At 37.0% G+C, this 144,179-nt stretch overlaps 1 protein-coding gene across 11 annotated transcripts; it reads left to right on the top strand.

Annotated features, from left to right (window-relative positions):
• The first annotated feature begins 32,839 nt into the window (after positions 1-32,839).
• Positions 32,840-127,505, top strand: LOC131072098 (sphingoid long-chain bases kinase 1). Of its 11 annotated transcripts, none has more exons than XM_058008145.2 (12): positions 32,840-33,104; positions 33,177-33,267; positions 33,563-33,623; positions 34,368-34,476; positions 34,909-35,497; positions 35,707-36,075; positions 51,490-51,583; positions 51,765-51,802; positions 110,482-110,628; positions 112,695-112,794; positions 116,672-117,645; positions 126,892-127,505. In XM_058008145.2, the coding sequence occupies exons 5-12, from the start codon at positions 35,045-35,047 to the stop codon at positions 127,033-127,035; spliced, it is 2,319 nt and encodes a 772-aa protein (XP_057864128.1). In that variant the 5' UTR covers positions 32,840-33,104; positions 33,177-33,267; positions 33,563-33,623; positions 34,368-34,476; positions 34,909-35,044; the 3' UTR covers positions 127,036-127,505. The 11 variants fall into 11 exon arrangements, with proteins under 11 accessions (XP_057864128.1, XP_057864124.1, XP_057864130.1 ...); XM_058008141.2 differs by having other exon boundaries at positions 33,177-33,367; XM_058008147.2 differs by lacking the exon at positions 33,177-33,267.
• The last annotated feature ends 16,674 nt before the right edge of the window (positions 127,506-144,179 follow it).

Here is a 144,179-nt window from a genome sequence, read left to right as displayed (position 1 = left end):
AAGGTTGCTCCAGCATTGATCAGACGGAAAGGCATTCTGTTGTATGCAAAGGTACCCTAGGGAGTAATAAAGGTTGTTTTATGCTGATCTTGTTTTTGAACACTTATCTAATTGTAACCAGAAAAGCCATCTAACATAGACATCATTTCTAAACCTGAGATTGTTTGCAAAATATGATCCATTGAGGGTAAAGGATAATTATCCTTCAAACTGGCCTGATTCAAATTTCTGAAATCTACACATATCCTTATTTCTCCATTTTTCTTACGAACAGGAACTACGTTTGCAATCCAAGTAGAATGATGAATAGGATAAATAATCCTTGCTTTCAGCATCTTATCTACCTCTCTAAAAATAGCCTCCACAACTTTAGGGTTGAAACCCCTTAGCTTTTGTCTAAAAGGACTCACTCCAGGCTTTAAAGGAATATGATGTTGAAAATGTCCATCTCTAAAGTTTTTCAGATCGTCATAACACCAGGAAAACACATCTCAAAACTCCATTAAGAGACTTATGAATCCTTGTTTTTCCTCAAACATACAACATTTTCCTAAGTTAACATACTTAGGATCTTCCTTTGTTCCAATGTTGACTCTTTCATATCCTCGTGTATCCTGTGCTATAGGAATCTGCTCATCCTTCCCTTGCCTTAAGGCATCATGATGATAAAAAAGACGCTCCAAAGAAACCAAACCTTTAGGAATCCTATTTCCCTTTAACTGCAGTACCCCTTCATTTGCCTCTTGTTTTAAATCTGGAGAGAACTCTCTGCATTCTAAGGTTGAACCTTCAAAGAAAGTAGCTGTAAACATCTCTGCACATTGCAAGAAATTCTTGATCTGCTGATCATTTTCAAACACCTGCCAAAATATTGCATTATCAGGCACACTTGGTCGATAAATCAGTTCAACTCGATAAGTATCATCTATAAATTCTGGATGTGGAATTAGAAGAGAAGTCGATATTGCTAGAGAATCAGCCTTAGCATTTTGCTCTCTAGGAATAGCTTCAATAAAGAATGCACCAAACCCTTCAATCTCATCCCATACCCTATTCTTGTAATGCCTCAATCTCTCATTCTTAACGCTAAATAACCCCTTGACTTGCTTCACAATCAATTCTGCATCCCCTTTAACTCGTAGCAGCTTTATTCCCAATTTCTTTGCTTCAGACAGTCCTAACAACAAAGCCTCATACTCGGTTGTATTATTTGTATTCATAAATTGTAACTTAAAGGAAAATGGGATAAGCCTTCTAGAAGGAGGAATTAAAACAACCCCTGCCCCTGAACCAGATGCTGAACAACTACCATCAAACTCCATATTCCAAAGTTCATTGGCTCTTTGTGATTGGTGAGCCGAAGCTATAACCTCATTGTCAGACAAAATCATATAGTTACCAAAGTCACATTCTTGATACAAAATTTGTGCTTTAGGATCATCTGTTGGGAAAATAGTATACTTAGACTTTGGTTCTAGTTGCAAAATAACTTGTCTTTTCCCAATAGGAATGGTGGCATGGGACCAATCCATCTTAATTTCACCACCTAGGTCTTTGCAAAAGGTCTGACTAAGTAGCATGCCATAACTTCCCGGGATATCAGCTACTAAAATAGACAACCTAACACGTTTAGCAGGATGTACAACAAGAGTCACTTGTGCATCTTTAATTTGTCCTACAAGAGGAATTTGTTTGGAATCCATGGAATAACATCTTCCAAAGGTTCTTGTTAAAGATAACCCTAAGGCCTTAGCTACAACAGATGGCATAATATTATCTGAGGCACCAGAATCAATAATACAGTTATTCAATCTATGTCCATTTATGAATAGAGATACATAAAAAGGGTCAGGTTTAGGCTCAAAAATAGGAATCATTTCATCAGTTTGATTACCAATAATATCAGGTGAAATTTCAAGGCTGACTGGACGTGTTGACTCTTGATATTGTGGTATCGAGGCAAGGTTAACTGGCTGCTGAGTTGTCCCAATTTGTGCAGAAGCATTGTTCCCTTTAACAAATTTAACAAGCCTATCAAGTTCTTTAGGATTCAATTTCAAATATTCTGCTGGTGAGATTTGAATTCTAGAAGATTTACAAAATTCTATTATATCAAATGGACTGACCATATCTACAGGCTTTAACAATGGAATTTCTTGTACCTGTAAATCATTGTTATGAGAACAAGAGAAGATCTCTTTACCTTTGAAACTTCCAGCTAAGGATGAAGAAGCCCCTTGAGACTTGATATTGTGTTGGTTTCCAGTTAATACTACACATGAAGGATCTTCTAAGGTAACCAAAATGTCGCCTCCTCTTTCTGAATCTGACTCATACTTTAGGAAGTGTATTTCAGAGTCACCAGGCTGCCCTAAAGATTCTTCTTCGCTTACTTCCCTCAGCATCTCCTTTGAACCCATCAATTGTGTATAGCGTACCATTTCAGGACAAGAGTTTCCATCACGATCATCAGTAAGATGAAAGACACACATATTAGCTTTTGATGGAGGTGCTTCAATGGCCAACCTTTGTTGCATAGGAGGTAATTGTGGTACTCTTACTCCAATTCTAGTTGATTGATTTGGAAACCTTCTAGGAACATCTTGGTAAGGCTGAGGATATGCCACATTAGACTTAGGCAATTGTCTCTTAAGTGTTATGACATCATTCATTAACCTTTGAATTATAGGATCTGATGAAGTAGTTGATGTTGAGGCTTGTGTAGTGGAGGTTTGAACTTCTCTTTTCCATTTCCCTGTTGTAATTAGATCATCCTCCAATTCAATTGCTAGGGTCTTAGCACCTTCTAGGTTTTGTACTCTCTGCCTACAGATCAAGAAACCTATCTCTGAGGGCATTGAGTTGATAAAGAAACACTTCAAATTATCACCATAGGGTCTTTGATTAACGGGGATTTTATGAAGTGTCTTGTTAAATCTAGCCACAAAATCTCTCATAGTTTCAGGAATCTCTTTTTTAAGCTGCGCTAATTGAGCCAAAAGAAAATGCTCATCCTCAGCTAACTTGAACCTGGCTTCAAATTTTGTCTTAATATCTTGCCAGATCGTAGTATCACCATTCGGTAGATGGTAGAACCAATCTGCAACTGCATCAGTTAATGTTTGAACAAAAAGTCTGATTGCTACATCCTCATGCTGAATTGCTAATACACCACATGCCGCATGAAAAGCATTCAAATGCTCACTAGTTGTGACTTTTCCATCTCCACTAAACTTAGGCAAGTAATCTCGTGAACTTTTTGGTAGAGGGTTTAAATTAGCCCCTAAAGCAAGTGGTCCTACAGTTGGTCCCTAGGGATTATTCACAGCCATTGGTAAGATAATGTTCAAAGGTGTAGGATTGAAAACCGTAGGAAGGGCAACACCATGCAATGTCAGGGCATGACAAGTAGATGATGTAGGTATATGAGAAAAAGCACTAGGAGGTCTACTCCTCGCTCTTCTTTGTAACATAAAGGAAGTAGAAAAACTCAAATTATGCAATTCTTGAAAAACTGAATCAATAACTCCTTCACACCTCTAGGACCTCGTATACCTTCTGGACTCCAATTTGTTTACAAAATATATCTCTAATGTTTTACCAAAATGAATTCTAAAGCTAATCACAAGATAGCCCTATACATCTTATGATTTTATTACTGATCTCTTATTCGACTCCCCAGCAGAGTCGCCAAAAATCTGTTAGTTAACAGATTTGTCTTTTATACATTGTATTCTTAAATCTCTGTATGCCTATTAATTAAAAGACAAAAGAAACTAACAGTTGGATAATTCTAGGAAATAATTATCCTCTGCATACGGGTACAACTCCCCAACAAAGAATGATTTTCGATCAGCTCTAATTTATTGTAATTTAGTTTGCATACTTTTTACCCGAAAGTACTTAAAGGCAGATTTATATTCACTTGTCAGCACACAATAAATATATTCTCAATTAATAACACCAATTTTGTCATGAAGTTCACAGACTTCAAGTATTTGTTTTTCAGAGGAAAACGCATTCTATGTGCATTCACATATAATGAGAAGAAAAGTAACAAACTCCTGATTCAAACTAAATCCACACAGAGATTATCACCCGAATCTATTAAACTCACAAATTTAATACTACAGAACTTGCAACAATTTTATTCATAAAAACTGTTCTTTTCTTTCTCAAAACATCATGAAAAACAATTTTTTATCTATTGCATTCCTTTTCCCCCAAAAATCTTTCGGACCTCATACTCATCCTCACAGTTTACCCAGAAATCTTCTAGACTCGGCATATGCTGAAAATGTTCCCTAATTGTAAGATGAGCCGTTACAAAGCCCTTAATATCAAAGTTAGTGCAGGGAATATACATTTTGAAATTGAATTGTTTGAACTCTAGTTCTAGGTTCAAGGCATCTGAAACACTATTGCAAGTGTAATGTGTTAGTTCAATAGGGAAAGATACTCCTGTTTGATGCTTTTCTCTATATTTCTTTTCTATATGGGCAAGTTGTCTACTTACTTCCATTAGCACCTGTCTATTGAAGACATACCTCGGCAATTTATAGGGTTCTCCTTCAAAGCCACCAACCCTCAGATAAGTGAATCTAGAAAACTAAATATAGACACCATCGTAGGTACTTATAAACTGCATAGCTTCCTCGGTCAATCTTTTATGCATATCTCCCTTCAATTCAAATACTATCCTGCCTAGGAAAATATTTTGAACTTTATAATAATTTTCTGCTACCCTGTGTTGCTGTAAATGTGGATGGTACTCATAGATTTTCATATTATTCTGCCAAACTTCATGGAATAAACCTATCCATTGTCGTATACAAGCTAAGCAATATATAAGATAGGAAGACATATAGAAATTCTTGTTTCCAAAGCAGCTTAAGCCCTCATGCATTCTCTCTGCAATTAACTCGGCCTAGTCTATATATCTTTTCTCACCAAAGATAACCTGGACAAAGAAATACATCCAATCCTCCCAGTAATAGGCAATCTGATTTCCCCGCATTCTATGTAAGAGAATGATTATATCCCTTACTTCTTGAATCATGTGATCACGGGTTAATAGGTTGGGCAACCTAGAACCTCCTTTTTGGAATTTCAACAACCAATTCCTAGCAATAACACTTCGGTAATAGGCCTTTTTTTTCTGAGAAAAGCCCTTGTGACTTGCAAACCGTCCAGTCTTCATATTGTTCTTTCTCAGGAATTCTCATTACTGTAGCAATGGTCTGTCGACTAATTACCAGCAAACTTTTCCCCTTTACATCCCTAATACACCTCTCAACAGAGTGATGTCTGCTCATACATTCTAAAACTAACTCTCGACATGATACGGGAGGGGGAAATGCTGCAGCTTCAATTAACCCACTGTCTAGAATCTTCTGCATTAATGGGGTATTGGCAGAATCACGTGTTCTTTCATGAAATTCCTCTAAATTCACTGATGGCAAGAAGGTGTCTCCTATGTCTGGCAGGGAACAGACTAAACCAGATTTTGAGTCCGGCTGAGGTGGTTTTGGTCTCATCTGTACTCAATAACAGGAAAAGTGCACAGCAAGAAGAATGGACTGAACTAACTGAAATACTGAACAACACCTTTCAATTTACGCAATTTAACAGGGAAGAAAGAAGAACTTTGAGCTCACCTTTCATGCAGAACCGAAAATTCACACAAAGCTGAGAAAAGAAACTACCGCCACCGCCGCTACTTCCCTACTGACTGATTTGAACAAACAACTGAGGCCAATAATTTACTTTCAAAGAAACAGACTTATAACATAACCTGAAATGTTGGCTACATGACTCTTTATGACTCCCGCCTGTTAGATTATCCGTGCCCATTGTGCCGAAAGGATTTGATCCTGACACCTTATTAATTCCCATGTGCCTTCTCCTTTCATATCTTTCCTCAATATGATTATCTCTAGTACGGATGTCATTATCATTCATTTCCTCTGAAGTTCATCATTCAAATCTGGAATATTCCTTTACATGCCGATACTTCATTACTTGATCTTTAAAATTATCTATCCTCGAACCTTGAACCCTAAACCACTAAAAAGTAGTTCGGAGGTTCAAGTTCAAGACTGCACTAGAGAACAAAACATTCAGCCAAACAAAGACTCACACTTTATGAACGCGATTCACAAAAGACTTAATACAACACGTTTGAACCTTGAACCACTGAAAAGAAGGTTCAAAGGTTCAAGTTCAACGACAATTATCACAAATTCTATTGACGCCCTATTGAACACAACCATTACTTTATAAACTGACTTTGAACTTTGAACTTTGAACCACTTTTTTGAAAGGTTCAAGGTTCAAGTTCAAGAAATACCACAAAACGAAAACTTTCTTTGGATGCGGAAAATTTAAAAGAGCAGACTAACACTACACATGATCAAGAAATTATTGAACAAGCATCTGTGACATATCTACACCAGAACAAGTATTTGGTAGAGCTTTTATGGTTTTATGAATAGAAAGGTGCATTTTAATTATGTTGTATCACATTCATGTGCATAAAGAAAGAACAAAAGATTACACTATCACATTGCATTATGCATGTGCATATGACATAGGAGAGAGTGCATCATTTTTGAAAAAAAGTAATCTTTATTGATAATATAAATGGATAATGTCTCACACAAGTCGTGAGTCTAACTCTTATAATGCAAATGAAGGAAAGTATTATACGTTTGTAGATGCAAGGAATAATAAATGCACATATAAAGAAGGGTGAGTCGTAATTGCCTAAATGTCAAGTCTTGATTGGGTTGTCTTGTATCATCTTTAATCTTTCGCCCATCTTGCATCCAGTTGCTGCTTCCTTACTGCTCCTAGGTGCCTGCATGTGAGAGACAAAATGTTGTTAGAGCAATGAGGGGTCATCATCCATTATATGCACATGCAACTATAAACATATAATGTGATTCTCATGTGCACCATAACAACTAGCATGTCATAGATGCTCAAGAAAGATAGAGCTATCAAACACACTTATCATATGCTCATTTTTTATCTAACTTGTTTGTTTCTTGTGTAGATACGGTAAAAGTAATGTTGCTATTTTGATTCATCAAATTACAACACGTGGGTTAAAATGTGGTTCCCACAAGGGTTGAACCCGACATGTTGAGTTATCAAATAGTGAGCGCGTTCGAGCTTATTTAAGAAGGAAATGCAATGTATAAAGTCATTACATCAACATGATCATGGGATGATAGTGAACAGACATACATATTAAGTTCACAAAGTATTTTTTCAAGGAACCGCTACAGTATTGTTTACAACCTCATAAGATAGCTACAACTTCAAGTAGCAAGACAATGTATAAAGACACAGTGATAATGTATGCTACAAAGGCACAACCCATATCAAGTGCAATCATAAACTCATTGATAGAAGCATCATAAAGTCTCTATACAGTTGTCTAAGAGAAAAGGATATAAAGACTATCAAGCAGTGAACACATAGGTACGAGATAAGGACAATAACAACATGCATAAAGGAGGATTCATATTTTCTATTGATAAGATTGCAACATCTCCAAAAATATTGTAAAGAGCAGAGGAATGGACCCAATATATAGTCATTGTTCAAGGCAAAGCTATAGTGAGATAAGGATTCAAAACATTCAGAGCATTCACAATCACATAACACAATGGTTCCTTAGTCACGGTCATGAAGGAAGATCATAAAGTTCTTGAGGAATAAGGATAAGCAAGGTTTGTTGAAGCAATCTATTCTCAAAGCTCATTAAATATGAGATGTCACAATATCAAGATAAGTATCGAAGCCATATAAGACCAAGACACAGTTAAGGGACAATGACAATATAAAGAATAGTGAGTTTAAAGGATAGTGTATAGAAGAGCAACTTTAGTCATGCCACGATGAAAAGGTCTCGTGATACAAATCACAAAGCACCAAACAATGGAGCAAACCTAAGAATAATAAAGAGCACCTATCAATGTGTGAAGACAGTCATATCTAAAGGACAAAGAAGCAAAAAGGCTAGTCACTGTTATCTTATAGGAGCAGTTACAATCTTGAACCCAAAAGGGGAAATTTCAAACCCTCCAAAATAAGGTCAAACCAATGACATCAAAGAGAATATAGTGGTAAATAAACCAATACATGCATGGTAGCCATGATACTTCAAAGGGTGTATACGAAGAAGTTGTCAGGTACAAAGACAAAATTTAATAAGATGTAATCAAAGAGAAGCAATAGAATGTCAACAAGAATACACAGAAAAGTCTCATATACATATTGTATATGGTGAAAATGGATAACAATAATAATGATATTGAAAGGCTAAATGAATTCAACCACAAAACCCTAGCCTAACAACAACAAAGATCCACCATAACATATGAAGATTACCTAAGACAATGCAAATCAAATGAAATCACAAAGATTATACCTTCACATGTCCAATAGGGTTTTGATCTTCATTTTTCCTATCTCCATCGATCTTGCTTGATATATTTGCTCTCAGATTTTATGTGCACAAGAGCTCAACAAAGAACGGAATGTGGTTGCAAGTAGGATCGTAGTATAGTCAAGTGCATAAATTGATTCATTAGAATGAATGATTAGGGTCTGGTAATGAGGGAAGCATCTCCTTATATAGAAGACACTATATGAAATGGAGGGATAAGATTGAGAGGTGTAAAAGGAGGTCGACTATGATTAGAGGGTAGGTAAAAGAAATAATAAAATAATGAAAGGGGTAGGTAGTGTAGGAATTAAGAGAGGAATGACATGTGTCATGGGTAGAAAAGGCTAATGAATTAATTAAATAAATAAATATTCATTTAATTAATAGGAGTGAGATCAATTAAATAAATAAGATATTTATTTAATTTAGGAAAAGGATAATTTAAATAAATAAATGTATTTATCTAAATGAGAAATAAGGCTAGAAGAGGATAAATGAATTAATTAAATAAATAAAGATTTATTTAATTAATAGAAGAATTAAGCTTAGATAATTAAATAAATAAAATATTTATTTAATTAGACATGACAATTTTAGTTGTCTACATTTTGCCCCTCTTTGAGACAATGCGGCTTGTCGCGTTGTTTCAAAGAAGACAAGATAAATTGATACAAAGTTGCCCCAAGATGGGAATGATATGCCCCCTCGAGAGATTGGATGAAAAAATGTCTGAAAAGATCACAGACAATCTCTCGATAAGAAAGAAAGGCTAGAATGAACTGACCGGATAAAGTGACAGAGTCACGGGATAATGAAGATTGACTCAGGAAATGAGGGCTAGGGCAGTCTATAAGATAGACCGCAAGGGAAAATACATCCTCATTGTCATCTACACATCCACGAGAGCAGAGTGCAGAGCGAAAATAAAGCAGCAGCAGTTAGTAGTGATGGCTTTCGTTCACAGATTCGACCGCGTTCGTCGATTCCAGAGGCCAGCAGAGGCAGGAGAGCCGGTAAGTACCGCCAAACCTCCTCGTACTTCGATGCATTTATTGTTGTCATTAATGCATGGTAGATAGGGCAATAAATGCGCTTAGAATAGGGTCCAAAAAATGGCCAAAAACGTCCAGGCGCATCTGCGTTGGTGCCAGGCGCGTCCATGCTCGCGAGGCGCGTCTGTGTTTGTGTCAGCCGCGTCTGTGATGGAAACCGCGTCTGTGCCAAATGCGGCCGCATTTGTGATGTGCAGGCGCGTCTGTGCCAAGAAGGCACGTCTATGTCGCCCAGGCGCGTCTGTGTAGAGCATAGGCACATCTGTGTTTGTCAGACACGTCTATGTTTTTCAAGCGCGTCTGTGCAGTCTTTAAGCGCGTTTATGTCAGGAAAGCGCGTTTGTGTCCAAAAAATGTGAATTTTTGTCTTCGAGGTCAAATCGGCAGTTCTGTGATGAACATACACTGTCGATTGGATAAGCTGCTGAGAGGATACACTCAAGCAGGTCCTTTAGGGAAGACTAGAATAGATCAAGGCACTTTGTGATGAACAGTGAGTACCAAGATATAGTACTTTGTGATGAACATGGAGTACTAAAATATGAGCAACACTTTGTGATGAACAGGGAGTGCAAATGTGAGTAACACTTTGTGATAAACAGGGAGTGCCACACACATAGTACTTTGTGATGAACAGGGAGTACCACTAGGATAGAAGCAACACTTTGTGATGAACAATGAGTGTCACTAGGATAGAATGCCATATGCATTTAAATAAAAAGTAGCATTTTGTGAGAAACAGGGAATGCCACGATGACTGACATGATTGATTTGCTTGACTGCAGGAGTATTTGCCTATGCTGGAGTCACGGGAGAGATTCTTGTCGACTCAGAGATTGCGACCTGAGCTGACAGCCGAGGAGCGGGCGACGATCAAGGCTATGGGATTGAGACATGTGTTGTATATGCCTGAGTTTCGGGCGAACATGGGACTGTTGACTGCGCTGGCAAAGAGATGGCACTTCGAGACATGTACTTTTCATTTGCCGATGGGTGAGATGACAGTCACCCTCGAGGATGTATACAGGATTCTGCAGATACCGATCGATGGGGAGCTAATCCCATACGATCGAGATGGAGATAGGGAGGCCTTGAGACGAGTGTTCCAGGACCCAAGACTAGAGATGAGGGCTGGACATGTGGCTTGGGATACAATGACAGCTACAGGGCTAGCCCTGCTAGCAATGGTAGGAGGAGCGATCAGTGGGTTCCTGTGTCCGGATAGGGCGACACGGGGGTTGGCTGTAGGCTAGGGAGGAGCATTGGAGACCCTGGTGACACAACACACCAGATATGCTTGGGGACCGTGTGTGTTGGCACACCTCTACTATGAGCTGCACTAGTTTGTATACCACAGATCAGTGGGATTGGGCTGTGGGGTGACATTGTTGCAGGTGTGGGCTTATGAGCATCTGCTAGTGACGAGGCCGATACACTTCAGAGGCAGAGGTCATGGACGCAGTTTTGTGCACTTATATGACATGATCACATCGCAGCCATGGATTGGCAGGTTAGAGCATTGGCGGCGGGTGATAGATGACATTGACATGGTCATATGGAGACCATACCTGGGATGCGAGCAGTGGGAGGATGATGCGGTTGAGCTTCCCTACACCTTCCGGAGTAGGTATCTGATTGGGCAGACACCCTATGTGCTGGAGAGGCAGCTAGTGGACAGGGTTGGCAGGCAGTTTGACAGGATTCAACAGATGCCACGGGGCTCAGGCATGTATGCACGGATTGTGAGAGATCAGGCGCAGTTTGGGCCCCTGTTATCATATGATTAGGCTATTACGCAGTTGGTAGAGATGATGCCCCTACCCTGGGATATGTGGCCAGAGATTGAGGATGCCGACATGGATGCCGAGTACACAGCATACTGGGTGGAGCATCCATTCCCACGCCTGACGGATCTGGGAGAGCCATTAGATGGAGATGGTGGTGGGGATGATGATGATGGTGGAGGTGATGGGGGCAGAGGTCGACGGAGGAGGAGGGGAGCAGTTGGAGAGAGGAGGGTTGCACCGCGGAGGGAGGGTGGAGAGGAGAGGTAGACTCGGGTGGTGAGGGGTCGCGGTGGATTGCCGCTACAGGTGCCAGCAGCACAGGGTCCTAGATAGGTACAGGTACAGGGATAGGGACAGGTACCAGTACAGGTACAGGCACAGGCACAGGGGCAGGCACCCGTACAGGGGGAGCCACAGGTAGAGCTAGAGGGGGCTGATGCAGAGGAGGATGAGCTAATGGAGCTGAGGGAGATCTTCCAGGGACAGGCAAATGAGATCTAGGAATTGGAGAGGGAGAGGGATAGGCTCAGGAGGAGGCTCAGAGATACTGAGCGGGAGCAGGATCAGGCCATTCAGCACTATACAGAGGCTGAGACAGCACTGAGGGCTGGGAGACAGGCAGCAGAGGACACAGGGGTCGGATATGCCTATGTCCTGCAGGCAGGGGAGGAGATTGCCTACTAACGGGATCTCTATTATGGTGCAGTGCCAGCGGATCAGTGGGTGAGGAGCTTCCATAGACCATCACGTACAACGACAGCTACAGGAGGGAGCTGGAGGAGACAGGCATAGAGTGGTGGGGTTATGGGTCCTCCACCACCACCAGATAGAGGGGACAGGAGGGATGATCCTGGGGCGGGTCCTTCAAGGACTCAGATTCCATCAAGGCTAGGCAGCTCCGAGGGAGGGAGTTCATCATAGCCGTAGAGGGCTCCCTATGTATCAGTATTGTACCATTTCTGTATGATGATGTAGACAACTGCGGGTGCTTTGTAGCCATATGATTGTTTTGACATCATTGAATTATGACACTTATGATATATATATGAGATGATTCATCTTTGCGGCAGCTATATGCATGTGTACCTATATAATGAGATGTTCTTATGTGATGTTTGTTTTATGTTATGGATGCAAATATGTATATGATGCAATGCAGTATTTTTGTTCTTTTATGTTTTATATGTATGTATGATGCAAATGTGAATGTATGAAGTGCAGATGAATATGATAATGCAAATAACTATTTACATGATGAGAATATAAAATGTTCTAACATATGTTGTGTACAGGATGTGATGCAATTGTGATATCTATATGTATGTATGAAATGCTTATATGTGATAATGCAAGTGAAATGACATGGAATGCAAATGTTTTTGGTGTGTCATTATACTCAGTCGTGTGATAACTGGCTACGCGAACTCAAGAAGGATGATGGAAGTCAATCAAGAAAGGGGGATGAAAGACAAAAGATATGAAAGTGAAAGAGCTTCTTGTGCGTTATCATCATTGAGCTTTATTATGGTAAGTAGGTTATGACAATCAAGGCATATGTTCGACCCAGAAAGTCATTGTACCTTTTTGCATGGAGATAAGACAGTCATAAACAAAGAATGCCCTAGTTCATACTAGACTCATAGTGTCCTCATATCCTTGGACAAGTCATAGCATTACTAAGAGTCAATCCACAGACAGCAAAAGAAAAATAGGTGACGATACCCCATCCTCGCCTTTCTAGTCAAAGACATCCTGGAGATAGAATCTCTAGTCAAAGACATCCCGGAAAAGCTAAAAGACATGTCACCAAAAAAGATGAAATCAAAAGAAAACCAAGACTTGACACCAACATCCACTGTAGCCCTCAAGTTTAGTGTCTCTTATCACTTGTATAAGTCTTATTTGATTGTGGTCACAATGTTTACTTTCACAAAAAGGCTAGATAGCACAGAACCATATGTTGTCTGAGTCTGTTGAAAGATTTGATTTGTTGAAGCTCATTGTTGCTGTTGTGTCTCATCTAAAACTGACTGAATCCATGAAACTGATACTTTATTGCGAAGCAGACGAAACTTTATTGTGGATCTGTGATGCAAATGTTGCTTTACTGCGGATTGTGCGCGGATAGACTGAAGGAAGCTAGAAGAAACTGTACTCCTCAAAACATGTGACGTTCTCAGTTCCACACCCATCACTAGACGTAGGATTTGCCTTAGCCACAAATAGGATCTGATTTATTATGGATGGAAAGGGAGGTTTATTATGAATGGCTAACCAATCTTGGGTAGACCAATAACAAGCCATGATGGGAATGGGTAATTTTATGATGAATGGATAAGATGTGAGCGTGTGCAAAGTGAAAGGATGAAAGTGAATCTTGAAGGAGGGAGGAGCAATGTCTCTACACATGGCGCTGGTGACCTAGTTTTCACCATGGTACTTGCCAAGGGTGCCACCGAAGTGGTTTTCACCGTTGGACAAAATTATTTCTCTTTACTTTTTTTGATTTTTCAATATATATATTTTTTTTGTGTGTGTCACAAGGCGCCTGTTTGCCAGGTTTTCACCAAGTAACGATTTTTTATGTTTTATGATTTTTTTGTATTTTTGAATTAGGACTCTGAAGAGCTATGTGTAGAACCTGCGAAGGTGCATGTTGTTGATAGGATCCTCCAAAGGTTCACCTTCTGTAGTTGAAAGCTGATATGCACCAGATCCATATGTTGCTGTAATGATGTAAGGACCAAGCCAATTTGGTTCGAACTTGCCCTTCTTCTCTCTGTCTTGCTGATTTTTGGGGTTTTCTCTGAGAACCAAATCACCTATCTCAAATGTGCGAGGCTTGACTTTGTGATTGTAGTTGTGACTCATTCGTTGTTGGTAAGCCTTGAGATGATTAAAAGCAGTTTGTCTTCGTTCATCCAGTAGTTCCAGTTCTTGTAAGCGAGAAACCCTATAGTCTTCATCACTGATGATGTTTTGCAAAGAGACCCGTAAAGAGGGTAGCTCGACCTCAATAGGCAAGATGGCTTTAGCGTCGTAGACAAGTGAATAAGGTGTAGGTCTTGTAGGTGTGCAGACACTTGTGCGGTAGGCCCAAAGTGCAGGATTGAGTTGGATATGTCAATTACGGCCAGCATCATCGACTGTCTTATTTGGGATTGTTTTATTAGACGCCTCAGCTTGACCATTACCTTGGGGATAATATGGCGTGGAGAAACGATGTGAAATATGGAAGCAGTCACAGAGTTCACGAACATCCTGATTTTTGAAGGGACGCCCGTTATCAGTGATAATGGAAACAGGAATACTGTATCGGCAAATGATATAGTTGAGGATGAATGTAGCAATTTGTTTTCCTGTGACTTGTGTGAGAGGTACGACTTCAATCCATTTTGTAAAATACTTTGTGGCAGTGATAATGAATTTATGACCATTGGAAGAAGGAGGGTGAATCTTGCCTATGAGATCGAGTCCCCACTGACAAAAGGGCCAGGGAGATGCAATTGGTTGAAGTTCTTGTGCTGGCGCATGTATGAGGTCTCCATGAATTTGACATTGCTTACATTTCTTGACAAACTAATATGAGTCTTTTTCCATATTGGGCCAGTAATATCCAGTCCTGATAAGTTTCTTGGCCAAGGTAGGACCACTAGCACGTGGACCACATATCCTTTCATGCACTTCACGTAACGCAATATGAGCTTTGTCGCTTTCTAAACATCTAATAAGAGTGCCATTTAGACCTCGCCGGTATAGGATATTAGCTAAAATGACATATCAAGAGGATTGGCGAATGAAAGTGCGACGTTGGTTATTGGATAGATAAAGAGGTAGGGTATTGTCATGAAGGTATGTGAAGATGGAACCATATAACTGAGACTCGGGACTGACAACACATATCGTCTCAGTAGGTATGATCTCATATGAAGGAACCAAAAGGTTATCCACCAAGAACTCATAGCGGGTCTCATTTGGAGGTAGATCAATCAGTGAAGCAATTGTAGCCATGGCATCTGCGGCACGATTTTGCTCTCTTGGTATTTGCTCAAAGTCCATCTTTGTGAAGTATTGTTTCAGGTCATCCACCATTTGTTTATAAGGCATTAATTTTTCATCTTTTGTTTGGTAATCATTAGTTGCTTGACGGATGACAAGTTGAGAGTCCCCCAAAACACGAAGTTCATGGATCTTCCACTGAACTGCAATTCGTAATCCTGTTGTTAATGCCTCATATTCCGCTATATTGTTAGTGCAAGGAAATGATAAGCGGTATGATTTTGGTATAGAATCCCCTTGAGGAGTTATAAAGAGGATGCTAGCTCTTGCCCCATGCTGTGTGTATGACCCGTCGAAGTACAGTTGCCATGGCTTTGCATGTGACATTGTCAAAATAGATTCATCTGGAAATTCTGAACTTAGAGGAACGTCATCTATCATGGGAGCATCTGCTAATTGATTTGCGATGGCTTGTCCTTTTATTACTTTTCTGTCCACATATTCAATGTCGAATTCACTCAGGATCATTACCCATTTGGCCAGTCGCCCAGTAAGTGTTGCTTTATTGAGAAGGTATTTTAATGGATCGATTCTTGCAATTAACTTAGTCTTATTAGTGAGCATGTAATGTCGTAATTTCTACGAAGCAAAGACCATGGCGAGACATGCACGCTCAATTGGTGTGTAGTTTAGCTCATATCCTACCAATGTGTGACTGATATAGTATATTGCTTTTTCTTTGCCCTCAACAATTTGTTGTGCTAAGAGTGCCCCCAGTGCTATTGGAGTAGCTGATATGTATAGTAACAGAGGTTGATATGGAACTGGTGGCATCAAAACTGGCGGATTTAGAAGATAATCTTTGAGCGTCTGGAAAGCCTGTTGACAGTTATCATCCCATTTGAATTTGATGTTTTTATGTAGCAGGTGCTGAAAAGGATTACACTTATTTGCAAGTTGTGCTATGAATCTTCGGATGGACTGGAGTCTGCCTTGTAAGGATCGAAGTTGACTGATATTTCTTGGTGGTTGCATCTCCAAGATGGCCTTGACTTTTGTTGGATCAACTTTGATTCCTCTTTCGGATATAATGAATCCTAGGAGCTTCTCGGAGGTTACCCCAAAGACACATTTCTTGGGGTTTAATCTTACTTTGTATTTTTCCAAACGATCAAAGACGGCTGAAAGTATGTCCAAATGCGTATTTCTGTCAATTGATTTGCCCAAGAGGTCGTCGACATAATCTTCCATGGTTACGTGCATGGGATCATGAAAGATAGCAGTCATGGCTCTTTGATATGTAGCACCTGCATTCTTTAGCCCGAAGGGCATGACATTCCAACAGAAAGTTCCCCAAGGGCAAGTGAATGATGTTTTGTGTTGATCCTCGAGCACGATCCTTCTTTGATTATAACCAGAGAATCCATCCATTAAGGATAGCATTTCATGACCTGTTGTGAGATCAACAATCAAGTCAATGTTTGGTAATGGGAAGTCATCCTTTGGACAAGATTTGTTGATGTCTCTGAAATCTGTACATATTCCGATGCTGCGATCTGGTTTACTAACAGGCACCAAGTTAGAGATCCATTTAGGATAATTAATTGGGCGTATGAATCCAACATCCAATAATTTCTCAAGTTCTGCTTTGACCAGTAATGCCACTTGTGGATGCATTTTTCTTAATTTTTGTTTCACTGGTTTTGCCCCCAGTTTGACTGTCAAATGATGCATTACCAAATCCAGATCTAATCCAGGCATATCAGTGTATGACCAGGCAAAGTTGATTTGTCGTTCTTTGAAGAAACTTATGAATTTTGACCTTTCGGACTTTGTCAATGATTGAGCTAGGAATATGTTGTGTGGAACCTCTTCTGTACCAATGTTTGTTTTGATGGTCTCCTCTACCAACATGGATGACTTTTCCTCATATGATGCTGGGAGAATGTCGAGCCTTCCATCTTCGGGTGCCTCAGAGAGGTTTTCGCCCTCAGATACGTCCTTTCTTTTTACTTTTTTGGGGTCAGACAACGCCACAGTGTGGTTTTCGCCATAAGACCCTTGATTTGTTCTTATTTTCACATTTTTGCGACTGGAAGGTCCGACACCCTCACCAAAATATGCCACATTGTTGAATTCTATAGTGTATCCCGCTTTATGGTCCCTAGGAGGAAGATAATCTCGTATGCCAAGATAGTCAATAAAAGCTTCATCATTTTGGAATGTGTCAAACTGTGCAGGTCCTTCATGATCCCAATCAATGAGTTGGTGGTGAACAAGGGGAAGGCCTTCAACATCTTCAAAGTTAGCGGGGCTAAGAGTGAAGATGCAGTTATATTCAGGTATGTCAAGGTAATTATCTAGGTCATCGATGACACTCTCCTCATCAGTCTCAGTCGCGAACGAATCCAAATTATCATCACTAGTAGCGCATTTTGGGACAGGTGTTCTCATCCTATGTGATTTCAACCTAGAACCTTGAGACAAGGACTGTGTGGAATCCTCATGGGTTGTTTCTTGACCAACTCTGAACTTTTTATAGAATTCCTCTTCTTTTGTGGGTTCATTTGCCTCTCTGAATGTCTCGGTGAGCTCGTAGTCACTGGAAGATTTGTCTGAACCCCATTCCCATTCGTTGGAGTCTGTGGAATAGCGATCCTCTTGTTGAATTTTGGTAGCTTTGATTTGTAAGGCTTCTTCTGTCCTCTGAGTGTGGACCTTGGAAGTTAAGAAACCAAGTCCTTTTGAGCGTTCCTTTTTGAAAGTCAATTCAGGTTGTAAAGGTTCAATGATGCCTTCCTTTCGTAACCCAAGAGGGCTTTTTCCATCATACCCGAATTTTTGTAGAATTTTGAAGCCTTTGACATATTTCTCACATGGTAGACTAATGTGATCTTGTGTGTCATCTTCAATGTCTTTGTAAAGCATTTTGTATAAATCTTCCTCTTCCAGTTCACCCCATCTCTGAAAGGTAGTAGGGTCCCATTTGAGTATCATGATGGATACTTGCTTGTTAGGATGTGGTCTTCCATATTCTTTTGGGGAACTCATGACTTGTCGTAAGTACATGGTCTGATTTAAAGTGTATTCCCCCATGCCCTTGTCTTGAAACTTGCCTTTAAGCTCACCTTGTTTTGATGTCGAAGGTTTTAATGACTCGGGATCAATGTATGCCGAGGAAGGAACAACTTCATGATTACTGGGAATGATGGTCTCAGTTTTTGATCTCATGTTATTGCAGTATATGAACGGATTAGGATCGCCGTTAACTGTTACTTCCACTCCATTATGAGGAAACTTAATGCATTGGTGATATGTGGATGGGACTGCCCTCATTTCATGAATCCAAGGACGTCCTAGTAATATGTTATAAGTGAGCTCTAGATCCAAGACTTGACAAACCACATCCTTTGTAACTGGCCCAACTCTGAGAGGCAAGGTGACTGTGCCCTTGGACGAACGTTCTTCATCATCATATGCCTTGATGGTGATTTGATTTGTAGAATTCACAGCCTTATCAGAATATCCCAATTGTTTAATAGTGCTCAATGTACAAATGTTTAGACATGCTCCTCCATCTATTAGGACTCGTTTTATTCGATGTTTGTATATGAAGGCTTCAACGTGTAGCGGTGCATTATGTGGCTAACTTACGGAGGCGTCATCGGCTTCTGTGAATGTAAGGGAGCATGGAATGGAAAGGTATCCCACCATGGCTTGAAACTGGTCCACGTTCAGATCAGTAGGAACAACAATTTCTCTCAAGATTTTGTCAAGAATGGATTTATGTGCGGGGGATATGCGTAATAGCTCAAGGATGGAGATGAGCGCGGGTGTCTTCCCTAATTGTTCTACAAGGTCATACTTAGGTTTGGTTGGTGAGGAAGCGGTGTTCTTGGCTGGAGCACCTTGCAAAGTGATTTTACCTCGGCGGGTTGTAACATGACATTCAGAGGTAGGTTCCGAAGAAGATCCAACACCTTTTAGGACAATCTTGGGTCTCCAGGTAGAATTCTCAGACGTTTTGTCCTTGATGATAATGGTAGAGACATAATTGTCCATCAAGATGTGATTGATGGTTGAATCATAGTTGTAGGATGTTCTGGTATAGTTGGTTTGGTCATATGTGACTTTAGCTTTTCCTTTGTCATGTATTGGGAATGGTTCCTTAAACATCTCATGTTCTTGATTAGATGAGTGTCCTTCAATTTCAATATCACCTCTATCAATGAGATCTTGTATGATGTTCTTCAGTCGATGACAATTTCCTGTCTTATGACCCTTGCTCTTATGAAATTCACAATACTCATCATCATTCCACCAATTTGGTTTGACCTTTGGTTCATATGGAGGAAAATCTGGAACCGTGATTACCTTGTTTGCCACTAGCTTCTTAAAAACTGACTCAAGTGGTTCTCCTAAGGAGTGTATTTCCTTTGTGATCTGGAAGTTGTTTGAGTATTCGCTTGATTGTTTGTAGAACTTGATCCCGAAAAGATGAATTTGGGTCGCACTGCATTGGCGTCAACAACACCATCATTGACTATGTTCTTGTTTTTTTTCCAAAATCTCGGCTTGTCTTTTCCTTTGAAGTCATCTTTGTTTTCCTTGAACATCTTAATGACTCCTTGTTCAATTAGGACCTTCTCTGTCGCTAAGCCTTTTTCAATGATGTCCTTGGAGGTGGACAAACAAGCTTTTCTTAAGTCATAACCAATCTCTTTGTTAACATTCTGGGTGAACATTTCTACCATTTGTTTTTGTGGAATTTCACAAGAGCATCTTCTGGCTAAATTTCTCCATCTTTGTAAAAATGATGAAAAAGACTCTCCATCTTTTTGCTTAGTATTGCACAAAGTAGTGACTGATATGTCTGTCTCTATGTTGTAGGAGAAATGTTGAATAAATGCCTTTGCTAAGTCACCCCACGACTTAATTCCAGGTGGAAGTTGGGAGAACCATTCCATAGCTTGATCACCTAGGCTTTGTGGGAATAATCTCATCAAATATGTCTCTTCTACTGCTACCTCAATGCAGGCTGTGAAAAACTGTCTTATGTGTGCCTTAGGATCCCCTTTTCCTCTATACTTATCAAATTTAGGCGTCACAAAGTGTGTAGGAAAAGGAGGCATTGGAATGCTCTTGTCAAATGGATAAGGACATATGTCTCTCATTGTGTATGTTGGCTTCGGTGTATTTATGTCCTCCATTTTCTTTTGTAAGTCCCTGATTTGTTGCTCCAAATTGTTCTTAGGTGGAGATCGACTTCTTGGACCATACCCCATGCTTGAGGCACCAATTGGAGGAGGAGCATGTTGCATATATGGATGATATTGATCATACACATGTTCATATGGAGGAGGTCTATAATGATGTTGTGTATATGGACCACTTGGTATAGATTCATATTGAGGAACGCCATATCTATTTTGTCCATGTATACCATACTCTACAGGCATGTCATGTTCTAATGTGTTGCCCCCAAATTTGACACGGGGTTTCTTTGTGTCCAAATTTTGAGCATGCCTTTGAATATCCAATTGCTTTGGTGGTTGATCCTTAGCATTGGTATGTGATTGAGCATATCTGTCTACATAAGACTTCCATAATGGTCTGCGAAGGTGAGTATCATATGCTTGACCATGTGTGTGTGGGACCTCTAGTTTTTGAAACAAAGATGATGGTGATTCAGGTACCATATGTGGTCCTCTATTGCCTCCACTGTTAGGCCTTCTTTGATCCATGTTGGAGTGAGTTTGTTGCAAAGGTCTATGTTCCATTATTTGAGACATGTCAAAATCATGAGGTATCTTGGCTCCACTTTGTGCCATCATTTGTAAGAAGTATTGTCTATCTCTCCTCATTATTTTCTCAACCAATCGATTGAAATGGGGATTCATAATGGATTCTTCCACATTTGCTGAATGTACAGAAAAGTTGTCCATATTGTCATTGTGTGTATCATTGTTGTTTGTAGTGTCCATGTTCTCAACATTTGAAATGTTTCTATAGGCATCCATGTCACATAATGTAGTATGATCGGAATTGAAAAAGATATCATTATCATACTCATAAGAACTCATGTTTGCGGACTCTTGAGCCTCTTTAGTTTCTCTCCTAGATTTTTGAAGACGGGTTTCAACCATGAACTAGGTATTGACCGAGATGTGCAAGACTAGATGAAAAAGTATGGAAGACCAAGAGTTGAATGGAATGTAAATGAATCTGAGGTGTACTTGCAATGTCCAAAGTGTAAGACCAAGTATGTATGTAGTAGAGTAGGTGTGACTTCCAAAGAGAGGATAGTTTCTCTTGATGAGGTAAGTTGACCTTGACTCTAAGTAAGACCAAATGAGACCCAAAGGTAAGAAACCTTGATGAGGGACCACTTAGCAAAGTGTTGTTGTATGTAGTGTGTTGACAAAGTATGGTGAGGACAAGCAAGTGACCTTTTGACTCAAGTTTAGACAAATGTGAATGTAAAGTGAGATGTGAAGCAATGATGGACTTTGTGAGACCCAAAGACAGGTTGAATGCTAAATGAAACCCTGGAGAAATGACCTAGGAAGCTCAAGAATTCTGAAACTGACTGTGTTTGTTTGCTGGACTGTAAAAGTTTTTTCAATTCTGAACACAGACGCACCTGTATACTTCACAGACGCGGTTTCCTGACACAGACATGGCTCTGTTCAACATAGACGCATCTCTGAGATTTTTTTGCAAAGTGTAATGTTGATTCTGGGAACACAGACGTGTTTCTGCCCTTCACAGACACGGTTATACAACACAGACGCTATTATGTCAGACACAGATGCGTTTCTGCAAAATTTGTGCAATTTTTTTCAATCTATGAAGTTGTTTTGTTGTGACCAAATCTGACTGTTTGACTATTTTTCGTGACAAGAGGACACAATGTTGATTAAGACCCAATGTTTGCAAGTGTCTAGACTCAAAAATGACTCGAAGAAAAGTGTGTTGTTTGATGTAAAAAATGTTTTGCATACACTTGAAGACACAAAAGATACAATGTTTTGCTGTTTGGTCTTGGATGTTTTGAATGTTTAAAATAAGTCAAGCACAATTCTTATGGCTGGCCAAGACAATAGTTGTTGATCCCACATGGGGTTTTACCCTCGAGGTTACGCTCTTTAGAGCAGATACTTAGATGCTTGACCTCACTGGTTCCACCCTCGGCACTCACTTCTCGGGTCAGCCAAGCATCAGTCCCCACGAAAACTCCCCGTGGCGAACTTTGTATCTCTACTAAGAATTGTATGTGTGTGGGCCGCTACCAGAGGTTCGACCTCCTGCCCCAACAACTAGAAGGATTTGGGCTTCTAAAACAAAAAGGTGCTAGTAAGGGCATCCGCTCGTGTGGCCATACATGCGACACTTTCAGCTTTGTAAATATAGAAGGCTCCCGATCGGTAGGGGTTACGCCCTACAACTGATCAAATAAATTTGATCAAACGGGTTTATGGGGAGACATAGTGTCGGTATGAACTAATCAGCACATGTTATCCATAGTTTTCACCATGAATACAATTGTTTATAGTGGTTCGGAAGAGGTGGGTTTTCCTCGCTACCACTTGGGTCGTTCTCTTCTCACTAGTAGTCCTAATGACCACACAGGAAGACAAGCCCTCTAAAGATTAAACAAAAAAAGCCTATTGTTCAAGACACAAAAGACAATGATTCAATTTTAGTGCACCAATTGAAGTGTTTGTTAGTCTATGAAAACAAGGCACACAATAAAAATTCAAAAACCCTTGCCAAGGACCTGCAACAAAGATTTATTAGTAGTTTGGATTGTTTCAAATAATCACCCCTTCCTACAAGCACATAAGTTAGGTAAATTTTAAACCCAAAAGACTTTGTGAAAATAGGGGCCTTCAACCAAACGATTTTGCTTTCAAGACAAGCTGCACCAATTTCGTTAGCTAGATCTGAAAATGTTAGCTCAAAATAAACCAGATATGAAACCCTAAATGCAAAATCCAAAACTGAATCAATAAACCCAAAATTTGAAACTGGTGAACACAGACGCAATTACCCTCAACACAGATGCGACTTCGTGACACAGACGCGGCTACAGAACGCAGACGCGACTTCTGGACACAGACGTGACTAAAAACACCTCAAACGCGACTTAATAACACAAACGCACTTTTTCGGAACCTGCAAAATAAAATACTGCTAATAACACAAACACGATTCCAGATGTCATAGACGCGCCAGAAAATCAGAAACGCGATCCGAAAGTGCGCAGATGCGAAAATATCAAAATACTGCCGAAAATGTCAGATCTGCAACTTCAAAACACAAAATCTGCAACAAGGATGTTAAATGCAAAAGGGACAAGAGTCCCACCGGGCGTACCAAAATGTATATGGTGAAAATGGATAACAATAATAACGATATTGAAAGGCTAAATGAATTCAACCACAAAACCCTAGCCTAACAACAACAAAGATCCACCATAACATATGAAGATTACCTAAGACCATGCAAATCAAATGAAATCACAAAGATTATACCTTCACATGTCCAATAGGCTTTTGATCTCCATTCTTCCTATCTCCATTGATCTTGCTTGATATATTTGCTCTCAGATTTTATGTGCACAAGAGCTCAACAAAGAACGGAATGTGGTTGCAAGTAGGATCGTAGTGTAGTCAAGTGCATAAATTGATTCATTAGAATGAATGATTAGGGTCTGATAATGAGGGAAGCATCTCCTTATATAGAAGACACTATATGAAATGGAGGGATAAGATTGAGAGGTGTAAAAGGAGGTCAGCTGTGATTAGAGGGTAGGTAAAAGAAATAATAAAATAATGAAAGGGGTAGGTAGTGTAGGAATTAAGAGAGGAATGACATGAGTCATAGGTAGAAAAGGATAATGAATTAATTAAATAAATAAATATTCATTTAATTAATAGGAGTGAGATCAATTAAATAAATAAGATATTTATTTAATTTAGGAAAAGGATAATTTAAATAAATAAATGTATTTATCTAAATGAGAAATAAAGCTAGAAGAGGATAAATGAATTAATTAAATAAATAAAGATTTATTTAATTAATAGAAGAATTAAGCTTAGATAATTAAATAAATAAAATATTTATTTAATTAGACATGAAAATTTTAGTTGTCTATACATATCATAAGAATTTCATAATCATATCATAGCTGGTTACAGTGTATTACAATTTTAGGTGGAAGAAATAACAAACTTAAACCCTAAATCCGAGACAACTCATAGTGCAAGGTTTAAGCAAAAAAGAAATGGGTGTAGAAACACAAGAATAAGCATGGTATCAAGAATTCCCAATAACAGTATGTAGGCCCTACACATCTTCAAAACCATCACAAAATAGTCCTAATAGCAGCACCAACCTATACAAAGTCATTGGATGACAGAGATGAAGATATCAAATGTAGCCCAAATAATCTTAACAATCCAAAGGAGAGCCATGTGTTGACAACCCTAGAATTTCAAGAACAACATAATGTAGTAAATCTACTCACTGTTAACCAAAGAGCGGATAAGGGTCAAAGAGCAGAGAGTTGCATAAAGTGCAGACTCAGACACAAAGAGAAATGACAAATACTGGCTCTCAGTCACAATTCACAGAAAAAAAAACCATGAGTTAAATAAAACAATAATCACCATGCCAAGAGCACAACCCTTTGACAATTCATACAACCATGTATTTACAGTGGGAGCCACAAAGAACAGTCCCCATCAAGATTTGCAGACATGAAGACAACCACCAAAATCAAAAGATACAAGCCATATATTCAGTTTCAAGACATGGAGTAAGGGCACAAAAGATAAAGAACAGATCTGGAACATAGGGTGCTTACCACACATTTCCTTGTAGAAGTCTTCTGCAAATCTTCAATAATAGAGATTCGGGCTCAAAAAGTATAATAGGGCTCAAACCCTAAGCATCATGGTGGCGCCCTCAACAAGTAGAAAGGAAGCAAATGAAATAAGGGTCAAAAGTTTTGATCACTTTGTGTTAGGGTTTGAAAACCCTAAAGAGATCCGATAAATGCAAAGTCATTTTTGCCTTTTGTTTTAAAAAAGAAGAAGCTTTATTCGCGCATTTATGTTGTGGTATCCATTTTTGCTTTGTGATTCTTTTAAGTGTTTAATAAACACTTATAAGAATTAGTCAAATAAGCCCTTTAGGTTTTTTTTCAAAAAAACTCCTTTATTTTTGACATTTATCTTTTGTAAATATTAGGTTAAGTGATAATTATAAATCAGTTTAAATGAATGATATTTGAAATGCAAATATACAGGATATCATTAAGTGCTAATGAGAGATAGTCAAGAAGAAGGCTTAGTTGAGCTTTGATGCTTTGGCATGCATCTAGGAGGTAGTTGAGGAGATTTGCCAACATGTGGAGGAAATATAGGTGATTTGGTCATTTGATTGGCAGTTTAGTTTCAGTTAAGATTCCAAATGGTTGGAGTATGAGTCAAGGAGGATTTTTAGGCATGTGACTCCTTGTTTCTTGTAGTTTGAACCCTATCTTGGAGGGGTTTTCAGTTGCATACGACCCCCTGGAGTTGTTTTCAATTTGACAACTCTTTATGCATTCTTGGAGGAGTTTTCTTTCAGTCACATGCTTGATTTGAAGGAGAAGATGGATTTTTGACAACAAGAGAATTTTTGGAGTCTTTTGTACAAGTCTTTGTCTCTTCTCATTTTTCTCTCCAGTTTTGAGTATTGTAACCGCTATGGCAAGCTTTTTCATACTTTGTAACTCATTTTCTTATGAGTGACTATCATTTTGTAGAGCATTTTGGCCTTGGAATGCAAGAAGATCCCGATTTTCAATAAAAGAAGCTCGTTTCCTCCTCAATTATCTTTGGTTTCAGTGTTGTTAGTGGAACATGTGATTAAAATACTTTGTTTTTTCCTTTATTTTATCAGAGTTCCTTCAATATTGGATGAAAGAGGCAACATGTTATAGTGCATGTTTGTGAATGTGTTTGTTGTTCTGATGCATTAAAATTGTGAAAACATCATTTCTTTCCTTTTTATGAACATCAAAAAGCTGAAACCTTTCATAAGAATCATTTTTGCAAGCATGTGAAGTTGAGTTGTGAGATAGTGTGGCTTCTTTAATTGACTGGTTTTGTGACTTTCAACAACATTGTCAACTTTTATCTTAGGTGTATCACCTGTTAGTGTTAGATTTAAAATTGCAAGCATATATTTCTTACCCTTTTCCTTGATAAGTGTTTAGTCCTTTAAGTTATCTAAGGGGGAGCTAACCCATAATCTGAAGGTCTACTCTCGTCATAGGATACCCACAGCCTGAGAGTAGTCCCATATTGCACGAGATTGCAGAGTTTTCAACTTGGCATCGAGTGCAAATCCTTGTGACAACAATGTCGACCTTAGAGGATGTGTTAGCATGTGTAGATCATTGGAATCATTTGGGAAGGATGTGTCATGATGTTTTTGGGTCCTCTTTATATCTTGGAGTGTATCACAATTGATGTTATAGGTTTGATGGTCAAATTTATGTAATATAGTTTATTTTGTCTGTGGTTGACCTAGTTGAGGGTTTCAATAAATTATTTTGTATATATAGGAGTGCAGATGTATGGTTTAAACATGGGATGCATGTGAATTGATATGAAGTGGATGTGAAATGTGCAAGCAAATTTGGTATAGTAGAAGTGCAAAGGACAATTTGCGAAGAGCTTAAGATAGTGATTGTTGTCACATGTTTTCGTCATGATGTTGGTCACTTGACCTAATGGTTCAAGGATAATTTCATGATCAGGAGATCTTGTTCATTTTAGTCCATTAATCCTCTGCACCTACCGAAAGAAGGTGTGTTTCTTTTGGAATCTTGTGCAACCCTTTGTATACGTTGACAACAATGCAGCAAATTGAGAGGGGGGAGGGGTGAATCAGGTTTGCACAAAAATTCATTGCAACTTAAACCACAAATCAAATCTGATAATTAACAATTAAAACATGAAACAACACCACATCAATAACACACATAACACCAAGATTTTTGACATGGAAAACCCGATTAAGGGAAAAACCACAGTGGGAACTCACCCACAATGAGATAATACCCTGTTAGGAGCAAATGAAATATTAAAATGGGGAATGCACATGCATCCAGGCACACTGCCCAGAGCTCACTGCTCAAATAAGAAACCTAGAATGGCTACAACCTTTAGGGAAGGCTCACTGCCTTACTGGAAGTCTCATTGACTTACAAAAGTATTCAGATAACAATCTGGAATACATGAAGTATGAAAATAACATCTCCATATGCCTGAGTACAGTTCCGATTAAACACATAGTCTTCCTTGCAACACTTCTCTTCTCTTCTTCACACTTCTGAAAGATCAAATCACTTGTTCACACATTACACACTCTCAAATATCGCATACATACATCTTACATGATTATTACATTCATTTATACATGACATCAACCTATATTACAAGGTCGGCTAAACCCTCAATACAAATTACAAAATAATAACCTTACACGCTACAACAATACATGGGAACCAAAACGATGTCGGCTAAGACATAGTCTAGACCTAAATCAATACTGCAAACATGCAACACCTCCAACAATTACGTCTTGATCATCCGCAGCACGCTACAACAACCAAGAATGTCACATAACACAAAGAACATCACCAGACGAAGAAAATCTTCAATAATGTGCACAATAATCAATGCAAACCACCAATACGCATAGAACATGATCTAGAGATATATCACAAGCAACATGAATTGCACCACAACAACCGCAACAACTCAGATCATCATCGTCTCTCTATTGGAGCTCAAGAATACCAACATAACTGATTGTCAACCTAAAAGATTCTCTTGTGAATTTCCAAATCATGAGCCAATCGAACTGAGGACACACATGAACATCTAGAACACATCCCACACATCCACAACTAAAGATATTACAATTTCGAAGCAATACAGAGCATAAAATAGAATACCGAATAACACGAACAACTGAATAACATCCTCAATACCGGATCTCATAATTTGATCAAGACATCATGCAAACCTCTGGAAATGGGAATGAACCATCTACAGACAATATACCATAAACCCTTTAATCTACATCAACTCATTTGCAAAACAAACTCATCCAACCAAACTGCAACACTGGAATACAGAAGAATATGTTGACATAAATGACAACATATCATTCCAACAATCTTCTCAACAACATACAATAATATCTTGCCTTAAGGTTGTGCGCCTTGGCCTTGCAAGTCCTTTCAAGGGTAGTGATCTCCTTGGCCTTGAGCCTAAACATTGTAATCAATTATTCATATTGTGAGTGTGATTCTCACCATAGTTTTTTCATGTTTAGGGTTTTCCACGTAAATTTGGTGTTTTTATGGTTGTTGTTCTTTGTGCTTTCACGTTTCATAATTATAGTATTAAGTTAATCGTGGTTTGAAGTTTGATTGATCTGAAGTAAATTTTTGAACGTCCAGATTGATTCACCCCCCCTCTCAGTCTTGTGGTGTGTTTAACAAGGCTCTGGGTAGGAGGATCACTACTAAGGTTGTCCCTAGTGTTGATACCCTTGTAACATAACCGTAGTTTGTAGATGATACTATGCTCTTTGGACTGGCTAGCAAAAGGGAAGCTAGAGTATCAAAATGGTATTGGACAAATATTATAGTGCTTATGGGCAAAGTATCAATTAGAACAAATCAAACATATTCTTTTTCAATACAGATATTCACAAGTAATGAGACATCATCAACCTATTGGGATTCAATATTGGTAAGCTTCCAGGCAAATTCTCATGTCTTCCTCTCTCTGTTAGAAGGAACACAAGTAGTCTTTGGGACGGTATTCTTTATAATTGTAAATCAAAGCTAGAGTCATGGAAAGGTAAATGGTTGTCATTGGTTGGAAGAATCATGTTGCTCAAAATAGTGGTTTTAGCTATCCCTATCCATGCAATGTTGTGTATGAAGTTCCCATAGAAGATATGCAAGAAAATAAATAAATAAATGTGATCCTTCTTCTTAAATGGTAGTGAGGAGCATAATAAAATTCCTCTTGTGGCATGAGAAAAACATTGTTGCCCTAAAAGCACGGGTGGGGTTGGTCTTAGGCATTGGACGTTGATGAAATTAGCCCTTGGAGCTAAATTGGTTTGGAACCTTTATTATAAATCAAATAAAAAATGGGCTACAGTTATTTAAAGCAAGTATCTTGATTCCCAAATCCCCACACATATATTCTTGATCACAAATCTTATTTCAAGATCGACCACTAGGAACTTCATGTTTGCTTGCAAAGACATTATTACAAAACACATCACTTGGGATATTGAAAATGGTGAGAAGGCTAACTTTGGGTTGGATTCTTGGGAAGGTTTTCTGGCCTTGAGTACTAATCCAAGATTTGGTGCAATTAGAGAATGGACATGCAAATTTTGGGGCACTCGTGTGGCAAATTATGTGGAAGATGGAGGAGACATTAAACATTGGTGATCGTTCTAGGGTGTCCAAGCCCCTCATGAGCTTATAAAGACATTCATAAAGTTGTTGGCTAGTCGAAATATTTTATGGTCAGAGAAGGATGATCAAATTTGTTGGTGTGCAGATAAGTCTAGTAATTACAAAGTTAAGTTGGGTAAAAAATTAAAAGAGGAGGTGATAGAAAAGGATAATTGGTTAGTGCACCTAATTTGGCATAAAGCTTGTCTCCTTGATGCAGGAGCATCCTTGGTTCATAGCAATCTTACATCAACCAAAAATATTTTCCTATCTGTTTTGCTTTCTGTTTGTAGTTTCAATATCTCTTTCTGTGTGTCCTGGATTTGGCTCACCGAATCCTATGGAGTTGGATTATACTTGAAGACTTGATCATCTTCCTTTTTCCCAAACCGCAAAGCGTTTGGATCATTTTCCGACAAGTTATCGCTATCGATTTCCATGACAATTTCCTGTTACCAGTTGACAATTTCCTGTTACCGGTTGCCTGGACCTATTTGCATTTGTGATCTATCGGGACCCTTCCGTAGCTTGCAGAGCCTTGAGCGTTGATTTCGATGTTCCTTAGCGTGTGGCCAACCTTTTCCCACGACCTACACTTCATCCTTTGGATTTTTCAGAGGAATTTCTTGTCGGAGGTCGACCTTGTTGGTTTTACACATTAGGTCTTGTTCTTCGGATTTTGATCCTTTTTTGGGTCGACTGGATCCCTTGGATCATATAAATCATTGTATCGAGCATTAGAATGTAACAATCAAGTAGTTAGACTGAGTGTAGAAGATAGATCTTAAGATTGAAGGTCCTGGTTGTGACCTATTATGTACTTTGAGCATGTTTTAGCGGGCTTGTGAGTCGGTTTCTGTAACCCAGTTGTTACCGGTTGATTGTAATCAGTTTTCATGAAATAAATAAATCTGTTCTGCATTGCCTCCATCATATCTTTGTGTTTCCGTTGTGCTTACTCTTGCTGACCGGTCCAGATCGATCTCTTTGAGGTCCCTCCTAACCGGTGACTGCTTCACTTCTTAAGGTAGGTGTCTTCAATTAGGTACTGTTGCACTATCACATTCTCATTTGAGATTGACTTGGTAGGCTTGGCTACCTTGGCCCTTTTCATTGCCCACTTTACAAAAATCACGAGGAGTTGGTGGATCATCTCCTTCTTCATTGTGATGTGGCTAATTAATGTTGGAGAAACTTGGTATAAAAGCTTGGGTGGCCACCACTACCACCCCAAAGCCTCCTTCCCACTTTCAATGGTTGGCATACTCCAAACAAAGAAGTGGTATTTAGCAATCCATGGACAATTTGTCCATTGATTGTTATCTGGGAAATATGAAAAGAGAGGAATTGTCACCTCTTTCAGGATAAGGAGATGTTAGTTAAGTTGTTGCCAAAGAAAATTAAGAATGCAATTATAGAGGCTGCTAACAACTGTGCTTGCAACCAATCCCATCATAAGAGCTTCTTCACAAGCTGGGATGAGAGGATGACTAATCGCTGGCCTGGCTTGATTGTTCCTCCCATTTATGGGACGAATTGTGTTGATAAGAAGGCCAAGTTAAGAGAAAATACTCGGTGGGTGCTTCTAGATGAGGGATAGATAAAGGTGAACTTTGATGGTACTTGTCGTGGGAACCTAGGCTCGTTAGGTGCGAGCTACATTGTCGAGGATTCTATTTGATAGATTTTGTGATGCAAGGCAAAGAAACTTGGGGAGACCACTAACAATTTAGCTAAATTCCATGCAATTTGGATCAACGCCAAAGCTAGAAGAATGAATGGATTTGGTCAAATTCATGTAGAGAGAGACTCACATATTGTTATTAATTTGGATGGTGTTGGCTGAATTCAAAAATTTGAAAAATCTCTCATATTTTCTGAGAAGGAACTAATGATGTAGACCAGTTGGCAAATTGAGCTGTTGATATGCAGAAGGATTCATAGACTGAAGCCTTGTCTCCTGCTTAACCCACACACGTATGGGTTAGTAGGGCTGTTATTTCTCTATAATTTTCCCTAATATGGGCATTTTCTCGAGTCTTGCTAGTTATTCATGACTCCTTGTTTGCAGGCTTGCTCCCATTTTCTTTACTTCAAATATAAAAAAAACAAACTTTTTATTTAAAATAATTTGATTTAGAGTAAAAAATTGTATAATAAGACATACACAAATCAAAAGCAATTCTTAAAATTATATAATAAATTTATTAAATTTAATTTTAAATTGGTGACCATTTAATAACACTTTAACTATAATTCTAAGTAATCCTAATATTTTTTTTAAATAAGAAATTTCATATAATTTATAAGATCATTTTACTACTAGATGTAAGGATATAAATCTTAGATTGAACCAAAGATCGAATGCCATCCATTCCACCTAGATCATCTAAGAAGAGAGATTCCCTCCATATTCCATCTTGTCTATCTAGCACATCTATCTTATCTCTTTCTAGTACAAGTCTTTCCAAACTTTTTTAAAAATAAATTATTATGCTACGTATATTCGTTAGGTCATAATAACGTGCAAAATAAGACTTATATAACGTTACGTGAAATCAAGCTTGGATACCTAAATGTGTTGAAATATTTAAAAAAACAAACAAACATGATTTAATTCATGAGAATCTAATAAAATCTCTTCAGATGAAAATAGCCTCGTCTAAACATTTTCCAACGGCATTGTGATTAATGGAAATTAAAATTCATCGCTGATAACAAACGCTCGAATCAAATTCCAGTCAATTGACGAGAGTCATAGAACATAAGCAGTAATAAAACGACGTCAACGCAAACTGCCAAAAAGTAAATATTTACCACGATGAAAACTTTCCGTCAATCGCGGGCAGTCTAGTAACGTAAAAGAAAGTCACCGTACCAGGCGGTAAGCAGCACGAATTATCAGGCGCGGCCACCGGCCAAGCCGGTCTGAATTGGTGGACGGTCACACTTAATTAAGCAGGAAAACTGAGCCTGCTATTTAATATATAAATTCGGAATCCAAACCCTGGGTTTGATTTTATATAATTCCCTGCAAAAACAAACGCAATGCTTATCGCAAAGCAGGAGAAAATATAATCAGAATTAAAAGATTATGTATGTATACCTACACAGTAATAATAATAACGACAAGAGTCATCGATTTTTTTTTCTTTTTTTTCTTTCCGTGGTTTGAATCTGTTTTCCTGCTGAGCCACTTCATTATTGAGTACGGAGGATCACATCACAACATACGTTTCATCGGATTTGACATTCTGCAGGTTCAATTCATTTTTTTCTTTTTACTTGTCCATTTGATTCGATTTGATCTAATATGCATTTATTTTGATTAGTCTTCTGCAGGTGTAATAAGGATTTAAGCTCCCTGCCCGTCTCGATCTCCGTCACACACCTTAAATTTGCTTGTCAGCTGAATTAGTTGAAGTAATTGAGTACGAATAGCTTGTTTTATTTTTTCGAGAGCGAAACGTGTGGAAAATTTACTGCAACCTGAGAGTAGTTGTGGCCTGTCAGATAGATTGTTGTAAACCCTTCTTCTGTCACTTCTGTTAATTATTGTTTTTGTGTGGAATGGGGCGAAATGTGTCTGAATTTTTCTGTTTTCTCGGTTAACGAGCTGGAATTTTGGTAGGGTTGGTTTCCAACTTCTTGAAATGATAATTGTTTGGAGCTCTCTAATTTAAATTCGTTTGGTGTGTCTATTCGTCTGTTTGTGCAGGGGGATTGTGGGTATGCGGCCTTTAGCGCTTGGGGATCATTTTGTATCTGTTTGGGCTAAGGTAAGGCTATCATATGCGCTAGGTTGTATTTTGATAAAGATTGATTTGAAAATTTGAGCATAATTGTATGCAACGTTAGAGATCCTTGTGTTCCTCCTGCTGCTTGCTTTATATTTTTTTGAAAGGCCAGTGTATTCTTGTAAAATGAAAACGAATTGTATGGTAAAGGCTCTAGTTTGTCAGGAGAATGTGCATTTTATTTCCAATGCTAAATCAATGGTAAACTGATATGAGCATGTGCATTCTCCCTGCATGAAAGTGAAGTTGGTTGTTTGTGTTTGTTTTCAGGATATGATTATTTAAAGTATATCTTGAATAATTGAGGTTAATTGTGAGAAATGGTGGAGATCGTGGTATTGCATAGGCACTGTTGTTGTCTTATACTACGGTCTATCTTTGGAAAACCCCATGTATATCTTTTCTCTATATAGGAAGCAAATAATGATTTTTAGATTGTATATCCAAGATGCTTGGTCTGCCATAGAAACAACCAATGCATTTTTTTTATTTTGTTTATGGCTTGTGCAAGCTACTTGATTGAAAGTCAAAATTTAGCATCTGCTCAAATTGAATCTAGACATATGTGGGCATATGCTTTGAGTTGTGTGAAATCCAAAATGTATATTTGCATTGTTAGATTATTCTTTATTTTATTTTTTAAACATTCGGATAATGGCTAGTTGAGGTTCAAGGCAAGAAAATATTTTGTCAGTTCTTATATGGCTTTTTATTAATGATTGATAGGTGGTTGTGGTAAAGCTGGAAGGGGAAACCGAAAATCAGAATTGTGCTGTGTTGCTTTGGAGATTGCATTGGCTGCAGTATATAGGACTGTCTATCTCCCTTAATCACTGTACTTACCTTACACTGGAAATGGAAAGTTGAATGCCTGTAATTTTAGGAACTGGGATGAATAAGTACCTGGTTGATGCTATAGTACAATGCAATTTTCATTTAAGATGAAATAAGGTTCCATTGTTATGATCTAGGTTTACCTGCGTTCTAGAGTTTTCTTGATGCTGTTGTAAGGTAGAGTCATATACTCCCATAACCCATTTCAAATGGAGTACCTTTAAGCCTATCCCATTTTTTGGATGACGATATTCTGGTGTTTCTATACTTGCTATTCTATTTCTATCTGTCATTCAAGTTATGTATGTTTAAAATTCACGAGTGGTTTATTTCCATTTAGTTTCATGTGCCGATGTAGTCTCTGTAATATAATTAACATTGTTTTTTTTCTGGGCTATGCATTTGAAATGTATTGTGAATTTTACAATTGCAGTGCGAAAAATCAATCAAAAGTTGTTGTCGCTACAAGTGGAGTTCTTAATATGTGGGTGGGTTAAGAGAGTCCAACTAGGCACCTCTATCATTCCAGGAAGGAGTGATTTCTGCTCTATAATTTTGGCAGAAAAGAAATGCGGAGTCCATTGGGAAAGATTGGGGCTCTTTCCCAAAAAATTAACCCCTTGGGAGCATTGTCACAAAATCATCGCCATGCAATATCAGAGCCTCCAAGAAACATTCATTCTTCTCAGGTGACATCTGGGCAAAATTCTTCTCCAGCAATCACTTCTGACAGGCATGGCAGAGTGAAGTCCTCCAAGAAAAAAGAACTTAGTATATCAATTGAGAATTCAGCACATTCAAAAGTACGTGAACACAGAATTGATATTGGAGATGAAAATTCTGATTTATTGGGACAGTTGTGTATTTCTGGAAAGCTGGTACCTGATAAGAAAAACTCAGGTTCAGCTCTCGACAATCAATTGTCAAATTCAAAAACAGATAAGGCTGAGGTTGATGCAAAGCTCACAATCAAGGCATTTGTTTGGGGTTCACATTGCCTTGATCTTAGTGACATCATTGCTGTAAGCTTCTTTTCTGTATAAATGTTGGCACCTATAACCATGTCGTATCATTTAGCATATTAATGTTGTTTTCTGTGTAATGGTATAACCTTCGTGTGCAATAATATTTCTCTTTTAATCAAATATAAATTTTCATTTATCAATAAAATATTTTGTTCTTACAAGTAGTATATTTTTCCTGATGTTAAGATTTAAACCTTTATAAACAGGTTTCCTACAATGAGGGAGTTAGGCGTTTTACGGTGCATTCATGTCCATTGGTAAAGACATCATGGTTGCCAGGTGCATTTGGAAAATCTCAGAGAAAACTGAAAGATCTTCACTTTTTGGCTTCAAATCCTGAGGATGCACTACGGTGGGTTAATGCCTTTGCTGAGCAGCAACTATATGTCAACTGCTTACCACATCCTCTCTTATCATCTAAGCAACAGGGATCATATATGGATGCAAGAGATTTTGCTCCTAGACAAGCAGTTAGATGCAAAATTCCCCCTTCAATGCTTGTGATACTTAATCCCCGCTCAGGACGTGGTAGGTCAAGTAAGGTGTTTTACAACAAAGTGCATCCAATATTTCAGGTCAGTACCTAAAGAAAGGATATTATTGAGGTTGTTTTCTCAGTGTTGCATCTTTGTTGGGGTTTTCTGCTATACTCTTTGAAAATTCTCTTTATCACTTACAAATACATTTATGCAGTGCGTTTCAGTAAAACACGAAAAATATATTTTGTTTTTTCTTGTTTTTTGCAATTTAATTACCAATATGATTTATAATTTTTATTAATGAGTGCTTTCCTATCATGTTGATATTGCTACTTGGCATGCAGTTGAGCGACTGAGCCTATTTAGAATGTGCATTAGCACATAAAGGTTTTGCATTTAAGTGGAACTTTTAAACTCATAACTCCAAGTCCTTGTAAGGCGCCCATTTGAGTAACCATGTATCTACTGCTTGTTTCTGGTGAAGATTCATTGTGCTTATATTTGTACAAATTTTAAAAAAGCAATTACTAGCAGTATTTTAATCCATAGGAACAAGAACTAGATTAAGATAGCCTCCTTTACTTGGTTACTAGCAAGAGCTTGCATTTAGCATAAAATCAATGGAAGATGAGGGCTGCATTGCGTTTTCAATCTAAATGATACTCAAATACATGGTACAAATCCCATGGATTTGATTATGGAACAGGTCTTTCAAGAAGAAATGTTTCATTGGCTCCAATTGTGATTTGGTTTGAAACTTTTCATAAATGTTATCACCATATCATAATATAATGAGGGAAATTGAGCAGTAAAATGTGAGAACTTGGATGGGAGTTATAGAGGACCACAGATAAATTGAGATTCAAAATATGCTTAGATGCCTGAAAATGCCCAAGGCCACAATATTTATTGGTGTGTTTATATAAATCTAGTACTGTAGCAGCTTATAAATGAACTTCCCTTTTAAGGTTTAGGAAACCTATAATATTTGTATGTGAGTTTCTTTGGGAAACTTTCTTCAAAATAATGTATTATTATTGCCTTACAGTTAAGAGTGTTGGAATATAATTTCCCGATCTGCTCTATAAAGGTTTTGGGTTTAAAAATAAAGTCTAGATGCTGCGAGTGTGATCATGTGATACCTATATCATATATGGTTCCCAGATATAAGAATGTGTATATTACATGGAAGAGAATGAAGTACAGCATGGATGAAATACATTTACAGTCCCATAACAAGTGAATAAATGTTATTATTGACAAATAAAATTCAGAAATCTTCTGTTTATATATTTACTGTTACAACATTTTTTTTTTGTACCATGTCTAGTTGAGAGGGTATTCCAGGAATGAATGAAGGGTTGTGGGAAAACAATTTGTTTCATAATTTGCTAGAATGTGTTAGCATGGTAGTTAAAAAGCATTTAAAGATATGTTGATCTTAAAATAAGAGATGTCAAGGTTAGGAAATGTTTTTTTGGTATAAGATAATAATTTATTTATTAACTAGGACAGAAGGTAGATAATGCTCTTCAAAACAGCTCAAATACTGATTTAAAGATCTCATTCGAGATTGACCCATGTAGTCTTCATAATTCATATGCCTTTGAGATGTTCAAGAAAACTTAGTGTTTCCCCTAGTGGAAAACCCTATTCAACAGATTATCACGATCGTGTCTAGCAAGAAAACTAGGATACCTATATTTTGAGAAATGTATATGTAACACTAGATATGCGATGTAGGTAGAAGAGAAAAATATAGAAACTCTTATGATTATAAACATTCTTTCATAATTACAATTTCTTGTTCAGATTACTTGTGTAGAGGTTTAAGCAGGAATGTGATCCAGGTAGAAGAGAAAAATATAGAAATTCTTATAATCATAAACATCCTTTCATAATTACAATTTCTTCTTCAGATTGATAGTGTAGAAGCTTAAGCAGGATTTGGCTAAACTAAGGTAAAAGCTGCCTGATTTTTTTTGTTAAGTTTTGACCATTTTCTATATCCCATGGGGATTATTAGGAGTCTTCATTCATTGTTCTTTTTCTCCCATTGTTGCCTACATACTTATTTCCATGTCAAACATAATTTCTAGGATAATAGAGGTACTCTTGGACATCTTTTTTGTTTGTTTGGAAATGTATAGGTTGTAGCTTTACACACAACTTGATTGCTTAAATTAATGTAAACCTCATGTGCTTTGGTGTAATAATGGGATTTAAACACCTCAATTATGAGCATATCGAAAACCATTTGTATGGTCTAGAGGAATTTTTGAGCATGGATCAAATCTTTGAAAGGTAGTAATTCCCACATGATTATCGTGTCCAACTAAGTTGTTGGTTTTGGTACAGGGTTGGATATGGATATGGGGTTTTGGTACATAGTATGACACTCATACATATGCATATACATATACTTATACATATCCATATACATATCCATATCCATATACATATATGTATATGTATACGTATACATATACATATACATATAACTGTCAATTGATAGTTTAAAATTTCAATATTATGTCATATATCATATACATTCAAGAAGATTCTAATGAAAATCATTACAATTACAATATTTGAAAATAATTCAATAAATTTTTTGTTAATCTAGATTGAGGTCATCACTTGGTTCGTTATCGCCTACATCAACTCTAGCAAGCTGTACAATAGATGCATCCAAGTTGGTACATCCAGGAGCTATATCCCAATTTTTCATTGCCCCTTCCTTGTATTCATCTTCCTTATGTGATAGGAGATGCAAGTTGGAATGGATATAAACCAATTCTTTTTCCATTTTTGCAGCCAACTGGATATGATTCATTGAGTGGATAAAGGAAGTATGTATTTCAAGTCTATGTAGTCGAAGAAAAACTTGCAACTTGTTGAAATTGGAGAAAAAGCCAACATAACTTAAAAGTAAAAAACGCAAAAGAATGGGAAGTACTAAAGTTTACAAATATTAAAATAATAAAAAAAATGTAATGCCCCCTTTTGGGATGTTACTATTATTTGCCCTAAAATAACTATTTCCATTTAATTCTAAGAAGGTAATTTATTTATAAGCATAACTTTAATAAAAATATTGTCAAATGTAATATTTTTAAGATAATCCTGGTTTAGGTCTTGAAACAATGTAAATAATCATTAAAAAGTAAGAACATATGGTAACATCTAAAGCTTTAAGATAAATATCAACATTTCATGATAACATATGCACTCATATAAACATCATTCATATTTCACTTTGATTCAAAATGCATTAATAATGTTAATAATTATTCCAAGGCGTATTCCTATAGCAATCGCATTAGGAATTTGTTAGAAACGTTTGTAAACCACAATCTCAAGGCTGGTTATCCTTGTATTGTGAGAGCATGGTGGATCCTCGCCCATCCATCTTGGGGTGGCATACTTGGGAACACCCTCAAGTCTAGGAGCACTCATACGCCTCTTGAACCATGAGTGTTGCATCTCGGGTTGGTGTACTTGAGAGTCCCTCAAGACCAAGAGCACTCATTTGCCTCTTGGCCCACGTATATGGTACAATCTTAGCCCACTCAATCCCTAAGTCCACCTTGGAGGCGCATCCTCCTCCTCAATCAAGCCTAAGAGCACTCATTTGCCTCGCAACCCACGAGCATGGTAGGATCTTCAATCCATCTATCTTGGGGTGACATGCTTGACAAGAAGCATAAGGATTGCCTTTCTCACCAAGCCCAGGAGCACTTATATGCTTCACGGCCCATGAGCGCTACATCTTGAGGTGGCATACTTGATGAAGGAATTTTCAGTTCTTCACCTTTCATGCACTAGAAATGCCGGTCATCCTTCCTATTTGCAAGCCATTCTAATTAGCTATATGAAATTTGTATTAATTATTCTTAAAAGGAAATGCAATTAAGTTACTTTCTATGAGCAATTACTTAATTTCTATGTGGTATGTTTATGCATCTATATATTTATAATCTGTTTCTATTCTTAAGCTTATCTCAATTTTTAATTGCTATTGATAATATTTATTTCTTCCTTTGTGTCTTAAATTTCCTTTTTGTTTTTCAGATTTCACTTGATGCTTACACAAATGAATGTCACAAAGTCCTCCAGGTTGAGAAAGTCACAAACATTTGGATTTTCTCACCCTCAATGGATGGCTTTCACCCACTCTATTTGAGTGCCATTTTCTTGCATCACCAAGTGAAGGGAATGTTCGATACTTGGTTTCTAAATAATTTGCTTGTACGTTTCCTTAACTAAAGCACTTGTTGCCTTGCAAATTTTAACTTTTTTTGTGATGATTTGGACAACATTATCAGGATCCACCATTTCCATGGAATCAGTGAGGATTTTGGGAATAAATTCTACATCCTTGATTTGCCCCCCACAATCAATTGCCTTCCTAAACATTGCCCACTTCAATAAAAAATATTAAATGTTTTGAGATGTGGGTTGTTTCCACCCCAATTTTGCCACCAAGCATCTGCAAAATAAATAAAATGGAAAAGTTAGAAAGCAAAGAGAACAAAGAAAACATAATTTATCAATCATTTTAGTCTTTAGATCCCAAAATCCAAATGGCAAATGTTATACCTGGGGTTTGAGTGGTTCTTCCTCTCCTAGCCAGCTCTGAAGAGAATAGCTTACCCCTTCCTCCCTCATAATTTTGGAGCTCACTCACAATGAGGTCTCTCTCCTCAACATCAAGTACCATCCTCTCAATGCATGTACTGAGGCCCTCCATGACTTCTCCATTTGAATCTGAGTAAGAACCCTCGAACCTAAAACGAGGGTTGAGAAAGTACCCTGCTGCATGAATGGGTTGGTGGAGCTGATTGTTCCACCTCCTATCAACAATTTCCCAAATGGGATCAAATTTGAGCCTACCCCCTTGTAGTAATTTTTGATAGACTCCTTGGCCCTATCCATGGCCTCATAAAGATATCCCATTGGGGTTTTATCCCCATCCACCAAGCGAAGAACTCGAACCAAGGGCTCTAACACCTACAATTGAAAAATACAAATTACAAAAAGATCAAAATTTAAATAATGAAGTTACAAATTAGTAATGAGAGGCTTGAATCAAGAATAACTAAAATTTAAAAATTAAAGTTTTGAAGTAACAACCTTCACAATCTCTGCAGCCATTTGTGCAAATTGGTTGTTGAAGACTATGCATGTGACAGCCTCTCCTTCAGGCTTCTTTGAATAAGGTGAGTTAAGCCATTCTCCACTCACAAACATTTGTTTCAAAGAAGTCAATGCAGCAAGAATGCTTTGCAACGTCAAGAAAATCGTTGCAAACCTTGTGACACCACCTCTCACCAAATCTTTCCCTTGCGTGTGTTGTCTCATCAAATTTAGGACCCAAGGGTGATTGTAGATATATTTGGTGATCCTCCTTGCATCTTCCACAACTGGAGTCACCCACTCAAGTTTTCCTATGTCCTCCAAAAGAAGGTCAAGGACATGTGCTGCACAAGGTGTCCAAAAAAGAGTGGGGTGCCTCTCTTCGAGGATTCTTCCTGCAAAAGAAGAATTTATTCTTAAGAAATATGCAACGACAACCAAGTAAAACAAAGCCCACAATAAATGAGAATATTGCTAATGCCTAAAGGTGATAATTCAAAAGGATTCTACCTGTTGACACATATGTTGCTGCATTATCTGTGATGATTTGCACCACATTCTCTACCCCCACCTACATGATGACATGCTCCAACATTCCAGCCAATGTTTCTGCATTTTTCACCTTGTTGGAGGTATCAACAGATTTCAAGAACACTACATTGTCCTTGCAAGCGACCAAAAAATTGATGATGGTGCGGTTCTTGTCATCTGTCCACCCATCAGAAAGAATGGTGCAGCCATAATTTGCCCAATCAATTTTTTGATCCTCCATCACTTCTCTTGCCCTACCAACTGCCATTGTGAGCAACCTGTAAGTGCAAAGTGAAATTAGTTCTTAGTACACAATTTTGATTTAATAAACAAGAAATCTAAAAAATAATTAAAAATGAAATCAAGTGGACTATGTAATAATTTACTAACCTCCCACTCAAATCCTTGCGAGAAGGGGCCTTGTACCCCTTTCCTGAAACTGTCATAGCAGTCACCAAATTCAGCCAATAAGCATTCTCCGCCACATTGAATGCAATGTTGTTGAAGTACCAAAAATCAGCAACTGCAATGTCAATTTTCTCATGTAGCTCCTTATTCCATCCAGTGGCCTCTAATGATGGTTGTGCTCCAGGTGTGTTTCTGGGCACAAAATAATCACCCATGGACCCTGCTCGTGGTGATGGAACTGGAGCAGTGCCAGGTACTCTACTAGAGGAAGCAGAAGCAATGGGCGAGTAGGAGCTGATGGTGGGTTTGCGGATACGTGGGCCACGCCGAGAGCCCACTATGCCCTCAAGTGCTTCTTGTTCCTCTTCAAGGTCAACATAAACACCTTGAGATTCAGCTATGGCTGATCTCATGGCTAGCTTTGCCCTCTCCCTTTGCAATTTCTTCTCTTCCCCAACTGCAAGTAGGGCATTCATTTGTCTTTTTATTTCTTCATTGGTCGCAGGGCATGCTCTAGCATCATGCCTATCTATTCCTGCAAGGTGGTATTTGAGGCAATTGATGCCCCCATAAAGTATTTTCTCACATTTTATGCATATAACTGACCCAGGATCGGGTCCCTCATAGGCATACCTCCATGCCCCATCTCTAGCACCTCTAGGACGGGTGCCTATATATCCAGATGGGCATGGATCTAGTGGCCATTGCTCCCTTGCCATGATTAATGCTTACTTAACCTACACATACAAAGTGAAAAAAAAAATTAACATTTTAGTTAAACAATTTAGCAAACTATCTAGTATCTACATTAGTTTAAATAAATTTAGACATCATTCAAAGTTTTTTTTCAAAAAAAGTAGGGTTTGAGTTTTTTTTTGAAAACTAGATTCTTCAAAAAAATTGTGAAAATTCAACAAAACTTGTCAAATGTAGTGTTAAATCTTGTGCAAATAACTTAGAAATGATTTAGATTACCTAGGAATCATTTCTAATCCATCTAAATGCAACAAAAAATAAACAAATTGTTTTAAAAAAGCATAGAAAAAAATGCAAAAACTTACCTGGGAATTTGATTTTCCCTTCAAATCCCCTTCAAATCCCTCAAAAAGCACTCCAAATCACCTTGCAACTTACTACAAGTCCACTTCCCCCTTCTCAGCCCAAAACACAATCAAAAAACAAAAAATGTATTACTTTTTTAACGTTTTCGGCTAAAAGACCCAGGTGGCCGAGTTTTTTTCACGGACTCGCAGAGTTTTTGCCAAAAACTCGCCAAAAACTTGGCAAGAACTCTGTGAGTTTTTGGCAAAAACTCTGTGAGTTTTTTGGCGAGTAGAAGTGGTAACTACTCGCCAGGCTCAAAAACTCGGCGAGTTTTTGAAACTCGTCGAGTTTTCGGCGAGTAGTCCATCTATGCATATAACTACTTATCTTAGACAAATGGTTGTCCTTTGTGCAAGCTAGATACGTCCCTTTGGCACTTTTCAATCCTTATCCTTCAAAAAATACAACCAGTCTTCCAAAATGCAAAAATTGCCAAACATGAATGGGTTTGTGTAAAAAAATGTTTGTTTTTGTCAAACAAGAAATGTAATGGGCGTATTTTAGTGATGGAGGCACTTTTAAGGTTCAATTTTGATGTTTTTTTTGTTTGTTTTTGATGTTTTTAAAAAAAATTTGTGCTTGGAGGTCGTGGGAGTGAATGAGAGAATCAAGGGCATGTCCTTGTTGCCTTGTGTTCATTGTGGGTACTAGTGCATCGAGAGCGGATAGGGCATGTCCTTGCAGCCCTAGGTTCCTTGTGGGTACATTGACATCTCTACCCTAAAGGAACTCGGGGCGATGGGGACTTCTGTGTACCCATAGGGGACTTGGGATTGTAGGGATGCTTCTTGTTTACTCTTGGTGCACTCCCGTCAGCGGATTGTTACTTGGCCTAGTTGGGTAGACATTGAGATCCTTAAGGGATCACTCAGTAACATGTAACATAGCTGTCCAATAATTCCTTTATTTGAATTTGGGATAACATGCCTTGGTAAATTTTAAAATTGCGAATTTGATCCTTCAACTATTGGATTTCCCCAATTGCTTGGTAAGGGTCTAATACTTTCTTCAATCACAAATGACTGAATGCCCAAACTCATTTTGCGACAGCTGTAAGCCTCTAACAATGGTTAAATAATTGGGCATAATACCACAACTTAGGGATAAAACATCCTTACTAAGTGTTGACGTGTATTTTGTACACAATCAAACACAGAATAAAATACCCAAGGGTACCTTATCCTCTCTTGAATAAAGCCTCTGATTGCTGAAGATGTCGCGAAAAAGGATCAATCAGGATGACTTCAAGGTTCTTGTATGTAGGGTCTCTACGTGTGGATAAGCTCTTTGTGGTATGATGTGATTTGCTGGAATCACAAGGGGGACTTACATTTGATGATTGAACGTCTGATCTGCTTTGAATATTTCTGGAACACAGGCTCTTACTAGCTTTGATTTGAAAAAAAGGAAAAAAGAGGAGGGTGAGGAAAGAATCTAATCCTAATATTAAGGAATGTAGGAGCAATGATTGATCTTTGATGAAATTCTAACTAGGTCTTGTTTTGACATCGCAGGACCATCTCCACAAGGCTAGTGCGATCTTCGAAGGAAAGCTTTATGATGTTCAAATCATCACTGCAGGCATAGACACCATCAGGTTGATGCATATCAATGAAGAAGCGACAATTGAAGTTAAGCTTAAGCTGAATGATTCCAGTTGACTACGCAAGGCAAGTCTGCAAGCAACAAACTGCTAGTAGTATGGATATACGAATTCCACCATCAATTAAGCACATTTCTTCCATTCATCTAATAACACGAAATCAAATATGAGAAGTATAAAGACCATGCAAATTGTCGAATCGACCCATAAATTTCACCATTTCTTCAATGAAGTTACAAGTCTCTTACAACAACATCTTGGCAACAATCTTTGCCTTCTCTCTCTACTCTACTCTAATTGCTATTCTCTCTCTATCTTCTAACTGCTTCCAACTATTCCTAACTATATTCTAACTATTGCTAATTGCCTTTACAAAATGAAATGCCAGGGCTTATATAGTGCCTTCAATACAATTCGATGGCTTAGATCAATTCGAGATCAATGGCCAAGATTCAACAATGAAAACCCTAATTAGGGTTTGTTACAACCATTACATAACATTTAATGCTTGACCAATGATAAAATTGTATTGCTTGGACACATGTCCTCTCTAGAAAATTCCACCAATGGATAGCTGGGGTAGGTACATCGGAGTTTGTGCCACCTTCCATGAGTTAGGTACATTGAATTTGGACATGTTGAGGTGGACCACACTGACTGGAGGAGTGATGACTGGGATGCCACCTCATCTGACACTTGTAACTTGGTAGATATTCAACTTGATGTTGTTGAGAAGCTAGCTTTAATTAATTCATCTGGAACTATTTGCTTCTTCAACGAACCCTTGTTCTAACTTCGTGTCCTTGATTTGCAGGATGATGATGTACCTTGCCTTGGAATGCTGGATTGGAAGAGGTTGCCCTTGATGACGTTAGTCCAAAGAAGGCCGTCCTTGTCGATGCTAGACTGGATTGAAGAAGGTCATCCTTGTCCTTGCTTGATCGTCCTTGATTTGGCTTGATTTTCCTTGAGGAGAGTCTTCCGACTTGTAGATCTTTCGAGCTTGGAGTCGCCATCTTGATACCTACACAACATTTCACAATTAGTAATATATCTTGAAATCTAAAAATTAAACTTTAAAAGGAAGATTCAAGATTTTAATTAGGAAACTTCATGATAAATCTTGAGTTATCATTTCCTAATTTAGGATTTTCAAAGCAAAATTTAAATCTTCAAAAAAATGGTGCCAAGGTGATTACGCCATACCTCCACTTGGGAATTAACTCTAAGAAATGATGTAAAAATAGATGAATTTTGCTAGGAAAAATGTAGATCAAGACTCCCTTTAGCAAAAATGCGCCCCCTTTAGTCTTCACAAGCATCAACTCCACCACCTCTAGCCTTCAACACCTTCAAAACATTTGGAATTTATCCTCCAATCTAGCAAGAAATACGCCTCTCCAATAGCCTTCAAGATGAATTTCGCCTTCCTTAGTCTCCACACTTGGTAGAAATTCGCTCCACACAAGCTAGATTTTGCACCTCTTCTTTGCCCTTCCAAATCGCATTTGAAATGATGAGTGAATGATGGATTAAAATCGCTCAACACACCTCTCTTATATAGGCGCTCACCATCTCATTATCCATAGGCCGACTTGGTAAAATAGAACAAAAAATAAACAAAATTAATAAAAGGAGAAGGCCGACTTGCCCCAAAACATTAAAATGATACCTTAAGCGCTCCCATTTTGAATTTTAATTTAATAATTAATTTAAATGCCTTTATAATTAAAAATTTTGATTTTCCAAGGCTTAAATTAATTATTAAATACCAACGCACCCTTATTAAATGCCAATTTAATTAAAATATTTTAAGTTTTTAGCGAATTTGGCATTTTAATGTAATTTGAAGGGTATTGGCGCCTAAGCAATGAGAAGAATATCACTTTGTTAAGAACCTCGCTCTGGTCCCTAGGAGAGGGACAAGAGCGCCTTAGCATTTTGGCCTTGTATTTCTTGCTTTTTACGTTCAAAGTCTTATCTTGGATGTCCAAAATGGCATTTTCGTTTGGAATCTTGAGTTTGATTTATTCCATCTTTGGAAGGAGCTTGCCTTAAGGCATTTTCACCCTGGTCCCTTGGTGAGGGACAGGAGCGACTTTTGGTTCATTGCACAAACTCTTGATCATATCAACCTCGAATTACTTTCTAGACGTAGAACATCACTCCCCACTTCATCTTGAGTCCTGGCAACAAGAAATAGCATTTCAAAATGTTAGGCACTTAGGCATTTTGAAGATTTCGCTCTGGTCCCTTGGAGAGGGACAAGAGCGAATTTGCAACTATGAGCTTGTGTTTTGCTAGCTTTCGAAATTATCTTCATTGTACCAATCACGCCCCTTTTCATTCATTTCAAACTTGAAACTCGCTTTACCTTTGCCCAAAATTTGCCTTGTGAGAAAATCGCTCTGGTCCCTTGGAGAGGGACAGGAGCTCTTTAGTTACTTAGGTTGATTTTCTCCATTGTGGCCCATTCAAGTTATATTCAACGAGCAAAACATACTTCCCTTGACCTCTTCAAATCGTAAAATCACTTAAATCTTGCAAGGATAATGCAAATTTGGAATTCAAGCTCTGGTCCTTCAGTGAGGGACAGGAGCGATTTTTGTCCTCAAGGCCAAATCACTACAATTTTCATCTCAAATTTCCTTTGCTAGGGAAGATTTCACCTTACTTCATGCTATGAATAAAAGTTAATGTCCAAAAAAGGTCTAAAATTGTGCATATAAAGAAAAGCGCTTTGGTCCTTCAGTGAGGGACAGGAGCAAATTTGACCTTCTAGGCAAAAAACTTCATCATCATTGTCAAGTCTGGATGCTCTATCATGCTCATTTCGTCCTTCATTGTGTCTTTGATGTTTCAATTTGACCAAACAAGGCCAGGAATGACTCAAATAAGCCTTTTCGCCTTGGACCCTTGGTGAGGGACAGGAGCGCTTTGCCTTGGTCCCTTGGAGAGGGACAGGAGCGAAATTCGCTTTGGATCCTCAGTGAAGGACAGGAGCGAAATTTGACTTTTTGAACTCTCTATCAGGATAATTTTTATGGAATATAACATTTAAGTATAAGTGACTTATACTTTAAGTTATATTCCATATATACTTTCAGGATGTTTGAGAGTGGTTTCAGACCTCCAGGAGTTATATTGCAAAATCTAGTTTCTTGAGGTTTTTCAGTTTCCAGACTTAGTCAAATTTCAGGATCAGGACATTCCAGACTTAGCCAAATTTCAGGATCAGGACATCACTCAAGCCGGACTTGCTATCCAATTGATCTCCCCGACAGCACTCAAAATGCAAAGGCTAACTAACAAAACCCTAAAAGACCAAAAAACAAACCCTAAAAAGCAAAAACATGGGTCCCCATTTGCAATGGGGCGATGTGTGAAAACGTCACAACACTAAGTAGCCATCAAACTCATTAAAACTCATTTGTTGATCAACCCAAGGATGTGTCTTCTTGGATGATGTCGACACTGTATGTGCACTAAGGAAGCCTTCTAGGTTGTTCTATCAGTTGTGTATAGCAAATCGACTCAAAACAATAAACTGAATTGAAAAGATAACAATGCTAGAAATAAAATTAACTACACAACAGTGGCTGCAAGCAGACTGGTTATTTGCATCAGCAGTGTCTACAGGCAGATTGCTCTAAAGCTAATGAAATCAAATATGCTAAAACAAAACCTATCATAACCAACTCACTAATAAAAGTAAAGCATATTGAATAACAATCTAAACTACTATAAATCTAAACTATGATAGAGTCATAGTTCCTCAAGTGGCCCTTGCTTGAGTTGCTACAATCTTTGTCATTAGCATTCCATCTTCAATAAACAAGCTTCATTGCTCAAATTATCTTTTTATTGCAAATCAAAGATTACATGGACATATATCAGACTTGCTGATTGAACATAAACACCATTAACAAAACTCAACACTAACTAGGATACTCTCTTTACACAACTTCTCACAGCTCAACAAGATCTTAGATTTATGCATGAGGCTTGAGAGTTGGATTAATTACAAAATCAACAATTTATAAAAAATGTCTCCTCTCATGGCAGCAAGAAGACGACCTATTCTACTCATGACTGATAATAAAGATCTAATTAAAATGAGTTGAGAGAGTTCTAACCCTCTTCAAACTCTTACTACGTAACTGTGGCTGAAAATGTGGAGAAACACCTGAAAATGTGGTGAAACATGTCACAATGACTTATGATTCATAATTTAGTTTTTCCACAAGTTTCTTCATGATTCCTTGTCTTCAATAACTTCCAAATCCATGAGATTATCAATTGTCTTCAATAACTTCCAAATCCACGAGATTATCAAGAGTTAGAAGAGTGCAAGTTGAATTAGAACTCATTCCTTAACTGCTGCCTGAAAATCTGCTTCTTTGTCTCAGGCAACTTCTGGGGAATGCTCCTCATTAACTAATGCAACTCAGCTTAAATGCTTTGGTAGGATTTTAGATCTCTTTTTGTTAAGATATGAGTGAGATGTCCGTTTTACTGAAATTAGTTTTTTGACTTTTTCAGCACTTCTAGTCAACTGCTACATTTGTCAATTACCAACTTGTTACTTCTTTCTAACTGCATGAATGACTCAACCCACTCATAAACAACATGTTACACCTTCCAAAATATTTTACATTCAACAATAACAATTTATCATAATATTTTACCATTATTTAGTATCAACTGGCTAGACATACATATGCATATCAAACACCATTAATCCTAGTTAATGATTCATAAAACCAAGGTAATGTTTGGAAATGACTTGGAAGGACATTATAAACATGAGGTAAAGTGTCATCAATAGCCTCATTTGAGCTATGAGAAATGTAATGAAATTTTTCCTTGGAAGATTAGTTGAGGATGTAAAGTTAACATCAGCCACAACTTTCTTTGTTTGCACACATTAATCTAGCTTAAGGTTTATTGAGTTGAGTGGCAATTTTATAGGTAATATTTAGGGCCCTTTGGTTTTCATTTATGATTAAAATGGTAACTGATTCTTGATGATTTGGCTAGGTATGTGATAGCATATATCTCGTTCTCTAGCCTAGAATGCACTTTGGAGCTGAAAATTTGAGTTTCTATTAATAAATTATGAAGCCCACAAGATGAACTTTTATCCTCCTAACATTTTGTTTCACATGTTTAATTTCATCCATAGATTGAAGCCAAATGGCACTTGTGGATGACAAAACTTCACAAGCAGAATGTAAACGATTGCAACTTCATGTTAATCACATCTTCACATGTATCTAATAAAGAAGTGTATGTGATAGCAAAGTGAGGAGTCCCATAGTCATTCTTTGGGTAGAAATATCATCACATGACTTGGTAACATAGCCTTTTTACAAGTTTCTTATTCACATGTTCATGGAATTTATTTACATCATGATGCACAACTTAACATACAAGGAGTTCACACATCCCTCTTTATTACATTCCATCTCCATGACTAGTTGGGACGATATTTCACCAAGTCGAATTCAATATGTTAGTCTACTTATGTACATAGTTTATATTTAATGTAATATGATGTAGTTATTATGTAGGGAAGAATTCAAACTGTACTTTAGTGTATTGTTTAAATTTTAAACTAGCATCTTCATTTAGTTAATTTAAGTGTAAGGAAATAAAGAATATAATGAATGAAATTTAATGCTAACTAAACAACAAGAGAGCTGGGTTTTATACAAATGAACTAGCTAAACTATTGAAATAAGAAAGGAGGAAGAAAGGGTGCCCTTGATTTGATGGTCAATGCAAATTAGGTTGAGAAGAGTAGAGAAGCAAAGTAGTTTTGGATAGGAAATAGTCATAGAGCAGTCATGACTGACTGATGTTATAGTGACCAAGTACAAGAAAAGTGAAGTCTGTAGAAACAAGACTGCATTGAAATTTTTAACTTCTTGTTTAAAATAAAGTAAAATGGTTGAGTCTTAGGCTCGGGACTCGCCAAGACTTGGCAAGTCTAGTGAGAGTCGGCAGCTGAGTCTCCCAGACTTGCCGAGGGTGCCTCACCTCAGACTTGATGAGTCTGGGTGAGTCTTGTTTCAATGTTTTTACCAGACTAAACTAGCGAAAAATTGAAAATAAAAAATAAAATGTTAAATATAGAGTATTGAAATCTAAGACTTCTCTTGTCGATAATTACTTTTTTTAAAGGTAGCCTACACTTGGCATTTCCTATTCTGGCTTACTAACAGCACTTCTAAACAGTGCAGGTACTAGTTAATCAACTTTCGTTCTTGTAGATGGCCATATTCTAAGACTGAAATTTATGTGGCCCCAGTTTGTCCATGTTACAATATTGGCAGCTATGCAGCTCTTTAAACTGTTATGTTAGTTTCTGAAGCACATAAATCTAGAAAATACCGACTGGTATCCTGAATGACAATTGATGCTAATTGTCATGAGCTAGTATGCTTCTTGTTAAACAATGAAATTTGAAGTTTATCTATTAGTATTAAATTGGCAAACAACATCCTAGCATGTGTAGTAAAATTTGCCGAAGATCCACTATGTCTTGACTTCTTATGTTTTGTGTATTGTTGCAAAAAATTTGGAGAAAAGATTTTTAAACCATTCATTGTTGGAATCATGAGAATCTTGTTAGTTTCAAAGTACTTGGTGAATTTTCTAATTTTAATTCTATGGGTGCTTATAAATTTTTTTCTTTCTTAGTTCTGTATAATTGTTCACAGCTTGCAGGTTTCAAGCTTGAGGTGGTTGAAACAGAATCTGCTGGTCATGCACGTACTTTGGCCTCCAAGGTTGATCTGAGCAAATTTCCTGATGGTAGGTTTTTCAGTTTTACTTTCTACTTTCTACTGGACCATTTTTTGTCAAAGGAGAATAATGATTGCTGTATCTATACATTCACTTTTTGCAAGCAGGGAAACATGTGTTGTCAGTGACATTCAAAGCATTAATTATACTGTTCTTAATATCTTATTTTACTTCAATAATGCTTTTACAGGTATCATATGTGTTGGCGGAGATGGAATTATAAATGAGGTTGATTGATTCTATTCCTCTATTTTAGTATGCTTGTTTCCATTTGATTTGCTCTGTCAAATAGTGCTTCAAATTTATTCTCTAAAAATTAGTTCAATACATCATGGATGAAGTTAGGATTATTTGTAATCCCATTCTATTATTTTGCACCCCTTTGAATTATGCATGGCTGTTAGGATTATTTGTAATCCCATTCTATTATTTTAAACTATGAAAACAGAGTATCGAGGTTCTAAATTTGATGGCTACCTTGCTTTTAGAAATGGGGAATAACAGGATCAAAAAATTATATTTGGAACCTTAAAATTGCATCTTCGTTCTCATAAAATTATATCATTTAGAGTAGTAGACTGTAATACATCAGGGAAGAAAATCAGGGTGAATAACTAACCGAATACAGGATATAAAATTTAATCTACATAATGTGCTAACTTAGATGACATAAAATTCAGGTATGATCTCTATACCAGATATGTTCACCATTGGTTTTCCTGGGCCAAGTATCTTTGAATGCTTTTAATGCCTTTCCAAATGGATTTTGTCATGAGAAACACCAGGGTAGGACTTCAGTTTTTCATGGTATCTTGGGGGCCCCAAGCCAGTGCTGCTTTGACCAGAGTAACCAAAATACATATTTTCTTATTATCTGGTATGTTTTGAAGATCAAATGTACTATTACAAGTCTAACATACCTCATGCTTACTTAGACATTGTCTTTGCCCTGATCGTTACTGCTGATATTGCCTTTACTTTATGAATATTTTCCAATGCAGAAAAGGTTCCTTAAATATTTCAACAGCTAGTAGTGCTTGTTCCAAAGCTCTAAGAATGCATGATCTTCTCATGCATCTGCTGGAGAAAAATTGGAGATAACTGAGCTATGTGCTAACTGATGCCCACAGTTAAGTGTTTTTAGCCTACCGTTGGGCACATGATCCATGACAAATACTGCATTTAGATACAATGATACACACTAATTTGGGTGGTGTCCATGATAATGGCGACAATATATCCCTGACAATGAAAATTGTATATGGGACTGGATCAGTGTCACAAACACACTGTTGTTGGCTTCCACTACTTCATCTCAAGTTTAAATTTCTCACCAATGCCTATGATCCTTGTTCATGGCTTTATGTGCATTGGCTTAGAAAGAAGGTAGATCCACTTACGGCTAAAAAAAGGAGAGAGGAGCCTTTAAATTACTCCTTCATTTCAGAAAAGGATTTTGGTTCTTTACTTTGGTGTATTGGAAGATATATATAGCTGTACAAACTCTAATGCATGTCCATTCTAAATCATGTGGTGCCAAGAAATGAATATACAATTATGGCTAGGATTTTACTATTCTTTGAGTTGCACAAAATCTCATACGTCTTCCCTCTTACTGACAGCTAGTGTTGCTTAACTCTTAGATAGGAGGTCTTCTTTCATGCTTCTTAGATTGTATTATATTTGGCAGGCATAAGCCTAGGCATAAAATCCTCAATTTTTAATGTAGGTTTAATGTTTGAGGTTCTTCTTCTGTATGCATCGTTCTTCTCTAAAAATGATTATTCTTTTTCTATTCTTCTTCAAATGATGCTCCCAATCACTAGTTTGCATGCATTGTTTATCCATTTTCCTGAGGCAACCATTTAAGTTATGATGAAATAAATTTTCATCCAGTGGTATTAAAGCATGGATGGTACAATTTATTGAGATAATATGCATCTTCCAGAAATAGTACTAGCTGCATGGTTCTCTCAAAGTCTCACCATGCATTCTGCAATCATTCTCAACTTACTTTAACCAGGTGCGGCCTAATAGTCAAACAAATCTGTAAATTGGTTATTAAAATAATAGTCAGTTGAGTATATGGTTTTATCTTTAAATATGACAGGCTTTGCCCTCATGATAATCTCTTCCACCATCACATGTGAATTATTCAAGGATATTAAAATCAGAAGTTGTATATTGTTTTCTTTCTTATGCTGCATTTTATAAGTTCCCCATGCTTTTGACAGAAATAGTTGCACACATGCAATTTGGCTAGTTTGAAAGGTGGTGGTTGTGGGACAATAAGAAATCGCATCTCGGCAATAAGCTCCCACAATCATTTTCATCTTCCATATCATTCATGCAAAATGAGGCCCAAAACTACTTTAGACAAGCATGATCATGGATGGGGAGACCCCTTTTCAAACAGGCATTGAGATAAGTAATCATGCTCCTAAGGAATTGAAACCTTCAACTACTTGCTATTCTTCTTCCATAAAACACACTACATAATTTAAAAGATAAATGAAAATTGTCCATCTTGTATACAAAGTAACCCCGCTATTTTGAAATAGAAGAATTTGAAGAGTAAAAATTGAAACAAAATCTAATAAAAATTAAAATATTATGTCATAACTAAACTCTGTCCTTGGTATACCAGTCTTTTTGTGTCACGGGTTCGTTCTTACCGTCACTTTGAATTGTCCCTCAAGTTGCAAGACTAGATTCCTTGGGTTGTATTTTAAACATAGACTTTTAGGTATTGACTCTTGAGTTTGTGAATAAAAGTCATTATGTGGTCTCTTTAATGTTTACTCTTGAGTTTCCTAATAAAAATTGTCATACCTTACCGTATCTGCAAGCATCTCTGCAACTGGCACTTTGGTCCCCAACAATGGGGACAAAGTGATGAACGTTGCAGTAAGCTATCAATTGAGAGGATTACCCGAAATTGAAATCATGATTGTGCAATGCACTCCCAATTGCATGGATGTGATTCCATCATTTATTTTTTTTTGTTGACTCTCATTCATGCCTTAGTGTATTGGCAATCAATCTTTTTGGTGGAGCCACCCCTAATTTTGGTTTCCCTTTGGTCTTCAAACCCTGCTAAATATCTAAGTTCATCGATATGAGTCTTAGAACCTAAACCCTTAGCTTTGTTTCAAGCCTATGTTCTATTTTTGTTTTGATTGGCTCTAGATGGTTGATCCCTTTTTAAGTTGTAACTTTGTGGCTTGCCTTGGCTGAAATCGGTTCCTTAGGCCTAGTGACTGATCAATCCCGTGCCTTTAATATTGCCAGAGTCTTGATTTGTGGTTCTAAAGTTTAATCGACGACTATTGTGGCATCGTAGGCTCTAGAATTTTCAGACCTATCGGGGCTGTGTTGATGCACTAGCCATTTATTTTTGTTTATTTGGACCTAAGTCATTGGTTCGACAAGGCTAATATCCCTTCTTTTGGTTGGAGTGTGGTAGTGCGATGTTGAAAACGATTCTTGGAATATTTGGTGTGCTGTTGTGTTGAGTAGACCCGTAGCAAGCAGACCTTGTCCAAGTAAGCAAAGACTCAAGGCTTAGTGAAAGAGCATAGGGGCGATGGTGTGGGCCTCGACAAGGCTTGCGTTGGTGTGCTATTGGTACAAATGGAGTTGACGTGGAAAAATAAATCTAAAGGTGTTGTATTTTGATTGGTTCACATCATTTCAAGTGGGCCAAATGTATTTTTTGGATAGATCTTTGAATTGTGGCCCTTGATTTTGCTGCGATTCAGACACATCGATAGTCAACATTTGAAGTTCGAAACGACTACTTTCTAGTTTAGTGGTTGGAGAATTGCATAGTGGTGATTTGATGGAAAATAAAATCAATATTTGCCTGTTTCTTGCATTTAATGCATGATTTTGACCATTTAATTGAGAGCAATATATGGTAGTTGTCACAAAAGCTTGCACCCTTGTTGAGATATCAACTCAGCAACCTTGTGAAACATGGAAACAACCCTGAAGTGTGGGACCTTGCGGAAGGGGGTTGAATCTCCGGAGAAGGCCGACTTCCTTCTCAATCCAAGTGCAGGTGTTGAACCAACTCAATACTCCAAATCTTACTTCTAAACCTATCCTAACAACTTGCAAAGGAAAAGGGAAGAGAGAAATACTTAAATTTAAAGGAGGTGATGCACCAAGATAAGAGATGTTTCTCTCCCCACCCAAAATGGCACAAAGAATCAACTGAAATACCCAGGAGATGCACAAACTTCAGTTGCATGAATTAACTCAACGCATGTATGGAGGTTAGAACTTGCTGAATGTCAAGAGGGGAGAAGGCTTCCTACAAGTCACACTCAGAAATAGGTTAACACAACATATATGTGAAAGAAAGCCACAAACATACACTTACAATGAAGGTAAGAACACATACACAACATACATAAGTTGAAGTAAGGCAAGAATGATGATTTCAATTCATTATAAGGCCAATGGCCAAACTTACAGTTGTAGAAATGCATGATAAATACAAGTCTTCAAGAGAAGTGAAAGAGCATAGAATAGCTTAAGCCAGCAGGGAGAGAACCCTTTACAATGAGGCTTAACAACCTTTATATAGAAAATTGGTCGCAGAGGAGAGACCATTGGTCAAGGAAGAGAAGCCTTGACCCTTGTCAGTCAGGGAATGTAGGGAAGTGCATGCAGCTGATATTGTGTACATGCAAGCAACTTGGCCATACCTTGACAACACAATCCCAAGAAGAAAGGGACTTACAGAAGGTGGATTGTTTGACATTTCAAAGTCAATGTAGGCATGCATGACATAAGTAACCACAAATAAGCATGGCCATGTACTCCACCTATTGGAAATCTTGCAAAAATCATTAAATGCGCCCTTGTAGCTCCATGAAAGAAAGTGTACAAGTCGCAAGAGTTGTTGGAGCTTTAAGAGCTTTGACTGTTGATCACGCCATCTGGAAGTGTTGCAAGCCGGAAGGAAGTCGGAAAACTTGGGAAACTTAGGTTTCCGAAGTTTGGAAGACTTCGGAAACACAGGTTCCCGAAGTATGGAAAGGCAAGGACTTGGCGATTTTGGGATTCTGGGGTTTCGGGATTCTGAAGAAGGGAAGGGCAAGGACTTAGGAACTTGGGAACTTTGCTTGGGAACTTCGGGATTCTAGAGTTCCGGGGAAGAGGAAGGGAAGACTTAGGAACTTGGGAATTTCGGGGTTCTGGAGTTTTGGGGAAGAGGAATTAGGAACTTGGGAACTTCGGGGTTCCGGGGAAGAGGAAGGGAAGACTTAGGAACCTGGGAACTTTGGGGTTCCAGATTTTCGGGGAAGAGGAATTAGGAACTTGGCAACTTTGGGGTTCCAGGGAATTGGACTTGGGAACTTGGGAACTTTGGGGTTTCGGAGTTCCGGGGAAGAGGACTTAGGAACTTAGGAACTTCGGGGTTCCGAGGAAGAGGAAGGGAAAACTTAGGAACTTCGGGGTTTCGGAGTTCCGGGGAAGAGGAATTAGGAACTTGGGAACTTTGAGGTTCTGAAGTTCCAGGGAAGAGGACTTAGGAACTTGGGAACTTCAGGGTTTCGGAGTTCCGGTGAAGAGGACTTAGGAACTTCGGTTCTGGAGTTCCGGCAAGACAACACTTCACACTTCATGATTCCATTGTTTTCTCTTTGATCAATTGGGGCAGCGCTGGTCCATAGAACATCTCTGATCGGTTCTCATTGATCATTCAATGCCTTGGGTTTGCAAGGAAGCCAATTGACTTGTCGAAAGGGAAGGAGGACAAGAAGAAGAAGGTCGATGAAAAATTTGCAGAGGTTTTGGGAGGAATTAGGGATGCAAATGTGCGTACATTTGGCTAGTCTGCAAGGAAGTCAATTGACTTGTTGAAAGGGAAGGACAAGAAGAAGGTTGATGAAAATTTTGTAGATGTTTTGGGAGGAATTAGGGATGCAAATGTGCCTACATTTGATTGGTCATTGTTTGAGCATTGCTATAGGAAGAGGATGGCACAGTTCCCTCCAAGCAATGGTTGGTACCTAGACATGGTGAAGGTTGTGATCCCCAATGTGTTTGTAGATGCTTAATTTGTCTAGGCAATGGCAAACAATATTATTTGAAGTCGAAGTGTTGGCAGTTGATGGTAGTCCTATAATTGCCTTCATAAAGCCTTACATTGCTAAAGTTTCCAATTTGACTAGAGCTGCCATTAAAGTGATAGACTTGGACACTTTTGTAGGAAGGTATGAAACTCATAAGAGTGTCTACAAAAGAGTCAAGATCCTAGGATATAGGGTAAAAGGGCCAGATGGGAAAGGAGTGAAGATCTTTGAGAAAGAGCCATTCAGTATCAAAACTTTTGAAGATTATTTCATCAAAACTTACCATTTGATATGTCAATTTCTAGGTGAAGATGCAAAGCAGAAGATGCAAATTCCTATTATGTACATGGCCCTAGATATTTTGGACGATATAGTTTACATTGAATTTGATTTTGCCAAATTCTTGGTAGATCAAATGCGCATACAAATGGTGGCTTTCAAAGCCAATCCTGTGGACCTAGAATTCAAATTTTATTCTCTAATGTGTCATATGCTTTTGTATGCAAGAAGATAGATTTGGGATAATACTTTGTGTTCCAGAAAGTTTGATGATTAGAACAACCAGCTTCTAGTGCAATAATGGACCTATATATCGGTTAGGGATTGTAAGAACTCTAATTTCATAATTTTTGAGGAGTTCTTTATTAGATAACTGATGACCTATTTTGCTGGACAAATGGAAAGGCTCCCTAAGGATGTAATGGATTTCATTAGGCCATATAAGAGGACTCCAAAGTTGTGGGTGAAGCATAATTGGGGAGATTGGTATTTGAACCTATACTCTACATATTTTAGAGTGTATGAGTTTACGATGAAACCCCATCTGTTGCCAGTGTGTATTGAGGAGAATTGCCTAGTCGGAGATTAGATGGCAATTAAATGAATTGGATAAAGTTCATTTGAGGAGTCAAAGGAAAGGCTCTTTGTTTCCAACAACTTTGAGTTGGTGTGATTTTTCAGGTTGCCAACAAAGATGGCCTAGATCAAACATATTCTATCTTGAGCAAATATAGATTGTCATCTGCTATTGCTAGAGTCAATTTTGATCTTGAAGGATTCCTCAATACTGTGAGGCTTCATATGAATAAGTCCATTTTTGTGTATGAGATTTAAAGGTAAAAGGTAAGACTCCTACTGAAATCATTGACACCAAGGAAGAAATGCAAACTGAATCAGAAGCTGTCAAAGAAGAAGAAGAGGCTACTAGAATGATAGTGCCCTCAATGCCCTATAATAGGAGCGATTGACCCTTTGAACATTGCTAGTGATGATATAGGGGATGTAAGAGACTGGGCTTGTCAGATGATGAGTTTATAAAAATTCAGGAATCAAAGATTTTGTGTTGAGAAGAAAACAGGCAGCTTATCAAAATATCAAAATAAGATCGAAGAAGAAAAGAAGAGAGTAGATCCATCAAGTTGGGATGTTGTCAAAGCTAGTGTTTTTTGAGTTCGACTTTAGGACAGATAACATCACTCTAGAGGAAGGGAGAAGGATGGTGATAGAGAGTGGCATGTTGTTATTACCAAATTGGGACCTTGCTAGTACCCTAGCATTTGAAACAATCAGAAGATAGAATAAAGTAGTGCTCAAAACTGAGGATCAAGTAGAGGAGGTGTTTGGGTTTGGTTTCAGTCCAACATTTGAAACCCTAGCAATTTGGACCCTTGAACCAAACATAAATAAGCCCAATGTTGTGGAGAGCATTGATCAATTAAGAGGCAATCTAGTTATGAGGAGAGTTGAAGACACACCAGCTCTAGATTCAACAACTCTTGTAGTTGATATGACCATGTTTAGTCAGGCCATAGTGAATAAGTTTTATCAGGATTTCAATTATTTGCAATAGAAGTAAATGCAAGTATTGGTCAAACTAAGAGATGAAGAGGAGAAAAATGTAGCATATACAAGTGGCTCTGTGCCAATTATAATATGTCCTCAGGAGAAGCATTCCCATCATATAGAGAAGCTTTGCTTGCAGAAATTACAAAGATCAAAAATCAAGTACAAGGATTGAAAGGAGATAAGATGTAGGCTTACAACAAAATTGTACCAGATTTAGTTAACCACCAGTTAGCTAAAATAAATGGAAAAGTCGATGATGCATGCAAAGCCATAGCAGACTTGAACTAGGCCTAGGTGAAGCATGAACAAGATTTTGCCAGTCTGCAGGAGATAATAAATAGGTGGATGCCGAGGACTGTTACAATCAAACAAATGGTCAAGTCATTCCGATATGATCCCAATAAACCACCCGAATTAAAAGGGGTAGTAGAAATAGTGGATGCCTTGTATGATGTTTCCTACATGATGAAATTGGACAAGAAGCTTAGAGAGAAAGTCAGGGCAATTGACCAAATGGAGGTCAAAATTGTTGCGATCTTTAAGGATGAATAAGGCCAAGTGAAAGCCCTATAGCAGCAGAAAGTGGAATTTGGTGTTGTCGGCCAAAAGGTGATATCCTTGGTATGTGTAGATGAGGATTTGGATATGAAGGCTTTCGATGCAGTTCTGGATGAACTGATTTTATTGGAGAAATTGTGTAACAACATTGGTAGATGCCCAATATACAAGTCACAATGGCAATCTTGTATGTCCAATACACATGTCACAATGAGAGGATTGTTAAGATTTTGGACTTCAGTTGGACAGAAGATAGGGTGTATGGATCTTGGGAGGATAGGTATGAAAGCTAATGCCTATTTGCATTTCAGTTTGTGATAAGATTTCAGTTGAAACAAATCTTGCAAGGCTGACTTGGGATTTGCAGTTTTCAAGTGGTGCACCATTTTTGGCCTATGCAAATGTATCAAGCATTACCACTGGAGCTCTTCATTAGCAATTGTCTGATCCATCAACACATTTTAAATGATCAAATCAAATATTGTAACGGGCACAAGTTCCCAAGTTCTTTGATATGTAAAAGTCAAAATATTGTAAACTTGTTATTTGAGGCTTTAGGCTGACATATTTTGTACTTTTCTTTATATTAGGGAACCTTTGATGTAGTAAGGGCTGAACTATTTTTAATATCCGAGTCATATAGTTATGAGACTGGTTCTAGTTGAAAGTTTTGTAATCATGAAGAAAGTTCTATAAGAAAGGTGCGGTTTAGAGCTGCAGGTTAAAATTGTGCATGTGAGTTATTTGCATCTTATGTGGCAATTTTGTATGCAGATTGAGTTATATGGAAAACACTTGATATGTGTGTTGTTTATGATTGTCTTCTTGGATATAATCATTTTCTTTTCAGGTAAAGTTGCTAAGGGTTTCTGAACTTGTCAATATACATTTGCTATATTGTGTATCTGATTTAAGCTTCTATTCAAGAAATAGATTAAATTTGTGTAAGATCAGATATTGTTGGAAGTGTAATGTGTTGAAGGATCATCAAAATAGTCATAAATAATACCCTTTCATGGACATATTGCTGTAATGCATCAATCCTCTGAGTAAGAAGTTGTGTTGTCATAGAGAAGGCACTTATGTGTAGGCTTTGACTCTGTTACCCAGGATAGGTATCGATCTGAGAATATTTTTCTGATTCAAAGCCTAGAATCCTAATCTCTCAAATCAAGAAAAACAATCTTTTACCCTTTTTATGTGTTTATGCTATTTCATGTTCTCAAAGAGCTGATCTTAGATAAAGTATCGAGGATTTAGTTAATCTGAGATATAGTCCAATCATTCCATGATAAAGAAGTGAGAACATTCTGCTCTAATCAATATCTCAGTGTGCAGAGAAATATTTCAGATATTGCAAGAAGGGAACAGCCCCCTAGGTCTAGCAGAACATAAAGTGCAGAGGAGAACAAGTTATTGTCTCCTGTTTGTTGGCCACTGATCTGAGAATCCTGATCATTGAAGGTAGCTACTCATGGGGGTTATCAGACAATCAGTTGGGAACACCAACACTTCGCAATTGCCTCTTTGGTTGTCAACCATATTGACAAAGTGATGATTGTGAAATGTTGCCATACATTATCAATTGAGAGGCTTATCTAGATTTTAAATCATGATTGTGCAATGTAGTATTGTTTGCTGTATGATATCCTATCCACTCTTAAGTTGAAGTGTAAGTGGAATAATAATTCACTAAAAGTGCAATGTTGGGAAGAAACTATACACACCATTTGAAAATAAAAGCACAACTAGTAAAATCTGTCATGTCCCCTCCTTGATCGCTATATATATATAATTACCAACAAATTAATTATTATTTATTATTTACATAAAACATAATTTAATAATAATCTTAAATTAATATAATATTATTATAAATTAATAATATTATTTATTAACAATCAGCCTACAGTATATTATAGACTCGGATATTTCTTAGTATAGAATACATACACATCTTGATGAAGGTATATTCTACAGCTTAAGTAGTTATTAAGAATCAAAGTGTATGAGGGAAAATCACGAAGGTCTTAATAAAAAGATGATTTTCCTAGTTGGCATTAAGAGATGTTATCAGATTAAAGAAGTATGCCAAAGAGACTAATTTTAAAGAACCGCGATGATATTGTAAAGCCTATGCATATACTAAAAGCAATGACTTGATTACAAGGTAATGTAACTACCATTAACGTATAGCGATTGCATCAGTATCACATACAACATTGAGTATATTGGAGAATGACAAGACAACAATGGTATACCGTAATTAATATTCTAAGCAATTGATTAAGATAGCAACCTCATACAATGTTTCTGTTGGTAAAAAGATATTATCAGATTACAGATTGAAAGATCAAGCATCTAAAGGTGCCTTGGCTTGGATGATTAAGTCATTAATAAGAACGATTTAGTTAGATTCTAAAGAATGATTCATGAGGGGATAGTGCGAGTAAGTGACACAAGCACCAAACAGTGATTCATTTATAGATGGCCATGATTCATTATTTTCAATGCCACGATTCATTAAGCAAAACAATAATACAACAGCGATTATAGAAAGGCACGAACATTAACAAAATAGAGATTCATTCGTGAAGAGCTGTGATCTGATTAGAAGTTAAGGAGTGTGATTAGTTCTAAAAGACAATAATAAATATTATTTGCAAACTGCAATCGAGAGAAGGATGTGTCCATTCTCAAGGAAGGGTTGCATCCATTCAATCCCACAAGATATTTAATGAGGAATGAACTCATTCCAAGGAATGATGGAATGGGAGTTTTTCTTTGTTTATTTGTATCCTATTTGATCTGCTCTCTTGAGAATTATTGCCATCGGCATAACAGGTTGCATACTTTAAAGTTTACATCAGAAATAGCACCGATCAGAACAGATCAGAACTGTATAAAGCTACAGGTGGTAGCATCCTTGACCTTGATGGTATGCATGGGAATGTATTGTACTATATGAAGTATGATAATAATTCTATGCAGAATTTAATATTAATAGAAATATTAACATAGACTGCAATATGTATTTAATAAGGATACCAAGTATCATGACAGTGGCAGACCAGATCTGACATGCATCAGATCTGTCGGCCATTACCAACTAGTAAACATATTACTACTAGGATTGTTTTAAGTTGGTAGTAGTATTAGTAAATTATATAGAAGGATATCAGCTAATACATAAATAATTGGTAATATTACTTTATTTATTTATTTATGTATATATTCAAATCAAAGTAAGGAATAATATAAGGATTGTAAATATAATAAATATTAATATAATAATTATAATTAATATAATACCTTTAAAAATTAGTAATAATTCATATAATTAGTAATTAATAAATACGTAAAGGATTTATAAATTGGATCAGAATAAGATTAATTATTTAGTATGGTAAGATAGCAAGTACTTGATAGACTAAAGAAAGGATAGAACATCCCAGATTTGATTCATGTTAAGATAGTCTTGACTCTTAATCAAGTTAGTCTAAGTCATAAGTACTTTGAAAATAGATTAAATATGGTTAAAATTGACCAAACCCTAGTAGGGGACATTACAAAATCCTTGCTAATGGGTTAGCGACCCCCCTTTGTACCATAAGTAGGTCTTAAATATCTAAAGGGGGATCATCAACTCATTTAAAAATAAAAATGCATTTTCTATAAAGCTCGCACCTTCTCTATTATAAAAATGAGTTCAGTGGGATATTTATGGACGACATACATTTCAATCCTCACCTTTTATTGTATTAGGGATCCGCAATTAAGTTGACCACTTCACTATATGTGAGTAGACACCTAAAATTTAGGTGGAGGTTATTATTTTGACTTCTGTAGAAAATGAATTTGAGAGCCTTCTTTGTTACAATACTTGAAATTTTGTGTCAGAGGCCCATCAAAATATTATTATAATAGCTTTAACATCCTAAACCTTATCTTTTATATCAATATATAAATCCAATTAAATATAGTTATCTCCGCACACATTACAAAACTTGGGAAGATCTTAGAGTCGCATCTTTTATCATATTTCGTACCTAATAAAATAATAACTCCAACCTAGTGTTAAATGTTTTTCTTCAGTGAATGCCTTGTCTATAATATGCGTGGAAGATTTTAACATTTTCTTAATTTATTTCTTTTCCCTGCAGGATGAGTGCATGAGTTTAAGAGAGCACATTTATTCATAACTGAAACAAAAAGGAGAAAAAAACATTGATTAATCAGCTATCTAAAATTAAAGTATTGTGTGAAGCGCACCGACATTATCATAAACTTGTAGATGACATGAATGAAGAAGCTGCATGACAATTAGGTTATCATTAACAGGAACACTAGATAGGATTTGGAATGTTGGAAGAGATTCTTGGTGCAAGGGATTAAATGTCCAAAAGAATTGATGTGTGTTTCTCAATTCATTTCTTTTACCTGCAAGATGAGTGCAATAGAGCAAGTAAGCATAAATATTCACAAATACAAGAAGATGAGAAAAAACACATTGTTTAATTCGCTACCCAAAATCAAAGTATTTATAAGTGAAGTGTGCCAACCTTATCATGAACTTGTAGATCGTATGGAATTGAAGAAGCTGCTTAAAGATTAGGTAATCATTGTAGGTGGCATTAGATTCACTATTGAATAGGTTTTGGAATATTGAAAGAGATCCTTGCTTCAAGGGATTAAATGTACAAAGGCATTGCTGTTAGCAACTACAAATCAATTTTGAGCTCAACTTTAAATTGCTTGGCCAAGGAATTTTTTAGTGGATTGTGTGTTATATGTCGCCAAGGCACCCAAAGCAGTCCACTCCTAGATGTGGCCAATTTTGAACATTATGAAAGTTGCTAGTTTGATTGGTATGTGTTTTAAGATTACACACAACCATTGAGGGTGGGGTTATGTTGGTCGACAAAATTTAGTGTTGATTCCAAATGCCATGGCATGAGAGATGACAAATCTAAGGCTCAGGGCCGGGTGCCTTATGAAATTGAAACTTGAATGGGTTCTTGGGACAAAGGCATAAAAGCTTCTTTACTTGTTAATGGGTTTGACTAAGGATCTGTAGTAGATTTTATGTTGGATTTTGAGAATGGTCCAATCCAATCTACTACTAGGTTGAATATAATGAAGGTTTCCCATTCGACAGGTGGGTAGATAGTCTTGCTTAGTTTAAGTAGGAGCCTTGCATTCAATGAAGACATGCAACGATTTGATTGTGAGCAAGGGTTGGCTAGCATGATTTGGAGGTTTCTAAGAATAATGGCAAGAAAGATAGTGAGGCGAAGGCATGAGTTTGCATAGTGCGTGAAAATCTTTGAATTGATACTTGAGAATTGGTAGTTATGAGGAAGAGGAAAAGATGGGTTTAGGAGAAACACTTAATTTTTCGAGACAAACAAAGATAGATGAGGTTTCAGTTGAGGTTCTTGAATCCAGTGAGATTTTTCAAGACAAACAAAGATAGATGAGGTTTCAGTTGAGGTTCTTGAATTGGTGAGATGGAAGGGGAGAACTTATTGTCTTGCAGCTTTTGCTAAGTTTGCATGATGGTGAATTGTGTCATAATTCAAAAGTTTTTAGGTGGAGCTGGTTTCAATGAATGTGCAAGTGTTCGTGGAGTGATGGATGGACAATGACTGGCATTAACAAAATGCACATGGAAGACAAGGTGAATTGGGAGCTTCGTTTTGGCAACCTTGCAAGCTTCATCCTTCAGCATTTCTTTAAATGTATATAGTAGGGGTTTTAAATCCATGATGGGAAGTACACTTTGTGATTGCAGTAACTCTATTGGGATCGATTAGAAAATAGGATTCTTTTGGGATTATAGATATCTAAAATAGATGTGCTTTGGATGGCTTGATGTGAAATAAAATTTGGTAACTTGATGGATTCCTGAACCTGAAAGAACGATATTCATGTTTGATTAACAAATTGTTGTGAGTGCCATTTTTTGATTTTCTGATTTTTTTTTCTTTTCAGTTTTTGCTTGAAGTTGAGGATTTTTGTATTGTCAATTGCCTATATGTAATTACTATGAATCCATGGGATGAAGAGGTTTTTCTTTTTGCATTATTTGAGAAATTGTTGGTCCTTATTTGGTTTACTAACAAAAAACAAAAAGAAACTAATTTCTGCCTCACATAACCTTGGTAATGAGTCTAATCCCTCGAGCAGAATCCTTTTCACCCTTTTTGCTTTTCTTAATGGTCTTGAATCTAAACTCATCATTAGGCTTATGGCAGAATTTGATACAACGATAATACATAGCTTTGGAAGATTTGGAATAGAACTTTGAATCTTTATAGTGTCTAGATTTCCTTGGAAATGGGCTATAATGACAGCAACCTTATATTTTGTTATTTGTTGATTGCTGAGATTGGATGGGTGAGATATTTGTTACTCCACCTCATTCATTTTTCGAAAGAAACAAGAGACGCAACGCGTAAAGTTCATGCTAATAGTATTGTTAGTTTGAAGTAGAAATGAGAAAAGTATTTGGTATGATGTTCATGCAAAAATCTAGAATTCTTATTAGTAATAAAATAGTTTGAATTATAATTGAATAAATAAATAAATCTCTTAAGTTTACAATATATTAATAAAATTTGACATAAGATTATAAGTTTTTAATGTTGAAAACTGTATTTAAAAAAAATAGTTACTCATATATTGTCTTTTAAGGTTAATAATTACTGTTAATAAATCAATTATTAAAAGCAGTTATAATGTTTATTTTATTTTTAAGTTTTAAAAATAAATTAATAGAGCTTAAGTTAGTATTATAAATTTTTAATATTAGAAATTGTATTTTTAAAAAGTAGTTACTCATGCTCGTTGAGGGGCTTAGCTGGGTTCAAACTAGTAGTGGTTGCTCTTCTAGTGCGGCGTGGGAGAGACCTTTGGAGGGATGGTGGAAAGTTAATTTTGACGGTGCTTCTAAAGGCAATCCGGGATCATTGGGGGCAGGGGTCATTGCGAGGGATTGGAAGGGTGAGATTGTAGTTTTAGGAGCTCAAAAGTTGGAGGAAGGAACTAATAATATAGCAGAAGCCCGTAGCGCTTATCAGGCCCAAGAGCGGTTTACTCCCCCCTGGCCTCACTAATGGCAGACCTGCAGTCGCCATAGCAGGTGATGTACCTGACAGAGGCCTAACATCTGCTGACCTCATTGCTCTACCCCATTTCCTCACTAATGGTCCATATGGAATTTATGATCAATTTATTCTCAATTTAAATGCTAGCTTATATATATATATATTTTTTTTTTTTCGTCATTATTATTATTATATATATATATATATTAAGTATTTTAAATGCCATATGGATATGCCTAGTTATCCACTATTCTAATTTGAATTACTCTGAAGTCATACCCATTCAATATCTATTTGGCTGATAATAATATATTTTAAATTCATCTTACGAGATAGAACCTTCGTTGCTTATCGGTCATGGTACTTGCCTCTGTTCATTGACTAGAATAATTCGTTGATTCAATCTTACCCTACAGGATGGCAAGATCATTGCTCTGATACCATTTGTAATGTTCCCTTATGTTAATGTTTAGGAAATTAGGGAACAGTTGTATTGCAAGTCAATTGCAAGAGACTTCTTTAATCTCTAATAATGTCTAAAATGATAATGATTCAAGTAAGAATAATAGTCTATGATACCACTTCTAAGAGATTTATCCTTATGTTATACAATTGATATCATTTATAATCTGATGATATATGATATATGGGAACAATTCCACTGCTATCTCTGATTCAACACTTAGGTATATGCAAGATGATTTTGATCTATACATCCATACTTAGAGGAATGCAATCAATGTTAAGATTATCTCTGCCGTCTCTAATATGATTGATGACAATTGTGCAAGGATGATCCTAATTACAAAACTAAGCTTCTGCTAAACAATATGTATTATGCAATCAGATTTGTGTAATCAATGTGATTGGTAGCCGTCTCTGATTCGACAATGGAAAGTATGTTGTAATATATTCTGATCAGTATATATATATATATGTCGCTTATAGCGATGGGTGATCAGCTGCTCCTGATATGTCTTTATGAATATGCAAATGTGTATGATATCACTTACAGCGATATAGTGCTGTTTCTGTTCTGTCTTTGTAAACTTACAACAATGGCGCTCTTCCTGATTTTGTATTTTATGTCTATGCAACCAGTTTATGCCGACGGCACTTGCTCACTTGAGTGATCCAACAAGGATATAAATAAAAATAAGAAATGGTCGATGATCCTCTAATGAATATGGATTCCTTATTAATATCTTATAATCCTGAATAGTTACATCTCTTTGATTTGGAACAGACACATCCTTCTCTTAATCGTGGCTCTCTGTGAATATTAATCGCATCCCTTAGTAGGAAAATAAGTTATTAATCGATGATGGTTAGTTAAGGTCTTAACCTAAATGTATAAACTATTGGTTATTTATTCTTCAACCCTTAATCGGATCTTTAATCAGCGATGATGATAGTGAGCAAATTGCATGTCTTTATATCTGCGTCTTGGTTTGTAAAGGTGTGATTCTTCTCTAGAGTCATATCCTTTGATAAATTATATTAACCTTTAATGAATCGCACCTCTTGGTAATACAATTTCTAATTAATTATTGATTAGTTCCCGATAGTCCTTTCTGAAATAGTGAAGGTCTTGATTTAATTATTAATTCTTCTCGTTATAGTAATCAATAGTGTGGAGCATTTGGGCGGCACCATAGTTCTGATACATATTATTATCCACGACACTCTCAAATGACATATTCATGCTTTATCGTATTTGGAAGTATCAATTGCTCTATTCATACTTCTTATAGGGGATCGACCCATGATCATAGTGAATTTGCTTCAGTTGTACTATCAGTCGGTTATTTTAAACATAATCTTCATGTGGTCTTTCCATCGTTTTCTTTATAGAATCTCTTGAGAAGTTATCTCAGACTATGGTCAAAGGAATTGGCCACCAATACATAAAGGCACCTCACTTTCATCATACCCAGAATCTGCGTTCTCATTCTATGATTCGGCAATAGAGAAGATTTTCCTTATCGCCGTTAAGTTTGGTTCTATCATTGAAGATATGGATATATCAATCTTCGATATACCTTCAATTTTATGTGGTGCTCAATATAATGTGATTGCGGAACATGAGCAAGTTTGGGAGTGACGGATATAAGAATATCGATATTACTACTCTTATTAAGTCATCGTTTTCTTTAGTACCTCATTACCAATATTACCGCATCTTAATTTCTCCAATTATTCCTTGATAGCTTTTGTTTACAATTATGAGTGACTCATGCGATTATTTACTGTGAATGGCACGTCTTGACATGGCTATGATGGACCAGGATCTGGATGTTGTAATATGGTCAAGCATTAACACGTCTAAAAGACTAAGTTAACACGTTTTAACAAAGAGTCAATTCATATTTAATCATAACATAGAACTGATTTATATAATAACCAATTTATATATATTAAGCATTACATAGAATCGATTCATATATTAATTGATTCATATTAATTATCTCATAGAATCGAATCATATAATAGTTGATTCATATACATAATACAATGTATATTAATTAGTGAACTAAGTTGATTCGGTCAGTGTAATATATTCAATATATCTATTTTATGTTTTAATGGTAAAACTTCTTTAATAGTTAATATAATATTAATAATTTGAAATATGAATGTTACATTAAAATAAAACAATAATAATAAATAATAATCATAACAAATAATAAATATTAATAATCATATATTAAAGGAAAATCGTGAAGTCTCATAAATGAGACGATTTTCCAATATTATTAAATGTTAATTAATAAATGTTTTAATTATAATCTTTATTTAATCCCATGTCCAAAGAGGGGTTATGACAGCTGTCAGGATGAGTAAACAGTTGGGAGCTAGAAAATTGCATCTAGAGGGAGACTCATTGATTGTTATCTAGGCACTGATCAAGGGGGAGATAGAGGCATGCCATTTGCAATGTTGGATTTACAATATTCTTGAAGAACTAAATTCTTTTGATGAGTATCAAATTAGCCACATAAGGCGAATATGGAATGTAGAGGCGGATATACTTTCCAAATGGGCACTGACTTTTGAGTCGATCGGTGAATTAAGAGTGGAGGACTTTCGGCATGTGCTCTTTGAGGAGGAAGTGAGAAATTGTCATTAAGGACAGTGGAGTTGAGTTAAGTATGGAGGTCAGAGAGGTGATGGCAAAGGGCGACGGTCTTTTAATGAATGAAGATGTTTTAATCATGGCACCCGAGCAGATTGCACTCGCATTTAAAATTGTCCACATTTCCAGAGGCTTCATTATGAAGGAAGCCGAATTCAACAGAGGGTTTTTGCAGAAGAATTACGAGCCAAAACAGGGGGGTGGTGAAGCAGTGTAGGGTGCTCAAATGGAAGCAAATTTTACGCTGTGGAGTAAGAAGCAGTTATATCCTTTTTATGGGGATGTAACCATTAAAAAATTGAGAGGAATGTTCAGGTTCTCAGACGAATTACTAGCTCAGAGTGTAGCTATAGTGGTGGGTGGAGCAATTAACTTGATAAACACAGGTATAAAATGAAGATGGATGTTTTTTCACTTGTAATGGCATGGGGTTTGGAGGTGGGAGAATCCACAATGACGGTGAGATGGGCGATGGAGATGATAGTACATGATGATTTTTTGGTTGGGTTGGATTCTTTCCTGGAATGGGTAGAGCCAGGTTTTGGGTGTTAGGTTTGAAGTGTGGGAGGGCTTGGAGGTGGGAGTGGGTGCTAGAAATGCAAGATGGTATCCCTTCCTTCAGTGAACAAGGGGAATGTGTAAGGTTCATCGCAGATAGGAAGCGAGGCATGGTTGGGATGCTTTAAAGATGGTGGGTGAAATTAAAGAGCTCGATGCGGTTATTGCACTTACCAAGGCAAAAGTAGAAGGGGAGTCCAGGAGGGTGCTGCACCCAAGAAAGTCGAAGGTGACAGAGGATCGAGATGCAGGGATGGTGGCGGGCAGAGGATGAAGGTGAAAACAGTGAGTTGTTGAACTCATAGTTTATGGGGTCGTTTTTGTCTATTTTGGATATTTGTTTGTATAGTTTTTTGTCAGTTAGTTGGAATAGTGATGGGTTCGGGTAGGTAGTTCTTTGTTGAGGACTATAGTAGGCAAGTTTGGTGGGTGATTTTGTAATTATGTGTCGTAGTGTTAGTTGCCTTTCTTAAAAAAACCAGATACTATAGGAAGATGTTATTATGGTTTGTAAGACTTTTTTTGGATTTCAATAAAAAAATTTATTACCGAGCAAAAAAAAAAGTAGTTAAATTAAATTTAAATTTTAAGATTAATAACAATTTTTAATAAACCAATGATTAAAAGGAGTTATAATGTTCAATCTATTTTTTAAGTTTTAAAAATAAATTAAAAGAGCTTAAATATTATGAATTTTTAATGATGAATATTGTATATTTAAGTAGTTATTTGTAAATTAAATTTTAAGATTAATAATCACCTTTAATAAATTAATTATGAAAAGTAGTTATAATGTTTAATTTATTTTTAAGTTATAAAAATAAATTTATTAACAACAAATTATTCATAATTGATTTGTTTTAAGAAAATATTAAAAAAATAATGAAATAGTGAACAATCAAAAATAAAAAAAATTAAATTAATATTATATAACAATTAATAAATCTTGATTAAATTTTCTCAAAGAAATATTAAAATATTAATAAAATACAATAAAATATTATGTGATCAATTCAAAACCTGAACCAATATCTTTAGGAAAATTATTTTAAAAATTCTTTACTTAGAAAAATGTTTCGTAAAACTATTTACTCGACCTTTTCTACACGATAAAATTAAAAACTTTTTCCGGATTGCATTAAATGCATTTGAGAAGTATGAAAGGGTAATCGTTGTTCGTAAAATTGCTATTAGTAAAATCGTATCACATATTACATAGTTTTATTTTTTAATTATTTGTGGTACATATAAAAAATAAAGTGTATGAGACATGTTTAATTTGATTTGATTGATGAAATGAAATTTGTAATATAAAAAATAAAAAATAAAGTTTTTACAATGACTGTTTGTGAGATGGACCAATAAGAAAGAAGATAAATGATATTTATATAATCTTTTAAAAAAAAAAAAAAATATACACTAGAGAATTCTCAGTCAAAAAAATTAATTCTGTAATATGATTGGTTGAGGTAATTGTAAAATTGAATGCAATGAATGCATAAGTATGCTGCCTTTGGCAGGAACTAAAAATGAGGCCAATGATTATTGTTGAGAAAAGGTATGTTGTTTGCCTTGCATAATGTAAAATTTAATATTGAATGTGGTACATCTAGAGAATCTAGGGATAAACTCATCACATATGTTAGACATTCTTGGGGCCACTTTGTATGTTGTAACATTGTGATAAATGTTTAATGGTGTTGTACATTAAAAAAATATTTAATTCTGAAAAACTTAGTACTAGAAAGTAAATGAGGAGGACATGGTTTTGTAATTTCATGGTATATTAGGCTCATGGACTATGTCATACCACTTGGTGGTTTTGTGCCAACTTATTTCTACAAAAACAAGCACACGTAGTTGTTGAGATTGGCTATCATAACCAAGGTTGCTAGAGACTGGTATTGGTATTGGTACAAAAGATTGGTACCGATACGTTTATTTTTGAAAAATAGGAGATAGCGGTACTTGGAGATTCGACTTTTTTAATATAATCAAATAATTAAAAAATTTCCAATAGTGAAATTGAAAAATTAGTATCACAATATAAAACCATACATGCTGTTAATTTCCAAGATTTCGAGATATCTTTGGTACGGGAGACTTGTCCTAGGCCCCAAGATGCATTCTAGGGGTTTGGAGATGCATTTCCTTGCAAGTTCCAACAATGATCATAACCTTTAACTTGTTGGCTAAGGTTGATTGAGCATCTCATGTAATTTTTTATGTTTTAGAAGCTTTGCATGGGGACTTTGCAAGTACATTGCAATCTTGTTCATGAGATAATACATTGTGTGTGTGGGTTTATGGAGGTTAGTTTTCCCTTATAAGTGTTTTGCTAGGGTACATCTTGTGCCATCTTGATGGTATGTTTGTCTATTCTTTTACATTGTGGATTTAGGATATGCTTTCTTGCATATTCTCACATGAGGTTATGTGGAATCGTATATTATGGCTGGAGTTTCCTTTAAATTATGCCATGATCTATAAAATAGCGGACATTATGGAAATTCACAAAAATTACAATTGTGTAACCATTTTCATGATTCTTGGGCTATGACAACCCCTTGACAAGCCGCTTCTTTAGAATCATTGACTTGTCTTGCTAGAATATTATGTGCGACACTTTGCCACTCAAATTTACTTAGATCTAATGATGAAGATGATAAGTATTAACATACTTTAGTACAAATTGGTGTGTACGATATGCCAAATGTATCATTTTAATATACATTATGCTTGGTTGTCTTTCATTATTTATTTGTTTATAAAGAAAACTTTTTATTTATATACAATAGATACAAAAGAATACTAGCAAAAGGATTCAACACCCAAGGTTTGGCATGAGGGGGCTGTTGAAAATCCAAATAACCCTGATTTTTTTCTTAAACAACAAGGTCATCGCAGTTCTTGATGTAGCATTGAAGGGGCAAAGAGTGTTAACACCATAATGGCAAAAGCAGCCACAATTGGGTTGCTAAAGGAGCAACAAAGATATTACATTATTGGAGCTTGCCCTATTAGACACTTTCTTGGACATAGGTTGACACAAATATTAGCTATTTTATTTGCCTCTTTATGTTTGCTATGAATATGTTGGTAATTGATTTGACTGAATTGGTTTGTAAGAAGTTTGATTGTGAATAATAGAGATTCACTGTTAAAATATCTTGATTATTAACTGAGAAAAGATTACATTTATAGAAATTACAAAAATATTGTAGCTATTAAAGAAGTCACCTACTTCTAACTACCTGCTACTGTAGACACCTAATTACAGTATTGACCATTAACATAATAGAGAAATATAATTCTAACACCCTCCCTTAATGGCCAAGCAATCAAAACACCACGTTGCCCCTTGAATTTTACAAACTTATCCAGGCTCAGAGACTTGGTGAGAATATCCGCAGTCTGATCCGCTATCGGAACATATTGCAATTGAACTAATCCGTCTTCTACCAGCTTGAGGATGTAGTGACAATGAAGCTCGACATGCTTGGTAGGTTCATGGAAGATTGGATTTTTGGCCAGTTTGAGCACCCCTTGATTATCAATATACAAGGGAGAAGGACCTGCTTGCAGCATTTGCATGTCAGAAAGCATCCTTCGGAGCCAAACTACCTCATATGCGGCCTTGACTATTCCCCGGTATTGAGCTTCGGTCGAGGAAAGAGCCACGACCTGTTGCTTTGTGCTACTCCGAGTGATGGCACCAATACCCAAACTGAATACATACTCATAAGTGGATTTTCTGTCATCCACTGATCCTGCCCAATTTGAGTTTGTATAACCAATCAGCTTTGGATCGTTGCACCTGCTATACAGAATGCCATAGTCTGAAGTGCCTTCCACATAGCGTAGCACTCGCTTCGCTGCAATCCAATTATCAACTTTTAGGGCTGCATGAAGCGAGAGATGTAGCTGACAGCAAAGCTGATGTCAGGTCTAGTGGTAGTGAGGTAGATGAGGCTGCCTACTAGTTGCTTGAATTCGGTCTCATCTACTGTAGGTGAATCAGACTTGGCTAATAACTTCAGCCCTTTCTCCATAGGTGTGGAAGTAGGTGGACAATCTTGCATTCGAAACTTGTCAAGCAAACTGCATGCATACTTGGCATGTGAAATAAAGATACTGTCATTAGTCTGCCACACTTTGACACCTAAGCAATAATGGAGAAGCCCCAAACCTGTCATGTCAAAAGCTTGGCACAAGTCCTGTTTGATGGCTGTAATCAAATGTGCTGAATTGCCAGTAATGATCAAGTCATGCACGCAGACAAGAAAAAGGATATCATCACCAGAGAGTTTGACATACAGATTAGTGTCAGATCGATTGTGTTGAAAACCATGTTCAACCAAATATTGATCAATCTTAAAGTACCAAGCCCAAGGGTCTTGCTTTAGGCCATAGAGGGCTTTTACTAATCTGCAAACTTGATGTTCCTTACCAGGAACCTTGAAGCCAAGAGGTTGAGTCATATAAATTTCTTCTTGCAACTCACCATTGAGGAATGCTCGTTTAACATCCATCTGGTGAAGTTTCCATCCAAACTAAGTTGCAATGCCGAGAAGAAGACGAATTGTGCTCATCTAAGCAGTAGGAGCAAAAGTCTCCCCGTAGTTAATGCCCTCTCGCTGTGTAAAACCCCGAGCAACCAATTTGGCCTTGTACTTATCCAAAGTACCATCTGCATGATACTTGATTTTGTAAACCCATTTACAACTGATAGGTTTCTTCCCAGGAGGCAAATCAGAAAGAATCCAAGTGTTATTCTTTAGAAGACTACGGTATTTTGTTTCCGCAGCCTTTTCCCACTCAGGAATGCCTTTAGCCTCAGAATATGTCTGGGGCTCATGGATGCTATGGATGTTGGCCATTAGTGCAAAGTTGACTGTGTTATGTTGCTTTATCTTTTGACGAACTGATCTATCCTCAAGAAGCTCATCATCACGAAGATCTCCTATTGTCTTGGCCCACCATTTAGGCTCGAGGGTAGGAGTACCAACATTTGGCATTGGAGGAACAACATCCCCTGGAGTTGCCGGAACAAAGTCATCTAGATGCAAATATTGTGACAAATCAGGTGGTGTTGGATTGGTAGATTCCTCATCTTCAGAGTCAGAATGGTCTGAAGCCCTCCCATCATGGGAACCAAGAGGAAGATGAACACCAACATCAAAAGTCTTCATAGACTGAGTCGCAGGACTAGGAGTAGTAGATGGCATAAATGGACTAGTAGTCTCATCAACCACAACATCACGACTGAAAATGAGACGATCTGTCTGCACATCAATCAACCTGTAGGCCTTGTGGTTGTTGTTGTAACCAGTAAACATAAGTGTTTGGCTCTTTGAATCCAGCTTAGCATGCTTAGCGTCTGAAATCCATACATGAGTAGTAGAACCAAAGACTTTCAAATGGCCCACTATAATCTTGTGTCCTGACCAGGCTTCTTCAATAGTCCTCTTCTATGTGTAGGTGATCGATTTAGAAGGTAGATTGCAGTGTAAAGTGCTTCAGCCCAATATTTCTTAGGAACATTGCGATGCTCTATCATAGAACAAGCCATTCCAGTAATGGTGCGATTTCTACATTCAACGACACCATTTTGTTGAGGGGTGTATGGTGTGTTGAGTTGGCGCTTAATGCCATGTTTAGCACAAAATGTAGAGAAGTGATTGGAACAAAACTTCCCCCCCCCCAATTATCTGACCTTAGAGTGACAATCTGAGAACCAGATTCTTTCTCAACTAAGGCCTTAAACTGCTGAAATGTATTGAACACATTTGATTTGTTTTTCAAAAAATACACCCACATTTTACAACTGAAATTGTCAACAAATAACAAGAAGTACTTGCAACCAGTAACGGATGGAGTGTTCATTGACCCACATACATCAGCGTGAACCAATTCAAAGACCTTGGAGGCTCGCCAAGAATCACCATTTAAGAATGGTGTCCGATGCTGCTTCCCAGCTTGACAAGCTCCACATACTCGATGATTTTGAGGTTGGATTTCAGGTACACCAACAACCAAACCCTCTTGATATAATCGAGAGAGATAGTGCACGTTTAAGTGCCCATAACGCTAATGCCAAAATGTTCTGATGGATGTACTCCTAGCAACCAAAGCGTGCTCCTGAGAATCGCCTTAATGAGCAAGTCTATACTAACCATGATCTTCAAGTCCCATAGCAATTGTAGTACGAGTCTCCCTATCAACAATGCTGCAGATGGACGAACTGAAGATAACATCTAGTTGGGGAGAATGCCTCATGATTTGGCTGACGGAGAGGAGATTATGTTCCATGCCTGGAACATAGTAGACATCAAGAAAAATTAAATTTCTACCTCGAGTGAATCGGGACAATGCCTTTACCAACAACTGTGTACTCTTCACCTCTGAAGATTACTGAATCCGAGAATGGTTCAAATTTCGTGAACCAATCCCGACAATGAGTAAAGTGCCAGAAAGCTCCTAAATCAATGTACTAGGCAGAAGAGAGTACTGGATCTGCTGTTCTCTTGGCCATAAAAGCATAGAATGCAGATTCTTTTTGCTCAGTGCTCTGCAACATTTGCCTTTTTTTGAGACCTTCCATGATTCTTTTGTTTAGAAGCCAATCGAATTCGACACTCGACGTTCATGTGACCAAACTTATGACAATAATTGCATTGAACGTTCTTCTTCTTCTTGCTGTCCTGAGAAGAACCAGTGCCTTTCGACTGAGAAGATTGAGCCTTCCCTTTGTTCTTAGCAGAAGATTTGGCAGAGAACGCTTGCTCGGTGGAGGTGGAATTGGTACTGCTTCCAAATTGCTGGTGCCACAAATCTTCCAGTAAAAGCTTGTTACAAAGACTCAAAAACTTCAAATCGATGTCAGTGGAAGTGATATTGAGCATTTCGATGAAATGCTCATAAGATTTGGGCAAACTCTTCAAAGTGATGATGACAATGTCCTCTTCCTCCATTGTGCGACCAATCACCTCAAGTTGGTCACGGATGTCCTTGATCTTTGTCAAGTGATTCTGTAGAGATTTCATGGAGACTCTTCAAATGATCCCATATCTCCTTCGCAATTTTGCCGCATGGTATCTGAGGTAGTTGCTCATCGGTGACAGAGTTTGATGAGCATGACGGCTTCTTGGTTGCGCTCATCCCATTTGTCTTGATCTTTTTTCAGGAGCGGTTGGACGTTGAGACGTGCTTAGAACAATTGCATTAAGACATCGGTACTCAAAAATTGTCAACATACGTTGCTTTCAGGTGTTGTAATTCTTCTCGTTGGACATCTGGCTGCTTTCGAGCATTATATTTTTCAGAGATGCCATCACGTACCTCGAGGTCAAATTGGTGAAGGCATGAAAATCAATAGATGAAAACAAAGGGTTTTTAGAAAAAAATCTGCAAGTCGGATTCTTAGGCAAAAATTGAAACCCTAGTATGGTTTTCGAGATAAAATTGTTGGAAGACACAGAAAAATCTAACGATGACCCAGTTGAGGTTTCGGAAAACCACCAAGAATTTCCAATCGGAATAAGATTTCGACTTGAACTAAATGGTGAAAACCCTAGTCGAATGTGTAGAAACCCTAGATGGCTAAAAAATTTGCAGAAAATCCTAGCAGTAGAAAGAGTACAAATGGTTTGCGAAAAACCCTAGGCCTTAAAAAAAATGTTATTGAGGGTTCGAATGAACCCTAGGCTTGCGATATACAGAAAATCCCGCCCAAAAAAGGAAATCGGAACAGAAAACGCGAGTTGCAAGAAAATCGCGGCATAACAAACGAATCTCGTCGAAAATGGCGTCACCAAAAAAGCGGGATACACGAGCGTGTCGCAGAAAAACGAAATCGCGTGAAAAAATCACGTGAAAATGCATAGAAAAATGGCCCCCTCGGGGAAAAAACGTTGACAAAAAAAAACACTGCGTTTTTTTTGTAAAATTTCGTAGAAAAATTGCATTGTGTCAACAGAGGACAGAAAAATGGCGTGCAAGTTGTAGAAGGAAGTCGGTGCAAACAGAGCAAGAGGCGGTTGTTGTGAAAAATGAGGTTTTTTTCAAAATAGGTGCGTAAAAGCACAAACATAGGCCGTGACAATCCTAGATCGCGCGAAACCCACAAAAAATGTGAACAAATGACAGATCACGAAAAAATCGTGTTTGCAGGTGTTAAAAATGAAAATGCAAAAGAAAAATTTGCGTTTAATCACCCACGCGAGCACAAGCCAGAAGAATAGAAAACCCTAGGTGGGTTTGGAAAATCAGGAATTATTTCGAAAATTTTTCACTCATGGGAAATTTAGAATTATAAATTTTTTTCGAGAAAATTCACTTGCTCACTCTGATACCATGTGAATAATAGAGATTCACTGGTAAAATATCTTGATTATTAACTGAGAAAAGATTATATTTATAGAAATTATAAAAATAATGTAGCTATTAAAGAAGTCACCTACTTCTAACTATCTGCTATTGTAGACACCTAATTACAGTATTGACCATTAACATGATAGAGAAACATAATTCTAACATTGATTACGTTGATTTCACAAGAGAGGCTAATGGGGCTGTATTGGCTAAATTTGATAGCATTAATAATGAACTTGGAGTCTTCAAAAAAATTCAACTTATTGCTTACAATGTCTTTAGCAAGAGAAATCTCCAATCTTAGAGCTTTGGCTTCAACACAATAATTAGTAGAGATAACTAGACCAATTGCAAATTTTACACATTGATTCACATTTAGGTACAATATTCCATCACCATTGGTAGAATTAGGATTCCTCACAGAAACTTTGTCAAAAAACAGGGAACAATTTACAAAGAATAGTGGGGCATCATCTTCTTTTTTGTGTTTTCATCTTTCGAAAAAATCAAGCACAAGCCTTGTTTAAAATGGTAGATATCTTCATGATTGTAGCCCAAGTAGGAGGAAGACAATCTCTAAAAACAAGTTCACTTATAAAGGCCAAGATGAGGGATTCAAGTTCTTGATATGAGTGTAATTTAGGATAGCATCCTTAAAGGCTAGGTCACAAGGTTCAAATTCGAGTTCGAGTTCAGCAACAATAAAATTTGGATGAAATTCGATGGGGGTAAAAAATTTGGAAACAAATTCAGCATTAAATTCGTCTTATATAAATTTAATTTAAAAAATATATATATAGCATATTGAAAAAATGATCAAAATAAGCTAACGTTGATAAATAGATTTAGATTTGTTCATACAAAAATATATAAAATTAGTGTAAATAAAAAATTAATTTATTATCAGATACAAAACATATATTATATATTTAATAAACAAAATCACCCTAAAAATTAAATTTATTACTATGATATTAAATTCTAAATATATATAGTATGGTATTTATTAATTAATGATCTCAAACTTTACATATAATATTTTAAATCTATATAATATTATAACTTTAACTATAAAAATATCAAATATTAAATCTATAGCTCGATGTGAAATGTTGTAGAAGACGCGATAGTGAAGACATGAAGGTACACGGTGAGATTCCAAAAGTTTAGTATTGTATGGTATTGGTATTTTAGGTCTCCGGTTCCGAAACCCAACACCACCACTTTGATATAGCTTAATGAAAATCCAGATAAAGGTAGAAGTTGAACCATGAAATGGTGAAAAAATCCTCATGAAAACTGCTGCCAAATGTTTCCATATTTCGATGCAATAGTGAAGACGCAGTTTTTGGAAAGATTAATGGAAACCCAGATAAAGGCAGAAGCTTGGAATGGCGGAAAAAATCCTTATGAACCCTTATGAAGTAGGAAAAAGTGCCTATAGAAAACATTTTCTTGAAATAAATTTATTAAAAATACTATGTCGTTTAATCTGTACGAACTCAAAACGATAACAATTTTTTTGCAATTCTTTGAAGTTAGCCGAATTTTGAATTTCATGGGCAAAATTCAACGAACCTTGTGACTTAGCTTGAAGGATTTAGGAACTAGAGCCAACAAGGAGGCATTGGATAGAATTAGTCGCTAAACCTCAGAAGCATAGGGGCATTGCACAAATAGATGATCTCTACTCTTTTGCTTTTTGACAAAGGGGACATTGGCTTGGGCTTACAAAGCTCCTTTTTCTAAGTTTGTCTTAGGTAGTTGCTGTTTTTTAAACAAAAGGAAAAAGAAAATGTTGATTTTGGGAATGGCACTCAAATATGCCACTCTTTGGGCATTTGAGGGGCCAAATTTTATCCTTTCTTGAAGGAGTTGATGCTAGAACCTTTAATATTTCCCCAAATAAGCCTATCCTCAACCAAGGAATGAAGAGGATTTCTTCCTTTTAAGGAAGCAATTGAAAGATACCAGCCCTCATTGAAATTAACCAGTCGACCCATTTCTTGATTTGTCTTGATCCTCAAAGGTGTAGCAAAAATCACCACTATGAGAGGAAGAGAAGTCTAGAGCATGACCATTCCACGAGTTTGGCAAATATATTTGGTTTGCAATTACCCATAATTTTTCCTCTAGAATATAGATATTTTGGCCATTTCTAGGGAGCCAAGGCATGTTTGGAGATTATTGTCAAAGCACTTACTCTATTTCTTTGAAGTAGAGTTTTCTTCCTTATATAAGAGCAACAATTTTCCACATATTATATATGACATTTGTATTTGTTGAGTAAAAATCCAGCTCCCCATTTTTATTTTGAAGAGATCATACATCACGCCAGGTTAGCTACAAGGGCCTTTTGATAATTTAGGAGACACCTTTGTCCACAACTTTCTTTACTCTTACATTTTATAATGGAATCCCATTTGACTAGATGGTTTTATTTTCTTGTTTACCTCCATTCCACATGAATTTTTTGAGAAGCACAGAGAATGATCATTTGATGACTTTCATGCTTGCCTCTATCTTTTTCATCACCCTCGTGGGAGCACAAAGAATGGTCATTTGATGGATTAAGAGGGTAGTGAGAACATAGGTCATGAGAAGAATTTTAGCTAGAGGATTTAACCAACAATTTGACCAAGTGTCGAGTTTGTGTTTCTTCTTATATAATAGTGGAGATAGGTTTAGTATAAGAAATAGGCACATTCAAGTTAGAGAAAGAAGAATCCTTACCTTGAAGTAAGAATTTTGGAGTTTTCTAAAGCATTCTTTGGAGAATGATTAGAAGGGTAAATAATAATTCTAGCATTATTTATTTTTCTTCATGTTATATTAGAGAAATTCTTGGAGTTGTTTGAAAAATGATCAGCACTTCGAGGAGAAGCTCCTTTGACAATAGTGTTTCGTCAAGCAACTGAGAATAATTAAATTCTTTGCCACCATTAAATGTTGGTAGACCTGTTGACGTGTATTTTGTACACCATCATACACAGAATAAAATACCAATAGGCATCTTATCCTCTCTTGAGAAAATAGTCTCTAACTGCTGAAGATACGCATAAAGGATCAGTTAGGTAGACTCCAAGGTTCTTTTAGTAGGGTCTCTACGTGTGGACAAGCTTCCAGCGGTATGATGTGATTTGCTGTTTCCTCCAAGGGGCCTTACGTATTCCGAAAGTTCAAAATTTGCTAAACTAAGGAAACTATTCAAAAAAATAACAAAAGGAGTAGGGTTTGAAAGAGGTCTAATCTAGTCTAACCCTATGAATGACTTAGTATGGACAAGACTTGGCAAGATTCAACCAACTTCAATTTTGCCATAAGATAACAACTCAATTGAAATTAGTGTGATCTTCTAAGGTAATAAAATGATATTCAATGCATCAAAGATCAATGACACTACCACGAAGGTACATATCCAAGATACGATAATGATTGAAGATTAAGGGATTCAAGGTATTCTCCAGTCGACCACGCAAGGCGTTCCTACAATCAGCAAGAAGCTAGTGGTTTGGATTACGAATCCTACCAAAGATCAAGTCTCACACAATGTCCTTCAAATTAACAAGCTACTTTGATTGAGCATGATTCAAGTAAGTTAAACAACCATGAAGATAACTTAAGAAAGTTGCAACAAAACACCATAACTTCAATATTTTATTGATTTCCAAGTCATCATATACAACAATTGCTTGAATTTCTCTCTTCAAACTCAATCTTGCTACAAAATAAAATTGCTTCTAACTCTAATCTCTCTTCTCTATTACATCAACTATTGACTATTACACTTAACTATCATCAAATGAAATGAAAAATGGGGGTATAAATAGCATCCCCAGTTACAATGAAAGGTCCGGATCGAAAGTAGATCAACGGTCAAGATCATGACACCTAAACCCTAATTAGGGTTTGTTACAAATGGCCTCCTTTTTACTGAACAATATTAAATGCATAGCCAAATATTAAATTTTGGCACAAAAACCTAGGAGACATAAACCAATGAGAAATAAGATGTCATGTCATCTGTAACAACCTTTCATCTAGAATCTTATTCCCTTTCCAATTCTCTTTCTTAGCATATGCAATGAATCTTGAAACGATTCCTTCGATTTCTACGATTGGAATCTCGGGAAGATTCTTCATACTCTCTTCTAAGTGGATGACCTGATCGAATGCATCTAGAAGAGCTGCGTCCCATGAAGGTTCAAGTTCCTTCGTCTTTTCAATCAGGAGCATGGTGGCAAACATTTGATCATACTGCTCATCTGTAACATTTGTGTCCTTGCAAAAGATGATCTTGATTCTATCCTCTAGTTCTTGCATATCCACATCTGTCTCGACCTCGATCCTTCTGCCAAGAATGGTACGAAGTACCTCAAATACTTTGTCCTGGATCGGAGTGATCACCTCCTCAACCTGGCCACATCTAGTACTGATGTCTTCGAAGAAAACATTCTTCATATGGAGTAAGGTTGACCAATGAAACAAACTGTGAGGTTCTCCATCCAAGATCTTCTCCTGTGCTAAAATCTTCCTTGATGTATGTCTAATAACTTTCAAGACAGGAATGATAACGTCCTTGGTATGGGCGAATGCAGCTACTGTTATCATCAAATTGTGGATCATCTCAAGAACCTGGATAGCTTGATGAATAATCTTCATCATCCTTGTAACAAACTCTATGGCCACTGTATGAGATCTATCCATCCAATTACTTGTACGTTGGACCATGTTCCTGAATCTTTCTGCTTCATTGATTGATTGAAGCGGCAATGCTTGCACTGGTGATCTAATTGGATCCTGACGTCCCAAAGGTTCATTGATGTGACTGAAATATGTCCTCCATGCACCGACCTCTCTCTCAAGCTTTCTATTCTTCTCCATTTCTTCTCTAAGCTTGTCTTTCAATGCTTCAAATGAATCGGTAGCATCATCTAAAGTCTGCTCTGCTGTGGATGGTCCTAACTCAAAAGTCTGTATATCATATTCCTCTGCTAGGATCTCACCTTCATATTTGTCTGCTGCCGGTGTAGCTATCTGCAGTTTTCTGGATCCAGTCTCATCTCGAATCATCTTGGACATCTTGGTAGCCTTCTTCTTTTCTGTTACTTCATGTGAGCGTCCAACAAGGCTCTCTAAATCAATTGCATTGTCCTCGTCCTCTACTACGATCACCTTGGTTAATCTTTCCTTCAACCAATCTAGGATAATTGATTTGGTTTCTTGAACTTGAATCTCTTTATGCACTATTTCTTCTTGTCTGGGAGGAGATGTTATTTCATTGTTTTCTTTGTCTTCATCTAACTCATAGTCTTGGAGAGATCCATCTGGTGAACCATGCTGTGCCTGTCCTTCCTCCTGCCTATCGTTCTGTACCATCGACTCCATGGATTCTTCAACTTGAATTGTTCTCTTCTCAGGTCTAGAAGAAGTACCGGATGATCGATCTCTGTTAGCCTCTTGTTTCTTCTTGGAAGACTCTCTGTTTCCAGGTCTCTCTTTCCTCTTCGAACCTCTTGAATGGAGATTGCCCTCACTGGCACATCGAAGGTTTCCTTCACCTGAATTTCTAGGATTAGGATTGCCTTCACTCACACTAGCTCTACCTTCGGCTGGTTTTTCTTCCAAAGTGAAAGACATAGCTATGCCTTGTTCTCTCAACTTCTGATGCTGAACATCTACCCATCTGCGAGTACAAGACAAGACTGGTGCCATCAAATTATCTAAATCCACGACCTCGGGCTCATTCCAATCTAACCTTATTGTTTTGCTTTCTCGATCATAGGAAGACTGGATATGTCTGCCACTGTCCTGAGCTTGGTCGGCCACTCTGTAAATCCTGCATTTCCTGATGAAATCCAAAGGCAATCTAGAATGCATTTTTCGTTTCACTTCAAGATCATCTAAGAGATTGATCATAAAATCTTCAATCTGGTACTCATGCCTAAACTTCCTGCCGATTGTCTCCTCTAAATGTCCATGTGGATCAAAGCTTTCTCTTAGAGCAAACGATGAAAAAGAATACAAGGCTAACTCCTTCTCTGCGTCATCCATGGCTAAAGCATTAGGACATACCTCAACTGAATTACCCAAAATGATAGGTACTGGAACTCCATTCTGATGTCTGTGTCTGAATGCCTTCACATATGCTGCCAACTGTCTTGTTACTTCAAGTAACACAATTCTTTCTGTCGGATATCTCGGCAACATGTATGGAGGTAAAGGACATCCATGCACTCTAATATAAGTGAACTTGGGAAATTGAATGAACCAAGCACCGTACCTCTTTATGAATTCCTGGGCATCCTGAGATAACCTGTTGTGAATTCCACCTTGCAACGTCCTTGTGATGTTCATCGTGAAAGTATCATTAACCAACTTATAGTTGCTCCCTGGCGGATGATGCAAGTAGGCATAGGAATCACAAGCTCTGACCTCGCCGGGTCCTCTTCCAATCACTCCTCTGTGAGGTAGTCCTGCGTACTCAACGCTCCTGATCAAGGCATAGATGACATATGAACTCATGTGGAAGGACTTAGTAGCCTTGAGTCTCCTCAACTGTACGTCCAAGCGATGGCTAATCATCCTAGCCCAATGTATCGTACCTTTCCCTTGAACAATCACCTGGATGAAGTAAAACATCCACTTCTCAAAATAGAAGGCATGAGGGGCTCCTGTAACTCGGTTGAGCATGGTAATTAAATCTCTGTACTCCTCCTGGAAATCAATCCTGTGCGGTGTGTTCGGGACCGTGCTCAGACGGGGACGGCTTTTGAGTAGCCAGTTCTTATTGATAATGCTTAGACAAGCATCTGGATCATCTTCGTACATTGATCTGGCTCCTTCTATGCTCTTGTATATCATGTCCGTGTGCTCTGGAAGATGGAAAGCTTCACTTATAGCTTCCTCTGAAAGGTATGCCAAAGTGTTTCCCTCATTGGACACGATCGTTCTGGACTGTGGATCATAGTGACGAGCACATTCGATCATCAACTCATGGCACTGAACAGCTGGAGGGAAGCCGGCCGCCTTAATGATACCACTCTCGATTATTCTCCGGGCGACAGGTGATGGCTTGCCAATGTAAGGGATCTCTCGAAACTTCTTCGTGCTGAAGTTACCCAAGTTTGTATCTCCAATGTGGCTCCACTTCGACACGATCTTGGTCTCCACTTCTTCGGTCTTCTGATCTTCTTTCATGAGAGCTGAGCGACTGGTGGATGCTCCCGCCTTCGGGGTCGCCATACCTACACAACATTTCATAATGAGAACTAGATTTTGCAATAAATAACATAGATTAGAGGATAAATTTTAGGAAACTTCATGATAAGTCTTTGAGTTATCATTTCCTAAAATAAAACGATTGAGCTAGGAATTCAAAATTCAAAATAACTCAAAATTTAAAATATGACGATGAATAAATAAAACAATAAAATCAAATCGCCATACCTCAATAGAGAGCTAACTCTAGAATGCAAAAAGAACAAAATTCGCCTAGGCAAAATTGAGGTATAGATGATCTTCAACGTGATCTCCTCAAGAAATCAATTTCGCCACCTTTGTCCTTGACGTGATCTTCAAATATTGCCTTTAACGTGACCTTCAAATCTTGGCAAATTCGCTCAATATAGATCTTCAAATATCGCACCACCTTGGAAGTATTAGCGCCACCTTTGGATGATATTCGCACTTCTTCAAACACAATTTCGCACTTCTCCCTTTTGTCTTCCAAATCGCACTTGAATGATAAAATAATGATGTAAAAATGATAGTTTTCACTCTCCTTTTATAGCGCTTACCTCTCACCTCCATATAGGCCGACTTGGTAATTAAACAAGGCATTTTAAACGATTTTAATTAGATAATAAAGGCCGACCTCCATGTCAAAACGCTCCATTCGATTTTTTTTTTTAATTAATTAATTAATTATTAAATGCCTTTCATTTTTAATTAATAAATTTCGATTTTTTACAAGGCAAAATAATTAATTGATACCAAGCGCAACATTTAAATGCCATTTTTAAATAAAATATCGATTTTGCTAGCATTTAAATAAATTCAAAAATGTTTATTTGAGCGCCAAAATATTTTGAAAATGGAGTAGACGTACCTCATCGCCCTGGTCCCTTGGAGAGGGACAGGAGCGATTCACCATTTTTGTCATGATTTCTTGTAACTTCCACGTTCAACTTCTTCATTTCCACGTTCAAATCACCAATTTTGTCGGGTCCTTCAAGTTAGATCGCCTTGCACGTGCGCATAAGTGGCTTTGGATGTATCATCGCCCTTGTCCCTTGGAGAGGGACAGGAGCGATCCTAAGGTTTTCGCTTGAAATTCTCCATCTTGATATGAACTTTTCCTTGTATCATCTTCCAAATGCCATTTAAAACCTTGTGTGTCTTTATCTTAACGTGATTTTCAAAGGACATCATGTGTTTTGGCTAACATCGCCCTTGTCCCTTGGAGAGGGACAGGAGCGATCTCCATGTCCTGGCTTAAATTCGTAAACATCTAACCTTTGTTCATCGTTTATTGCCTTCCAAATAGCGTCTTTTACCTTGTCCATCCTTGCCTTGTCTTGACTTTGAAGGAGTATGAGTGTTTTTGATGAAATCGCTTTGGTCCTTGTCCAAAGGACAGGAGCGATATGAGCTTTTTAGCTTGTTTGACAACATTTGGACGTTCCAAACTTTGATATATCACCTTCAAAAGACGCCTTGAACCTTGTATGTCCTTGTGAAGCCTCGTCTTAACGTCATTTATGCATAAATTGATCAATATACCCAATATCGCTCTGGTCCCTTCCTGAGGGACAGGAGCAAAGTTCAACATTGTGAGCTTGTTCTTGTTTTCTTCAACTTGCAATTATCTTCAATGCGTGGAATGACGTCCTTTCGATTCTCTTGGTAGCTTGACATTTGCTTGTCTTTTGAAATTCATGCCTTTATGGAAATATCGCTCTGGTCCCTTCCTGAGGGACAGGAGCGAACTGGGTCTTAGAGTGCAAATTCCTTCAATGTGATGACCTTGGTAACTTGTGCTTGATTGAAATGCTTTGAAACGTCCTTGCCTCCTTGTTCCTCATCTTGGAAGGTCTTGATCTTGGAGGAACGGTTTTAAACTTGAATAAGAAGCAATATCACCATCATATCGCCCTGGTCCCTTGGAGAGGGACAGGAGCGATTCTAGCTCTTGTGGTCTTCATTTCACTTTATCACCTTCAAAGTTATATTCAACGGGTTCGTAATGCGCCCTTCCATTCATCCATGCCTTGGGATCGATTGGAACTGGACAAGAAAATCATGCATAACAAAAATCGCTCTGGTCCCTTGGAGAGGGACAGGAGCGAACTAGGCATTTTGGGTCCTTGCTGATGTTTCAAAATCTTCAATTTGTCTTCAATGAGTTCATTTCATCGTCTTCCTTGCCATCAAACACAAACTTGCCTTGATCTTTGCCTGAATTTTGTCCTATGAAGGATATCGCTCTGGTCCCTTGGAGAGGGACGGGAGCTATAATGTATTTCGCCCTGGTCCCTTCCTGAGGGACAGGAGCGATTTTAGCATTCTGGGTCATTTTCCTTCATATTTGCACTTCAAATTATATTCATCTGATAAAACATCTTCCCTCGGACCTCTTCGAATTGTCAAGTCGTCAAAATCTTGCAAGGACAAAGCAAAATTTGATTTGTAGCTCCGGTCCTTCACTGAGGGAGAGGAGCGATTTTGCACCTGGAGGCATTTCTGTGTTCATGAAAATCTTCAATTTATATTCAATGGAAAGATCTCGCCTTTCGCCATCACTTACAATTCGAAATTCATCTTGACTCTGCAGGAATAGTAAGATATTTGAATACGAGCTCTCGTCCTTCACTGAGGGACAGGAGCGATTTTGCTCCTACAGGCCAAAATAACATGATTTTACAAGTTTAATCAATTCACGAGGCGAAAACAAATCATTCTCAATGCCCGGGATCAAAAATCAAAAAAGTCAAAATTTGGTCAAAATTAGTCAATTGGACAAAAATTCACATTTCATAATGAACACTTAGACAAATTTAAGCTCTGCATCAACATTCCAATTGAAAATTAGACCATTTGGCGAAATCAGTGCATTCAAAGTTTGCATCCTAGAAAAGGAAGCTCAAAAGCTCTCAAAACTGACTGGATTCTGGCTTGAAAAGACGTTAATTAAAACCCTAAGGCTTAACCCTAAATCCAGACAACTGATTGACTAACAAAATCCTAAAAGCGAAGCGAAAAGCGAGCGAAAAAAAGGGGGTCCCCATTTGCAATGGGGCGATGTGTGAAATGGTCACAACATCTGGCGACACCACTGAGGAATGTTGAAAAAACATTTGGGAATCAATCTTTCTACAGGAAAACTCAGAAAACCTCCCTCAACAAAACCAGGAGTTAAGAAACACTTACAAGAAGAGACCATCATATCGAGACAAAGTATCAAGTCCACAGTTACCCATGTGTGTGCAAATGCGTTAATTCCCCTCAACAAGACAATCATGATCTTCAGGTTCCCCTGTGATAAGCTACGTAGTTCGTCTCGACTCCAAAAGCATCCTGGATAGAGCCTCGTTGCCAGTCAGACGTCTATAGTCCCGACGAGGTTATCTCCGCAAGCTCACGAATATTGTTCCATTGCCAGCCAGGCGTTTATAGCCCCGATGGAGTTATTCGTAAATTCCCTTTAGCCAATTTGATATTTCTTTTAGCTCATTTTTTCCTTTTGATTTTCTTTTTCCTTTTTTCTTTTCATCTTTTCTTTTGATACTGCTTTTAGTTCCATCAATTCTTGTGGCTCGTGAGAAGTGAAACTCACTAGGGTTTGAGGATTGCGGTGGCGCTGAAGCTAGACTTTAGATTTTTCACTGATCACAGCTTCGCCTGTAAACCATAATGACTCGGAGATTATAAGTGTGTGAAAATATAATAACTGTAGGACAAAAATACGTAAGTTCAATAAGCTAATCTACTTCAATGCAAATACGTCCTGACTCAAAGCTTTATTAAAAGAAACTCCCTTTGCAATTCCAAAAGACCTCATGATTTTCCAAATGCAACCAACAATCTAGTGGGAAGTCAGAGCGTTACATAACAAAATCACCCACTGTCAAATGGATACCCCTCAAACAAAACAACTAACCTAAAACGAAAACAAAACACCTAAACTAAGAACAAAAACAAACAAACGAAAAACAAACAAACGGAAAACAACGAAAACAAACTAAACTAGCTATGTACAAGGGAAGGCCTTGGGCATTTCAGGACTGGAAATAATGTTTGAGATATCTCCCATTGACAGGCAACGGGATGTCTTCTCCAGTTAAAGTCTGCAACCTAAATGCGTTTTCTCCCAATATCTCTGAAATTTGATAAGGGCCTTTCCAAAGCTTATCAAACTTATCATGTTCTCCTCTTTTTTCATGTGCTTTGTCCCAATACAGGACGAGATCTGAAATTCGAAATGCCTTGACTCTTGCTTGGTGATCAAACCATCTCTTCACCACTCCTTGGTGTTTCGCAAAGTTCTCTAATGCTTGATCTCTCTTTTCTTCCAGGTTCATTAACTGCGTTAGTCGGGCTTGTACTGCATCAGTGTCTTCCATGTATTCCTGAATAAATTTGAAAGTCGGGATCCTGAGTTGCATGGGGAAGACTGGGTCTTGGCCATAAACTAGAAAATAAGGCAAAATGCCTAATGCGTTCTTTGTCCTGATTCTATCCGCCCATAAAGCGAATCTTAACTGGGTGTGCCATTCTCTTGGACTTCTCTCTAGTAATTTCTTGATGACGCTGAGTAAATTTTTGTTGGTGGATTCAGCTAACCCATTACCTTGAGGATAATAATTTGATGAGAATTTGAGGGTTATTCCGTACTCAAAAGCCCAATTTGAGAATCTCAATGATGTGAATGCCGATCCATTGTCGCAAACCAACGCATAAGGACATCCAAATCTTGTGATTATGTTTTCCTCCAGAAATTTGATTACAATTTCAGTAGAGCAAACTTTAAGCGCTTGTGCCTCTGACCATCTGGTACAATAATCTGTAGCTGCAATGATGTACTTGTGTTGTGCTGAGGATGCGGGGTTAATAACACCAATAAAATCCATTCCCCATTTAGCAAATGGTCTAGCCTCAATCACTGGATTCAGTGGCATGGCAGGATTCCTTTCTCTAAAAGCTGCGACTTGACATGTGTGGCAAGTCCTGATATGATTAAATGTATCTTTGAAAAGCGTAGGCCAGTAATATCCTGCTCTCAGTATCTGGTGAGCTGTAGCGAGGTTGGCTCCATGTCCGGTTCCAAATTTGGAATGGAAGTGTTCAATTATCTGCTTTGCTTCATCTTTGCCAACACACCTCAAATATACTCCCTCGTGATTTCTGCGATACAAAACAGATCCTTGAAGCATGTAGTGCTGACACTTCAATCTTAATGCTCTTTTTTGTGTAGGTGTCATGCGCGCAGGACATCTGTGATTAAGTAAGTATGTCACAATATCTTTGTACCATTCATCGTGTGTGACGTCTTCTAATTCATAAATTTGCTGGGCTAATCCTGGTCCATCAACTGCCAATGTTTGCGCCAAAGCTTGCCCTCGGACAAGTTTCATGGGCTGTATCTCAATATCAAACTCTTGGATAATGGCGACCCACTTCCCTCTTCTTTCTCCTAGTTCGTTTTGCATGAGAAGAGTCTTAACGGCTGCATCAGGCACTATTGCATAAATCTTGGCCCTCAGGAGGTAATGTCTGAATTTCTTGACGGCCTTTACTAGGGCGTATGCTTGCTTTTCAATGTTAGGATATTTGAGTTCTGCATCTTTCAATGGGGTGCTCATGAATGCAATTGGATTCTCATCCCTTTCTTTACTTCTCTGGGTCAGAATAGCGGCACAAGTGTAGTCAGAAGCGAAGGAATATAAATAGAAGGGCTTGAGATAATCAGGACTTATCAATACTGGTGCCTCTGAGATGGCGGTCTTTATTTCTTCAAACGCCCTTTTAGCTTGTGGAGTCCATTCAATTTTGGCGTCCTTCTTCAGCATCTCATTCAAAGGTCTAACTATCTCGGCAAATCCGGTGATGAACTTTCGGACGAAGTTGATCTTGCCGAAAAATGACTTGAGTTCTTTCTTGCTAGCCGGCAAATTGATAGTGGATATGGCCTTCACTCTTTCAGGATCAATGGATATTCCCTTTTCTGAAATGACGTGTCCTAAAAGCTTCCCTTCTGTGACTCCAAATATGCATTTCTTTGGATTGAGGGAGACATCGTATCTTCTGCATCTTTGGAAAACTCTTCTTAAGTCGTCCACATGATCTTCTCTCTGCCTAGAGAAAACTGTGATGTCATCCATATATATGATAATGCATTTACCAATTAAATCTCTGAAAGCGATATCCATAACTCTCTGGAACGTGGCCCCGACGTTTATAAGTCCAAAAGGCATCCTCTTGTAAGCAAACGTTCCCCATTTGGTGGTGAAAGCGGTCTTTAGTTGATCTTCAGGTTCGACTAGGACTTGATTATATCCTGAATAACCATCTAGAAAGGACATCATCTGCGATCCATTGACGATCTGCAATACTTCATCTAATGATGGTAGCGGATAATTATCTTTCTCTGACGCTTTGTTGAGATTTCTGAAATCAACACACAATCTGATCTCTCCATTTTTCTTTCTAACAGGTACCAGGTTGGCGACCCACGTCGAATGTCTTACTGGGAAGATGATCTTGGCTGTGAGTAACTTCTTCACTTCTTGATATATCAGTGGTTCCAATAAAGGATTAACCAGTCTTTGTCTCTGCCTGAATGGCTTGCTTCCTGGCTTCAATGGGATCGTGTGAGTGATAATCGCAGTGTCGTAGGTCTTAAGATCTTCATAGCTCCATGCGATGATATCTGGGAAGTCCCTCATGTTGTTCAGGATTTCATATCTTTCAGTCGCTGTGCAGGACTTTCCAATGAAGACATTCTTAACTTGTGTCTCATCACCTAAATTGATCGTGTCACACATGTTTCCTTCTGAACTGTGGTTTTTCTTTTCTTTCAACTTGTCAGGATCAAAAATCCTTTCTAATTCAACCATTCCTTTTGGAATAGTATTTGTCTTTAAATTTAGGACACCTTCAGCACCGAATTCTACTTCACCTACTTCATCTTCATCTATGATCATGTGAAATATTTTGTGTTTTGATTCACCTTGTGCCAACTAGATCATGTGAGATTTTAATCTCTAAGAAGCTTTGTCAAATTTTAAAGAGTTAATTAGATAGTTGGAACAACAAAGTTGTTGTTCGAGAAGGTCATCCATAGGACCTTCAAGACAAAATCTCCTCCACTTCTTATTTTAAGTTTTCTCATCTTTGAGATCTATAGTGGTTTTTGATCAAGTATCCAGTTGTCTTGGAAGTCTGAACAAGTGGAGCTAATTTATTCTTGATTGAGCAAAATAGAGGGGTATTTGAATGGGAGAGGGCCCCAATAAATTTTTTGCTTGATTCTAAGATTGATTTGCTTATGATTAGATATTGGGTGTGGTAGAATTCTTGACTTGGTTGGATGAAAGGTTCCCAACAAGTCCCTCAAGACTAGGAATCTATCTAATCTAATAGCAATGCAAGAAAAATTGACATGTTTGTTAGATCAAGTATATATGCTTTTGCTTTGTTTGAGGTTATTATCAAGATCCAAGAATCTCATAATCTCCTCCACATCTTCTTCTTTGTCTTTGTTCCTTATTGAAAGCCCACTTCCTTTTTTTTTCATTGATGGTCAGATTTAGACCCCTAAGGATCCAATTAGTGGGCTTTGAAAGGTTTGCTCTATCCTTGATAGTGCTCCAATATAATTTTTTGTCATTTGGGTATTGTAATGGTACACATTTGAATTTGAGAATGTGAGATTAGGAGACTTGTGTCTCAAAACGATTCTTATCCAACTACCATTCATGCAAAAATCCTATAGGAAGAAATTTTAGAGACAATGCAGATGGGATGCTCATTGAAGCACCTTTGGAGGAAGATGCCAAATAGGCACAATTTTGACCAAATTTTACTCAAAATAGGTTGAGCAGTACTACTATCTAACTTTGTTTCTTGAATTAGGAGAGTATGAGCCTGTTATGTTTTCAAAAGACATTTTAAGCACATACTTTTATCTTTATCTCCAAGACCTGTAATATTCCTAGAAATGACTTTGATTGCTTAAATTTTTTGGGTTTGACTTTTATAGTTGAATCCATTGTAGCCTTGCTACAATGTTTTCAGCTGTTTGCTTGGTTCTAACATCACTATTTTTATTCCTACCCTCGCTAAATTGAGATTTTTGGCTAGTGGAAGGAGGCAATGGAGAGATCTTGCCCTCTAGTTCCTTTTTTGTAGCTTTGAGAGGGATGAAACTTTCTTTGGGTTGGAGCGAGGTGGGCTACCTTGGTTGTGGAGATGAGGTTTGCCCTAGTGCTACAGCTTGCTCTTGTGTTGCCTCTTCCTTGGTTTCATTTTTTTCACTCTCTAGGGTTGTAAATGGGATTTATGGGAGGTTACTCATTGTTGGATGGCCTTTTTTGGTAGATACCTTTGATTTTTTATGCTTCACTTGTTGGATTCCCTTAAATTAAGTCTCTGTTATTTTTGTTTCCTTTGTTCTTTTTTTGGCAATCCCTATGAAAGTGGCCATGTTTGTGGAACAAACAATAATTGAAGGAAATCTATTTGTAATCCAGTTTTTGGATAAAGATCAGTTCACTTAAGTTTAGATCTATGGCTTTTGGGAGTTCTTTTTCCAACTCAACTTATACCGTCAAAGCCATTGAATAATTTTTCCTCAAAGGTTTGGCTCAAGTTTTGGAGGAGCCAATCTTATTTTCTATGGCTTTGAGAGACTCTTTGTGCCAAAAGATGAAGAGGGAGAAAGGGTATAGGACTCAAATAGGCACCTATGAAGGGGTTTCTTCCAAAGGATTGAAATTGGGATTCTAATGATTTAAATGTAGACCACAAGGTCCCAAAATCCAAGGGCTCTTTCTAAATATCAGATCTTTGTCTCCTTTCTTAGAGAAGGTTGCACCAACAAATCCTCGTCCACATATCACAATTTCCACCTCCCTAGAGCTTTTGGGTGCCATTCTTTATCCACTCTTTTCTCCAAGCACTTAATGGAGGGACATGCAACAATCAATTTTCCAACCAAGGCCAGAGTAGAAAGACTGAGTTACAGATCAGCAACAGTTTTTGAAAGTATTTCCACTATAGGCACTTCTTCCTAGCATTAGACAATCCTTAAATCTGTCCTCTCCATTAGAGGTTTGTGGGAAGTTTCAACATCAGCAATGGTTTGAGTCAGAAGAGTAGACTTGTTTCTTGAAATGGGCTGCATTAGAGAGTCTCCTCAAAGGATTGAGGGGGAGCCATGTAGGCACCCTCTCAAGCAGTGGGACAAGGGATGAGAATGCTAGGATTCGCAGGAGAGAAGACAGAAAAAGTGTCAGCATTTTGCTTTATCATTAACTTTAGTGGTCTATGCATTATTCATGTTGCACATTTTGTTATTGCTGGTCTTTTTTATTTGGTATTCCATGTCTTGTAGTTTATCAAGAGTCGACAAAGTGTCATCCTTGAAATTGATATTGGCATAGTAATTGTTGTCTTTCTCCGTTGATGATTATCCCTTCATATGTGTATAAATATCAAGGATAGAAAGACAAAGGGATAGTATATAAGGTAACCGTAAGATTTGATAATCTTAATAATATAATTTCCCTTTGTTATTATCATTATATTCTTGAATTGTTGAATGTTACATTGCATGGAGGCTTGTGAAATAGGCATGAGAAAATGAACTACTTATTAGAAATGAAGAACAACCTCATAACAAATAAACCTTTATGTACAATAATGTGCTAATGATATCACAAACAAATTCAAGCTAAAAATCTCTACCTTTAGAATGCTAAACATGTATAAGCCATGTAGATTTATCGACAACCTAGCAACCTAGCGCTTGGCTTATTAGACTTGTTTTTGTACCAAAGACATCACATAAGGCGAGCTATTGATCCAGTGGGGTGGTATCAATTGTAAAACAATGCACGTTTTCCCATAGAAATTCACCTATATGTTAAATTGTTCATAAGTTGATTGATGGACAATAGATTTTTGTTCGTTATAGGAACATACCTATCGTAACAAATTATGAATTTGACAACATTGCTTAGTACAATTCTAACATTATCGATCCCCTTCATGTGATCATCCATCACCTAGTGAAACAAAATCCATGTGGCTAGAATCAATAATAAACTTGACTTACGAATCCTTTGAACACTTGAAGTGTATGGATGCATTGGAATCAAATAGCAAAATACTAATATTAGAACTATCTCAGGAGGATGGTTCACATATGCTTCCTTGGAATCATGTTTAGCCTTAGCTTGCATCGTCTTATTGTGGGATATGTCATTGTTGTTTTTGGCATTCCTTCCTTCCTTCAAAGTTATGACAATAATAGCACTAAACTTTTCTATGGTTGAGAAGCGAAAGTAGAAGAATTCTTTGTTTTGTCCTTATAACATGCAACAAATGCACTCTTTGAACATCCAGAATTGGATTCAGCCATTTATTTTTGCCTATTGTGCCGATTTTATCAAAAGCCAGAGTTTGTCCGTTGGCACAAAAACTGTTCGCTGCCAATTTCAGTTCAATGTTGCACCTTTGTTCAATGCAAGATTCAGCAGTTGTCTTTAAAATCATGCCTTTGGTCATTGCTTAAATTTGTTGTTGTGTTTGTCACTACTTTGCAAAGACACCACAATTTGCATGTTTTTGATGACAACAAACTTCCAATCTCTTCAAATGCTGTTGAAACCTTGCCAAAACTTCAATTTGCAAAAAATTATCTTCTGCAATAACTTCAATCATGAACTCAAAGGTTATGGAATACATTTTCGAGTGACAAAAGATATTGAATGTAGTTATATAACCTTTGATGCATGTTTTTTATTGTTTTCTAGTGTGTTTATTTATGTATAGATGCCCTTAAAACATGGATATAACTCGTGGGAAGTATTGGCTAGGTTTCAACTGCTCAAACTTGGTGAGTACTTGCCATAGGCTTGGCCCATGGCAGGCGAGTTTGTGCACAAGATACATGCTCAAACTTTTAACCTCACGATTAAAATAGGTACTTGATGAGTTTTGGAAGTATGTGTTAGCATGTTAACAAGTTGCACATATGCATATTTGATATAGTTGGTAGTTCTATAACTAGTTTAGGATCATTTTGAAATCCTAGTTTGTTGTTTCAATAAGCACAAAATTTAGAGACATTTTATAAGGTAATTGTGGATCCATTGTTTAAAACCATGCAATGGAATTTTTATAGTGTTTATAGATCATTCTAGTTCTCATTTGTATTAAATTAGTAAAATGAGCAAAAGAGAGAAGGATAAGAACTTACATCCAAAATCTGTTTCATTAGAAGCTAGAAATTTTACTCAACCAAAACTCACCTATTTATGTTAACTCTTGTAGTAGTCCTAGCATACGAAGACTGAGACCACTGCTTTCTAACAAACATGTACTTTAGGGAAGTCTTTGATTGAAGCAAAGATTGCAATGTGATAAAGTTCATAGTGAATTGGGTTAATTAGGATGCATTAAGTCTTTTTTTTTTTAAATTTTGTATTGCCTTGTTAAATTGAGGACCCAAGTATGGTTGTATATGTATTTGCAAATGTTTCTATCATGTTCCACAATTGTTTTGTTCCATAGGATGTTTTCAGGATCCCCCAATATAAGGTTAAGACAATGAGTAGAATAGGAAGTTGAAAATATAGATGGGAACGACATAATTTGTTGCATTGTTTGTGATTACTTGCATAATATTTGTTTTGCCCACCTCAGCCATGACTTCATCTAAAACTAGATAAAAGAAATTTGCATTTTTTATCTTCCCGAAGGCATCAATGTATTTGTTATGGGAAAATAGTACCTGCTTGGAAGATACAAGGAAATTCAACACTGTCCTGTTTCTCCTATTTGTTCAACCATCAAACATAATGATATGATTATTTTTCCTCCATATCTATTGTTGCTCAGTACTAGTGGCTTTCACATCCTTGGAAGTTACAAGGAAATTCAACACTGTCTTGTTTCTCCTATTTGTTTTCGGTGATGTCCCCAAACAAGACTCCATCAAGCATTGTTAGTATGAGAAAGCTCCTTGTATTATTTTTATCGATGAACAAGCCATTACAAAGAACACATTAAGGCGGCAATCATAGCAAGGAGATGATGTGATCTGTATAAAGATGGCAAACTGTTTTAGAGAATAAGACAAGTGGCTTTTCACTAATAACGACGACTACAACTTATAGCAATGTAAATGATAAATAGCTGATATGAAAGGTACGCTTGTGATCTGGATGTAGAAGCACGACATGATGAATAGAAGCAACATGGACAGACTCTCGTTATGGACAACTTCATGATCAGATTCTCATTATGGATCGATATTTCTAATGGCAATCCAACCTATGCTTATCAATCGATCTCCTTGATAAGAAGCCACAAATGGCATTATCAATGCCAAGGCCATAAAGAAGACAAGACATTGATTAAGAGAAATCTGATTCTCATTTATGAAACAGGGCATTATGTGTGAAGTCGATGCATTAAAGAAGAGGCAGATTATTAAAAGAATGTAATACCATTTATATGTGCTGTGATTTTATTGAGAGAATGTCATTCATTACACAAAGTGATAATAAAGGCAGTGATGGTAGTTGCACTCAAAGACTTTAAGTGACATAGTAGAAGTCGTAGTTGAAATAGAAGATCAGAATTAAAGTCTAAATCAAGACCATTGTTTCCTAGGTGCAAGTCACAATGTTAGATGATACAGGACAGCGATCTAAAGGTGCCACATTGGATAGGAATAAGGAGAATACGACATGGAACAAACTGTGATTGAAAAGAAGTACAATCACCACCTATGTGTAACATAAACTAATGTCCTTGTAAAAAGACACAAAGACAACCCATTGTCATTGATTAGCGATAATAAATGGGAAAGGTATCGATAGTTATCATAGGGGGGATTGCGCAAGATCATTATCAACGTTACCCATAATAACACATGCTGTCGCAGAAGTTCATATCGCTAACCAGAAGGATCCAATACTATATTGATGATCCACATGAAGAATGAAACAAGTTGATGTCAGGCAGGGGGTCGTCTCACATTCATCGCTGTCCATGAAGAAGATAATTAGATCGGTCAAGATATGAAAGAATACCATTGTTAAGGGATAGAACTAACAGTTCGAATGGATTAGTTAATCACATGATTCGTAAGCAAAGTCAGGCTGGTCATGTGATTTAATAATGGCCATAATAAAAGAGGTACAACTCCTCACATCATGCCCATTAGGTGGCTATTAAAGGAGGAATTTATATACAGGTTTCAGAGGGCAGCGCTCAGAAAAGCCAACACAGAACCAAATATATTTATCAGAACATAATATGTTAAAAGCAGCCAACTTGAAGTCTCAATACAGCCGATGATAGAAAGAAGATGATGTCTTCAATACAGCCGATGATAGAAAGAAGATGATGTCTTCAATATAGCCAAAGCTGATAGAGTTGACCTCATAAAGAATTTTTGTGACTCTGAACAAATATTATGTCAAATCTGATACAATCGAGGTAATGTTTAAGCTGATCAGTCGGGAAAGAATTAATACGCAGCAATGATCTCTTATAATGTTTGTATTCATTACTTATGATTCATTAAGAATTGTTGAAAGATACAATTTGCAAGTAACTATGTTAAGGTGCAATTACAAGGAGCAAGTGTAAAATGTTTTAATTTAGAAAAGTAATAAACATTGAGTCACAACCTTTCGATAAGAGACGTCTACTCGAAAAGGGCACATCTCTAAGAGATAGAAGATATTTAAAGGATCGATTGGATAAGCAAGTAAAGAAGGGTGGTGAAGATGAATTATATACACCCATTTAATGAATGTGTTCTTGGAGATTATGGCAGACCTTGCAAAGAGGTTATTATGGTTATCTTGTGCTAGAATTGGGAAGACTTTATAAAAGATTTTGGGAAGAATATATTTTATTAATCTAATCTGAAGGGCTCAATCGAGCAGCAAAATTCACAAACAAGGAGGAATATGTTTCTAGTACACAAATAAGAGAAAAACTATCAAGATAAGTCTTATCGTCCAAACTATGTTTAAAGTTTAAGTTAAATATTATAATGAAATGTCCTTGCATTTGATAAAATTATATTTATTATAAATGTATTACAATCCTCACCCTAAGTTGGATGGTTGTCTCAGGACTAAATTAAGGTAAATCGCATCAGGGAACATTACAGTTCAACCATAAAACATAATGATAGAATTCTTTTTCTTCCATATCTCATGTTGCTCAATACTAGTGGCTTTCCCATTAACCACCTTTTTTTACTCAAAATCACACCTTAAGCTACTCGTCATTAATGGTAATTTGTTGCACCAATAGAAAATATCATTTGCCAAAAAGTAGACCTTGTTGGAGTAATTAGGATAATTACCTAGTAATTAATTAATCAACCATTTGTTAAAATAATATTAATATCTATTCTATAATGGTCATCTTCTATTTTTAGCAGTCATCTTAGTTGTCGACTTATTTAGCTATTTAGCTTTTTAGTTGACTTATTTAGCTTGTTTAGTTAGCTTTTTATTATTTAACTTTTTTAAGCGTTTTAGCTTATTTGATTTCACTTTAATGACTAGTTCTTATTTTAGAACGTTGTCTTGTAATATCTATATATATGCTTGTATATCGTTGAATAGATTATCCAATTATTGAATCATTCATTCAATTATTTTTCACCATTAATTACTTAGGTCCCTTATTACTTTATTACATTTCAGCTAAAGTTAAGAGTGCTTTTCTATTATATGATTGAGCTAATTAAATGTCAAATTGTCCCAAGTCATGGGATTAAGACACTTGTTGTGCTCTTATTTAATCCTCTCCTAGAGTTTTCATCTACGGTTCTTATCTTTATGCTTTTATAAGCATTTATTGTATTGATTATAATCTATCTAGTTCATTTATAGTTTAATCTCAATATCATATTCCTCTTTTGGATCAATCTCAAGGTTTCATAGCTTCAATCATGGCTTCTTCTCTTCAAATGTGATAGGTGTTTTGGTTGTATGTGACTTCTGGGAGTTGTGGGGTTAGCTATCAACTCTAACATGGTATTGGAGATCCAACCTTGAGGAGAAAAATTGGCTCACCTTGAAGAAAAATGGACATCATTGTTGGATTCAAAACAATGAAAAACATGAAGTTTTCCTATCAATTTGTCAAATTTTGCAAGAAGCAAAAAAAGAAAAAGAATAAGGCAAAATTTGGCAATAACTTTTGCTCAATGTATTTTGGAGAAAAACAATTTTTGGGTTTTGTTCATATAGCTATGTGAAACTATTTGGGTATCCGTTAGATTTTGCAGATAGGGAACAAATTTTACAAAAAAAAAATGTTGTTAGAATAGCATGGTGTGACTATTTTTTGTACAGGTTGAAGTTTATGATTTTATAAAATTGCGTGTTTTTCTTTTTGGATTTTGTTGGTAACATCAATTTTTTTAAATTTTTTGTGGGCATCTTTTTATTGTTTGCATGTGATGAGTAAAGGGTCTTGTCTATTGGCTATCAGTTGGCTAAATTTACACTCTTCCAATAAATCGGGCATACGGTATCAAAATTGGCCAAACGAGACACCATTGGAAAGTTGATCATGAGCACTTTCCAGTGGTGTAGGTCCTATTATCTGATTTTGTTGTTGGTTCTTGTTAGTATTAGTCAAAATCAAATCTTCAATTTTTGCTTTTGAGCTCATCTTTTCACCAATATCTCCGACTTTCGCAATTCTTTTGACATTGGAAAGGCGATTGAAAGGTCTTCAGATCCATACGTTCTCTATTTCTAGAATCTGCCTTAGGTACATTTTATTCAAGTTTTTGTGTTTTAACATATTGGTTAATTATTTGGATGTTTTGGCACATGGAAAGGATTCGTTTGTATGAGATGTCATTAGATATGCTCTACGTGCACTGAGGTTATTGGGGTTTGATATTTTCTTTTTGAGGAGTTATCATGATTATTCTGTTCATCTTGTTGTTGTCATCCTCGCAAAGTGTAATCACGAGTCTTGGCGAAATGGCATCCTAACACATCTTAGGTGGCTAGATTGTTTGCTTTATTTGTATGGACTCATACTTGAATCAAACACACTAGGGGGTAGATCAACTTGGGGTATTATTATTGACCACGTTGTAGGATTGATTTGTTCTAGTGTGGATCTTGACAGTATGTGTACTATATCGGACATTGATTGTCCCCACACACTTTGGACTTGATCTTGGGAGATCCATGGAGACCTTATTCTCTCTCCATTCCCAGAGGATCTTGCAACAAATTGTCTTATCCCCCCTACACATGTAGATTGCATACCCTTTGATGATGATACTTTAGAGGTGCTCGAGTATAGTACAGGTTTTGCATGTTCCAATGGATTAGAGGCTTGTCTTCTAGTTCCTACTCCTCATATTGAGGCCCGATCTTTGTCATCTGTTGTTCTTGATCAACTTCGATTGCCACATGCAGGGTCCCCATTGATTTAGTGCAATACGATATTTGTCATTATTTGTGCTCTTCCTTGATTCCGCTATGTGATTCTTTTTGCATCAACATTTTGGACCAAACTCCATGGTCCATCACTAGGAAGTAAATTGAGAGGTGAAGGAGAAAAATGATGAATTGCAAACCAATGTGGATTAAGAAGACAGGGGTGGAGAAAGGAGAGAGTACGAGGTTCAAAGTAAGAAATAAAAAGTAAACTACACACATATAAGAGTAAGTAAGATAAGATAAAACATAAATAAAATTGCCAAGAATGTCTTTGATATCCATATCTTCCAGCATAGCTACTTGGGATTCATATCTTGTAGACATATTGTAATGTCCCCTTCCATGTAGAGCTCTTGGAAGACTTGTTAGCCTATATAATTTTTGTAGGCTATAGCCAGGTTAAGGGGATTAGCTAATTAAATTATCTAATATTATCCCTCAAAAGTAAATCATAAGGGTAATATTATTTAATTAATTTAATAAAGTATCAAGTTACTCTAATGTTGGTTAAGTGAAAATGTAATAAAGTTACTTTATTATTTTTGTCCCTCAAGTCAAATTTAAAATAAAAAGATGGGAAAATCAAGAGTTAAAGGAGGAAGATAAAAGGTGGTTTCTTGTGTCTATAAAAGAGAGATTTGGGCTTCATTTGTATCATACTTGGTTTATTTCTCATTTTGATCTGGAGAGCTTTTTAGAGCTATAATCAAAGGATGGAAACCCTTTTAATTGGTGGTTGTGGTAGTGTAAAGGTCTACCCTAGGCAGAGTTAGAGATATCATTTTGGTATGTCACATTGCTTTATTTGTCAAAATTGTCTAGTCTCATGCGGACACAAATTTATAGATGGTTCTATTTGTATTATTAGGATTATTTGTCATGGATGCTTCACCGATGGATATTATTTTGATATCGGAAAGAGTTTTATTCTAAGGTTGCAATTAACTCTCTCTATCACTTGTTTCTGAGTTGAAGCTTCTAATACAGTCTGCTGGAAAGAAACAAGGTTAGCATTTCATATTATTTTTGGCCTTTAATTTTAGTAATGTATGCCCCATCTCTATTATTTAAATCTGCACTTTGCATATACTTGCAATGATTCCAATCAAACAATCAAACAATCCCATTCATTACATCTGAGAACACAAACAATAGAACTGATCATATGCAAACTCTAAAACAAGAGTGGTTGAGAGGAAAAATCTAAGGACAAAGTAGGAGGGCTCTGTTTGTGGAGTTTCAGATTGCAGATTTGGAGGATTATCTTGAAGACATTCATCTCCTCTTTTTTGATAACCACATCAGTGTTGTCAGCCCAGCTTCATCATCTTTGCAGGTTGCTCTACAGTCTTCACAGGTTTTTGAGTTGACATCATCTCATTCCGACATTTGAGTAGTTTTGAGAGGCACACATCATTTGGATTTATATTCTTGATCTTATAGTTTATGGGAATGGTTTCTCCAATCACTAGTGGATTTGTTTCTTTCTAAGGGGAGAAACATTTTTTGCAGGCAGCGGATCTAATCTGTCCTTAGGCATTCATTATTGGTACATGAGCTACTTCTTTAAGGGGGGGGATTCCTATCCTCATTTTCTTTGCCCTATATGGGGGCATCTATTGTACTTCTCTGACGGAAGTAGTCCTTGGGGGTTACATTGAGTTGTCTTTCTATCCTTTCTTATTAGTGCAATCCTATTTCATTCTCTCTTTTTGAGAGGAGTTTTTTCAATGTGGTTTTATCCTTTACACCAGTTATGAGAGATCGTTTTTTTTTTTCGTACATGGGTATCTCATTAGGCCTTGTAGTTGGGACCCATCCATGCATCCATCTTTGTATTCATCATTAGGTCATGAACTTCTCCGTAAGTTGATTAATTAACTAACCAATCAATAATTACTTGGGTCTCTTGTTGATTAAGTTGATTAATTAACTAACTAATCATTAATTACTTAGACCCCTTATTGCTTTATTACACTTAACATAAACTTATGAGTGCTTTTCTATTATTAGATTGAGCTAATTATAGGTCAAGTTGTTTCAAGTCATATGATTAAGACATTTGTCATGCTCTAATTTAATCCTCGTAGGGTTTTTATCTAGGGTTTTTTTTTATGCTTTTATAATTATTCATTATAATCTATCCAATTTATTTACAGGTTAAGCTCAATATTAGATTCCTCTTTTGGATCTATCTCTTTCAAGGTCACATGACATCAATCATAGCTTTTTCTCTTTAGATGTGATAATGTTTTGGTTGCAGGTGATTTTTGGCAGTTGTGGGGTTATCTATCAACTCCAAAAGACGTAAAACAAAAAATAAAAAGTAAGTATTCTAAAATTTAGAATTTGGATTTGGAAAACAATATATAAAAAGAACTAGTTATCATTTGGTCACATAAAATGGAATGGAGTGATAGAACCAAAAGTCTTCAATTACACTCCTTATTGCTTGTTTATTTCCATTCCAATTCATTCTCTCAAGTGATAGTTGAAAATCTAGAGTAGTGCATGGTACGATATACAAACCCAATTTGACTTTGCGAACTCTAGGACCAACACTATGACTAATGTTTGAAGTTGAAGGGAATGGAGGAATCATAAATGTAGAAGAGTCTCCTTAAACTTGGCCTATGCCTGCCATTTATTCCTTTCATTGCTTTTTTAGTTCATCTTCAAAGGATTCTATATGGGATTTTACCTAGTGCAAAACATTAGGAGGCACTTGCATGCACAAAGAAACATCCTGGCTCACAAAAGTAGATGAGTCTCCTTGAACTTGGCCTATGACTACCATTTTTTCCTTTTCTCTTTTTAGGTCGTCTTCAAAGGATTCTATATGAGTTTCTACCTAGTGCAAAACATTAGGAGGCACTTGCATGCACAAAGAAACACCTTGGCAACATGTGTGTGAGGTGAAGTTTGAAGTGACTTAGGCCCCCCTCTTTAAATTTCAATTTGCAATAATTGCAAACCAACTTCCCTTTTTTAGCTTCTATCATGGCATGTTTCCAACTCAAGTCTTTTCTAAATGGAGTTGTCATTATAACAATTTATAAATTGCAAGTAGGGTGTAAACACAAATAAATGAAGAGTTAGTTAATAATTCAATGTTAAACTCCATGAGATGTCCCTTTAGCTATGCTATTCGATGTGTTTTAATTCTTGCTTTTAGGCTGCAAACAACATTGAAAGCCAACCCAATTGCATAAATTCATTTTGCTATGTGCTGGTTGACAATGTTCAAAGTATTGTTTTGAAATACAATTATCGAAGGACTCCATGGTCTTTTGTGTGTAGTGGGTTTTTCAATTTTAGGAGTGGCCAAAAATGGGTGGCTTTCTATGTGCTTTATTCCTTCTAATCTTCTTTTTGCTAAATTAAGATTTGCTCAATGACTTGCTAGTTCATTTGTTTGCTCTTGCTTCGTAATAGATGCTAACACCTTCGATGGCACAATTACATCATTTTATTTAGGGCAAGCTTTGATGCCTTGGTCAAGTATCTCACATAGCTGGGCTTTCACCTGACCATACGAATAAGCTTTGGCAAATCAAAATATATAGCTTCCACTATTGAGAACTAGTTGTATCATATCAAGTTCAACATGCTTCTGTAGAGTTGAACTTAGATCACTGTTCTGAATTTAGGTCAGCTTGTGGAGTTAGAACTAGCTGCTAGTGTAATACTTATGGCAAGAAATTTAATACGCAACAAAAAATTAAAACAAATAAAATTATAAAAATAACAAAGAGATGCATAAAACCTAGCTCTTTTGATACATTTCTAGAAGAATGAAAGAAAAACAAAGCAAAGGGTTTATTTCATGTTTGTAAAGCAAAAATGGAGTAAAAAAATGTTAGACACAATGTACCACTGGAGGGGGGTGAATTAGCGGTTTGCAAACTTTTCCCTTAATCTATCCTATGTGTGTATACTGGTTATCAGATCTAACAAAAAGCAGACTTACCGGTTTGATGGGAGACTATCACAAATACAATCACACATGAAAGGGACATCACATAACACCAACATATACAAGGAAAGCCCAAGATGGGAAAAACCTCGGTGAGAAAAGCTGCTGGAGTCTATTGCTCCAATCTAGCCTCACAATGAATCTCTGATTACAATGTTTAGGGCACCAACCCAAGGGGCTTCAACCCTTGATTTAGGGCACCAACCCAAGGAGCACCAACCCAAGGAGCACCAACCCCTGCACCGAGCTCCAACTCAGTGATTACAAAATCATATTTTGATACCAAAGTTATCGTCTTGTTACAAAAGAACTTTGTAACTCTCAAGTGTGTCTCTCCATCGGTTCTCCTCTCTACAGATCTCTGTCGGTTCTCTATTCACCTTTTCTCCGTAGCAACCTTATCTCCTACTGCAACCTAGTCTCTGCTGCACCCTTGCCGGTTCAGCCTCTTCTCCTTCTATGTCGGTTCTGCTCTTTGTCGGTTCTGCTCTTTGCCGGTTCTGCTCTTTTCTCTGCTACACTGCTGCTTCTCCACCAGTCTACTTAGTGAGATATCCTCTATCTGATTACTGGCGGTTCTATGCTTGAATTCTCTGCAATCCTCTGCAACTCTTCTTTGCCGGTATGGTCATTGTCGGTTCACTCCTCTGTTAGACTAAATGGCTGACTGCCAGTTGAACCCTTCAACCTGATTCTCTCTCACACTTAGTCTCTTCTACTTCTTCTTGTTGAGCACTTGAGTGATTTCACTTCTTCAGCAACAACACCCTCTCATTCAGCGGCAAACCTTCATCGATTTTGGCTTACATATTTATAAATTGGTTTTCCCGCCAAAAGCCAATTCAAATTTTGGGTGGTTAGGGTTTCTTCATCGACCTCGAGGCAAACCAAATCCAATCAGATCTCACGAGATTTGATCACCTTGATTGATGAACTATAACTCATCAATCAATCCTGCCATTGTCGTGCCTTCTAGAACACGCCTGCCTCATTTAGCAACCTGCTTTTAAACTGTTAGCGGATTGCTTGGTCGATCAACAAGAATGGTTTCGCGGTTCCCTTCACCTGCCTCGATCTTCTCAAACAGTTTGTGCTGGATCTCTGTTGTCCATCTGACCTCGAGCTGCAAACCTCTGCTATGCATCTCGTGATTCACGCAGTCGACATAAATGTTGTCCTGTCACCTTCTACCTCGTCGCCTGACACTTTACCAACTCAACAAGACGACCTGCGCATGCATGCCACTTCACCTCCACGTGGTCCCTGTGTCGGCATCCACCTTTTGCTGGATCATCTGGGTCGGTATGGATGGGATGACTGACCAACTCCATTACCGGGTTCTTCTGCCGGTTCTTTAATCCTGCCGGTTATACCCTAACCGGTCCGCCTTCACCTTGCACTCTGCTTCTCTTCCGATGGAACACTCAACCGGTTAGCACTCTTGCTAACCTACCTTATTCACATCCTCATCAGATGGGAGTCTTCTACATCTACACTTTGTCCGCATTACCGATGGACATACTTACCGGTAAACACCTTGATGACACCATGTCATCAACCTTCAACTGTTGTAATGCCTTTCTCCATTATCAGTCCGGACATCATCTCAACCGGTTTGTCAAAGTGTCAAACCCATCACTTCTTTACTCTTCTTTTTCTGTCCCCGTGGCACAACATGCCAACTCTTTCTAAACCGGTGCACATCTCTGATTTCATGCACCTGAGATCTTAGTGTTTCACCAGTAGATCCAGTGTGAGCCTTCAATCACCTGCCTTATACTCTTCTCTCTTATCTCGGTGGGCTATGATGCATTTCATGCATAATAGGAGATAAGCTCCACTTACCGGTGAGAGTGGATCCTTGTCATCTGCATCTTGCAATGCACCAAAGTGGCTTCCCTGTTTGAGCAGCATATCTTCAAACAGGCACATGCGATCCAGTTGGGGCACACTTGCTGTCAGTCTTCTCTTCATATGGTGACTACATCCTTATCTGGTGGGAGTTTTGCTGTTTGACATCCACATAGCATACCGGTGACCTGTACATCCTTCTCCTTCGGTGTTGACGTGATTTAGATAACATTCCCCCTCTTCATCACAATCAACCGACCAGCATCTCGCTCTCTTACAGATGTCATCATTTACCGGGTGTTATATCATACCGGTCTCCTGTCCATATCTTCCACACAAGTCAAACACTAACTTGTGTACCGGTGACTCCAATGGTCATTGTACTGAATGACATTCTCTCCCTTACCGGTGACCCGTTAGGCTAGGTGACATCAAAGACATCACATCCGGTATGCATCAATGACAGTGCTGCACATACATCTCTTATACCGGTAGCCATCCTATACTGGTTGACATCAATGACAACACAATGCCAACAAAAAAAACATCTCTTTGCAATTATTTCATGTTTGTAAAGCAAAAATGGAGGAATAAAAAATGTACCTTTGCAATTTTTTTATCTATGATCTTCTTGGAAGCTGCTAAACACTTGCAAATATGCAGGAATGACAATGCAATTGTTCGAGAACCTTGAAAGATCAACATTCAGCTCTCTTTGTTGATTCAACAAGCAAAAATGAAAGTTCAGTTATTTAGAATAATATTTGTTTTTTGCATTAGAAATGAGCTAGAATGAACTAGCTTTGGTATTTGAAATGTTTTAGAAGTGACTTCTAGAGTTTTAAGTACATTTTGAGTTGCGTAGGTGAAAGTCAAAGCAAAAAAAAATTAAAAAGAAAAGCAAAGAAAAAAGTGAAAATGAAGTGTAGAGGATTGATGGATTCACCTTGGGTTTGCTTGGTTTCCCCCATACCCTTCTTGGGTTCACCCTAGATGAACCCAATGCTACTATCTTGCATCTTAGTTGCATCTGTAGGTGGATTGGACCAAATCACGGATCCGTTTTGAACTGGACCCAGATCTGGCCTGTCTACAGGCAGATCCAGTAACACACACGTATATATCTTGAACATGGTGAGAATTTTTTCTGTACTGGAAACTTCACCTGCTTGCCTCCACTGCTCCTTTTCTCTCAACTCCATGAGACATTTCATTAAGCGATCCAATTTAGTGTGTTTTTGGTCTTTTAATTAAGATTGCCCCTAGCATTCAATCATCTAGAATAATTCATAGAGTCAAATGAAGGTTTTCTGGGAACTTGCAGAGTATCAACCAAAATTGCGCTCAGAAATTACGAAGCTGTGGGTTTTAGATAGTCTGTGAAATCTCTTTACTTGCCTTTCATATTTTAGAATGATGCTATGATATACTTGAGACATCTTTGGTCTCTGTTTCCAAGATATCCCAAAAGGTTTTCATTATTGTGATAGTATATGTATTGTTAATAAAAGGAACCAACGTGCATTCAGCACTCTAGTCTAATGTAAATTTTTTCACAGACATCATTTGTCTTGTCAGTGTCGTGAATGGCATTTTCTTTGGCCTCTGGGCTCTATGAATGTTCATAATTGTTTGACATGCCTATAAATTTTGTAGTTAATCTGTCTTGTGAACTTTTTGCAGGTCCTGAATGGTTTAATTAACAGGGATGATCCCAAAGAAGCAATGACTGTTCCAATTGGAATTATTCCTGCAGGCTCTGATAACTCCCTTGTTTGGACAGTGTTGGGGGTTAGGGATCCTATTTCTGCTGCATTAGCTATTGTAAAGGTGAGATAAATAATTGTTTGAATGAAGTGTGGCAATATCAAAATTGGAGGATTATGTCTGGCTAGGTACAGACATTTACTGCATTATAGATGCTTTTTCCTCATGAATTTAATATAATGGTGGCAAAAAAACTTTTGCTCATTTTGTTGAATCACGTGTCATAATTAAGGTTATGTTGATTATTCACTTGTATAAATAGAAGTAAGATGCATGCTGACTATCGTACCAGGTTTTTGTTCAAGTTATGATGTCGTCGTAATTGCTTGCAAAATGCACAGGCTGTTATTTGCAATCTTGTGGGTCCAGCTAATGATTGTAGTCCAATTGCAATTATAATGACAAATTAACGATTTTTAGGATTAAGCATGATTGAATATCTAGAAGTTGTTGCATCCATTCTGTTTGAAAACATAAACTAAACGAGATGTTAAAAATATTGTCTTTATCTTATGGTTCTTCAAGCTTTTTTTGGGGTTGGGAAGTGAGTCTATATCAGTCTTGCACAATAATGTCTGGGCTAAGCGTTTGGCTCTTCCTATATATATATAGGCGCTTTGAAGGATTTTTATGCAAGCGAGAACACATTAGAGTTTATTAACATGTAATGACTGTAAGAAGGTAAGATTATTCAAAATTTTTGTGTCTAACAAACTTGTTCATTCTGATATAAACTGAAAATGTTGTTATTTATATACTGCTCAAATTAAATTGGTTTGTTGATTGGACCAAATTAACTTAGTGATATCATAAACTGTTTTAGAGTGCCTTTGGATTCAACTGTGCATGTATTTTGCATCGGCATTCTAACGATAGATCACGGAGTGTGATTTGAAACCCTGATGCAAAAAACATACACAGTTGAATCCATTATATTTATTTCTCCTGATGATGGACCATATAGTGTGATCCAAAATGTTGATGCAAAAAACATGCACAGTTGAATCCAAAAGCTCTCTCAATCAATATTCATGGATTGTGAAAAAATCATGTTTACTAATATCATAAAATTTAATGATTTACCAAATTCACATGCTAGTTTGATCAAGATTTTATATGGAGTTTTTACATTTATATATTTGTATAAGATAAAGGGCTAAGATGGACTATATTTAAATTCTTTTTTGATTTTTTCGAAGTTGATTCTAAGGCTATATGCCTAAATTAAGCACACGGGTTATTATTTTCAACTAAAGGTCTACTTTTAGTGGCTGTAGAAATATGAGGGAATGGTGGCTTCTTCTAAGAAGCCATTGCATTTGTGTTGCAGCAAAGTTTCACTAGTAGAATTTTTTAAATAAGTACTTTATTTCAATATTGTTTTTTACGAGTGATATGCCCCACCTGAATTTTTCAAATAGGAGAATTCTTATGAGTAATTGTGTTGGCAGAACTATTTTTTAAGATAAACATACAAGATTTTGCTTCTCGATTCAATAATTGCAATTGGTTGTTGCTTGTCTAACATACCCTTTAAAATAGAGCATACTTTGAGAGGTGGAAGTTTTGAAGATGAAATAGGAAGGTGACATTAGAAAGGGTAATTCAGGATGAACTTATAGGACGATAGAGAGGTATTAGCAAGAATTACAAGGCCTTGGACATTTCTGGAAAATTTGTTACCTGCAGTTGACTATGGTTAAAGAAGTGAAGTTTAAGTTGAGAGTAAGACAATGTGAGTATTAACAAGCTCCTTAAAAGGCAATGAATTTAAGTGAATTTACATTCGTGCATTCTAGTTTTGTACCAGTTAGTTATCTTTGAACATGGAAATTTATGTGTTGTTTTTTTGCTGAGAGTTTTGGATCTTATTTTTATGAGTTATACCATACTGTCCACAGGTGATTTGGTCCATCAATGGATAGTTTTTTAAATGTCATAGGAGAGATAGTATAGTGCTAGTCAGTACAATTTTTTCGTTTCTCCAAATGTTAAAATATGGGCATTTTATTCTCAATTGTGGAACTCTACTTGCTAATTATCAAAGGGTATGTATTTTACTTACAAAGATTATATTTCAAAGATACTTATTTTGCTAACAAAGATCGCTCTCTATTTTCTGAAAACAGGGTGGTCTAACAGCGACAGATGTTTTTGCAGTTGAGTGGGTCCAAACTGGTGACATTCATGCAGGTCTTACAGTTGCATATTACGGATTCGTGAGTGATGGTAACTTTATATCATTCTAATCTACATTAGTATCTTCGTTTTTAGAAATAGTTGTTATGTAAAGAAGGTATTGAATATTTGTTTGAATTTTACTTCTAAATGGTCATTTTTCTTTCTTTCTTTAAGATAAAAAGCTTGGTAAGCTATACAATTGATCATGTCAGTTCAATTTTGTATTTAGGAAGCCTATTTGATCTCAATAGTCTTTTGTTTAATATTTAGTCTCAATGTTATTTATTTTGATTTTAATAAGTTATTTTATTCTTAAACCATGGAGTATGCTGCTATCAAAAGAGATTTATAAGACATATAATTCAGAATGATTATTTTGTTTGTCAATTTTTTTTCCTTTGCTTGTCAAATGCACAATGTCTGTATTATACTAGGAAGATGGCCAGTTTTATATACTATAGGTTGTATTAGTATGAATCTGTGATTTTGCAGCTACGGAGAGTTTGTAGTCCTTTGATTTATTCATATATCACATGGTCTGCAGTCTGTAACCTGCTGAAGATGAATATAAATTTTGCAGTATTTTTATATTAATATTGCACTCTTGAGATCTAAATTATGTAAGAGAAATATAAGTGCAAACATTTCCAGTTCTGATCATGGGAGTTGCACATAACTTATTACTGTAATAACTGGAGAAGAATAAACTGTAAATTAAACCCTATCTATTGTTTTCAAGAAATGTATGTACGACTGCAGAAGATTGCTGTACAGGTTTTGTTTTGGTGGAAAATGGGGAACAGCTAAACTGATTCTATGGTAATTAGGGAACCAAACAAAACATTTCAAATAGACATTGGTGCTAGATAGGCTGCAAAATATCTCAATAAAGGTTGGAAAATCATAGTATGATCAATTAAATTATTTAGTGAGCAGAGGATTAACAGGTATTCAAAAACAATTGAAAGAATATTTGAAAAAACTTAGATCAATCAGTGTAAGTAAAAGCTACATGTAATGGAATATGCACTTTACACCCTCCTATGGAAAATAGAATATATATTCTTCTTTTTAAAAAATAATAAAGGGCACACCTTCTTTGAAGACATCTAAAAATCATGGCGACTGACATGCCATATAATTATGTTTTGTGATTTTCTTCTTGTGATAAAATTTTAAAAAACAGGTACCCAACTATGGAAAATAGAATATATATTCTTCTCATTAGAAAATATTAGAGGGCACACCTTCTTTGAAGACACCTAAAAATCATGGTGATTGACATGCCATTTTCTTCGTGTAATTTTGCGGGATAAATTTTTTAAAAACAGGCCTCACAGTAAAAATCAAAAGCAAGCTAGCTAAGCCGAACTAGACAGAGGGTGCCAGGAAAAACAAATTTAACATAATCTATTATCTGACCAAGATCTTAAGTTTCATCAATATTTCCTGGAAGTAGGATATTGAATTTGTGTTTGCACCAGTGTTGTTAATCTTCTCTGGATCCCGTCAACCATTGAAACATATTGTTTATCTCCCACAATTGTTGGAAAGAGGATTCTGACTTCACAGATACTTGATCTCTCTCTGCTTCTGTATCAAAAGATTGGGACAGTGCCCCACCTCGAATCTTTTACCACCTATTGCTCAAAGGAGTTAACCCGAGGTATAATTGTGCTTTTATCATAGTTTCTATAAAGCATCAAGGATATTCTCTGTTTAATTAGTTTTGTTTTTATTATCCCATCATTGCATTAGAACCATTTTAAATGATTCAGATTGAACAAGGCAGGGCTTCATAATATTGAATTTTTCTTTCTCTAGATCTGTTGGACCCTACATGACTAGCTGCACATTAGTTAATGCAACTTGAGGGTTGGGACGCATCTCTTTGATTAATTTGATTGTAATGGTATTCCAAGACACTCTTTATCATCAGAGCATGGATTACTTCTCCCTATTGTTGCACTTCTCTGTCAAATTTTCCTTTTTTAGCTTCCATTCTTTTGCTTGCCGAAATTTTTGCCCAGATGGCCCTAAGTTTGTAACTAAAACAAGATTCACATTAAAAGGAGTGTTCTTAGGAGTTCACTTTCTGCTTTCATGTATTAATCAAACAATTTGTGCTTTATGGTGTAAGAAAGGGGTTCAGCAAGATGAAGGTTTACACAAATCTTATTAATTTGAAAACTCTTCTTTGTAATGGGTGATGTCATATGGAAAGAACCAAGGGCAACCACTATTTCTTCACAAACTAATTGTGCTAAAATTCAGGTGGTAAGTTATAGGCTATGGAAAAATATTTACAATCTGTTGTTTGTTTCCTCGTGTGAAGGGCATGCCCAAGGTGGCGTCAAAGTCTAAATGGTATATAGTTCAAAGAGCTTGGTTTTTTGAGGAATGCCTATGGTAGCACTGATAATGTCTAGACACTGCCCCTCAATTATTGGGAATTTGGGACATCTCAAATGTATGCTCTCTCCTATAAAAAGAAGACATCAAGAAACATGTCCTCTATGCTCTACACTAAATGTTACCTCTTGATGTGAAATAGATTTGTGTTATTTATTGAGATAATAAACAGTGCCAACAAAAATAAACTTAATATTGATAATTTTTTGTTGAGAAAATCAATGCACTAAATAACTTTATATTTCTCTGAATGCATTGTACTACATTTGGATGGTTCTCAACTTATTTTTACTTTTTGTTTTCCATTCTACCTGATCTTATGGCTAGACTTATGGTATTCCCAACATCATTGATTGACATTTTAGAGCTGATTTTGGTGTGCATTGAAGATTAGTTTATGCCTATTATGTTTGGCGTTGTTGCCTATCAGACTCTTGCTTTATCCCCAATATCATTGGTTGACATTCCAAAGCTGATTTTTTTATACACTGAAGACTAGTCTATGCATATTATGTTTGGCATTGTTTCCCATCAGACTCTTGTTTGCTTGTTGGCAGAAACTAGCTTCTAAATATCTCTGAAACCCAAAATGGAAAACAAAATTTGAGAAGAAAGTAAGAGATTGTGCAATTCAGTTATCACTAGAAATTGACGAAGATGATGAATTGGTGATTCCTTAGCATTGTTGTCATTTAAAATGCCTCAGAAATTTGATGGGAATTCACATGAATTCTGATGAGATTGGAAATGAGAGTAATATCACACTAGAGCTCCTTAATAGGAACAGTGCTGTCTTTTAAGACTATGGAATATTGATAAGGGCGATGATAGAAATGATAATGTGATACTAAAAAGGAAATTCAGACAGCAGCAACAATATAGGTAGGAAGATATACTATTAAATCAAAATGAAAAACATTCTATTATCACTAGAAATTGATGGATGATGAATAAGTGATTGCTTGGTGATGTTGTCATTTAAATGTCAGTATTTTTGATAGGAATTCACTTGACTTGTGATGGGATTGGAAATGGTAGTGGGATTGCACTAGACCTCCTTATAGGAACAATGATGTCTTTTAAGACTACGGAATATCAATAAGGATGATAAATGATAATGTTGATGCTCAGCTATTGTATTTGTCATATTTGTTGGATGTAGAGGAAGCAACTCAAAGATTAATGTTGATAATATCTTTTACAGAGTTGATTGAAATACTTCAGATATGCCTTCCAAAAATTCAAAGTGATATTAAATATTGTCACACCTCTGTAAATTGGAACCATGATTATAACTTCAGCTTTCATGAATATTGTACTAAAACTAGTTTTCCAGTTGCCAGCCACTGGTCTATTGAATTATTTTTCATTTTTCTAACATTGCCAATTATTTATTGATAATATCTACTTGATACTGCTGAACAAGTTTAGTGTCTCCTTCAAATTTTATGTTACATTGTTGATTATGGCATTATAGTTGGAACATGTTCTAATATCTTTTATGTTTATGCAGTTCTAGAACTTTCAGAAAAGTACCAAAAGCGTTTCGGTCCATTCCGGTACTTTGTGGCTGGTGCTCTTAAATTCTTTTGCTTGCCGAAGTACAAATATGAAGTTGAGTATCTCCCTGTACCAGAACCAACGATAAGCAATGGTAGTACTGGTGGAAATAATGGGTTTGTTATTGATGTATCAGAGAATCAGTCTGATATGTTTGGAAGAAAATCAAATATTGAAGGACTGCCAAGAGCCTCAAGTTTATCAAGTATAGATTCAATTCTGATGACACCAAGCCGAATGTCAGGAGATCTTGATGTAATAACAGGTAGTAACTATGCAAGCAGTGAACCATCTGAATATGTGCGAGCTTTAGATGCAAAAACAAAACGTTTATCCTCTGGTAGGAATTACTTGCCACCAGAGCCTGAAGAAGTTGTTCACCCTTCAATGCAAGGATCTGCAACTCCTACTAGACCCCGAAGAATGAAGTCCCGAACAGACAAAGGATGGACAGGACTAAGCACAACAAATGATTCCTCAAGATGTTCATGGGGAAACCCAGTGACTGTTGATCGAGAGGATATCTCCTCTACGATGTCCGACCCAGGACCAATATGGGATGCGGAAGCTCGATGGGACACAGGCCCAAAATGGGATACAGAACCAAAATGGGACGTTGAGAATAATCTTGATGTGAAAGGGTCTATAGATGAGATGCTGACAGGGTCAAATCATGAGGTGCAAAAGATAGAGGAAGAGAAGTGGGTTGTTAGACAAGGTCCTTTTCTTGGTGTGTTGATATGTAACCATCAGTGCAAGACAGTGCAGAACTTGAGATCACAGGTGCTTGCACCTAGGGCAGAGCATGATGATAATACTTTAGACCTGTTGTTGGTTCGTGGTGTGGGTAGAATGAAACTTCTACGATTTTTTATACTAATGCAGTTTGGACGTCATCTCTCGCTTCCATATGTTGAGTATGCCAAGGTAAATGTCTGGCCTAACTATGATATCTTGGGCAATAAAAATTGAAGTAATTTCTGAGTAAGAGAGCAAAGTGCTGTTTGTCTGGTGGCATCTTTGTGCTTACAAAAATGACAAGATTAAAATCATTGCTTGAGAAGCAAACGAGTCATTTCTTATTCTCACATTTTTTTGGTATTAAAGATTGTAAACCAAAAATAGATGTACACAATCAACTGATAAGGCAGAACCGTTTCTTATGGGACCTTGCAGGGTCCCCTATTACTTAGCTAATTAGAGACCGCACAGGGTCTAATCAAAATGAAGTGATATAGATCATCCATTTGCTGTCTACGAGATGAAACTGCTCAAAATATTATGCTGTCTTTTGCTAATTATAAATAAAACATACTGATCTAAAACCTGATCTATACAGTATACTGTTTTTCCAGAGAGGATACAACATATACAGATCCAACTACAGATTTATACATTAGTCTTTGTTGTGCAAAATACTGACTATGAACAGAATACTCTGATGACAGAATAACATAGGAAACAGCCTGCCACTGCTCAGTCAAAAGTCTCTACTCTTTCTGTAGGAGTCATTATCATTCCAAGGTGGATCGACAACTATCTACCACAATGTTCTCTTAAAATATTAATTTAAATGATTTGCCTGCTGTTGCCATTATTTGGATAAGTGTTGACGTGTATTTTATACACCATCATACACAGAATAAAATACCATTAGGCATCTTATCCTCTCTTGAGAAAAAGCCTCTAACTGCTGAAGATTCGCATAAAGGATCAGTTAGGAAGACTCCAAGGTTCTGGTTAGTAGGGTCTCTACGTGTGGACAAGCTTCCAGTGGTATGATGTGATTTGCTGTTTCCTCCAAGGGGTCTTACGCTTCCGAAAGTTCAAGATTTTACTAAACTAAAGAAACTTTCAAAAAATAACAAAAGAGTAGGGTTTTCAAGGGGTATAATCTAGTCTAACCCTAAGAATGACTTCGTGTAGACAAGACTTGGCAAGATTCAACCAACTTCAATTTTGCCATAAGATAACAACTCAATTGAAATTGGTGCGATCTTCTAAGGTAATAAAATGATTTTCAATGCATCAAAGATCAAAGACACTACCGCGAAGGTATATATCCAAGATACAATAATGATTGAAGATTAAGGGATTCAAGGTATTCTCCAGTCGACCACGCAAGGCGTTCCTACAATCAGCAAGAAGCTAGTGGTTTGGATTACGAATCCTACCAAAGATCAAGTCTTACACTATGTCCTTCAAATTAACACACTACTTTGATTGAGTATGATTCAAGTGAATTGAACAACCATGAAGATAACCAAGAAAGTTGCAACAAAACACCATAACTTCAATATTTCATTGATTTCCAAGTTATCATATACAACAATTGCTTGAATTCCTTTCCTCAAAACTCAATCTTGCTACAAAATAAAATTGTTTCTAGCTCTAATCTCTCTAATACAACAAACTCTTTGATATCTAACTATTACTCTCGTTACAAATGAAATGAAAAATGAGGGTATAAATAGCATCCTCAAGTACAATGAAAGGTCCAGATTGAAAGTAGATCAACGGTCAAGATCATGACACCTAAACCCTAATTAGGGTTTGTTACAAATGGCCTCCTTTTTACTGAACAATATTAAATGCATAGCCAAATATTAAATTTGGCACAAAAACCTAGGAGACATAAACCAATGACAAATAAGATGCCATGTCATCTATAACAACCTTTCATCTAGAATCTTATTCCCTTTCCAATGTTCTTTTTTTGGCATATGCAATGAATCTTGTCACGATTCCTTCGATTTCTGCAATTGGAATCTCGGGAAGATTCTTCATACTCTCTTCCAAGTGGATACCTGATCGAATGCATCTAGAAGAGCTGTGTCCCAAGTAGGTTCAAGTTCCTTCGTTCTTTCAATCAGGAGCATGGTGGCAAACATCTGATCATATTGCTCATCTGTAACATTAGCGTCCTTGCAAAAAATGACCTTGATTCTATCCTCTAATTTCTGCATATCCACATCTGTCTCGACCTCGATCCTTCTGCCAAGAATGGTACGAAGTACCTCAAATACTCTGTCCTGGATCGGGTTGATCACCTCCTCAACTTGGCTACATTTAGTACTGATGTCCTCGAAGAGAACACTCTTCATATGGAGTAAGGTTGACCACTGAAGCAAACTGTGAGGTCCTCCATCCACGATCTTTTCTTGCGCTAAGACCTTCCTTGATGTGTGTCTAATTACTTTCAAGATAGGAATGATGACATCTTTGGTATGGGCAAATGCGGCTACTGTTATCATCAAATTGTGGATTATCTCAAGAACCTGGATAGCTTGATGAATAATCTTCATCATCCTTGTTACAAACTCTATGGCCACTGTATGAGATTTATCCATCCAAGTACTTGTACACTGGACCATATTCTTGAATCTTTCTGCCTCATTGATAGATTGAAGTGGAAGTGCCTGCACTGGTGATCTCGCTGGATCCTGACGTCCCAAAGGTTCATTGATGTGACTGAAATATGTCCTCCATGCACCGACCTCTCTCTCAAGCTTTCTATTCTTCTCCATTTCTTCTCTAAGCTTGTCTTTCAATGCTTCAAATGAATCGGTGGCATCATCCAATGTCTGCTCTGCTGTGGATGGTCCTAGCTCAAATGTCTGTATATCATATTCCTCTGCTAAGATGTCACCTTCATATTTGTCTACTGCCGGTGTAGCTATCTGCAGTTTTCTGAATCCAGTCTCATCTCGAATCATCTTGGACATCTTGGTAGCCTTTTTCTTCTCTGTTACTTTGTGTGAACGTCCAACAAGGCTTTCTAAATCAATTGCATTGTCATCGTCCTCTACTACGATCACCTTGGTTAATCTTTCCTTCAACCAATCTGGGATAGCTGATCTTGTCTCTTGAACTTGTATTTCTTTATGCACTATTTCTTCTTCTCTGGGAGGAGATGTTATCTCATTATCTTCTTTATCTTCATCTAAATCATAATCCTGGAGAGATCCATCTGGTGATCCATGTTGTGCCTGTCCTTCCTCCTGCCTGTCGTTCTGTACCATAGACTCCATGGATTCTTCCACCTGAAATGTTCTCTTCTCTGGTCTAGAAGAAGTACCGGATGAACGATCTCGGTTGGCCTCTTGCTTCTTCTTGGAAGATTCCCTCTTTCCAGGTCTCTCTTTCCTCTTCGAACCTCTTGGATGGAGATTGCCCTCACTGGCACATCGATGGTTACCTTCACCTGAATTTCTAGGATTAGGATTGCCTTCACTCACACTAGCTCCACCTTCGGCTGGTTTCTCTTCCAAAGTGAAAGTCATAGCAATGCCTTGTTCTCTCAACTTCTGATGCTGTACGTCAACCCATCTGCGAGTACAAGACAAGACTGGTGCCATCAAAGTATCTAAATCCACGACCTCGGGCTCATTCCAATCCAACCTTATTGTTTTACTTTCTCAATCATAGGATGACTGGATATGTCTGCCACTATCCTGAGCTTGATCGGCCACTCTGTAAATCCTGCATTTCCTGATGAAATCCAAAGGCAATCTAGAATGCATTTTTCGTTTCACTTCAAGATCATCTAAGAGATTCATCATAAAATCTTCAATTTGGCACTCATGCTTAAACTTTCTGCCAACTGTCTCCTCTAAATGTCCATGTGGATCGAAGCTTTCTCTCAAAGCGAAAGATGAAAAAGAATACAAGGCTAACTCCTTCTTTGCGTCATCCATAGCTAAAGCATTAGGACATACCTCAACTGAATTGCCCAAAATGATAGGTACTGGAACTCCATTCTGATGTCTGTGTCTGAATGCCTTCGCATATGTTGCTAACTGTCTTGTTACTTCAAGTAACACAATTCTGTCTGTTGGATATCTCGGCAACATGTATGGGGGTAAAGGACATCCATGCACTCTAATATAAGTGAACTTCGGAAACTGAATGAACCAAGCACCGTACCTCTTGATTAATTCCTGGGCATCTTGAGATAATCTGTTGTGAATCCCACCTTGCAACGTCCTTGTGATGTTCATTGTGAAGGTATCATTAACTAACTTGTAGTTGCTTCCTGGCGGATGATGCAAGTAGGCATAGGAATCACAAGCCCTGACCTCGCCGGGTCCTCTTCCAATCACTCCTCTGTGAGGTAGTCCTGCGTACTCAACACTCCTGATCAAGGCATAGATGACGTATGAACTCATGTGGAAGGACTTAGTAGCCTTGAGTCTCCTCAACTGTACGTCTAAGCAATGGCTAATCATCCTAGCCCAATGTATCGTACCTTTCCCTTGAACGATCACCTGGATGAAGTAGAACATCCACTTCTCAAAATAGAAGGCGTGAGGGGCTCCTGTAACTCGGTTGAGCATGGTAATCAAATCTCTGTACTCCTCTTGGAAATCAATCCTGTGCGGTGTGTTCGGGATCTTGCTCAGACGGGGACGACTCTTGAGTAGCCAGTTCTTATTGATTATGCTTAAGCAAGCATCTGGATCATCTTCGTACATTGATCTGGCTCCTTCTATGCTCTTGTATATCATGTCCGTGTGCTCTGGAAGATGGAAAGCTTCACTTATAGCTTCCTCTGAAAGGTACGCCAAAGTGTTTCCCTCATTGGACATGATCGTTCTGGACTATGGATCATAGTGACGAGCACACTCGATCATCAACTCATGGCACTGAATAGCTGGAGGAAAGCCGGCCGCCTTAATGATGCCACTCTTGATTATTCTCCGGGCGACAGGTGATGGCTTGCCAATATAAGGGACCTCTCGAAACTTCTTCGTGCTGAAGTTGCCTAAGTTAGTATCTCCAATGTTGCTCCACTTCGACACGATCTTGGTCTCCACTTCTTCGGTCTTCTGATCTTCTTTCATGAGAGCTGAACGACTGGTGGATGCTCCCGCCTTCGGGGTCGCCATACCTACACAACATTTCAAAATGAGAATTAGATCTTGCAATATGTAATCATAGATTAGAGAATATTTTAGGAAACTTCATGATAAGTCTTTGAGTTATCATTTCCTAAAAAACGATTGAGCTAGGAATTCAAAATTCAAAATTCAAAATTTAAGCTATGACGATCTAAAACTTAAAACAATAAAACCAAATCGCCATACCTTATTTGAGAGCTAACTCTAGAATGCAAAATGAATAAAATTCGCCTAGGCAAAATTGACGTTAGATAGCTTTGATGTGATCTTCAAACAACGTTCCTCTTATCAACTTCGCCGCCCTTCAAGTCTTTGACGTACTCTCTAATGCCTTGGCAAATTCGCCACCTTTGGTATGTCCTTGACGTGATCTCCTTTAAATGATCGATCCTTTATCAATTCGCTCAAGTGAAAACCAAGTTCGCACCCCTCAAACACAATTCGCACTTTTCCCTTTGTCTTCCTCAAATCGCATTTGAACAATAAAATGATAATGTGAAAATAAAGATTTTCACCCCTCCTTTATAGCGCTCATACCATAATTACCTTAAGGCCGACTTGTGTAAAAATATAGCAATTAAAAAACAATTTTTTAAACAAAATAGAAGGCCGACTCTCATAAACCAAGTGCTCTTTTAATTTTTTATTAAATTAATAATTAATTATTAAATGCCTTTATTATTTAAATTGTCAAATTCGATTTTTATAAAGGCAAAATAATTAATAAATATTAAGCGCAAATTTTAAATGCCATTTTAAATTAAATTTTCAATCCATCGATTTTAGCATTTAAAATAAATTTAAAGAAATGTGTTTGAGCGCCAAATTTTGAAGATGAAATATACGTACCTCATCGCCCTGGTCCCTGACTGGGGGACAGGAGCGATCCATCAATTTGGTCTTGATCCTTGCATTTTTGACGTCCAAAGTCATTATCTCCATGTTGAATTTGCCATTTACATTGGGTCCTTCGAGCTTGATTAACTTATCCTTGCGATTGAATGTCCTTGTGACCATTATCGCCCTGGTCCCTTGGAGAGGGACAGGAGCGATCCCCATTCTTTACGTGAGATTCTTTGTTTTTGGTTTTGATTCCTTGTTCATTACCTTTCAAAAGACGTTTCAATCCCTTTGCAACTTATTTTGCCATGATCTTCGAAGGATAACGAGTGCTTGAGCAAATATTGCCCTGGTCCCTTGGAGAGGGACAGGAGCGATCCTGGTATTTTCTCCTTGACCTTGCATCTTTGATCTCAAATCTTCATTGTAAGGCGAAAAACAACATTGTTTCTCTATTCCATGCTTGTTTCACTTGACTTCTACAAGGCGTTTAGATGTTTGGAAGGATCATCGCCCTTGTCCCTTGGAGAGGGACAGGAGCGATCCATGTGTTTTCTCCATTTCAAGCTTAAATTGGTAACATCTTAACGTTCACCTCCTTTATATTGCCTTCCAAATGATGTTTTAAACTTTGTGCAACTTTGCTTTGACGTGATTTTCAAAGGATAAAGAGTGCTCTAACCAACATTGCCCTGGTCCCTTGGAGAGGGACAGGAGCGATCCCTGTGTCCTGGCTCAAATTTGCAAACTTTTGATCTTTGTTCTTCGTTCATTACCTTCCAAATGGTGTTCTTGTCCTTGCCTATCCTTGCCTTGTCTAGGTTTTGACGAAACATGAGTGTTTTAATAAAAATCGCCTTGGTCCGTGTCCGAAGGACAGGAGCGATATAGGCTCTTTGGCTCAATTGATAACATTTTGACGTTAAAACCTTTGTATATCATCATCGAAAGACACCTTTGACCTTGTATGATCTTGCATAACCCTGACTTAACGTGGTTTTTGAAGGAATTATCAACTATAATCAATATCGCTCTGGTCCCTTGGAGAGGGACAGGAGCGAACTTCAACATTTTGAGCTTGTCCTTGTTTTGACCAACTTGCAATCACTTTCATCGTGTAAAATAAAGTCCCTCGATCCCTCTTAGCCGCTTGGTACTTGGCAAACTTTTGAAATCTAGGCATTTATAGGAATTTCGCTCTGGTCCCTTCCTGAGGGACAGGAGCGAACTAGGGGTCTTGGTGTAAATCCTCCAATGTTGACGACTTTGGATGCTTCGTGCTTGATTGAGACGCTTTAAAACATCTTCACCCCCTTGTACTTTGTCTTGGAATGCCTTGAACTTGGAGGAAAAGGCATCATAATCATTATGTCGCCCTGGTCCCTTGGAGAGGGACAGGAGCGATATTGCTCTTGTAGGCCTCGTTTCACTTCATCACCTTCAAAAACTATCTTCAATGGTCTCGTAATGTACCTTTTCACCCATCCATGCCTTGAGACCCTTTCAAACTTGGCAAGAAAATCATCTATGACAAAAATCGCTCTGGTCCCTGCCTGAGGGACAGGAGCGAACTTGGGCATTTAGGTCCCTTGTTGACGTTTCATAATCTTCAATTTATCTTCAACGGGTTCAACTCACCTCTTTTCTTGCCTTCGAACGTAAAACTTACTTGATTTTTGCCTGAATTTTGCCTTATGAAGAACTTCGCTCTGGTCCCTGGGAGAGGGACGGGAGCTACAAAGAACTTCGCCCTGGTCCCTGACTGAGGGACAGGAGCGATTTTTGCATTTTGGGTCATTCTTCTTCACGACGGCACTTCAAGTTATATTCATTTGATAAAACACATCTCCTTGGACCTCTTCAAATCATCAAGTCGTTAAAATCCTGCAAGGACAAAGCAATATTTGATTTTAAGCTCCGGTCCTTCACTGAGGGATAGGAGCGATTTTGCTCCTACAGGCATTTCCGTGTTCGTGAAATTCTTCAATTTATATTCAAGGGAAAGATCACGCCTTTCTCTATCACTTCCATTTCGAAATTTATCTTGACTCTGCAGGGACAGTAAGATATTTGAAAACGAGCTCCGGTCCTTCACTGAGGGACAGGAGCGATTTTGCTCTTACAGGCCAAAATATCAAGATTTCACAAATTTAATCACTTCACAAGGCAAAAACAAATCATTTCAAATGCCTAGGATCAAAAATCAAAAAGGTCAAAATTTGGTCAAAATTAGTCAATTGGACAAAATTCACATTTCATCTTCAACACTTAGACAAATTTAAGCTCTGCACTCAAAATTTCCAATTGAAAATAGACCATTTTGGCGAATTCATTGCATTCAAAATTGCATCCTACAAAAGGAAGCGCAAAAAGCTCTCAAAACTGACTGGATTCTGGCCTGAAAAGACGGCAATTAAAACCCTAAGGCTTGACCCTAAATCCAGACAATTGACTGACTAACAAAACCCTAAAAAGCAAAGCGAAAAGCGAGCGAAAACGAGCAAAAAGAGGGGGTCCCCATTTCAAATGGGGCGATGTGTGAAATGGTCACAACAATAAGTCCATGCAATTTTTAGATGTCTTATTATTCCTTCAAATGCTGTCCTATTAAATCTTTGTTTTCTTAGATCTTTTTTGCAATACTTCATGTTTAGATATACAATGGTCTATTCAGAGATGCAAGTTGGTTTTGGGGACCTGGAAAGCTTATAGGTTGGAGTCTCTCCATGTCAAATGTGTTGTCATTTGGGTCTAGTTTAGTTGTTTCAAATCACGTTAGTTGGATGACAGCTATGTTCAAAAGTATGATAGTTTACAACAACTAATCTTTTTGAAACCAATGGGAAGTTGTGGTTCCAACTTCTAAATCCAGGCACTAAATCCAGGCATTGCTTAGGCTTTCTTGTGATAACATAAAAACCAGCATCTGTTTGTGCCAATTACAGCTGTTATGAATGCAAACGATGGTAGAAATGGGTAATAGTGTTTGATGCAGGCACTCATTTTGTGTAACTAGCTTACATAACATTTGAATTCCATATATCAGCCTCTTAAAGCATGCATCACTTGGTCTTTGTTGTGGTAATGTTAGATTGAGCATCTGTTTGTGCAGTCACTGCTGTTATGGACACGATGGTAGAAGTAGGTATTAGCTACTTTTTGTAACTAGCTTCCATAAATTTTCAATTCCATTATCAGTCTCCTGAATGTGAGTTTGTGGATTTTGTAGAATTTTTAAGGAAATAATCTAACCATTTCTTCTAACTTCATCCTATAATGTTCTGAACTGTCTTGTGATTAGTGTTCCATTTCCTTGACTGTATATCTATGCAATCTAAATGAGAGTTAATGTCTTAAGTAGAATTTGTTAAAAAATAATGCAAGAATATGCAAAAACTGAGATTTTTCTGATGTCCTGTATTGGTTTCTGCAGGTAAAGTCAGTGAAGCTTAAACCAGGTAAGAATGTCCATCAGGGGTGTGGAATAGATGGTGAACTTCGTCCTCTGAATGGGCCCATTTTGACTTCTTTGCTTCCTGAACAGTGCAAGCTTATTGGTCGGCCTGTACGCATATGATGTTTTTGTGCTGTGTCTGGATTAAGTGACAGGGCAATGTTTTTTTGAGGTGGACACTATGTCATCATTGTATTGTGATTCTGACTTCTTTTGTGATACTTGTATTTGAGAGCCAATAAGAAGGGATAGTTTCTGTACAATGGCAGCGTGCAGTCAAGATTTTAGTTTTTCTTTCAGAATAGCTCTTTTTGGATTGCCTTAAGAGTACGATTTATTCTTACATGTGCGCACCAGGAGTTGTTAGATTGTCAGTATTTTTCCCTGTTAAAATGTACTGTAAAGGCCTATGTAATTGATCTACAAATTGTATTTTAATCATTTTTTTTCCTGGACTCTGTTTGTTCTATAAAGCTGTGAGTCTCTTTTATGACGGATACAATTGGCCCAGAAAACCAATTTCAATGGCAAAAATGACTTTGTATAAATAATTCCCACCTTTTCAACCTAATGAAATTGCTGCCATTTCATTATGTTTATCTTCTTGACTACACAGGTTTTCACAAATAGAAATCTAATGAATAGATGGTATTTACGGATGAGATGCTGTAAGTACTCACAAATATATAGAATGCTAGTTTTGAATAGTTAAATTCTGGTCTTTTTCATTCGTTTATTGAGGTGTTTTTCTAAATTAATAAGCTAAGCTTCAAAAAATTTGATGTCGGTCATTTGGCATCTAGGAGAAATTATTCACATTGTGTATTTTGTAAATGGCAGTAGTATTTTTACTCGAGCAGACTTTTAAGTTTTTATTCTTCCATTGACTTGGCTCTCTAACCATGTAAGCTGAAAAATTGCTGCTGTATGTCATTAGCATAATAAATATGTTGTTTTGTTATTAATCAGATGTAATTAAATCATCATTTCAAATTTTTAATTATTGCTGGTTTAGTTGACTTGCTTGTTGATAAATATTTCAGATCTAATTAATGATCTTGTACAACCATAAAACAATGTTAAGGTAACTACTGAGAATTTGTCAATTCCTGATATTGGAATAATGGGCACAGTTCTTAAGATCTCAGATGCATATTGGAGTGATGTAGAGTAATTTCAAGGATAGCTTTTATACTTAATGTGCACATGGCATACTGCCTACATAGAACTTTAATTTTGACCATTGTTCGGGCTATATAAAGGGCACACCATTTTTGCATATAATTCAAGAAACTAGTTAATTTGATGAGCAATTGTATAATTGTTACAATGTTTGTATAATGCAACTTTCTCTCAATTAACTCAATTCATTCTTTGGCTTTATTATTGGAGGGTTTGGTCTTGTGAACTTTAAACTGTTTTACAAGATGGATGTGCTATGCTTGTTTAACGATGGATTCACTATTGTGATAGAGAGTTGCCTTTATGGAAGCCTTAGTTGTTACATCTATGCCAAATTTTCAAGCTTCAAAATTATCAACAACAAATGTTGCTGGTACACTTTCAAGGAAATAGCAATTGTTCGAAGAATCTTACTTGGGAGGCTTGCAAGGCAGATCAAATGGCCCATCTATTCAATTGATTCAACACAATAACTTGGGGACTTGTGACCTTTTCACATATTGTCCTATTGCAAATGGAGACTCCCTCTTTCTTGCTTTCCGCTCTTGTTAGTTTAGGGTTTTTGGTAGTCAGGTGGCAAATTTTGAGCTTTCATGCTCGAGTCTCATTTTTGACATGGTCATGTGTAGAGGTCTTCAATCCCCAAGCAATGTTAAACTTTTGAGTTTTGAAGTCAATAGTATCCAAGTGTTAGAAAATGTTAAAATGTTAAAATGTCTAAGTGATCCTAAGTTGTTTTTCAAAGTGTTGAGGTTGCAACTTGCTTTGAAATGTGAGTGTATTTTGTTTAGAATGTTGCAAATTGGTGTGAATTTTGTGTTAGGGCATCTAAAGTTCTTGTAGGAGTCGTTTTTCCACTCCTAGGAGGTAGAATAAGTAAAAAATGCACAAAGTCTTGATGGACTTGTGTGTTTTCCAACCCTCAAATCAAAGCCAAAATGTTAAAAGCCTCGATGGAAATAGGATTTCCATTGCACAAAATGATAAAATTTGATAAGTTTGGGCTTTTAAAGTGTGAAAATCATCAGAGTACCAATGCGAAACATTTTCCACCAATGAAATTAAGGCATAAAAGTGAAACTTTTGGTGGGAGGTGTTTATCCACTTAGTTTTAGAAGTGAAAATGTTAAATGTCCCGATGGTGCATGAATTTCCACTCCATTTTGAGCAAGAAAGAGTTGTTTTAATGATAAAAATGGACTTTGTCTCGATGGGGTGCATTTTTCCACTCTTGGACTGAATTTGCAAGTGATTTTGTGGAGTCTCGATGAATTAGGAATTTCTACTAAAGAAGAATGAATGTCTTGATGGAGGTCGTTTTTTCACCAGGCTTTCAAGAGCAAAATACATGAACGTTTTTTCACTCAGGGGTAAAATGATCAAGTTTTAATGCAAATTGAGTCTCTTGATGAGGTTCGATTTTCCATTGGAAGGGAATATGATTGAAATAAAGTGAAATGATGATCAATTTGTGTGTCTTGATGGATGCCAATTATCTGCTAGGGACAAAATAAGAAGAAATGACAACGTTTATGTGTCTTGATGGGGTTCGATTTTCCTCTAGAGAGCATTATGATGAAATTTGATAAGATTTTGATGGGAAGTTGAGTCCCAATGAAGGGTGAATTTCCACATGGGAGTATTTTACATGAATCGATCAAATTTACATGTCCAAATGGAAGTTGATTTTCCCTTGGAGAGGATTTGTGAGGAAAGTGAGTTAAATGATGAGATTTTTTGGTGTCCCTATGGAAATTGATTTACATTTGATGGCTAAACAAGGTGATATTAATGCTAAGTATTCACATCCCAATGCATATCAATTTTCCTATGTGCTGGTAAGAGCAAATTTTTATCCCACATTGGCTGTGTGGTGACATTTTAAGGTAAAAACATGAATAAAAGGTAGTCCAACACCTTATATATTGTTATTTTGTGACTGATTTGATAGTTGGTGAGTTTGGAAGAAAGCAAAAAGAGGATCGCTATAGCTAGAGGAGGGCATGATTTGGTCTAAGATTCTTGTGGTGCCATTATTGGGAGACATTTTAAGTATTGGGAGAGGGCGTCAGTGCTGGTTAAGGATGTTTTTGCTTGTTGTGACAATATTCCCAACCACCTTTCATGACACATGCATTGTTTTAGACCATCAACCTAGCCAAATATGTCATTCCCAATTGTTGGTATGAGCCAAAATACGTTGATTTTCAACTGATTGGGCAAATCGCACTGTGTGGATGAGGCACCATGTTTGTGAGGGTTTCCGTCCTTGAAGGTTAAGTTGCAGAGGCGTATTTAGATTTTATACTCAAAAAATCAGAGCTAGGACAATATTTGAACATTAAAACACCCCATTTTCTAAGTATTGAGAGGAGTTTTTAGACTTGAGCATTGCAATCAGACTTATTCTTCGTCTGCAACTCAAGTTTCTAGAAGGCAAAATGCCTTATTTTGATCAAAATTCACACATTTTTAAATTTCATATTATACATTGTTCAATTTATAATTTTAATGGGCTTATAAATTTGAAAATTATTAGAAAATCAAAACTTAAGGTAATTATGAAAATGAATTATTAGAGTTATTTTATCATGCTATTGACTTTTAGCTTCATAGAGGTGCTATGTCTAAAAGTGAGGACAGTTGTGAGGAAGACTCAGCTGAAGATTGTACAAGAAGGTTACTACCTGGAATTATAGATATCTTCCCGATGGAAGAAAATTGGAGATACAAACACAAAGTACCTGGATATGAAGAGGATGAGGTGAATGTTGGGAACGAAGCATCATCGACCATCTCCTTTGGCAGTGAACATGAAGAGTGGGATTTACCACGCAACTGGTTTTCCACCATCTATTCAATGCAACAAACTCATGGTTGAGTGTGCAAAGCATTACGATCCACAAACAAGAACGATCAAGACACCTAAGGGGTTGGTGCTTGCATACCTAGCTAAAGAGTCAATTGGGGAGGCATTTGGAATCCCTAGATATCAAGACATGCATGAGAGAATCGAGGAGGAAGCCCAAGCTAAATTTGAGAGGAGATTGGAGTCATGTTTGATAGTTATCAATAACGAGTAGGTCCTTGAGACAAGACGTCACCACTCAAAGTTACCCAAGGGACTCCTATGTTCAGACTTCAAAGAGGAGTGCATTGATTTGATCTTTCTACTCAACCGAGTCATGGGAGCACCTCAAGGGGTGTTGTTTGAAACATGGATGTATTACTTTATCAAATAAATAGCGGAAGACAAAGTGGTGATCAACTGGGCGAAGATTTTAAGTGAAAACTTAGACATCCGGTTGAGGAGTTTGGAAAGAACGAGGACGTTCTACATGACTTCTTACTGAGTCTACATGCTAGCGAGGCAGATAGTTTACAAAGGATTGATATGAAAGGGCAAAGTTGGAAACAAATCCGAACAATACAAGATGTATGACTGCTATCTACAACTCCACTTGCATGAGATTGATCAATATAGAAGGGTGAATGATGCTTTCACCATGTACATCACACAGTTGCTGCAAGGTGAAATTCATAAACGATTGTCTAAGGCAATGACGCTCATTGGGAAGTACAAATCATGGTATATTCAGTCTCCTACCTTCACATACCTAAGGATTCAAGGATTCACTTCAGAACCATACAAGCTTCCTAGTTATCTGACAGATAAGATGGTGTTACTTAAGGTAGTGAGGAAGTTCTCAGACTTTGATTGCATCCAGAAGGCAAAGTATTACTTTTTTATCGCGTTTGGGAAGATGATGGAGGTATGCCCCACCATAGTAGCAACAAAGAGTAAATGAAGAATTGGAGTTGTTTCATCTTGGAATTTATAGAATCAGGGATCGATTTGATCCATTTTAGAGAATTGTAACAACTAAGGGAGGAAGTTTACAATTAGGATTGAAATCAAGGATTTATTGAGCTAATCTTATGGATGAGCTTGCAGTTAGAAGGAAGATGTGGTCTCAAATGTCAATGGACTTCATGAGGAAGTATAACTTCTTCTCTATTCTAGATCAAGTGAAAGATGATGGTGATGACATCCATTCGTAGTATGCAACTAAAAAAGACAAGTCTATCACATTGCGTAGTTGGTCACAACTTGAGTTAGTAGATTTAAATATTTTGATGAAAGATGTGAATGATTGCTCCAGAAAATAGGTGGATGGGTAGATTAATGAGTTGAGAAAACAAAAAATCACCCTAACCTATGAGAAGATGAGAAATGAGGAGTCCTTTCTCAATTATGATGAAAGGACAATAAGCAATGTTAGAACGCATAATGATGAGGAGAGTTAGGCTCCAAAATAAGGAAATGAATGCCTAGAGGATCACAAACAAAAGGCAAGCATATTGTTAGCTAGGAGTCAAGGCACAAGAAACATATGTCTAACACTCCTAAATCTACCATGAGTTCCTCGTTCGTGAAGGAGAATGATATGACAAAGGAGGACAATGAGTTCGAGCAAGGTTTTGACATGGAAATCCTATCGGAGAATGATCAAGACGTACATGCATCAGTACAATCGACACCACATGAAGACGATGAAGAGCAACTGGGATCTCCCACTATTCAACTTGTTTTTCATTTAGGCAATGACGTGGTAGATTTGGCTAAGGAGAAAGGAGTGAAAGATGAAGTTATTTAAGCCTTGAGAGGACTTGATGAAGATCATCAACTCAAGGATGGGATGAAATTTTCTACTTTTCTCGATTGGTTGCTTAGTAACATGTAGAAGAAGAAAGTGATAGAGGCGCAACCCACTGAATATTGATGACTTTCTCGCTTGGATTGGCAAGGATAAAGAGAAGAAGATGACAAAGTTCTCTAGTATTACTAGAGATGATATAGGAGCACACATTGCACAAGTGGCTATCTCGACAGGTGATAAGACTAGAGATGTGATCACTCCTATGAACTATCAGGTTGCCACAATTGATCTTGGGCCTTGTATGAAACAATAAGAGTTTCAAGAACTCAATGATACCGCCAAGGTAATTGAGGCGTGGTTGAATAAGGTTGAAGAAAAGAAAGAGATTCTAGAGATTGAGAACAAGAGACTCATGGAGTATATTGAAGGGACGAATTCCCTAAGGTGTGAGGATCCTACCTTTGTCTCACCCATTGTTATTGCTCATGGATCCCCTTTTGATCACGAGGCAATGAGAAATACATATCAGGAAATAGGAAAATGGATAGAGGATGTTTCAAGGCAAGCAGGTGATTTCCTAGCTCAGTTTGTCCAAGCATATGATAAGACAATGATGCTCATATTCAAGATGTAATACTTGGAGGGAGTATCAGAAGATTTTCAACTGGTGCAAGAAAAGACTATTCCTCGCCTCAAGGTGTTGAAGCGAATTCCTATTTCTACATTGATCTAGGATGGAGTTGTTCAAGAAGGTAATGTGTATTATTTCCATGGTCGGTATTGTTCTTTGGCCGTCAGGTAGTCAATGTTTGATCATGCAAAGCAAGAGTGCATGGAGATGGAAGGATCAATTCAAGAGATAAAATCCAAGATCCTCACATCTATTGAAGAGTTATTGGGACAAGATGTCCATGCTTCCAACCATTTGAATTTGGAAGAGTTGAAGGAGAAAATGAAGTTTATTTACTTCAAACAGTTGGAATCCATAAGAAAGAATCAACTAGATGATTTGGTTTCTCTCTGATTCACATTAACTTGCAGAAGCCTATGCCTGATTGGGAAAGCATTTGCAATGCTTGCTCAGATGCCTCAGATGTGATCGATTAGCAATAGGAAGGTCTACCAAATGTTATGATGAAAGAACTCAACTCAGTCTCAGCTAGATTCGTTGAATATGCAACCAGAGAGAGGGATGCAGGCCAAAATCTTCTAGAAGATTCTCTAATTGATGACTAGGCGTCATCCCATTGGACTTCATTTTTTTATTCCACTTTTTGATGTAAACCCTAATTAGGGCAATGTTGGCATGATCTTGACCCTTGATTCTAAATGAATCTTGACCATTCATTTCATTTGAGACTCTATATAAACCTCATTCCTCTCATTTGTAAGAGAGATTTTTGATAATTGTCGCCTATATGCTACTAGATTGAATTTAATCATCGAGGTTTGGTGATGTTATTGGATTTTGAAGCATTGTGTGGTTCTTATACCTTCAAATTTAGATTAGAATTTGTTTTTAAGTATTTTTAGTTAAATGAAAGAAATTGTTGAGTGCATTCATATGAAATTCATTTATCCATACCACTAGCTTCTTGCTGATTGTAAGTTTTCCTTGTGTGGTCATCTGGAATGAAATTTGAACTTAACTTCAATTTGTTCTTGTTCATTAATATGCATCCAATTGATGGTGTGTGTTATGAATTTGAACATCTATTAATCACCTTAGATGATTGCACTAAGCTTGTGTAGAGTTGTTCTTTGATGACAATACCTAGCCTAGTTGAATTTCATTTAATCATTCACTATCTCTTGCATTCTAGGTTTATGATAGGATTAGAATAGAACTTCTAAACCCTTGCTCTTTTGCATTTTATTTGAAAATCTTTGTTAGAAATAGATCAAGAGCTCGAATTGAAAAATCTAAAGTCATTTAAAATCATTAGCAAGCCTACTCCATTCATGACAAATTTGAGTCTTTAAGAACAATTGTGTAATTCCCTTTGTGTAAACAACAAAATCACATTCGCTATTAAGATACCCACATGTCAAGAACTGATAGTAGAAACCTTGGAATCGTCTTAGTTGATCAGATATTTAGCATTTGAGGTGGTTTTGTTCAAGAGGGGGTAAAATATTTTGGTATTTTATTCTGTGTTCGAGGTGCCTAAAAAACACATCAACATGACCCTTATTGATAAAGGAGTTGCATACAGGCAATTGGTGGATCATTATTCAAACGATGTATGCCAAAATAACAATTGTACAAATAATCTTATGACATTATGATTGTACCTTTTTGGTTCTTATTTTGGAATTGTACATGGTAGATAAAAGGTGTTAGCAATGTGAGTCTAGTGTAGTCATTGATGTCAAGTGGATGTGTGGATTGTTGTTTGATATGTAAACATCCGGAAATGAGTGCTTAGATGTTATGATGTCTGATGGTGATATTGAGTATGTGGTTCTTTCGAGAGGTGACAATATTGCGAGTTAAAATATGTAGGAAAGAGTGTTTAAAGTCTTTATGGGAGAATTCTTCACATTCCTCTACTTTTGAAGATGATGGCTTGTGGTCCTATACTTAATGTCTATGCTCTGTGGATGTTGCACTAGTATGCTTTTTAGGTCTTTAGCAATTTAGTTGTTGAAGTTGGTTGTTGCAATTTGCTAATAGCGAGGTTGTTTGTCAGGACTAGTTCGAAGAATGCTTCGTAGTATTGTTTTATGTGTTGCAGCTTGGAGGACATCTTCATATTGTTCGTTTAGTGTTCCAGTTTATAATTCAAGTCTTGGTTTTCTCTACAAGTGAAGCCATGTTGTTTTGTCGTTTGAAGTTATCTTTTGTGTTGGTCTCTGGTCAACTCAATTGGTTCATCTTATTTGGATCATACTTTTTTGGTCAAGATATTTATGAGAGGTTGAGTTAAGGTGTTGTTATGGGTTTTACCATTATGCATGAAGATCTGCATAAAGTAATTTGCATTGGCTAATGTCTTTGAGCCGATTGGTTAACGCGCTTTATTGTTTATCTACACGTTTCATTTGATGTTTTGGAGGATGTGTTCTGTAGTTCGTTAGAGTTGACTTAGGAACGTGATGGATTTGGGTCTTCTTTACCTCCTAGAGTGGACTGCATTTAGCATGGTTGCTTAGGGTGGCCAATGTGTAAATTATGTTTATTTTGTGGCCGACCTAGTTGAGTGTTTTTGGTGAATAAGCTAATATAAATAGATGCGCGGATGTGTGAATTGATTGAAAGTGAGGTGGAAGTATATGCGGGAAGCAAAAGTGCGAATATTAGTCTATGATGAGGTTTGATGATCATATCTTTCAATATGATAGGGTTTTGAAACATTGAATGTGTGTGTTATGTTTGCCATGATATTGGTCACTTGATCTTATTCATTTCAATTCATTATTCCTTTGTGTCGGAAGATAGTGAATCCTTTTGTCAACTTGTGCATATTTGTATTTTGCCCTAGGATCATGCATCTCAGCTCACAAGTCCATGGTATCTTGCCTTAAGGTTGTGTGCCTTAGCCTTCAAGTTCAAATTAAGATCAGTGATCTTCCTTGGCCTTGTGTTTAAAACAATATATTTATTTATTCATAGAGTGAGTATGATTCTCACCATAGTTTTCCCCATATTAGATTTTGCACGTAAATATCTAGTGTTCATGTGTTTTGTGTTTATTGTTTCATCTTTCATTAGTGTTTGGATAGCTAAAGATAATTGATAAATGTTTGTGATTGTGAAAGTTAGGATTTTCTCAAGACTGATTCACCCCCCTCTCACAATCTTGTGACATGTTCAACACTTGGTATTATAGAAGGGTTCCTCTAGGAAAAGCTTAACTATTTGAAGAAGGTTCGAGATGGTGCAGGTTAATGGTCATAAAGTACCAAAGTTTGATGGCTCAAATTACTCTTTTTAGGAGTGAATGGAATTTTATTTGGATTCTATGTTGTTTGGAATATGGGATGCTGTTAACAATGGTTATACTCCTCTGATAGCTGGTCCCTCCACTCTAGATGAGATCAGGTTGCATGAAAAATAATGGAAAGGCAAGAAAGACACTTATTAGTGGTTTGAGTTATTTTGTGCTCTTGAAGATCATGTCTTGCAAGATTGCAAAGGAAGTTTGGTAGAAGATGAGTAGCATTTATGAAGGAGATTAGAAGATTAAGCAAGTGAAGATGCAGAATTTGACGTATAAATTTGAGACTTTGAGGATGTTTGAAGATGAGAACATTGATAGTTACATGCACCAAGTGAATGAGATAATAAGTGCAATCAGAGGTATTGTAAGAACTATGGAAGAAAATGAGGTTATAAAAAAAGTAATCAGAACACTGCTTAGGTGTTATAGACCTAAATTGTATGCTATTGAGGAAAATCGTAATATGGATACATATGCCTTGGATCAACTCTATTGATCAATTTTTGCTTTTGAGATATCAGAGTTCGAAAATCATCACAATGTTAAGAAGGATGTTGCATTCAAAGCTACTAAGAAGATTGAAGATGCACTTGAAACAAGTAATGATCCAAATGATGAGGAAGCAAACTTTGTGAGAAGACTTATGAAAGGATCCAAAAAATATAAATGTATGTTGTCCTTTAAATGTTTTAATTGTAGAAGAATTGGTCATTATATTGTTAGATGTACTTTCAAGGAAGATAACTATAATATATCTGATGATGATGATAATAAGAGAAAGGATAATTATAGAAGAGATGCCAGAAACACAATAATAGATGACAAAGACAAATCAAAAAATAATTTTTATTCAATGGAGACCCATTCTTTAGAAGATGAAGATTGTGATGACTTAAATGATGAATTGCAATTTTTAACTATAAATGAAAAGGACAATGAAAGGTTCAATACTTTGCATAATGAAGAGAACAATGAAAGATCAATGATTTTAAGGAGTGCACTACATACAAAAGAAGAACCTAAAGCCTTGATAATTGATTCAGAATATTCAAATCATATGACAAGTGACAAAAGGAAGTTCCTTGACTTTGAAAAGTATGATAGCAAATTAGTGAAGTTTTATGGTGAAGAAGCTACACCTATTTGTGGTAAAGGAACCATTTTATTAATGGTAAGCACAAACAGATGGTGTTTATTACGTTAAGGGTTTAAGACTTAATATTTTGAGTGTGAGTCAGATTTGTAGTAAAGGTTACAAGCTCATATTTTATGGGTCTGAACGTGAAATCAGAAAAGGAGATTCTGGAAGCTTAGTTGCATAAGGTATAAGAACAAATGAAAATGTCTAGCACATAAAGGAAAACATAGGAAGTAATTGTCAGTTGGTGCAAAGCCATGAATGTTGGTTGTGGCACAAAAGGATGATACACATTAATTTTGACAACATAGTAAAGATCAGTTCTACTCAAGTAGTGAGAGATTTGCCAAGGATTATCAAACCTGCCATTACAATTTGCAAGGAATGTTAGATGGAAACACAAACAAGAAACATATTCAAGAACAAGGAGTATTCTACTACAAAATCTTTAGAGTTGATTCATACATACTTGTGCGAACCTACAGGGACAAGATGACTAGATGGTGAAAGATATTTTATGTTGCTAACTAATGATTATTCTAGAATGACATGGGTTACTTAAAAAAAATCAAAAGCCCTAGATAAATTTAAAGTGTTGAAGTCTATGGTTGAAAATCAAGTAGAAGCTAAGATCAAATGTCTAAGGTTTGATAGAGGTGGAAAATTTACATCAAATGAATTTGATAGATTTTTTGATAAACATAGTATTTGAAGATAATTATCTACACTTAGGACTCCACAACAAAATGGAGTTGTTGAAAGGAAGAATATCATTGTTGTTGAAATGACTAGAACTATACTGAAAGATGCTAGCTTGCCTAATGTGTATTGTGATGGACTTGAAGAACATTGAGAGGTGGGGGGGGGTGAATCAATGACATGAAAAATAAAACTACTTCAAACACTAACCTGTAGATGAACTTAACAAAGCTTTTAAACACAATGCATGCAATCCAAAATGATATAACATCCACAAAAAGTAAAGCATCCACCATAACACAAGTGTTTGTACATGGAAAACCCAAATAGGTAAAAACCACGGTGAGATGGAACTCACAAGTTAACTATCTGCAATAATAGATAACTGACCGGTTAAGGTCTACAAAGTGCTTTGCTAGGAGCGAATCTTGTTAGAGATCCCAAAGCTTGATTAGAAGCTTATACCCTATTAAAGGTAGTACCCTGTTAGGAGTAACCTCGGTGGAGGATTTCTGAATCCAAACTAATGGATCACCCTGTTAGAGGATTTATACATTGAAGCTTGTTAGAGCTTACCCGGTCAGGGGATTTGATTCTACTGTAATTGTTAGAAAACAACAGGATTGGTTTGATCTGTTCTGAGTAGCACAATACTTGCTTGATCAGATCCTTCTAAACATATTCAACACTTCTCTTCTGCATACTCTGCAACTTAACTCTTTTTCCTTTCGCACACAACATAACACTTTCACTTATATGAAATAATTCATTGTGATGTCAATATATAGACCTTATGATTTCATGTCGGCTTTAAGAAATCATAACACAATTTCCTAGGTGCAGTGTATATGGACAAGTGATCATAACTCATCACAAAAATTACCGCCAAGCAGTCGATGCTAGTAACTCATCACGATCTGTGGTAACTCATCACAAAATTATCAAATACCGGTTGGAACAATCAAATACCGGTTTGAGTAAAACATATGAACTGTTATCCTTGAATCTCCGCTTGATCTCCATCTTGATCTTCATCATGATGCCGACTTAGTATAACCACATGTTGTCTCTTATGCACATACCGTTTGACACAAAGTACCGGTTAGAGATAAATTTCTTAGTATAACCTCTAGCATACCAGTTGTAGCATAAACAACTTGAATTTATACTGATAGACAATATAAACGTGTGTGTGTATGTGTTTCATCAATGACAACATATGATGAATACATTACAATCATCATCAAGCCAACAATCTCCCCCTTTGACATTGATGGCAACACTTAGAAAATTTTACAGTAATACCGCTAAGTGTGCATACACAACAAATTTACACATATACTCATACTCCCCCTTAATGCATACATAATACAAAATTTTCAAACACACACATACATATTTCTACCCCCCCTTTGACAACAATGCCAAATTGAAAAAATAATATATATATATATATATATATATATATATATATATATATATATATATATATATATATATATATATATATATATATATATATATATATATATATATAGAAAATTTGTATCAAAGTGTTTAGCATATACAATAATAATTGAAAAAAAAGGAATCAAAGTTCAGGCATAAGCAATTCTCATGAAAATAACATTGTAGCTCTTCTTCAACTGTGACAAAGCATTTGTCCATGACTCCAACACATTCAGAGTATACTCGAATGTAGACATTAACTCTGAATGAAATTATTCCATTGAGTCTAGTGTGTAGGTTTCAGGAGTTGCTAAGATAGCTTCTGCATTTGAGTAGGCTCTCTATAGTATGCCTACTTGTGATGTAAGTAGACTCTTAAGTTCCTTGAGAGACCAGAGTCTCTTTGCCTTCTCATTATCATAGATATCCAACCTGTTATGCAAATCATCTACAGATTTGCTAAAGGCAAATATTGAGTCCTGAAGTGGGACATATGCCTTGCATATCGTTTCCAACTCTTGCTCTATTTCTGTTTGTCTTTTTGAAATGTCAGAATAAAAGAAAGAAATATTAGAGGTGGAAGCAAGATACTTTCCTCCTGTTTCAATAGCTTTACTCAACAAATATTTATTGTGCAACAGAGCCATTTTTCCACTATCAATATCCTTTGCCAGTTTTTCTCCATACTTCTTCTTGTGACTCTTTTCAGCATAGAGTTGAGCAACATCTTCTAGTGACTTGATTTGATCAGATGCATCCGCAACTAACTGACCAAGTTTGCTAATAGGTGTAGGTAGATGTGCTGTAGATGTTTCTAGTAGCAGACAAGATAAAATATCTACTGCAGTCTGAATTGTTTTAGCTTCAACCCTTTGCTCTTTCAGTCTCTTCTTATGCGCTCTAGATTGCATGACACTTGTAATCTTCATCATTTCCGATGCGCTCATGTTGGTCATATCAATAGGTCCTAAAATACTTAAAGAATCATCATCATCCTCATCAAGTTGCTTTTTCTTTGCCGGTTCGGAGGATACAACCTTAATGATCGCTTTCTTTGTATTCTTCTATGTTTCCTTTTCAGAGGACAATGCAATAACTTTTTCAGTAGACTCCTTCTGAGTATCTTGAAAGATCGGTGGAGATTGGGGTTTCTCCAGTTGTGCTGTTTTCGGTGGATTTTCCACTTTTAGTTGAGTTGCCGGTTGCTCAACTAAGGTAACCTGTACATCAGTAATTGCAGGAGGCTCCATATCTGGTGCAGTGTTGTCTCCAGATAGATCAACTATGTCCTGAACATCATCAACAACATGAATAATGGAGTCATCCTTCTTCTTGATAGGATAGACCTCATCAGCTTGAATAATCTCTTCTTCATCCATTTCTAGTCGATTAACATCATCTTCAACATTATCCTCATTCATAGAGGAATGGATGAGTTCTTCCATCATTTTGATTTCATAGGCTAGTCGATGGGTCTCAGTTTCAATAATTGCCTTCTTTCCACTGAGTAACTTCAGTCTTCTTGCTTTGAACATAAACTGAGATTTGTATTGAGCAACTAAAGCACTAATATCATCTTTAGAAAATTCAGGAAAATATTGTACAAATACTTCATCAATGATTTCTTTTTCCAATTTTATGGCTTCCTCCCATTTATCCAAAAGAATAGTGTACAAAGAATTTGAGATATCCTTTTCCAATTCATGTGGATATCTACTGTAATGACACAAATGAGTGATTACTTGTTGAATGACTTGCTCTTTCTCATTTTCAGTGAAGGAATCAAAATGCTCTTTGACATTGTCAAACCTATTCCTCCCCAGTGTCTTCATTGTTCTTTCAAAATGAGTTTTAGGCTTGTAAGATGCTATATCAATAAGCATAATTGCCTTTGGCACTTCCTTAACTATTTTTGCTACTCTACCAGTAGACTTCATCATCTTAGGTTCTTCTTCAGTATCTGTACCCTCAGATTTTGGTTGGAGAATAAGTTTTTGATTCCTCTTCTTTGATGCATTCTCCTTCTTTGTGTAGACTTTAGGTGCCGGTTCCTTTTTGGATTGGATAATCTGAGTCACCGTTGTAGTCTTTATCATTGGAGGTGCTTCATCAGACTTCTTTTTCCTTCCTTTCACATTAGTAACAGGAGTGGTACTGGTTTCCGCTGGTGCAACTTGGACTACCACAATGTCCAATTTTGCCTTCTTTTTGTCTTTAGGCAATGCTAATAGGGTATTAGCATAATCAACCAATAGATCATAGTTCACCTCATAACTCATGTCTTCCATCGCTTCTTCTCTAGGCTCAATTGCTTGCATCAATCAAAAGTCACTGGTAACAGTAAAGACTATCTTTTGCAAAGTGCCTTACCACATCTTCTCGTAATCTCATTCTCATGCTCATCTTTTTCTGAAATTCATTAAAACACTTATTCATAGTTGCAGGGAAAGTATTCTTTACAACCTTAATGCTGTTCTTGATTTGTGCAGTGACTGGTAGGTCTTTTGACCATTCAATGTCTCCAATTCCTGGTAGAAAGTTCTGGAAATAGAAGAATAATCCAACTAATAGCTGACCATATTTGAACTTTTGACTATTGTCCTTTTTAATAGATTGCAAATTTTAAAATAATTGCCTTCTGATAGTTTCACAAAGATCATAATTTGCATTATCAACAATCATTCTATGAGCTGTATGAATTGCTGCAGATGGAACACTATTAAGTCTACTAGAGTAAAATACTCGGTAGCCTATCACTATTGCTGCTAGTTTCACTGCAGGGTCTTTAATATTGTTAATAGAAAAGGCACACCCATCAGAAGTAGAACCGATTAAAGAGAATACCGTATCTTTTGAAATTCGTCTTAGAATAGGTACTTCACCGGTTAAGAAATAACTAGTTACAACCTGAATGGCTTCCTTAGTTATTGTGTGAGTTCTTTCTAAATACATGTTCTCTCCATGAACTCGACTCAAAATGATTCTGATATGTTCATCCTCAAAATCTTCAAGAAAGTAAGCGACATTATGAAAACCCTAGCATACTTTGTTTCAATCTTTCGGTTCTCATCACAAAGTGATTTCAACTATGTATAAATGTATAGAGATCATAGATCTTCTATCTTGCAATCAATATAACTAGATAAATCACCTTTGTCCAAAACTCCATTCAGAACTTGTGACAATGCATTATATGACACAATTTGTTCTGCCTCTATAACTTCCATAGGCTCAGAAGTAATCATTAACCTTTCTACAGTCTTTGAAGTGGATGCCATTCCAGATGAACGAGATTCGAAGTAGGATTTTCAAAGAAATACCTTGTTTCGCACACGTTGCCCCGTTTATCGGTTGAAATACCCAAGTGCACACTAGTTCGACTTTCTGCAACCTTCAATTTAACTTGATTACATAGATCACAAAGCAATTCAACAATTGACAGAAAATGATCTTTCTCAGCTCAACAAGCACTCCAAACTTCTTTCTCGAATGCATTAGGGTAAAAATGATAAAGTAAAAACTCACTTTTATCCTTTTTACCTATTGCATTAAATGCTCGCCTGTTAGGGTTACAAACCCTAATTTCACCACTCAAGGAGAAAACCGGTTGATAACATATTGACAAAAAGTTACCAAAATTTCATGCTTCAAAATTCTTTTACCGCTCATTTTTCTCAAGGGGTCCGAAGATAATTTGTCCGTTAAGCTCCCCTTAGCCATATTAAAAAGGCTTAAGTCACCAGTGTAGGGTTCTCTTCACTGGGAGAAGGAACAATTTCTTCTCCAAGTGAGTCATCACTTTTCTTCTTCCAAATTTGATTAATTTCCTCTTTGGTTTCTTCAACATTAACTTTCTGCTTTCCTTTCTGATCCTTAGAAAAATTGACCAGTTTGCTATTTCTGGATCTACAAAATTTTGCTAAGTGCCCCTGTTTGTTACAGTGATAACAAGCCATACCAGATGATCTCCAAGGTCCTGCATTTCCTCTTCCTGTTCTTCTTGTACAGTTCATAGCCACATGACCAAATTTATTACAGATGGTGCAAATAACATTTGTTACCTTTTCCATCTCAAAAGGACTAAACCAGTTGTCGTAGGGTCTTTGCCAGTTCAGGTTTACCTGGTTGTGAAAATTCCTCATTCGGACACCATTTGGTCTTGGATGCATGTCTTGTGCAAGATTGTTTTCTCCA

Source organism: Cryptomeria japonica, chromosome 11 (genome assembly GCF_030272615.1).
Source record: "Cryptomeria japonica chromosome 11, Sugi_1.0, whole genome shotgun sequence".
NCBI classification, from domain to species: Eukaryota; Viridiplantae; Streptophyta; class Pinopsida; order Cupressales; family Cupressaceae; genus Cryptomeria; species Cryptomeria japonica.
This window is presented reverse-complemented; position numbering and strand designations above follow the sequence as displayed.

Excerpts from the sequence above, each read along its gene's own strand:
- LOC131072098 (XM_058008149.2), top strand. The coding sequence starts at position 35,045 with ATGCGGAGTCCATTGGGAAAGATTGGGGCTCTTTCCCAAAAAATTAAC. Across the intron at positions 51,584-51,764 it reads TCTGAGCAAATTTCCTGATG|GTATCATATGTGTTGGCGGA; the intron begins GTAGGTTTTTCA and ends ATGCTTTTACAG. Across the intron at positions 117,646-126,891 it reads CATATGTTGAGTATGCCAAG|GTAAAGTCAGTGAAGCTTAA; the intron begins GTAAATGTCTGG and ends TGGTTTCTGCAG.